Genomic DNA, 107,194 nt, shown 5'->3' with positions numbered 1-107,194 from the left:
ATTAAACACAATAACAATTGCGTCCTCGGACGGGACAGCAGCCTGGGAGCTGTCTGCACGTGTTTAGAGGTCCACAACTCTGGGTTTGGAATCGCGTTGCTCGCTCTGGTATGCAGGCTTGGATTTCAGATACTTGGCATGCACGCAGCTGCCTCTTGACTCCTCTATTCTTCTCCCTCCCCTGCCTCACAGCAGCCGGACTGGTGCATTTAAAGAGAGAGGAAGGAAAGCCTTAAAAAAAAAAAAACTCCTGTAATGTTTGGGGAATTTCAATTGGCATCCCAGGCCTTTTTCCAGCCAACAGAATAACGGTGCAGCTGGGTTTGAATTGCAGGGAACGCCTCCCTGCCTGTTTCCCAGCTCCTGCCGCAGCTGCTCCTCCAGGCAGACAGACAGAGGGGCTGGCTGGCATTCCTGGATCTGATGGGGACAGCTCTCCCCTGGGGCCAGAGAGAGGCCCCTGGCTCCTAGCTGCTGACCACCCCCCCCCCGCCCGATCCCGGAGCGCCCCCATCATGCCGTGGCTGGATTTCTTCTGGGCTTGCTTCAAGAGGCCGAAGGTAAGGGAGCTCCCCCTTCAAAACCTCTCTGAGGCTTTCGCCACGGGTGACAGCTGCCGGGACACTTTCGATTGCCAAGGTCTCCGCTTTGGTTCAATTTCCTCTGCAGCACATTGCCCTGCTCTGCCCGGCTCCTGTTGTTGCATGTTAGGCAGGGAACCAGCCGGCAGCTAAGTTACCTTTTAAAAAAGGCATTTGACACAGCAGAAGCAGCAGCAACAACAACAACAACACCCGTCAGGTTTTAAGATTCTCAAATGCTGCAACTAAAACATCTCAAACTACGGTTGCCGGAATTAAGCAACATATATATGATGCTTTTGGGTGGCCTTTGGCTAAGGCAGTGATGACAAACCTTTTATAATAGATGAAGTGCCAACTGCAACCCAAAACCCACTTATTTATCGCAAAGTGCCAACATGGCAATTTAACCTGAATACTGAGGTTTTAGTTTAGAAAAAACAACTCATATATTAACATATTTTGCCTTAAAAGAAAAACACAATGACAGAGCTTTCAGTGATACAAACAACTTGTAAAAGTTTGCATTAATTTGATCCAAACCAAGTAAGGAAAGCAATCTCATGTGCTTTCATTGACTTAAAATTATTTGGCAGACAATTCCACACTTTAAGGATTCCCCGCTTTTAAGCTCCAACCTGAGCAAGCAAGTGTTCTCAGCATGGCTCTCTGAGCATGTGCAGAGCGGTGCTCCCCCATCACGCTGCCGTTTCCTGAAAGGGCCCCGGGGGCTGCCCCATGTGCTAGCCCCACTCCCTCGCCCAGCCCCGACTGGCCCGTACGCAGGGTGTCCGACATAGCCGTAGGCTGTGTAAACCCTCAACCTCACAGCAGCAGGAGGAGGAAGGTGGCTGGTCAGAACTCTTGGCAGCAGCATGCCTCTGAGCGCGTGCAGAGCAGAGGGTCCCCAAGGGAAAACTGTAGTTCAGATGCACTGGGCAATGTCTGCTGTCTGAGGGCTGAGCCTGCTGGCAACAGCAACATATGAGACTGAATGCTTAGTATCCAGCAGAGAAACCTTAGATCACCAATGCACAGGTTGCAAATGATCTGTGTTATTGTTTGGGGGAAGGAAGAAACCTGCACCCCGAATCTCTCCAACGGAGAAAACGGACAAAATAAAGACAATAGATTTTATTTTTTGGAGGTGGTGGAGAAAATAGGTGTAGCTCGACTGCATGAGACTGTGGGTTACAGTTGCAGGGGGCAGGAGAGGCTATCTGCAGTGGGTGCCCCCAGGGTTTTGGCTTGAACAGAGTCCCACATGCTGTGCTCATACACTGAGCTTTAGTTCTGTATGTCCAGCCTAGTCTGCATGGACTGAGTTCCTATGAACATGTGATGAAAACACACACACACACCCTGCTTCCTTGCAAAGGGGGGGGGGGATTCAGAGGTCAGCCAGAGCTGCAGCATGCAACTGGTTAGGGATCAAGAGGCCGTTTGGGGGCTTTGCCACAAAGAGCCTCCCAAGCCAACAGTTATTTGCTTGCACAAGGCCATTCCAGCGGCTTCTTTAAAAAGAAAACCCACAAATTGTACAGTTGTTACTCAGTTGCTGCGGCGGATCCCCACAATGAGACTGAGCTGCTAGTTCCAAGGTAGACAAGTTCTCCTATTTCCTGGGAAAGCTCAGTTGGTAGCTCAGCATGAGAATCTCAGGATCATGGCTTTGAGCCCCACATTGGCCAAAATATTCCTGCAATGCAGGGAGTTGGACTAGATGACCCTCGTGGCTCTTCTCCGGTTCTACAAATTCTGCTATCCTGTGCAGTGCTGGCACCGAGCTATTTTCCACCTTTGGCAAGGCTATTTTGTGTGGTAGGCAAGGCTAACTACTTGCGTGCACCCCTAAAAAAAAGATTGCTTACTTCCATTTTCAAAAACAGGTGTCTTGTAGAAATGATAAAATTGTTCAAAATATAAATAAAAGCAAATCAGAAATTCATAAGATATAACAAAAAAAAACACAAATCTGTATAAAACAGTGTTCCTCAAAGTGGTCTGCACCCTAGGCAGCTGCTCAGCTGGCTTAAGGATAGCAGGGGCCCTGCTTCTGTGTGTGAAATGCAAGTGCCCTGTCCCCAATGCAAAGTTTCACCTGCTGGATGTGATCAGCTCAGGCTGCAATCCCACGCTTGCTGCAAATCCCACTAATATTTTTATTGTCGTTAATAATGTTTGGGTCCTTCTGTTGTGTCCTTTCGCCCTAAGGTCCCGCGATGGGTTGCAACATTGAAACACAAAATTTAAATCTATAAATCAGCTTGTGCACATGTTCGTCCAGGGACCCACGCTCCACTATATTTTAAGCACCTGGACAATGTCATCTCTCTGTCGAGTTTAATAGTGTGCCAGGGTGGTCCCTGTCCTCCTCACATACTAAGGGAGAAGAGAGAGAAATAGAAGGAACAGAAGAGGGAGAGCCCAGGGACCGTCATGTCGGAGGAAGGCAGCTGTGGAGTCTTGCACGAGATGTCAGAGGGCAGGAATGTCTGCAGGAAATTTATCCCATTTGCTGGAGGGTGAAATCCACCCAAGCCAAATCACAGTCCCTAGGAGCAAGGCTCATTAGGCTGGGGAGAGGCTGCCCCGAAGGTCGCTTGCATTTAATATTCCTCGTACACCCTCTGTAGGAGGCCTCCCCAGAGTCTCAAGGGACCTCGGAGAAGAAGTTTAGGAATGTCCCATTCTCATGAATTTCACTTTCCCACAGGCCTTTGGGGATCCTCTTTCCTGTCTCAAGCTCAGGGGCTTAAGGAAGAGGGACTGGGACACTGGCCTCTAGTTGTTGTGAATCTGTAGGGGTTTGTTTGTTTGTTTGTTTTTAAAGGGGGATAGAAGACTCAAAGGCAGGTCTGGAAAAACTCAGAAATCAGCCCAGCTTTGAGAGTTCCAACCAGGTGGAACACACAGCATGTTGTGGGGAGAGGGACTCACTCCAGTCTCCAGCAAGCTCTTTCAGCTCCTACAGAAGTCTTTGCCACCCTGATATACACCTCCAGGTGTTTTGAACTCCCATCGGCCCTATCCAGCACTGCCATGCCAGCTGGGGCTCCTGGGACATCTGCTCCGAAAGGTCTGGAGCCTGTGATCCTGTGTCTGTTGAGCTGAGAACCTACAAGAGCAAACTTGTTGAGCCACCCAGACCCGGACTTCAATTGTACTCAGAGCTGCCTGTGATGAAAGTGTTCTGTAGCCCAGTTTCAAAACGGTTCCTTCCAATTGCTTATTCCCCTGTTCTTCGATGGCCCTTTTGCAGTCCTGAGTTTTCAGTAGGACAAGCGAAGGTCTCTACAAACCTGCTCCTGATTAGGAAGATGGCGGAGGCTCTTCCTCATCATATATATTTAACTGACCTTTCTACACAAATAGCCCAACCATTGTTTTGGATCTATTATTACCCAAAGGCACTACCATTAGCCACTAGTGTGACCCCTGCACGCCCATGCCCCGCCCCCTGAATACTGCATCACGGTCAGGATCATTAAAAAAAACCCCAAACATATCTGAAGAAGTGTGCATGCTTGCACACGAAAGCTCATACCATTGACAAACTTAGTTGGTCTCTAAGGTGCTACTGGAAGGATTTTTTTGTAAAAACAGTTCTGGAAATTTGGTTGGGATCTTTGTCTATGGCCAAGGTTCCCATGAATAAGGCTTCCAGGGGTTTCAGGGTTTGCATGGGATGTATATAGAGAGGTGTGTGGGTTGAATAACTTACCTTTATTGTTACGTGTTATTTTTTTCAGTGTTTCACATCACTGGACCGGAGGAGGGATGTGGGTGAGTTGCAGTGACCTCTGTCTTCATTCAGTCTTTCATTTGTTGCTGGGACATTTGTTGCATACCACAGGCAGAATACGCAAAATTCTATGCATCCCAGAGAACCCAGATCAGGGCTGTGTGAGCCCCGGAGCCCTAATCAATCAATCAATCAATCAATCAATCAATCAATCATTTATTGTGGTTGACTAAAAGCCATGACAAATTCAATGACAGATCCAGCAAGTCAGTTAAAACCCGCACTCGCTATTCCTCCCCTCCTCCTCCTCCTCCTCCTCCTCCTCCTCCTCCTCCTCCTCCTCCTTCACAATTGTTTATCAATTCATGAACCAAGAACTTATACATTGACCACTAACAATGAAATGTAAGTTGTAGATATTTTTTCCACATTTATTATGCTACTTTTGTGATATACGACATGAGAAAACTTGGTATACTTATTTGTATAACATTATTCTTGTTTATAAAACCCAATAAAAAACCCTAAAAACTAAAACTAAAAGAAATCCAGAGATATACATCCATTTCCAGTCAGTCAAATTAATGAATCGCCTGCACCATGGTAGCCAAGTCTGCCCCTGCCCAGATTCAGGGTCAGGAAAAGCTGAATTGCAGCGTCAAATAGCAAATTGTAACACCCGTTTGCTTATTCTGCACAATTTACTTAACTTCCAGTATACTTGGAGGAGGCCCAAAAGTCACGTGTGTGTGGGGGGGGGTGAATAAAAAAAGTGGTGGGATGAGGAATCCTGAGGGAATCCAAAGGGGTAAGGGGGCTAAAATGCCAAAGGCATGGGGCACTTGCCACTTTTGACTTTGATGAAAGCTGTCCATGCTATACTCCTAGCGGTTGTCAAGTCCCCACTGACTTCTGAGGTGTTTTTCTTCAGTGTCATAAGGACTAGAAACCTGTTGAATTAAAAATAGATTGGCAGTCCCATGACAGTAGTACTGAATTTCTGTGCTTGATTTCCTGATGGCATGTGGCATGGCACCGTCAGGGAGGGGAGCCCAACTTTTCTTCATCTTCAGGGTGTGTGGTCACTTGTTGCTCTGTCTTTTTGATGTTGTGTGTGTCTTGTTGACGTAGGTAGAGAAAGAAAGGAATCCAGTTACACCAAAGTATATACAGGGTTTTTTTTGACAAAAGCTTCATTTCCACCTCACGCTTGTGCTCCTGAACAGCTTCTCTTACGTGGGAACCCGACCTTGCAATGTGGCATATATATTGAAATGTCATGTTCTGAAAATACCTCCTGTTTTGTGAGTGAGAGAAGAGTGCAGTAATTAAAAATATATACACATACTTAAAAGAAGTATTTTATTTTGAAACCAGTATTTCAAAGCATTCCTTCGCCCCCTTCTGCTACAAAGAGTTTACTGATTTCTTCACACCAAGCTCCCTGCATGTAATAATAATAATAATAATAATAATAATAATAATAATAATAAATTATTTATACCCCGCCCATCTGGCTGGGTGTCCCCAGCCACTCTGGGCGGCTTCCAACAGAAATATAAAACACAGTAATCTATTAAACATTAAAAGCCTCCCTGAACAGGGCTGCCTTCAGATGTCTTCTAAAAGTCTGGTAGTTGTTTTCCTCTTTGATATCTGTTGGGAGGGCGTTCCACAGGGCAGGCGCCACCACCGAGAAAGCCCTCTGCCTAGTTCCCTGCAACTTGGCTTCTTGCAACGAGGGAACCGCCAGAAGGCCCTCGGTGCTGGACCTCAGTGTCTGTGCAGAATGATGGAGGTGGAGACGCTCCTTCAGGTATACAGGACCGAGGCCATTTAGGGCTTTAAAGGTCAGCACCAACACTTTGAATTGTGCTCGGAAACGTACTGGGAGCCAATGTAGATCTTTCAAGACCGGTGTTATGTGGTCTTGGTGGCCGCTCCCAGTCACCAGTCTAGCTGCCGCATTCTGTAAGCTTTGCAAGGTTGTTGCAATGGGCCGGCAGGATGATCCCCTGCCCAAAGCCTTCCTCCTCTGCTCTGCAATCAGCCATTTCATGATGAAATATACAATTGCTATCTGTTAATCATACATGAGTATATTCACTTACACGAGGCTCCCAAAAATTGGGGTGTCAGAGAGAAGGGCTGACTGGAGGCTCTTGTTGCCTTCCCATATTTGGGTATGAGTTCATTTCAGCCAGCTTGCAAATAGCCACTGGCCTGGTTGTCTGTGGCAAGTAGGAATTGCAGCTGAAGTCTCAATAGCAGTGACACAGAGGCGTAGCAAGCCCAGGTGGTAACCGGTGCAGATTTTTTTTTGTCAACCCCCCCCCCCCCCCAATGGATCTGGCTCTGGCGAAAAGTGAAAAACATGAATTGCAAAAACACGAGAGCTTACAGAACAAAACCGACTTCAGATATGAAATCAGCATTGAAAGAACATATAAGAACAGTTGAATAATCTCATGCAACAGAAAAATTTTAAAAAATGTTCCCCAGTGGGGGGTGCCGAGTGTAACCCCCCTCCAGGGTGGCACCCGGGGCAACCCGCCCCCATCGCCCCCCCTTGCTACGCCACTGCAGTGACACACAACAGGGTTCATGAAACTGCCTCCATGCTGCTTCTCATTTCCCTCTTTGGACATTTGCAAGGACCTGGTGGGTGCTGGCAGGGGTGCCTGCTTTGCAGAGCAGAGGACGCTGTGAAAATTTGGCTTCTTTACCCAGAAGAGGGTGCTATTTCTCCACTCTCCTCGGCCCCTTTCTCACCCGTGGCAGGCCATGACCTCCTGATCTGCCTAACGCAGTTCCCATTCAGGTCCAAAGGCTGCTCTCTTCTACAGCCTCCTTCCTTTCACTTCTCTCTGGTGACGCTAACCAAACTTCCCATCTATTGTTTCTGGGGTAAACAAGAAGCAAAGGATCTCGAAGCGAACACAGCTGGCTGGTGCTATACCCCAGACGGAGTTAGCTCTAGCGAACAATGGCTTTGGCGCCTTCAGTGAGCAAATTTACTCCCATCGCTCCCAATGTGCCATTTGCCCTGTTAGCTACCTGTGTTTCTCCTAAAATAAGACACGTCTTATATTTATTTTTCCTTTAAAAAAAACACATCACGGCTTATTTTCAGGGGATGTCTTATTTTTTTATTAAGTATGGTACAGCATTATTAAGTATGGTACGGTGCTTTCTTGCGCCACCCACTGAGCCTGCTGCCGGGTCCCAGGGCTTCACGCGGCGCGGCTGAGGCTGCTGCCAGCTCCTGCCGGGTCCTGCAGCTTTGCGTGCCGCCTGCTGAGCCCACTGCCGGGTCCTGGGGCTTCACGCGGCACAGCGCAGCTGAGGCTGCTGCCGGGTCCTGCCGGCTCCTGCGGCTTTGCGCGCCGCCCGCTGAGCCCGCTGCCGGGTCCTGGGGCTTCACGCGGCGCGGCTGCTGCCGTCTGCTGCGGCTTCGCGCGCCGCCCACTGCCGTGTCCTGCGGCTTCGTGCCCACTGCCATGTCCTGCGCCGCCCACTGCCGTGTCCTGCGGCTTCGTGCCCACTGCTGTGTCCTGCGGCTTCGTGCGACACAACGCAGCGTGGTTGAGGCTGCTGCCGGCTGCTGCAGCTTCGCGCGCCGCCCACTGAGCCTGCTGCCGGGTCCTTCCGGGTCCTGCGGCTTCGTACAGCGCGCGCCAAAGCTCCTGCTGGGGCTTCGCGTGGCACACGTTGAGGCTCCTGCCGGGTCCCAGGGCTTCACCTCTCTCTGGGTCCTGCTGGGTCGGGGCTTCACCGACAGGCATCTTCCTTTTCCTCTTACTAATGGAAGCGCCATCCAGACCTGCTCCCACCACTACCCGGTACGGCTTATTTTGGGGGTATGTCTTATATTTTTTAAACTCAAAAAAATCCTGCCATGGCTTATTTTGTAGGCATGTCTTATTTTAGGAGAAACACGGTATTGAAAAGGGGATGAAAACTGGCACGATCGTGGCAGTTGTGGCAATTCCTGGGCAAGACAACTTTGCAAAATGAGAGGAGCCAGATTGCTCTCAGGGCTCCTTGAAGTAATATTTGTGACTAGCAAGGGTGTGCCCAGTGCTGCTGCTTGTCAATTAAAACGACTCATTACATTATCATCGAACTTCACTCTCGATTTGTAATTGGATTTGGTGCTTTAACGAACGATGTGCACCACCTTGAATTCTTGGGAGAGAGTTCTCAAGTTGTAGAGTTGGAAGGAACACCAATGCTCATCCAGTCCAACCCTCCCACAATGCCTTATAAAGGGGATGGTGGTGATGAATGAATGAATGAATGAATGAATGAATGGGTTTATAATTATAATTTATGTATCATCATCTGTGAATCAAGTCAGGCCTCTTTAGGGAAGGAGTTTCAAAGCAGGGAGTGCCACAGCCGAGAAGGCTAAAGCATTCATATCCCAGAGAATTGTACTCCTCCCTTTCCGAAGAGAGAGAATGAAGAGAGAGGCAGGGGCATAACTCAGGCACCTGGAGTGAAGGGGGTGGGGAGATCCACGCATGGGGGGGGGGCGGCAATCTGCCCAGCGGGGCGGCACGGCATGCTCCCCACAGAGTCCGCCTGGTGGATGCAAGCCCCACGCTGCCGTTTTGGGCAGCACGGGGCCCTGAGCAACTGCGTCATTCCCAGGAGAGACGTGTAGCTCGGGTGCGCTGCAGGCCAGGCCCCACGGTAAGTGCCGCGCCCTGCGGTGTGCCATTTTGTCACCCCCTTCAAGGATGACGCCCGGGGTGAACCGCACCCCTGCACTCCCTTTCCTATGCCCCTGAGGGAGGGAGGTAATGTATCTGCTTGGACCTTTGAAACAGCCTTTGGCTGGGGGTGACGACGAGGTGCTTTCCATGTGTTTTTTGGAATCCCAACAGGCCCCAGCCGGGAATGGTCAATGGCCAGGGATGAGGGGGAATTGTTGTTCAATGATACCTCCAGGTCACCAGGTTGGTCACACAGAAGCACACACACATCCACACATCTAAAAAAATGTTTAGGGGTACTTTCATTTTGACTCCAGGAAATCACCATTTTATAGTTCAAATCGGGGAAAATAAATACAGTAAATGGACACAAGTACAAAGATTCACAAAATGTTTAGGGGTATGTGTACCCCTGTGTCCCCCCAGGGAAAAAAAAGCACTACACACATCTTTGACATTTTACCAAAGCAACTCTGTGGACACAGATGACAGCAGAATGCTGTTAATAGTTTTGTTGGGGGTTCCAAAGTCTGGTTTGCAGATACACACAAAAATATAAATCTATTATGTGTGAGCATTCTGTATGTGGGAGCATTCATTGTGGCCTGTTGAATTACTCCATGAAAGTGAGGCCTAGAGGTCTTATTTATTTGTTATTATTACAATCACAGACAACATTGTGCAATCTGACAAAGGGTTTGGAAGAGAGACTGGCCCCCTTAGATGGCACTCTGATTGATAGGTGAGGCTCAGGAGGTGGGGGTTGGACTAGATGACACTTGGGATCCCTTCCAACTTACTGGTCTGTGATTTGATGATAAGGAAGGGGTTCTTTCTTGCTGTGTACTGAAAAGCTCAGCAATTTACTGGAATTGAAAATAAACTGATTTGGTTTGCAAATACTTGGAGCTCAGGGGCTGCCACTTCTCTCTCACACACACAAACAGGAGTGATCAGAGGGAATCTCCCGTCTTGGTTCATTTCTGCAGTCAAACTTGTGATCTCTGCCTCTGAGTCATTCTGGGGTGCTTCACGCCCGGCATCGTTGCTGAAAATAAACCTTCCAGCACCAGTCTCGTCTGCCCTCAAGAAAAGCAAAAAGCAAAACCAAAACCCCAACACCCCAATCTTGGCCAGACAGCTTTTTCCCACTGTGTCTGGACAAGGTTGACAGGATATATCCCAGGCTTGACTATTTGGACCTGGACTTTCTCCTCCTACTGACTCTGGGCTATAGCTGGGGGTGCAGTGGGGCTCCATCCTGCTTATATTTAACACCTTGGAGGGTTTTGCATTTGGGAACCAAGAGACTTTACAGAGTTTCTTTGAGTTCTGATGGCGAAGGGGAAATCAGTGGCTGGTTTTTCCTCATCTTCCAGGGTATCGATTTCAAATCTTGGCTGCTTCTCTGATCTCCCCAAAGCTCTTTGCAGTTTTCCTCTTATCAGTCCTCACCATACTCTGCCTTCCTTGATATCATTGCACCTCTGGGAGCCGAAGTGAGCCACATCAGTGCCATTTGCTTTTTGATCCTTCTCCGCAAGAGCTTACATTAGATAATGCTGGAGGTGGTGAAGGGCAGTGGCAAAAGTTCCTTTCATTGTATATAAAGCAACCAATGTTCCTTTCTAACAAAAATAAGCCAGAAGCTCTTTGGTTTGTGAATGGTATTACATTTGTAGCTCAGCTTTCTTCCGTCATGGAACCCAGACGCAGTGCATGTGGTTCTTATCCATAAGAACACCAGAAGAGGCTGCTGGATCAGGCCGATGGCCCATCTAGTCCAGCATCCTGTTCTCACAGTGGCTGAACAGTTGCCTGCGGGAAAGCAGCAAGCAGGACCCAAGCACAAGAGGCCTCTCCCCTCCTGTGGTTCATAGCTGCCAAGTCTCCCACTGAAAAAGGCGGGATCAGCAGCGGCGCGGCACCAGAAGTCACTTCTAAGCATGTCTGGACCGGCGCTGCCCGATTTCTGGTGCCCAGGCATGGGCAGAGCGGTATCCGAAATGGAGCCTTCCTGGCAGGCAGGAAATCTGGGGGATTTCCAGGATTTTTTTCTATTCAGGATAACAGCGGGAAACGGATTTAAATCCCGGGGCTTCACGTAAAAAACGGGAGACTTGGCAGGTATGCTGTGGTTTCCAGCAACTGGTATTGAGAAACATTGCTGGCTCCAGCTGTATAGGCAGAGCATAGCCATCACGGCTAGTAGCCATCAAGATAGCCCTCTCTTCCATTAATTTGTCTAATCTTCTTTTAAAGCCACCGAGCTTGGTGGCCATTACTTCCTCCCCACAAAGAGGGCTGGGAAAGTTCCCCATCAGAAATCCTGGAGGACTGTTGCCAATCAGTGTGGACAATCCTGAGACAAGTGGACTAATGGTTGAACTCAGGAAAAGGAGGAAATTTCCAGAGGACCCAGTGTGGAATTCTTTCAGGAAGTTTTAAGTCAACTACCGGTAGCACTTTTCAGATTTATTGTAGTTGTCAGAAGTGGCCTTAGGGACTTGGGTGGCACTGTGGTCTAAACCACTGAGCCTCTTGTGCTTGCCGATCAGAAGGCAGTTCGAATCCCTGCGACGGAGTGAGCTCCTGTTGCTCTGTCCCAGCTCCTGCCAACCTAGCAGTTCGAAAGCATGCCAGTGCAAGTAGATAAATAGGTAACACTGCAGTAGGAAGGTAAACAGCGTTTCCATGCACTCTGGCTTTCGTCATAGTGTTCTGTTGTGCCAGAAGCGGTTTAGTCATGCTGGCCACATGACCCGGAAAGCTGTCTGTGGACAAACTCCGGCTCCCTTGGCCTGAAAGCAAGATGAGTGCTGCAACCCCATAGTCGCCTTTGACTGGTCTTAGTCAGGGGTCCTTTACCTTTACCTTACTATGAGGCATGTTGAAATGGTGAATCTGTGAGTGGGCATACGTGGGCATTCGGGCTGCGGCCCACAGGAAACTGTCTGGAATAAGTCCAACTTAAAGGGTCAAAGTTCATTCTGCTCCATGGTGGATTGTGTCCTGCCTCGATCAGTGTCTGGCAGAGATGAAGGAGTGCTTGGATTTCCCACCTAATGTTCAGAAAGGTTTTTGGCCATCTTGATACAAACAAATTCACAAGGCAGGGATACGTCACGGCACTCCGCATGAGCGTAAAAATAAAATGCAAGCTTTTAAAATGTGTGACTTAAACTTCAAACTTTCCAGCGCGTGGTTACAGGAAAACTCTTGTGTCGAAATAAGAAGTGCAGTCAGACAGTTACACAACATCTCCTTTCTTCTCCTCTCGGGAGAGTCTGAATTTTCATGCCTTCCCCAGCTGTGAAAGTTTCCACTCGCCTCTGAAGCCCCGTCCACCCCCCACCCGGCCAGCCATGATTTCCGGCCCCATCCCGCTCCTAAACACAGAATAGTCATCCAGCTCTAGGAAGGCCTCCTGCTTGCTTGAGCATCCCGGCAGAAGCTTTGAGCACAGCGACCCTTGATGGTTTGCGGAGAGGCATGCATTCAAAATCTGGACCGCAGGCAGATGTCAAAAGCGCCTCGCATTCTCTATCCATACCAACTCTGCCCACATTTTGCAGCGGGTATGAATTATACGCATTGAACATTTGTGCCTGGATTGATTTATAGAGCTTCTGCAAGCAGGGAGGGGAACTGTGAGAAGAGGATGCTGGACTAGTTGGGCCCCCTTTGGCCTGATCCAGCAAGCTCTTCTTAGGTTTTTAACGGAATCGCCTTCTCCACCATGGGAGGAAATCTGATTTAATCTTCCTGCTACTGGACAGATTTTCTCCCCTGCCACAAAATCATGAAAACAGAGAACACAACACTGTGCTTCCTCTGAACTGTGCCCAGGACTGTGAAATACACACAACCGGATCACAAAGTGCGCATCTGTGTACCTTGTGGGCACAGGGACCTCCTTTGCAGCACATTCACAATCCCTGGAGGAGGAGGAGCTATAAGAAGGTGGCAGTTTGTGGGGGGGGGGGCTGAGGCCTCCTGGGCATAGCTGCCAAGTTCTCCCTTTTTTTAAGGGAAATTCCATCATGCTGAATGGGCTTCCTCGCGAGAAAAGTGAAAACTTGGCAGCTATGCTCCTGGGGTTTCCTGGCTCAGGTGCTGCACTTGTCACATGAGTTAACCCTCTCCCCCTGAAGGAAGAAAAGCGCCCCCCCCCAAAGGCAGCGCGAACCAGCTCCGATCTTCTTGTTGTTTAGCAATTTGGAAAATAGCTTCCAGAGTCCTAAGTAAGGCAGGAAATCCACTGCAGGCTCCAAACATCCTCCTGAGGATTAAGAGGAAGTTTTGGTGTGCAAGGCAGGCAGGACTTAACCCTTTCCCAACCCATCCCTTCTCCCCTATAAATACTCTCCCTCTACCACCGTTTTTTAAACCATGCTCAGAAAATAAATGTGGATCTTGTTGAGGTGGGAATGGCATCAGAGGGGGGAATTGAAGTGGGTGAGGGATGGGTGGGTGAAGCATCCCTCTTTCATGCCAACCCTTCCCCATTAGTGCCTTCCTCCCCCATCGCCATTATCCTTGCAGATGTGTATTGGTGAAGGTGTACCACTCCCCCAAAGAACATAGACTGAACATAGACCAGTGTGCCTGAAGCTTTGCCTCTTCTCCCATTTGACCCCCACAAAAGCCCTGTAAGGTAGGTAGGCTGAGGAAGAGTAACTGGCCCAAAGTAACCCAAATAGGGATTTGAAGCTGGGGACCCAGGTGGCGCTGTGGTTAAACCACTGAGCCTAGGGCTTGCTGATCAGAAGGTCGGCGGTTCAAATCCCTGTGACGGGGTGAGCTCCCGTTGCTCGGTCCCAGCTCCTGCCAACCTAGCAGTTCGAAAGCACATCAAAATGCAATGCTATAGCGGGAAGGTAAACGGCGTTTCCATGTGCTGCTCTGGTTTGCCAGAAGCGGCTTTGTCATGCTGGCCACATGACCTGGAAGCTATATGCCGGCTCCCTGGGCCAATAATGCGAGATGAGCGCGCAACCCTAGAGTCGGTCACGACTGGACCTAATGGTCAGGGGTCCCTTTACCCTTTACCTTATCCCTCTGTCCTAGCCTGGTGCTCTAACCACTGTACCTCACCTTCATCCTGCTGGTCTAGTAACAGCCATTCAGAGCAGCTTCCAACCAAGAACAGATGAGAATGCGTGAAATGACAGCCTGCATACTAAGAGCCAACAGATTAAAGCCAACAATTGTAAAAGCAACAATGGAATTTTTTTTTTTACAAAATAGCAGCACAACTAAATATTAAAAGTTTGTGGAAATAAAAGTCAAGAGAAAGGAAACTGGGCCAAAGTGGCAGGTCCAGGGCCTTGGTGGTGGTGGCCCCACCATCATGAAAGCCCTGCCCCTTATTTTCATTGCCTTAACTGGTTGTGCCATTGGTCCTCCAGAGCCAGAGGATGGATGGATGAAGTTTACTTTCCCACAAAGCAGCTTACAGCATAATTCAAAACACTGGAGCGACAGAGCATTAGTAAGTTCTAAAATTGCCTAATTTTTAGACAAATTAATTTAATATTACAAAAAAACTATATAGGTTTAAGTACATATATACAATGCAAAACAAGTGTTAATCACTAATAAAGTTTCTGGCACTGCATTTAAGCCAGAAATCAGCATCAGTCTGGAAGCGGGCTAAGCGCCCCCCTCCCTGTCTGGCCTCACCTGTTGGACGGCAGCCCTGCCATCCTCGGAGCAGCTCGGCAGATGCTCGGAAAGGGGCCGCGGCTGCCCCCTAGTGGCGTTTCCGAGAAGGCTCTTCGAAGCAGGCTTCCCCGACGTGGCGATTTGCTGGTGTCTTTGGCGCCCGGTTGTGGGGGGGAAGAGCTTTGAAAGCTGAGTTGCACCGTCCCTGCCGGTGCCTTTCCTCTCCCTTCCGAGCCCGGGGGAGCCCCAGCGGGTTCTGCTTTCCCGGCGAGGGCGTGGCCGTCGGGGAGGAGCCTGCCCTGCCCTGGATCTCCCTCGCCGAGGCGGCGCAGAGGCGCAGACGGAGGATGGAGCGGCCGGGCGCAGCAAGAGGCTCCCGACGGCGCGCCCTGTCCGGAGGCGGAGGCAGGACCGGCGGGCGCTCCTTCTCGCGGCTGCTGCGGGCGCGCAGAGCGGGCGTCGGGGCCGGCGGAGGGTCCCGAGGAAAGCCAGGTAAGCGCCCGCCCGCTCGCGGTCCAGGATTGGGCACTTTTCAGCCTCTACTTTTCCCGCTACTCTTGTCTGGTTCCGCTTTACGCGGTTGGACTGATTTACTTGCTCCATTGCATTTACTGTACAGGTTCCCCAAGTTGATGGGCATTGCCATTCAAATGGCGAGCCTGTGCCGAGTCATGTGATTGATTAGGGGGTGTCTCACTTGCCACCTCTTAATATTTTATTCAAGTTGGCACCCCTACCTCCAAGGATCTCCAGGCGGCCTACGTGGTTCTCCCCCACCTCGTTTAATCCTCACAACAACCCTGTGAGGTAGGTTAGACTATGTAACTGACTTGTCCAAGCCACATCCCGCCTCTCGCCTTCCCTTCTTAGTCATTGTTTCTGTGCCCACCATAGCTGTCAAGTTCTCCCTTTTTTTTTAAGGGAAATTCCCTTATGCTGAATAGGCTTCCTCGCGAGAAAAGGGAAAACTTGACAGCTATGGTGCCCACTGAGGCACCCTCTTGCAAATGCTTAGTGTTGGCAAACCAATCACATTCCCCTCAATCCGCCTCTGGCCTAAGGTCACCCAGTGAGCTTCATGGATGAGCGTGGGGATTTGAATCTTGGTCTCCTGGTCCAAGGTTCTAACCTAGGGGTCAGCAAGGTTTACCTCACCTGAGCTGGTTCACTCCAGCGGATATCCCTCCATGGCCCGCATTTTCCGGCGTCTGTGCAGATGCCATTTCCAGTGCCGTGGAAGTGAGTCCCCATGCCACGCTGCATCGGTTTAGCGCATTGTGCGGGGACTCGCCAAGCGGGCGGCTCGGTTTGGGGGCGTCTCATGGGCTGGTTAAACAACCCCCGTGGGCTGCTTGTGGCCCATGGGCCTTAGGTTGCTGACCCCTGCTCTAACCTATGGGTAGGCAAACTAAGGCCCAGGGGTCGGATCTGGCCCAATCGCCTTCTAAATCTGGCCCATGGACGGTCCGGGAATCAGCGTGTTTTTACATGAGTAGAATGTGTGCTTTTATTTAAAATGCATCTTTGGGTTATTTGTGGGGCATAGGAATTCGTTCATCACCCCCCCCCCCAAAAAAAAAATTGTCCGGCTCCCCACAAGGTCTGAGGGACAGTGGGCTGTCCCCCTGCTGAAAAAGTTTGCTGACCCCTGCACTAACCAGTACACCGCACTGACTTTTTATGGTCGAGGGGACCAGGGTGCCTCTTTATAGAGAGCTGGCCGGTAGGTGGGACACAGTCCTCCAGGCAGCAGAGGCTGTTGAATAATGACTTCAGACGGAAGCCACCTTGGGGAATGCTTGGCTGCTGAAAGAGCTCTCCGCAAGGTGAAAGCCAGCAGCTCAGGGAGAGAGGCTGGAAGCCAACTCCCACAGGGCCGTCTCAAGCATGTCGGGCGCCCTGGAGCCGTGGTGCAGAGATCGCTCCGGCGCCCCTGCCCTGGTGTGCAGGCGCACCCTGTGGAATGCCCTCCCACCAGAGGTCAAAGATAACAACAATTACCAGACCTTTAGAAGGCATCTCAAGGCAGCCCTGTTTAGGGAAGCTTTTAATGTTTGATGGATTTCTGTATTTTAATATTTTGTTGGAAGACAAAGTGGTTGGGGGAACCCGGCCAGATGGGCGGGGTATAAATAATAAATTATTATTATTATTCCGCACGGCTTTGTCATGCGGCGCCCCCCTGCCGGCCCGGCACCCTGCCGCCCTGCACCACCCAGCCTACCCCTAGAGCCGGCCCTGAACTCCCAGTTACTTGCAGGGAGCTGGAGGTTTTTAATCTCTGAACACAGAGAGGATTAAAAAACACAACCATCTGAATTCCAAAGCAGTACCTTCCATTATTCCCGCCTCCCATTCTATTGCCGGCATCTCCCAGGAAGAGGTTCCTGGAAAGCCAATGCTTGTTGGTGTAGGCAGGCTTCTGTATCTGCATGCAGAGGAGAGGGTTGAGGTGTATCAGGTTCCCTAGTGGTGTCTTAGCACTGGGAACTGACATAGAATCATAGGACTGTAGAACTTGAAGGGATCTCAAGGGACATCTAGACTAACCCCCGGCAATGAGGTTCAATGTTGAGTGTGGGGAGAGTGGCAGTTCTAGAAGGGAGGACCTCAGGGTCACAGGCAGCGTGGCAGTTTAGGATAAACCTAAGTTGGCTGCCACCCCATGTGTGAAGAAGCTGCACCCCTGGAATGAATTATATTTCCTTCAGCTCCTATGAAACCTCTGTGTGAATGGTAAAGTGGGATGAATCTTCCGTAGGGCAGGAGCTCCCACTGCAGATGTCCCTGTAGGAAAAGCCCCACTCGTAAGATCGACATCACATGCCAGCTTCTAACCGGGATTTGTGCCAGTTCTTACGCCTATGATGCCTGAGTCATCTCTTCAAGGGGGAAGCCCTGATAAACTCCCTAGCAGAACTTCCCCAAAGGAAGGAGTTTACCAGCAGGCTTCCCCAACCAGGTGCCCTCCAGCGCAGCGCAGCTGACTGGGCTGATGGGAGTATGTGATCCACAAGTAGGCTATCTGCTGAGTGCAGTTTGCCTTCTGAAACAGCAAAGCCTGCTGCCCCAAACTGCTTGTGGCCATGGAAACCACCCCCCTCAATCAATGCTCAGTAAAGAGCGGATATAATCTGTCTCCCACTTTCTGCCAACTTTCTGCGAGCAAACTAGGGTGAGTGCTCAATAAATGCATCATATGGAGGAAGCCCGGGTCCCTGGTAGCTCAGTTGGTAGATCAGGAGACTCAGGGTTGCAGGTTCGAGACCCACATTGGGCAAAAGATTCCTCCATTGCAGGGGGTTGGACTAGATGACCCTCGTGGTCCCTTCCAACTCTATAATTCTGTGCCTCTGTCTTAGAGCCACCTACACAGTCTTTTCCCTCAAAGAAATCAGGGCACTGTAATTTACAAATCTCTCACTAATTCCCAGCAACCTTTAAGAAATTTAAGCTTGTTTAAATGTTAACCTTCTGGCCACTCATAGAAGACCCCAGGAAGAAGACTCGGCTGTGCCCCCCACCCCACAATTGCTTGAATTGTAGCCCTTCTTAGAGACCATTGTTTCAGGAAAAATGCCTGCTTCCTGTGCTACAATGTGACATAGTTTTTGTTTGCTTGTTTTTCAATGCATCTTACCAAAAGGCACAGGGTTAAAACTGCAGGTGCTGGCATTTTTCTGCACAGAAGAAAAGCTTGAAGGTCTGGGAGGGCCCTGCTTTTATTCTCTGTCTCACCCTGCTTTGCTTCCCCAGTGACTCCTGCCTATAAAGTGAGGGGGTTCCTTTCAACTCCTGAAGGTATGGATTAGCCCGGAATACAGGGATTCTTCAGCTGCGCTGCTTGAATTGCTGGGGGGCTGGACTAGATGACCCTTGGGTCCCCTCCATGAGAAGATGAGTTGATGACAGTCAGGGGGGTGGTTCAGACTGGGGCGGTGGCTGCACACAGGAAGCTGTGATGCAAGCTAGCTAGTGTGGAGGCAAGTTCATTGTACAAGGAGCAGTTGATTCTTGTCTCCTAGTTTTGAACCCCCACCTCTGTCTCTGTGAAAAAGGGCCCCATTCCTACATCGGCTGACCAGGGTCCCTCTCCCTGTGTTCTGTCACACACTCGCCTGGGCGGTGGTGTCGGCTGCCGTTCCCCAGCGCTGTGTTACAAGCTATTAATACCCCCCCTGCGCGTGGGCCCGGCTCAATGCTGCCCATTCATCACGCTGGCTGAGGCAAGCTGTTGGCATGTGGGCGATTCTGCCTCCTCCCGGCCCCTCCTGCCAGCAGCACCCCAGTGGTTGGTCTCCTTTGGGGTAGAGATAGAAGCGTGAGTGTTTCGCCCTCGGTCATGCTGGCCGGCTGCCTCTCCAGCGCCTCATTTCAAGAAGGATACTGACAAGCTGGAACGTGTCCAGAGGAGGGCAACCAAAATGGCCAAAGGCCTGGAAACAATGCCTTATGAGGAACGGCTTAGGGAGCTGGGCATGTTTAGCCTGGAGAAGAGAAGGTTAAGGGGTGATATGATAGCCATGTTCAAATATATTAAAGGATGCCATATAGAGGAGGGAGAAAGGCTGTTTTCTACTGCTCCAGAGAAGCGGACACGGAGCAATGGATTCAAACTACAAGAAAGAAGCTTCCACCTAAACATTAGGAAGAACTTCCTGACAGTAAGAGCTGTTCGACAGTGGAATTTGCTGCCAAGGAGTGTGGTGGAGTCTCCTTCTTTGGAGGTCTTTAAGCAGAGGCTTGACAGCCATATGTCAAGAATGCTTTGATGGTGTTTCCTACTTGGCAGGGGGTTGGACTGGATGGCCCTTGTGGTCTCTTCCAACTCTATGATTCTATGATTCATTCAGTTTTGTACGTTTAGGGCCTGGGAAATATTTCCTGCTTCCAACTCACCCACCCAACCCCCAAGTTCTTTGGTTCCTTGTTTTGGATGAGGAAAGGAAAGGAAAAGTCTTGAAAGCCTCATTGACGCCCAATGTTTCCCCTCTGGAATTCAGGAAAATGGAGTCGAGGGTCAGCGTCAGCCCTCCCTGACCTGCCACACTCCAGATGTTTTGTCTGGGGGCTGATGGGAGTTGTAGTCCAAAGAGAAGCACCAGGTGGGCAAAGCATGCCTGGAAGAGACGAAGGATCTAATCCCCACCTGGCCACAAAGCTGTCTGGGTGTGACTTTGGGGGCCAGTTGCTGTCTCTCGGCCTAACTGACCTTGAAGGTTTGTTGTGGGAATTAAATGAGGAGACAGAGAAATACGTATCACCACCTTGAACTCCTTGGTGAATAGGGCGGTGTATAAATGCAATAATAATAATAATAATAATAATAATAATAATAATAATAATAAAATAAATAGTAATAAGTCCAGTGGCTACAAGGGGCTTGTCCACAGATAGCTCAGTCAGTAAAGCATGAGTTGTGGGTTCAAGTCCCATAGTGGGTGAAAGATTCCTGCATTGCAGGGGGTTGGACTAGATCAGGCATCCCCAAACTTCGGCCCCCCTCCAGATGTTTTGGACTACATTTCCCATCATCCCTGACCACTGGTCCTGTTAGCTAGGGATCATGGGAGTTGTAGGCCAAAACATCTGGAGGAGCGCCGAAGTTTGGGGATGCCTGGACAAGATGATGCTCGTGGTCCCTTCAGATTCTATGTGTTTAATGTTAAAATTACCTGTGTCAATGACATTAATGCAATGTGCTCTGCATGGGGCTGCCCCTGAGCCTGGTCCAGAAGCTCTAGCTGGGGCAGAATGAGGCAGCCAGGCTGCTGATGGGGGCATCTGGCCAAGAACATAGGACAAGTGACAGCAATGAGAAGCCGAGCCTTTAGTGTCCCCAGCCCAGGCCTGCGGAACTCTCTGCCAATAGAGAGATGCATTCTATGCCAACTTTTAAACGCCTGCTGAAAAGTATTCTATTTTGTCAGGTGTATGCTGGCAATTAAGAGTACATCCTTCTGCAATGGTTCCTTGGTGTCTGTTTTAAACAAAAGGTCTTACACACACACACACACACACACACACACACACACACACACACACAGGTTACCTCCTAACTATGCCTCTGAAGAAAGGTACTCCGTTTTATGGAAGAAAAAGAACATGCCCAGAGACCCTTTATTGAACCTACAACATTCCCCATCTCCAATAGAAAAGTAGCCACCCCTATTCCAGATGGGAAGCATTGTGTTTAGGTTCAAAGGGGCTTAATCATTGCCAGTTTCCTGAGGTAAATAGGCTGCCCCTCCCCCCCGCAATAGTTCATAGGGAAAACCCATATGTGCACTTCCATGTATACTTTGGGGAGGGGGCGAGATTCAAGTTGTTGTGGAAACATGGGTGTAGCCAGAATTTTTGTTGGGGTGGGCAGGACATCTGTGTGTGTGTTTGGGGGGGGTCAGAACTGACATGAATGGCCAGTTAGTAAGTATTCCTATTGTTTTACTTGATCTAGAGGGCCCTGGTTGGAAACAGTGAAATAGTGCCTAGTCCTGATCCAGTTTGGGCTCCCCCATAGGCACATTTTGTGGGGGTGGGGTGGTAGTTAGGGGTAGGCATGGGCGTACCCAGCACGGGGCAGGGGGGCAGCTGCCCGCCCTAGAAGCAGGGCCATGGGCAAGCTAGGCAGCTGCCTAGGACGCCGTCATGGAGGGGCGCTGCCAGCCTGCCCGCCGCTTGCACTATGGCCAGGACCCCGGCGGAGTGCGCAGCCATGGATGAGAGCTGTGCTGCCGGCTGGGCTGGTGGGCAGAGGTGGAGGCGGAGCGCAAGTTCGGCGTTCCCGCCCACCATGCCGCGCCCTCCCTCCAGCTCCCCGTTGTGCCCTCTGGCAAGGCCAAGCGCAGCGGGGAACCAGAGAGCGCGACGGGAAGCTGGAGGGTGCGGCGGGGCAGGCAGGAATGCCGAACTCGCGCTCCGCTGGGCTGTGCTCCGCCTCCCGCCTCTGCAGATACTCTTTGCTGGCTTTCGTGGACCTGGCCTGGACATGCAGTTGTAGCGCAGTTTCTCTCACACTGCAAAGATATGCGGAATTCTCCCCAGTGCAACTCTGGCTCCGGCTAAGCTGCCCTGCAACAAGGGGCAAGGAAAGTGTACATGAGCACGTGCTTGGGGCAAAGGGCTGAAGAGAGACCTGGTTGCTAATCCACCCTAGCCAGGATTGCAGAATGCAGTGAAGGGTAGAAAGGAAAGAGCCAATCGCCTGCATGAAAATGACAAGGAACTGCCAACATTCCCCACCCACCACTATTGGAGTGACTCATAGATGGAGGGGCCAATGGGGTGTTCCTGTGCTGTTGTCTTGCCACACGATGGACCCACTCCCTGTCCTGGAGTTTTGCTTTTGCCTGAACTGACCCCCACAAGGACTATTTCAGGGCACAAGTGGTAGGATTTGACTCAGTTCACTCTAGTCTGGCTGGGGCAGCCAGCTCAGGGAAATGGGGTCCTCTGGGCCCTTGCCCATACCAGTGCCTGGCATACTGTTTGAATGGCCAACTCAAGGAGGGAAGGGAGGAGGGAGGGGTGGGCATCTGGGCCACCTGGGCTTGGGCTGTCTAATTGTTGAAGTGTGCAAATGTGAGCGGAGTCAGTTTCACCTGGGCTCCGTAGCCCTGCCCACGTTCCCACTTTGTGGCCCCTCCCCTCCCGTGCCTTGGCCCTGCCTCTTGCCCCCCCCCCTCCAGTTTTGATCCTGGGTACACCCCTGGGGGTAAGTCAAATCGCAGTTGTCCCGAAGTCACTCCACGTTTTGCTCTTTCTCTCCCCCTGCGAAAGCAGGCCTTGCAGATGGTCAGGCTGTGAGGCTTTATGCCCAATTTAGGTTGTGCTGCAACAAAGCCAGCTATTTTCAAGTGTATTTGCACAGACAATTCCAGCACCTTCACCACAACCCTTTTACCCACAAGGAGGATGCCGGGGGGGGGGGGAGGCTGGATGTGGCTTTGGTTTTGCCCAGTGGCAGAGGAGGAGGAGGAGGAGGAGGAGGAGGAGATGGTGGCAAGGCAGGAAGAGGATGCGGCTGCATTGTTGTTAAGCAGTTGAGCTCAGTGCAGGGTTATGGTTAGGAAGCCACTGACGCAGAGAGGTTGTTCCTGAGCATGCCATCCATGTCGCTTCTCATGGAGACTTCAATAGCGGGGAGCCTCCTTTCAGTTCACTTCCCGGCTTTCAGTTCATTGACTTGGTTGGGTTTCACTACATCCAGCTGCATTACATGTGGCATAGAATCCTTGAAATGCAGAGCTGGGGGGGGGACCCCAAGAATCATCTAGTCTGACCCCCCTACAACACAGGAATGCAGCAATATGTATATATTTACATGGCAAAATTTGTGGACTCTGTCAGTGCCATCCTGTGCACATTTAATGCAGTGAGCTCAAAGGGACTTGCTGCCTTGTAAATAGTACCCAGCTCTACCTCTCTTTCAACTCAGAACCAGTGAAGGCAGTGAAGGTCCTGTGTGAGTGCCTGGAGGCGGTTGGAGGTTGGATGGCAGCTAACAGATGGAGGTTGAATCCTGACAAGACAGAAGTACTGTTGGTGGGGGACAGGAGACGGACAGGTGTGGAGGACTCCCTGGTCCTGAATGGGGTAACTGAGCCCCTGAAGGACCAGGTGCGCAGCCTGGGAGTAATTTTGGACTCACAGCTGTCCATGGAGGCGCAGGTCAATTCTGTATCCAGGGCAGCTGTTTATCAGCTCCATCTGGTACGCAGGCTGAGACCCTACCTGCCTGCGGACTGTCTCGCCAGAGTGGTGCATGCTCTAGTTATCTCTTGCTTGGACTACTGCAATGCGCTCTACGTGGGGCTACCTTTGAAGGTACCAAGAAACTACAATTAATGCAGAATGTGGCAGCTAGACTGGTGACTGGGAGCAGCCACCGAGACCACAGAACACCGGTCTTGAAATACCTACATTGGCTCCCAGTTAGTTTCCGAGCACAATTCAAAGTGTTGGTGCTGACCTTTAAAGCCCTAAACGGCCTCAGTCCAGTATACCTGAAGGAGCGTCTCCACCTCCATCGTTCTGCCCGGACACTGAGGTCCAGCACCGAGGGCCTTCTGGCAGTTCCCTCGCTGTGAGAAGCCAAGTTACAGGGAACCAGGCAGAGGGCCTTCTCGGTGGTGGCACCTGCCCTGTGGAACGCCCTCCCATCAGATGTCAAAGAGAAAAACAACGACCAGTCTTTTACAGGACATTTGAAGGCAGCCCTGTTTAGGGAAGCTTTTAATGTTTAATAAATTATTGTATTTTAATATTTCTGTTGGAAGCCGCCCAGAGTGGCTGGGGAAATAATAAACAAACAACAACAACAACAATGTTGCATGCTTCCCCAGGGTTCTGTTTCCTTGGAGGGGAAGGACAAAGGAGACTGTAGCATAGGATGGAAAAGCTCACAGAGTTAACACCCCAATAGGTTTTGCCTCCTCATTCAGTTCCCAGGGAAGTCCCAAGCCCAGCACAGAACAAGAAAAGCCTCTGTGTCTCCAGCTTATAGCACAATCCATCTCTCCTCCCCTTCTCTGTCATACCAACTCTTACACAGTCCCCCTTTCCCTATTGACTGCTGGCATCCTGCCAGGTGAGGTGGGAAAAGGCCCAGCCATGTGTCTCTTTGGCAACAGAGGTAACTCTCTGGACATGTAAATGGCAAGGACCTAACTAGTCACCTTTAGCAAAGACACTAGACTAGCTGGTTCAGCAGCTTCTCCCCCTAGATTCTAAACCTCACCGAGTTTATTAATATTTTGAGAAAATTGAGAAATCTTATGTCGGCTTGCATTTTGCCATGAAAATTGTGCATCATGTTTTGTGAGGGGCTTGAAGGTTTTTGTTGAATAAGCAGTTTATAACTCTTGTTGATGGGATAAATAAGAGCGCTGCTGGATGAAACCTACTCTGTCCAGCTTTCTGTGGTCTTCTATTTAATCTGTACCATATTTTTCGACTTGCCTTTTTTGTGGGTACCCTGCTTTAGGGTGGAAAACTTGGCTTAGAGTTGCTTCAACGACGGTGCGGCTTTGAAGAGGGAAGCATCGAAACTGGGCTTGCGTGAAGACCCTGCGCTTCCTTCTAACCATGTCCTGGGTGTGGTGTATTAGAGAAACCAAGGAGCTTTGAAATACTTTGCAACTTTTGCTGATGGCTTCCTCTTGGTCAGTGCTGGTGTGACAGGTCGTCTGGGAGAGGGAACCGCCCTGTGTGATGGTTGGAAAGGAGGTTGGGAGGTTTCTTGGATTGCTCTTTGCCATTTGGCAGGTGAGAAAACACAGCTGCGGAGCTGGCAAGTGGGGCATCAGGGATCAAAGTCTTTCTGGGGTGTGTTCGCGATTAAACCGAGAGGGTCCCACACGAAGCAGTTGCGATTTCTGGACCTTCGAATCCAGGCTTGTGCGCATGTTTCAGATTAAGGGTGGGTTGGGTTGAAGGGATGGTTGTGTTCTCAGTCTTAAAGGGTTTCATGTTGTTTCATATTGTTGGAGAGTGAGTAATGGGGGAACAGGGGCAAAACTAACTGTTGAAACACTTTTCAGTAGGTAGCATTTGAGCTGGCAAATCTGGGTGATAAAGCAGACTCTCTCTCTCTCTCTCTCTCTCTCTCTCTCACACACACACACACACACACACACACACAGAGAGAGAGAGAGAGAGAGAGAGATGTTTGCAGGACAGAATAAAGTTGTTTATTGTAGGATATGCATAACTTGGATGGATAAGGTTTCTAGGTATAGCCTAACTTTCTGATGTTGGAAGGAGCTTGTATAGCCCAAACGTTCCTGCCCTTTGACAAAATGGAGAGCGCTGCCAGACTTGAGGAAGTCCGGAGGTTTGCGGAGGTGTGGAAAATCTGTCAGCCCCAAGCAGAGGGGTGCCAGAGGGAATGCAGCCCACTTTTGAAGGCAGGAGGGGTGTGCAAAACCCAGCCACCTTTTTATTAATAGAGGCGGAAATGCTTGGATGTGGTGGATCTTCGAGCAGCTTCTAGTCACAGGTGATGCTTGATGGGAAGCAACCGCCCTCAGCTTCCACAACTCTCTTCCCTAGCCGCTGCAGCCCCCACAGTACCTGTTTGCAGGTACTGAAGTATTTTGGGAACGGGGCAGGGTGGGGATCTGGAGCTGAATGAAGGGGTGTCTTGTTTCAGGCCAGATGTGCTGAGTTGCCCCCAGTCTTGGGGGGGGCTGCCCCGCATGCATGACATCACACATGGGCACCCCCAACCTGGCCAGGCACACTTGGCTCGCCATTCCTCCCACGACCAACCACCTTCCTGAAAGGTGCCCTGGTGTGTCCTTTTGAGGATTGTCACAAAGTTGAAAATATTGGAGGGACTGCCCCCCTTGCCCCCCTAGATGACACCCCTGTTTGGGGCCAAAATGGCAGCGCTCTGGTGGCTGACAAGCAAAGCTGCCTTTCAGTATGAGAGATAGAATCAGAGAATTGTAGGGTTGGAAGGGACCCCCAAGGGTCATCCAGTCCAACCCCCTGCAATGCAGGAATTGCAGCTTAAGATTCCCTGAGAGATGCACGCATTCAGCCTTTCCAAGGAAGGGGAATCCATCACCTTCTCAGGTAGTAGAACATGTGCAGACAGATGCACCACCTTAGGCCACAAAGCCCCACAATCTTCGAGTTCTCAAGAAATTCTCAATTACCCTGAGAATTGAGGAAGAAACTTGTTCTCAGAGGAAGAAAACATTTCAAGGAAACTGAAGGTAGATTTTGGCATGGTAATAATGTAACTCTCCAAAGTGGATCATATTCCTTTGAGTCACATGAATCCTTGTTTTTAAACCCACAGTTAACTCTTTTCGCTCTGGTGGGCGGAGGCGACATGAGCTCCCCCCAAAAAACCTCTCAGCCAGATGTAAGGGATATACTTAAACCCACATATAGAGTATGTACAGGACTTTTCTTGCCCATGGCAGCCATTTTTTTGCTGGGACCTTTGGAACTTTTATCAAAACAGGAGTGGGCACCTCATTTTTTTTTTAAACTGAAAAAGTACTGCACACAGTATACATACATAGACACATAGATCATTCACAATGGATATATACAACCCACACAAAGACAGCGTCCACACAGAACCATAGAATCGTCGAGTTGGAAGGGATCCCAAGGGTCATCTAGTCCAACCCCCTGCAAGGCAGCACATGGCAGCATTGTCAACCATTTTCCCGGCTCGTATTCCCCCCCCCCTCATTCAATCTGGATGACCCTTTCAGTGGATAATCCGATGAAAGAAAGAACCCCTGTTCCCCACAAAGCTCATTTGCAATCCCTCCCACGGGGCTTCTGCGTTGACTGTTTTGTGATGTTTTGTCAAGGGTTAAGGGGAAAGCCCAGCTGTTTGGCAGGCTTTCCTCTTGCTTCAGCGATTGGCCAGGAGCCTCAGGGGGCGGGCCCAAGGAGGCAGCTCCAGCAGTTTGGCCACCTGTGCCTGGAGGAGCCCTCTTTTGCAATTGACAACGGCCAAGGAGCAGCAGCTGCTTTTTGCTGCTGCTCTGGAGCTGGCAACAAAGTATGTGCGTGCATGTTTGTGTGTGTGTGTAAGTATAACTCTGGGGGCATGTTGCCTCCGGCCTTTGCCCTGCCCCAGCAGAGGAAGCGACTGAATCTCCCAAGGATTTTTGACAGCCAAGGAGTTTCCTCCTGGTACCCCAGGCGCAGTTTTTCAACACGGGACATGGAGCAAGGCAACTTGAGGTAAATAGTCACTGCGGCAAAATGCTCTCCCATGCTGTCAGTTCAGTGGTGAAGCTGTCTGTCTGTCTGTCTCCCTCTCTCCCTTGGTCTTTCGCTTTTTGGCTCTGAAGAGTCATAACTTTCCCCGAGGAGCGCCTGACACTCACATGATGATGACCTGGCAATCCTGTTTTCACTTCATCGACTTGACCTGCCTGAACAGAAAAACGGTGTCTGTGTGGGTCTGGTTATGTGCCCCATTCCGAGGCCGTTCTCTCCTAGGAGACGTTACTGGCTTGGGTGCATGGCAAGGGAAGACTTCTCTGCTTGTACAAAGGTTTCATAGCCATTCTAAACTGTTGCAGGAGCTCCTGCTGCCGTTGCTGCTCTTCCTTGTCTTTTGCTACAGGAGCACTGTGTGTGTGTGTGTATTATGTGATTATGGAAGTCCTTGGGTTGCGTCTTGCTTGTTTTGTGATGCAGGAAAGATTGAGTAACATGCACACAGCTCCCTTCCAGCCTCTTGGGGTGGTGGGCGCTGAGCAGGTGGGCCCTTTTGTAAGGGACCGGCAAACTGTGTGGGCGAGATCCCCAGCGGGATCCGCACTGGAGGTGTGGTCCTGATCCGTGCACATGGCACAAAAGAAGTCAGTGGCGGCATCAAACATACAGACACAGTTCAATCCACGCTGGTTGGCCCCTGCTCTTTGAGGCCATAGAATCATAGAACTGTAGTGTGGAAGGGATACCCAAGGGTCATGTAGTCCAGCCCCTTTGCAATGCAGGAGTCACAGCTAAAGAATCCCTAACAGATGACCCTCCAGCCTCTGTAAAAAAAAACCCAGAGAGATTCGACCACCTTCCAAGGTTGTCCATTCCACTGTCAAACCACTCTTGTTGAAATGGCCAGGGTCCACTGTGTTGGCAGGTGCTGTGTTTCAGTCTAAAAATTCAGATACTTATTTCTCATATTTTACCGTAATTCGCAGCCCGTCCTGTCTCCAGGCCTCTGGGTCTATTGTACCCCAAAATAACACATGGCATAACTATGAGCTCTCTTGAGTTTCGGGCCATCCATATGGAAAACGTTGAGTCATGGGCGGGGAAAATATGGAAACCCAGAGTGCTATTCATCGCTAGCCCTGCTCAGAGTAGACCTGTTGAAGTTAATGGATGTGACTGAGTTAGGATCCCTAATTTGATTAGGTCTACTTAGAGTAGGTCTTGGCTGACTACAACCCCAGATTTAGTGTCTGAATTGAAGAATGGATGATTAGAAGTATTGCCCCCCCCCCCAATAGATGCAAATATCTGGCTATAGTTATGTCTGTACTTTCTGTATCTTCTCACTTATTGAGAGAGATGGCTGAGCTTGCCCCCACTTGCTGAGGGCCAAAATAATTTGGTTCATTTCCTGAGGCTTGGAAGACAAGCCTCTCTCCCCGAAACACCCTCCTCCCCTTCCCTTAAGGCCTTACCTGGTCAGGTGGGCAAGGTGACCTGCTCAGTCTGCTCTCCAGGTGCTAACTATTGATGGGCAGGATCAAGGCCCCTGCTCCTTTATCTTGGGTTGGAGAGAAGTTCTAATAAAGGACTCCTTCAAATACAGGACAGTCATCTTGAAAGTCCTTGAAATATGGGGGGATGGAGAGAGTCCCCTACGAAGAAAATGTGTTTGGGACTTTTTATTTCCGATAAAAAGGTGAGAAAGAGGTGATTAAGGTACAAGTTTATAAAAGGGACATGGGTGGTGCTGTGGGTTAAACCACAGAGCCTAGGGCTTGCTGATCAGAAGGTTGGCGGTTCGAATCCCTGCGACGGGGTGAGCTACCATTGCTCGGTCCCAGCTCCTGCCAACCTAGCAGTTCGAAAGCACGTCAAAGTGCAAGTAGATAAATAGGTACCGCTCTGGCGGGAAGGTAAATGGAGGAGAGAGCTATCCATAGCTATGCTCTGCCTCCAAGGTCAGAGGCAGCAATGCTTCTGGATACCAGTTGCTGGAAACTGCAGGAGGGGAGAGTGCCACTCTTGTGCTTGGCTCGGGCTTGTTGCTCTCCATGCATGTTGCTGCTACTCCTGCCATTGCTCTGTGCCCTTTAGAGGACAGGGGGGAGAGTGTTAGGAACAGGACGGGTCTTGAATATTGGAGATTGTTGGTGATGAGAGAATCCGTGAATTCTCCTCTGGCTCGGATTTCAACCTGAGCCGGGGAAGAACCTTCAGACTTTGAAAGCTCTCCCCTGCTTTAAAATTGGGATTTTTAAGAAGCCCCAGAATTATTTCCCCAGGCTGGCTTGGAAGAGCTTCACCTACATCTATACTTCCTGGCTTTGGGAGATATGCCTTTCCCTGGCTTCTGGTTAGCTGAGGAACCACTGTGCATTGTGGGGTATTCCTGGAAAGATTCCCCAGTGTGCAGTCGGCTCCTGTGGAGCGCTGGCCTAGTCTGTTGGGCCTCTTTACTGCCCTGCCTAGTTGAGATGGGGCTGCCCACTTCCTCGGGGCTTGGCTTTGGAGGGGCAGAGCAAGTGAGTGGTGGCGGTGGGGCACCTGCCTCCTATGGAAACTTGGCTGCTGTTGCTGGTCTTTCCTTAAAGATCCCCCCCAATACATTTCAAAGGAAGCTCTTATTGGGAAAAGCATTGTAGTGGCTGCAGTAGGTGACATTGCCTCTGGAGGAGATAATGGACTGTGGTGGTTTAGTGCCGGACTGGGACCTAGGAGACCAAATCCCTGCCTGGCCATGAAGCTCCGACCGGTTACTGCCTCTCAGTCTAATCTACATCACAGGGTTGTTGTGAAATGAGGAGAGGAAGCTGCATATGTCACCTTGAGCTTCTTGGAGGAAAAGAATTAGCTAGGAATGCAATAAATAAACAAAGGAGTAAGAATTGATTCCAATATAAATAGGATTAAATGTCTTCCCTCTCCCCATTATATTTCTCCTAATCTCTTTAGTGCTACATAATCCGTATTAACCATTTTCCGTTGCAATTCCTTGTCGCTGAAGTTTGGACATATCATTCTGGAGGGTTGGATGAGGGCACCCATTGCCTGTTCTTTGTGGCAGTCAGAGGCATTGGTGGCCAGGGCCCAAATCCACCTCTCCTTTCTGTGGAAAGGGTGCTAGGGGTCACCAGAGTGAGTTCTGGATTGGAGCTCCTTTATTTCTTGAACGGACTAAGTCCTGGCACGTGTGAATCGGTAAAGATGATAACAATGCCCGCTCTTCCTCACCAGCGAGGGACCACTGCGAGGCCCTGCACATTTCAGTATTTGTAGGAAAGCCAACTGGGTAACATGAGGCAACTTCTGCATCGCCCTGTGCCTTCCCTTGAGAAGCCGAGCAAACCTGGGTTCTCCCTGTGCCATTTAAAGCAAAGGAGTCCCTTCTTTCCCCCTTGAGGCAACAACTGGGGAACTGGGTTAGCAGCAAGGCAGAGATAGTACTGCAGTGCATGGAAAAAGCCCTCTCGGAGATGCGAGTTTGGAGGGCTATGTTTTGCATGGAGTAAGAATCCATTAACCTTTGCACACAGTTCCGGCGCATTCCCTGGCATTCGGAACATGGCCGTTCAGGGAGGCCACATTCCAGGAAAGTCAGGGGTCCCCCCCTCCAGCCCAGTTAATAATTGAGCTACAATGACCCTCCTTGCACCGTGTCTCCCTGAAAGTCACCTCTGTATACGCCTCACGCTTGCTGGCACTTGGGGCTCCCGAAGTTTCAAAGTAAAGGAGACCTTTGTTTCTTTGCTCGCTCTGCCCTGAGAGGGATCTCGCCAGTCTCAAGACCCCATTTGAATGTGCCTTGTTTGGCAGCGCTCCTAAAGGAGTTGATCTGATGAAATAGCTGGACGACCTGGAACTGGACAGAGTCTGGACAGAAGCAGAACTGGTAGACTTAAACTACAGGAACCCCAGTCTTTGAGTGGTGAGAGATTCTGGGATGCCTGTGATTTCCCCAGGGGTTACTTTCCTGGGAATGAAGGTCTGCGAAGACTTTGGTGTCTTTAGGAACTACGGTTTTATTTATGCACATGAACAACCTGAGCAGAGGATGGAGAGGGGTTCTTGGCATTAACCCCCCAGCATTTCTCCCCACAGCCTTCCCTTAGGTTGCCAAGGGAGCCCCAGACTCAGCTTTGGGTTCAGCGCAGAACAATATAAACCTCTGTGTCTCTGGCTTCCAGCATCAGCCAAAAAACTCTCTCTCTCTCACACACACACACACGCACACACACACACACTTGGCCTGTTGCTCCCCATCCTAGGGTGACTGGTGGGACTCAGCCAGCTGGGCAACCTCTTTCTATATGTAAATGGAGGTACTTAAACTGGCCAGCTAAAGGACTGGTTTTGCTGGTTTCCTCTTGCATTTTCTACCCTCACCCACACAGAAGCATAGGTTTTTGGAAGGGATCCCTGGGTGTTATCCAGACTGACCCCCCCACACCTATAACAGAACATAGATCTAGGTTAAATGTGGGGTGGGGGACTTGATAATGACATAATCTCTGCAGCTCCCTGCAGAGATTATTTCATTGCCAAGTTCTCCACACACACACGCACACCAGTTTTAGGATCCAGATTTGGGATGATTCAAGATAAGGCTCTCCCATAACCCCCTGTCCAGTGGCTGTGCTGTTGGAGGCTGATGGGAGTTGGTAGCCTCAAACATCGGTGGGGGGGGGGCAGATTGGGGAAACGTCGATGGCGGACATGGAGGCATGGATGAGAGAAAGATGGAATGAGACTGAATGTCTTGACACGCATTGGGGAAAGGCCAGGTCTTGCCAATCTTTCTTCCCAGAATCCTCTCTGCCTAAAGGATGGAGGTCATAGAATCATAGAATTCTACAGTTGGAAAGGGACCCAAAGGCCCCCGTGAGGCAGCAATCACAAATGTGTCCTGAGAAAAATGCCACCATTTGGATGAGTTGAGAACGGCCTTTGGGGCTGCCGCGTGGGCTCCTTTTCCTTTTGGAGTGATGGCGACCGGAGTGTAGCATTGGAGTTGTGAAAGCAGAATGGCTTTCCAATTCCTTGAACTGCCTCTCTGGCGTCCTCTCCAGCTACTGCCACCGACTGTTGTGTCAGCTGCTGGTTGGTTGGCACATGGGCAGGTCTGTCCCATCTGTTTGCTTCCGTGGGGGGGGGGGAACGGGGAGGGGGCGACGGTTCTTTCCTGCTCATTTGCTGATCATAGAAGCTCAGCTATGAGCCCGGAGATAATCCCTCCATTCCGAACGAACCAGCTTTGCATGGGAAACTGGAGAAGATTCTGTTCTGCTCAGTGTCCCTCATTTTGGAGTGAGCCCAGGCCTGGTTTATCTTGGCCGAGCACTTAATAAGTGACATATTACCCTGCCAGCGTGTGCCCGGGAACATTTACGGAGCGTACAGCAACGGCACTGTTTGACTATCCATTTTAACGGTTGCTTATCAGGAAACGGCACTTGTCATCTGGTGCCAGAAGCGGTCTTGTACACACTTCCACAGATCTGTAACATCGAAGAGAGTGACTCAGTTGCTTCCCCTCCGCCCCCCAAAAAGAGACAGAAAATGAGGAATAAATAAATCCTTCTTCTGGTTTTCTGAAGATAACATTCCCATTGCCATGCCAGGAACAAAACGTAGTATTGGGTTGGATCATTTCCCCACAACATTGGGGAATAATTTAATAACAATTTAAGGTGTTTCTGTTAGAAATGGGCGTCCTCTTTTGAGACATACGTTACGTTTGGGGAAAGGGGCTTCCAGTCTCTGCTCGTCTCCTTCCCTCAACCTGCTCCATTAATCTGCTTTCCGCTTGCTGAGATAAACGGCAGGAAATCCCTAGAGGCCACCTTAACCGAACCTCTGAGCTGTACAGGAAAAACATCCTGGATGAAGCTGTGGAGTCTCTGCTCGCAATTAAGCCAGTTGGGTTCTGCATTTTATCCAGATCCAGATGTTCTCTCCGTTGACGAAACCTCTGGTGCACGTAGGAGGCACCAGCCGAAACATAATACTCATGTGAACTTTGGAAAGAAGCTCTCCCTGCATCAGGAGGGCATGTAGAAGGAAGGCTTGGTAATTTTGCCCCGGGGCAAGCAGCCCACTTCCTACCTTGGACTGGGGGCAGCTGTGGTTGGCCTCCTCTCCTGCCCAAAGTGAATTGGCAGGCCTGAGCTGGGGTACCCGATCCCTATTCAAATGCAGCCTTTAACATTATCTGTTCTGCGTGCATGTTAATGGAGACATCCGTCACTAGACATTAAAGGTGGTGGAACCTCCTTCATTGGAGGTTTTTAAAGAGGTTGGAAAACCATCTGTCAGGAAGTTGTTGTTTGTTTATTCATTTATCCACCCCACCTTCTCCCCAGACTGGGGTTGAAAGTGGCTTACACAAGTTGAAAACTCGTGCAGATAAAATACAGAAAGCTGGAAAAAAAGATAATTAAAAAAATAATTAAACTATAACACCCTGGAGTACTGTGTCCAGTTCTGGGCACCACAGTTCAAGAAGGATACTGACAAGCTGGAACGTGTCCAGAGGAGGGCAACCAAAATGGTCAAAGGCCTGGAAACGATGCCTTATGAGGAACGGCTTAGGGAGCTGGGCATGTTTAGCCTGGAGAAGAGAAGGTTAAGGGGTGATATGATAGCCATGTTCAAATATATTAAAGGATGCCATATAGAGGAGGGAGAAAGGTTGTTTTCTGCTGCTGCAGAGAAGCAGACACGGAGCAATGGATTCAAACTACAAGAAAGAAGATTCCACCTAAACCAGGGGTCCCCAGACTTACCGGGCTTCGGGCCGGAGGGCAGGGGAGTGCGCGCGCAGCGGGCCGGAGGGCGGGGGAGTGCGCGCCCGTGCGCATGCGCACACGCACACGGTCGGGAAAAAAATCACCGAAAATCGCTTGTGCGCATGCGTATGGGCCTCCCCCGACCCGGAAGTGCATTGGAAATGACCTCTTCTGGGGTCATACGCATGCGCACAAAGGATTTTCGGCGATTTTTTGCCGATTTTGAAGATCGTCGCCGCGCCGCACGCCGTAAAAGCGGGCGGCGGCAGCGGGCGGCGGGGGTCGTCGCGGGCCGGATTGGGAGGCCAATTGGGCCGCATCCGGCCCGGGGGCCGTAGTCTGGGGACCCCTGACCTAAACATTAGGAAGAACTTCCTGACAGTAAGAGCTGTTTGGCAGTGGAATTTGCTGCCAAGGAGTGTGGTGGAGTCTCCTTCTTTGGAGGTCTTTAAGCAGAGGCTTGACAGCCATCTGTCAGGAATGCTTTGATGGTGTTTCCTACTTGGCAGGGGGTTGGACTGGATGGCCCTTGTGGTCTCTTCCAACTCTATGATTCTATGAAGTATAAAAAACTATTATTTAGCTGTGATTCCAGCATCAAACGGGGTTGGGCTAGAGAACTCCTGGGGTCCCGGAGAATTTTTTGTTTTTTTGCATTTATATACCACCTGTTTCTCCAAGGAGTTTGAGGTGGCATACATACACATGGTCTCCCCTCCTTGTTTTGTTGTTGTTGTTTAGTCGTGTCCGACTCTTCATTACCCCATGGACCAGAGCACGCCAGGCCTTCCTTGTTTAATCCCCACAATAACCCTGTGAGGTAGGTTAGGCTGAGAGAAGATAGTGACTAGCCCCCAAAGCTGCATGCAGTGAGCTTCATGGCCGAGTGGGGATTTGAACCCTAGTCTTCCCCCCCACGTTTCAGGGCTCCCCCACACTTCTGCTCGTCCTGCCAAAAAAACCGCTCAGCCCTATGCCTAGAAAATGCAAGAGAAGTAGTGGGAGTGTGGAGCCACTGGCTCATAAGTTGACCCTTCCCTCCCTCCATACTCAGGTCTGGTACATCTTTTTTTAAAAAAAGAAAGGTTGCTGTCTGTTGAAAGGTTGGTTTTGAGAGCTCTGCAGCTGCCCCCCTCACCCCAGCCGCCTGCTTTTCCTCTTCGCCTGCGGAAGCGAACTTTGTCACAGAGAGACTGCTGTCTTGCTTCGTTCAACTCTGCGTCCTATTTGAAAGGGGGGCAGTGACAGGAACAGCGCTTTAAGGCTCTGTGGCTTCCTCTCCTTGGAGTTTCCCTGACCTTTTGTGCTACAGGTCCCCCTCTTGCTCTTTGGACATCTGAACCTTGGGAGGTGTCTGGAATTCATTCTCTCTCTCTCTCTCTCTCCACGCCCCTTCTAACCCAGACTGCGTGGCGAGAATCCTAGGAGTAGAACAATCAACAAACGCAGCAAGTTATTCAGGTTGAACTTAATTAACCCATATGTGGGATAATTTATTTTATTTATTGCATCCCTCCTTTTCCACCCCCCTCCAAGGAGCTCGAGGTGTCTTGCATTGCCCTCCACCTCCTTAATTACCCCCCCCCCCCACAACAACAACAACCCTGCGAGGTAAGCTAGGCTGAGAGGCATTGGCTAGCCCAAGGTGAGCCAAGGGGGAATTTGAACCCTGGTCTCCCAGGTCCTAGCCAATACTACAGCATCCTGGCTCTCTTAAATCATGTGTCCTGGTACCCACTTTTTTTGAGGACCAGGTAAAGAAGATTTCAGTCTGCCTGCTGGCGTTCTGATTTCAGGGTTTTATCTGCTGCTGCTTTTAATACTTTAGCTTAAGTTTATATTCTCTTTGTCTATCACCATTGCATTACTATTGTCTTTGATGCTTTAATGTTTTCCTGTTTTTGCAGAGGAAATGTTCTGACTGGATCTTGAAAGATATCTTTCTTCCTGTCTCCCATAATCTGACATGATGTTACTTTTACCCCCACAATGAAATTCAGAGAGGGGGCAGGAAAAATCCCGGGTGTACTCATGTTTCGTCACTCTTAAAAAAATTTTTTTTTAAAGGAATCTACTGTGAAACTGCTTTGAACAATTTTTATTTTTTTTAAGGAGAGATGGTAAACTCTGGAATGTTTAACAACAGAATTCACTTCCACAGGAGGCAATGATGACCAACAAGCTAGATGGCTTGAAAGTAGGATTAGACAACTCCAGGGAGGCGAGTAAAGCTATTGAAGTCTACTAGCCGCAATGGCTATGCTCCCGTTCCATGCTCAGAAGCAGCAAGGCTTCTGAAGGCCAGTTGCCACAGGAGGGGGAGAGTGTTTTTGTGCTCAAATCCTGCTTGCGGGTTTTCCATTGGGGGTATCTGGTTGGCCACTGTGAGAACAGGATGCTGGACTAGATGGGCCACTGGCCTGATCCAGCAAGGCTCCTCTTATTTATTTTTATTTTTTGTAAGTTGTTTTGAGTTTCCTTCTGAGGGGAAGAGGTAAAAGTAAAGGGACCCCTGACCATTAGGTCCAGTCGTGACCGACTCTGCGGTTGTGGCACTCATCTCGCTTTAATGGCCAAGGGAGCCGACGTACAGCTTCCGGGTCTTGTGGCCAGCATGACAAAGCCGCTTCTGGCGAACCAGAGCAGCACATGGAAACGCCGTTTACCTTCCCGTCATAGCGGTACCTATTTATCTACTTGCACTTTGACGTGGTTGGCAGGAGCTGGGACCGAGCAATGGGAGCTCACCCCAGGGGAAAGCAACCAATAAATATAATAAGAATCATACCCGTGTACACAGAACATTTATGATGAATGAAAACATCATGGGAGTGTTTACATAACAATCATGAGTAAATAAATGTTCAGACCACTTCTTTATTGAAATTATCACTTGCCCGGGAGATGGGATGTGTCCGCAGCCAGGCTTTTTGGAAACCCCACCCAACAAATCGTACCCTAAAGCACATTGTTAATTTCAGACATCTTTGTTCTGAAGATTGTAATAGCACAGAACTGGAGGGGAAACTCAGAATTAGCCGTTCTGGCGAAGGAAATAGCCCAGTTGTCCAATTTCGGTGGAATGGTCGTGTTAAGAGGTGGAAGGTACATTGCAGAGCGTCGTTCTTCTATTCATTTTCGTAAGCAAAAACGTAGTAACGTTGAGGTTAATCCTGTTTTCCGTTTCCCTTCTCCCAACTGGTTCCACGAGCATTTGCAGGACACAAGGGGTTAAGGCAGGATGGAGCAGAGTAGCTTCTTTCATGAGCTGAGATGGTTCATTTCCTTGCCTTCTTCAGGATTCAGGGAGGTGCTGGTTTCTTTAAAGGCATTTCCTGTAGGCAAGTTTATATTTGGCATAGCGCTGGAAGCGGAAGAGGGCTGGGACCAAAGTGGCGGGCTTGGAACAGAGCGAACCAGATTTTCCTTAATGTCACCACAGATTCCCTCAAAGAAATCTGCACTCCTTGACTTGTGTCAATTCCCTCGTGGAAGGAAGAAAGTCGTGCAAACTGTCCCTATGTGGATACATTATAAACTGCTTCTGTTTTTTTTTTTCTTCTTTTTAATTGGGCTAACAACAACAGAAATACGCATCAGGCTGGTACAATAAAAATAGGCTGAGTATACTTTTAAACATAGTATGGAATAAAACCCATTACCTTTCATGGGTGGGATGCGTATTAAAGGGGAATAATATCATATATTATTGAATCCACCAAATCTATTGATAAGCAGAGGGAGGTGACAAACCGTGTCACCTACTGCCTTAAAACTACAGCATCCACTGTGCCTCAGGCAGGTTACAAAATGACCAGGTAGACAAAGAAAACATAAACATGTCTAAAAACTTGCGATGAGAAAATGGGAAGCGGTAGGCTCCCTCAGAAGGTGGTGGACTCTCCTTCATGGGAGATTTTTAAGCAGAGGCTGGGTGGTCATCTTTAGCTGTGATTCCTTCATTGAAGGAGATTGGGCTCAATGACTCCTGTGGCCCCTTCCAACAGCAGGATTCCACGATTTCCTTGTGTGAGACGTCGAAATGCCCGAACTTACAACTGTGTTGCTTTCTGTTATTGTGACTTTTTCACATCGGAAGAAGCAAGTTACGAAACCGGGCTTATCCAAACACATCTTGTTAGAAGATAGTATTTCATCTCACACAGGCAGTTTTCCTGACCCCTTGTCAATGGCTTCCATTGTTTCATTTTTGGCTTTGTTTCTTGTAGGTGAGGAGAGGTGAAATCTGGTATAAACACACACACACACACACACACACACACACACACACACACACGGCCTTGGAGATGCGAGAATTCTGGACAAATTTATTTGGGTTTGAGATCTGGCTAGCAGAGGAGAAGTGAGAAGTGAAGTGCCTTAATTTTGTGCCCCTCTGTTTTGGATAATAACCCTTGGCAAAACATGTTTTCTAATATTCTCCCAGTGCTGTGCTTTCTGCCTTTGAGAAAATGGAAAAGGGGTGGGGATCGAGGATCAAGAGGAAACAATTCTGGGGGCACCTCTCTCCCATTCTGGCCCCTTGGGCCAAGGGACCTGCAAGGTCAGCACATCCTGGGATAGTTTTTAGGTAAGCCAAAGATGGAGCAGCAAAGAGCCCAAAGGAAGAGAGATGGACTACGTTATAGTTGGCTAGCGAGATTGATGGGTGATAGAAAATAGATGGGTGATAGAAAAGAAACCCAAACACTCCATGATACCCAAATTTTGCAATTTGCCCTCGGGAAACAATCTTGTGTATCTGAAGTTGATACATAGGAAATAAAGTCCTACCAAACATTGCAGAAATGTTCCGGATCTTCTCTGCCTTAAGAAACCACTAATTTGTGGGTTATTTTCTCAGTGATAGCCAGAGCTCACACATTTTTTGTCCTGCAGAGAAAGAGATGCATGCTGTGTAATGTCTTCCATTTTTGAGCTGTACAGGTTTGTGTTGCTGCTGGCATCCAGGTGAGGTATATTGCAGGGGGTTGGTCTAGATGACACTTGGGTCCCTTTCAACCTTAGAAGTATAGGATTCATTAAATAAATAAATAAAATTTAAAAAATTGTCTAGTAGTACCTTAGAGGCTAAATAAGTTTGTTCTGGGTATAAGCTTCTGTGTGCATGCACACTTCTTCAGAACTTCTTCTACCCAGAACAAACTTAATTTTGTCCCTTCAAACTCTACATTTTTATTTTTCTACGATCCGCAGGAGGCTTTTAAACAGAAGCCATCTAGTCCAAGCCCCTGCAATGCAGCAACCACAGCCAAAGAATCCTTGACGGATGGAAACCCAACCTCCTTTTAAAAACCCCCAGCAAAAGAGAGTCTACCACCATAATAATATTGACTAGTCAGATAATGAGGGTCTAAATATTGCCAGGTTTCTTGTGGTGCATTCTGGGTAAGAGAAAAGTTATAGAATAAGCTGAGTGTGATGGGAGTTTCAGTCCAGATATGTCTTCACCCGATTTCATATTTTTTTCTTCAAAAATTCCTGTGTTCACTTGTTCAACTTCAGTTTTGATAAGAAGCCATTTCCTCCCTTATTCGTATTCCTGCATTGCAGAGGGTTGGACTAGATGAGCCTTGGGGGATCTATGAAAGAAAGAAGGGAACCTTCAGAGCAGAATCTTGCTTCTGGCAAGGTGGCCTGCAGCTGTTGATCTTCAGGTCCCCTGGAAAGCTCCTCAGATTTGCCACAGCCTTTCCACGTGGTTACCTGACCAGAAGCAACCTCTCATTCATGTGAACCTGAAAATCCCACTTAAGTTGGGGTTATGGGGTGGGTGAGCATTTCACTAAACAACCATAGGAATTTGGTGCTTAACCTCTGGAGGTCACACCTGAAAGCAGTGACCCTGTAGCCAACTCCTACGGAAAAGGGATTAAAAACTTTCTCTAGAGTCAACTGAACTTCGTGTCATGATGGGGGAGGGCAAAGGAAGCTGGTATTGCAGTCTCTTCACCCCTGGCTGCTTTTTTCCCACCCCCTCTGGGGAATTTTTTTTAAAGCTTTCCAGCTTATTTAAGATGCCTATTCCACCTGTTCCACTGGTACTGTGAGTTTGGGCAAATTAACGGTGACTTCCTTCTTGTTGTTGATGTTGTTGCCATCATCATAAAGTTGTTTGTTAGCAGTGGGCAATCTTTTTTCCCCGGCTTAGCAAAGTGGGCCCCTTGGGCCAAATATGTCACAGGTGAGCGAATCTGGCAACTTGTCCGTCACCGACATCACAAGGTTTCTCAGGGTCTGGAAGTCGTGAAGCACCAAATCCGAAGGGATGGAGGGAAGTTGGTTAAATCCTGCTGTGTTGGCTGCATTGACCGGGCAGGGTCAACTAGGTATGGTTTGGGGAAAGCAACCTCGCAGGCTAAACTGGAGGGCCAAGATTGGACCACAGGTTAGATGTGACTCACCCCTCTTCTAGTGTAATTGCTAGAAATTGAAGACATGTTCAGGTATTCACCTAAGCACCAGTCTTTCTGTGTTGTTCAGGGAAGGTCTTTTTTTTACTTTCGCCGGGTGCTAGTAAACAAACATATGAGACACAGGAATCTAAGTACCGTGTTTCTCCTAAAATAAGACACGTCTTATATTTATTTTTCCTATAAAAAAAACACATCGCGGCTTATTTTCGGGGGATGTCTTATTTTTTATTAAGCATGGTACAGCATTGTTACTGTAAGTATGTTACGGGGCTTTCTTGCGCCGCCCGCTGAGCCCACTGCTGGGTCCCTGGGCTTGACGCGGCGCGGTGCGGCGTGGTGCGGCGCGGCTGGGGCTGCTGCCGGCTCCTGCCGGGTCCTGCGGCTTTGTGCGCCACCTGCTGAGCCCACTGCTGGGTCCCTGGGCTTGACGCGGTGCGGCTGGGGCTGCTGCCGGCTCCTGCGGCTTCACGCGCCGCCCGCTGAGCCCACTGCTGGGTCCTTGGGCTTGACGCGGTGCGGCGCGGCGCGGCTGGGGCTGCTGCCGGCTCCTGCCGGCTGCTGCGGCTTCGCGCACCGCCCGCTGCCGGGTCCTGGGGCCCGTTCAGTCGGAGCTCGGCACGTCGCTGTGCTGGGGCTCCCGCTGGGCTGGGGCGCGGCGCGGCGCGCGCTGCTGCATTTGCCGGCTCCTGCTGGGTTGGGTAGGTACCGGTACCCCCAACATGTCTTATTTTGGGGGGATGTCTTATATTTTTTTGCCTTTAAAAGATCGTGCCATGGCTTATTTTAGAGGCACGTCTTATTTTAGGAGAAACACGGTATTGGGTACAACAGTGTTTCCCAAGCTTGGGTCTCCAGCTGTTTTTGGACTACAACTCCCATCATCCCTAGCTAGCAGGACCAGTGGTCAGGGATGATGGGAATTGTTGTTCAAGTTACAGCAGGGCTGTAAGCTAAAACTGCCACATTTTGCGTGGGGGAGGGGGCGTGCAGTATGAGTGAATGGTAAAGTGCCTTAACTTTCCCCTTAAATGGAAGCGTATAAATTTCAGAACAGGAAATGTGCTTTTGACAATCGAAAAAGGAATAAAATAACAGCATTCTCTCTTTTCCTCTTCCAGCATCACTCCAAGGATTTTTATGCCTCTCACTGCAGAGGGTTGGGCTAAGTGTCCCTTAGGGTGTCCGTTCCAACCCTACAATTCTATGATCCTTTTTGGCATGTCCAGTGTTTATAAGCTTGGGTTTTTATAAATGACACACAACCCAGTCCTCCAATTGACTGGGTCTGGGTTGGAGAGGACTAGATGCTTTCTCTGGGTGCCCCTCGTAGCAAAACGCTGCAAAGCACAGACAAGCCCAGATCCATGCATACCAGTAAAATTCCTGTAGCTTGATCATGTTTGCACAACACCATTTTGTGGCGTCTTCAGGATTGCACAACTCTTCTCCTCACCGAATGAATGAAGATGGGGAGGAAAGATTGCCTGTTGCCTTTGAGGGCAATTTCTGAATGGGAGAGCTAAGCACAATAGTCACCCCTTGGAAAACTCTGGATTTCAATTTCCCTTTTGCAAAAGGATGCGTTCCCCTCGCAGGATTGCCACCTTTTGTCCCTCAGGAGGGTTCTTCTGCCTTTTTGCAGCTATGCCCCATGTGCTGTGGGTTCCTAGGCAAAACCCAAGCAGTCCAGGAAATGAGCTGAAACTTTGCTGCATTTCTTTCCTTCTTTCTTCTTGTTGTTGTTGTTGTTTAGTCGTTTAGTCGTGTCCGACTCTTCGTGACCCCATGGACCACAGCACGCCAGGCACTCCTGTCTTGCACTGCCTCCCGCAGTTTGGTCAAACTCCTTCTTTCTTATCCTATCTTTAATGCTTCCTGCTGTCTGACCTGTTCATCGGTTATCTTAGCTCGTTAAAAACATTGCACATTGGAAAAATATGTGTCTTATTGTGAATATCAGTGCTTATAAAACCCAAACAGAGGGAAACTGCACTGTTTTGTTTTTTTTAAAGGCACAATCTCTCTCTCTTCACCCCTCTTCAAAAACAATGGAAGCAAAACAAGCTTCCTGCTCTGGGAATTTTGCTTTTTTACCCTTCTGTAAATTTTAATCAATGGATTAAGTTAGCTAAATCTCATCAGGTGAAGCGAGGTCAGGTTGCAGCTCAACGTGATTTCCTTTCTAGCCAGTGGAAATATTTGTAGGACCACCAACAGAGCTCCCACTTTCGGGAAGAGGCCAGGAAGGTGGAGGTAGCCCAGTCAAAGGAGGGGATGGGTTCCTTTCAGGAGGTCAGGCGTTCTGCAGGCACTTCGTGGCATTTGGCTGCTTCTTGCTGTGTTCAAAGAACTTTGGACCTGCTCAGAGAGACACACTGCCTGTAGGGATAACATTTCTGAAAAATCTGGCAACCTTAGCCTCCTATACAGCGTAGCAGAAAGAGGTCCACCTCAATGAAAGATAAATAAGGATTAAAACCTCTGAGGGGAGATATTGCAGTTGAGGAATAAGCTATCAGTTAAGGGGAGTTTGGCCTTTCTGCAGAAGCTACAAGCCTTTGTTTCTTCCCCGGACCCCTCTTTAGGGAAAAGCTGGCCTGAATCATGCTTTGCAGGGGAAAGTGAGGAATTCTCGGCTGGCAAATTGCCATGCCAGGTTGCGTATTGCTCCTCAGTTTCAGGGCTTATCCACACTTGCCTTTCCTCAGATCTTTCCACGAACAGTCTGCGCTCCATTTCCAAGCATCCCTTTCCTTCCCCCTCTGGAGCATCCCTCCCCTGCAAAAACCAACCACCATCCTGCTCTTTAAAGCTCAATCGGAACAAACAGCAATCAGAGACCTGCTAAAGCTACTTGGTGACTTGGAGGGCCACAGAGAAACCCTAGGCAGCTCGTTGGCCAGTCTCCTTCCATCCAGACAGCCCCCGACTGTCAGTTCAGCAATGCTGCCTGAGGCCAATTGCTCTCTGCATCCTGTTTTGAAATCTTCCCTACATTCCTGGCAAAGATACGTCTGTGTACAAAGGACGTCTCTTTTTGGGACCCCATGACATGCTTTGGAAACCATTTCTGACATGCCTGCTTGTCACTGTGTGGGGGGAGAGGAGGTCACGGGTGCTTATCTCCCGGCATTGCAGCTGCTTAACAGTCTTAAGGACAGAGAGGGTTTGGCACTAGCTGCCTCTCTGTTGTTGTTGTTGTTGTTGTTGTTGTTGTTGTTGTTATCCGTCCTCCTACAGACATCATTTCCTCACCTTCTTAATCTGGTAAGGGCATTTTATGTCATGGAATCACAGAATTGTAGAGTTGGAGGGGGTCCCCCAAGAGTCATCTAGTCCATCCCCCTGCAATGTGGGAATCACAGCTAAAGAATCCCTGACAGATGGCCATCCAACCTCTGAGGAATTCTGTTCCACTGTCGAGCAGCTCTTACCTTCAGAAAGTTCTTCCTAATGTTTCATGGGTTATCTCCTTTCTTGAAATTTGAATCCATTGGTTTGGGTCCTCTTCTCAGGATCATTGGAAAACAAGCTTCCTCCCATCTTCCATGCAAAAGCCCTTCAGATATTTGAAGGTGGCTCTTATCACCTCTCAGTCTCCGCTGGAGATGCCGGGCAAATTTCCACCCATGGGGACTGTTAGCTCACAGAGGGGAACTCCCAGGTTGTCCTAGAATCATAGAATGGCAGCATTGGAAGGTAACCCAGAGGTCATCCAGTCCAACCCCCTGCAAGACAGTCTGCTCCATTATCAACCAAGTGCCTAAGACCACCGAGAGTCTCTTGCAGCTCTCCCTCTTTGCTGTGCTCGCTGTTACCAGCTCTCCCTACCCTTCCTTGGATGAAGCAGGGCTTGCACCTGAGTAAACACACACGAGGCTGGGCTCTAAATCTGCTCTTTTGGGTCCTTGCAACGCCTTCCATACACATCCCACCCCTCTCTTCTGAATCCCCCTGCTCTTACATATTTGCAGAGGAGAGTTGTTTCAGGATCCTGAGCTTTCCTCAAATTCTGGGTGACCGGAATTCCTCCAGGGAGACAAGCACCCTCCTGTTTCACGGGAAACATTGCAGCCTCATCTTCTGGCGCCACAGGAGCCCTGAGCAACAGGAAGGTCCACCCAGGAGCGAGTGGGAGGGAGGCTTTTCCTGTGGAGAGCTAGGTTGAATGCAAAAAGTGGGGAGGAGGATGGGACCCCAAGGAGCTGAAACACCCACTCCGTCCCTCTGCAAAGAAAGAGGTGCCTTTCAGGTGCCAAAGCGAGGAAGAATCTTGGCCTTGAAAACATTGAGGACCAGGACAAATTCTGCGTTGACAGGTGAAACCCAGGCTATTCTGAGGGAGCATCTTGGAAGGAAGGAGACGCACCTGTCAGGGATTCTTTCGCCTTGATTCCTGCATTGCAGGGGCTTGCACTAGATCACCTTTGGGGATCCCTCCCAACACTACACTTCTATGAGAGGAATCCGGTTTGGTCTGAGATTTTTTTTCTTTTTGAAAGAAAATCGACTCCGTTTGCACACACACACCCGACGAATACATGGATCAGAAGAGAATTACCCTACAGATATTGCACTTCTCCAAAGTGGGTGGTAACAGGTCTCAGCTCAAAAAAACATACCAAAATGTCTAATGTTCTAAAATGAAGCACATTTTGAAATGCCTGCATGGAGATGAAATACACAAGTTATTTTTTTCATACTTTTTTAAAGATGCAAATTAATGTGGAAACAGGATAGCAGGGACTTGTCAGTAAACACAGGCAGGATTGAGACAGTCTGGGTAAACCACCAGTCCAAACCACAGGACCCACGTGCTGCTTGCATGATGTTTTCCATACCAGGAGTGGATCTGGATGTTTGGCTGCAGTGGATGCTTGTAGGTTGCAGAGAGTCTGCTTGCTTCTCCATCTCGGCCAGTTTAGAATAATTGAATTGTAGAGTTGGAAGGGTCCCCAAGGGCTCATCTAGTCCAACCACCTGCAATGCAGGAATCGAAGAGTTGTTTAGTCGTTTAATCATGTCCGACTCTTCGTGACCCCATGGAGCAGAGCACGCCAGGCACTCCTGTCTTCCACTGCCTTCCGCAGTTTGGTCAGACTCATGTTGGTAGCTTCGAGAACACTGTCCAACCATCTCATCCTCTGTCGTCCTCTTCTCCTTGTGCCCTCAATCTTTCCCAGCATCAGGGTCTTTTCCAGGGAGTCTTCTCTTCTCATGAGGTGGCCAAAGTATTGGAGCCTCAGCTTCAGGATCTGTCCTTCCAGTGAGCACTCAGGGCTGATTTCCTTAAGAATGGATAGGTTTGATCTTCTTGCAGTCCATGGGACTCTCAAGAGTCTCCTCCAGCACCATAATTCAAAAGCATCAATTCTTCGGCGATCAGCCTTCTTTATGGTCCAGCTCTCACTTCCATACATCACTACTGGGAAAACCATAGCTTTAACTATATGGACCTTTGTCGGCAAGGTGATGTCTCTGCTATTTAAGATGCTGTCTAGGTTTGTCATTGCTTTTCTCCCAAGAAGCAGGCGTCTTTTAATTTCGTGACTGCTGTCACCATCTGCAGTGATCATGGAACCCAAGAAAGTAAAATCTCTCACTACCTCCATTTCTTCCCCAGTAGTTAACCAGAAAGGAACTTATTGGTTTGACCAGTTAAAGTCTTATTCTGTTGGGTCAACAGCCCCGCGGCACCAGGTTGTGAATTCCTCACCTGGCAAACGCTCCAAATGACAGGAAAGGAGATTCTGACTAAACATCAGGAGGAACTTTCTAACAGTAAGGGTTGTTTGACAGTGGAGTGGAACTCCCTCGGGAGCTGGTGGACTCTCTTTCCTTGGCGGTTCTCAAGCAGGAGTTGGATGGATTCTTCACCAGTGCTTCCTGCAATGCTGTGGGTTGGACCTTTCTATGGTCCTGCGATTCTGTGATGCTATGGGGTGATGGCTGTTCTGCTTCTGGGCACAATGCAAAGTGCTGGTTCTTTTACAGATCGTGGAAGGAAGGCCTGAAAGCTAAACTTCTATAAACATCGTTGTGGCTTCTTCATTTCAAGGCGCTTGACTCGATGACCCTTGGGCGTACCTTCCCCCTCTCTGATCCTGCGATTCATTGGAGGCTTTCAAACAGAAGCTGGGTGGCCACTTCCCAGGGATTGGTTGTCATTCCTGCATTGCAGGGGGATTGGGCTGGATGGGCTTCCAACAGTTCAATTCTATGGTTTTGCGACTCCAACCTGGACCCAGTCATGGGAACTAATAATTCCAAAACCGACAGTCGGGGTTCATCCAGCTGCTCAAGCAGCCTAAGCCTGGTCCCGTGGGGTGGGGTTCTGTGATCCGAGAGGAATTGCTGGAGGGCTTGCTTAGAAGCCAGCATCTCTTGTTTGGGACCCAGGCAGCTGCCTTCCACCTGCAGACTGACCCCGGAGAGAGAGAGAGGGAGGGAGGGAGGGTGTCTTCTTTTTCTATGCTCTCCGCAACACCCACAACGCTGTTGCTGCCTTGCATTGCGATTCTGTGAGATCATATTTGGCGCATGCTGTTCACTCTTCCTGTGTGGGTGGAAGTTCCAGGCAGAGTCCTTGGTTTGCTGGTGCTGAGGCCCCAGGGCAGGACAGCACTGCCGATGGATAAATGCTGCAGTCATGTGTGCAGGATGGGATGGTCCGGACTGTTCCCAAGCCTTGCGGAGAGACATCCTTCTGAGTGTGGCCTCTTCCGTCCTCCTCAAGGCCTTTTATTTGTTGAACATGCCCATCTGCTGGGCACAGATGGCTGTGCTCTGCTATCCACAGTTGGAGGCAACGATGGTTCTGAATCCCGGTTGCTGGAAACTGCAAGAGGGCAGAGTGGCTCTTGAACTCGAATACCCGCCTGAGAACAGGATGCTGGACTAGATGGGCCTGATCCTGCAGGGCTCTTTTTATGTTTCATTAATAGGTCTCAGGTTGTTTGCTGTGACAAAGCCAGATGGGGAAACTTCAGTTGTAGGGTCCTAGAATTGTAGAGGGGGGTGGGGGACAGATGAGTGGGGAGGCAAGCACACAGGGGCTGTCCCCAAGCCATGGCATGTTGTGTGGTTGAGCAGTAACATCTGAGTTGTGTCTCCATGCCTCCTTGCCTCGGCTCAGCTGAGTGCTTTGTCAAGTTTTTCTAAATGCCCACCTTGACCATGGCATATGCCGGCATTGTTCTTGTGTCTTTATTTGCTTTAAATAGTAAAATAGGCAGTCCTGTTCAATTTGTAAAATAATAAAGAGGGGGAGAGAGGGAAAGTTAGAACTGTAGAGTTGCAAGAGACCCCTGAGGGTCATATAGTTTAACCGCCCCTGCAGTGCAGGAATCACAAATTTGAAAACATTCCTACATACCCAGGCATTGGTTAGGTGCCTATCAAGCTACTCTGTTTTACTTCAGTACAACCTCACTTCAGAGCATTTGACAATGGAAACTAATAAGTTTAAAAAATATATACGCAATAAATGACACCCTGCAATGCAGAAATCGCAACTGAAGCATCCATGACAGATGACCATCCAACCTCTGCTTAAACCCCCCCTAATTGATCCTTCCTAGCCTTTTGCCTGGGAAACATATGTGTGCCTAGTTTTTGGGGTGTCCCCTTTTTGCCGTCTTTCCCCCACTGCCTTGTTTTTGGGATCAGTGGTGTGCCAGGGGAGGCTTTTTGGATTACATTGAGGCTAGAAGTTAAGACCTAGTGAGCAAGTTTTACTAGAATTACCAACCTCCCTCTCTGGGAAAATAATTTGATGCATATCCTACTTTCTCACAATTGTGTTCATGGAATTCTTGAGCTATGATCCCTGCATTGCAAGGGGTTGGACCAGATGACCCTCGGGGTGGGGGGTTGCAAAACAGCTTTCAGGCAGATGCAGTATCAATTCGGGACAGTTTTGCAACAACATTGCAATCTTTGCTTAGCAATATAAGCAACCAAATATAAACAACAACCAGGAACGGAAGACTTACTGTACTAGCAACATATTGAAGTAGCTGTGACAATGTGATCAAATGCAAACAGCAATACAACAAGCATGGAGACCACAACCCAACATGCAGATGGGAACTAAATGCAGAGAATTGCTCCCTTGATGATGGCTTGTCTACTTGATTCATGAGCTGCGGTTAGTAGAGGATGCTGCAGCACAATTGGTGACAGGAGGGAAGCCTTGGCAGCACAAACCACCTGTGCTCAGGGATCTACACCGGTTGCTGATTTGCTTCTGGGCCAAGTTCAAGGTGTTCCTGCTAAAACCCCGAACAACTTAGGATCACTTTACCTGCAAGATTCCCCGTACAACCACTCAGCCGCTTTGATCAGCAGAATTGGTGCTGTTGCAGCTGCCACATGATCCCCGTTCCAAACTTGCAATTCCTCGATCTTTTAGTGTAGCGGCACTTAAACTTTGGAACTCCCTGCCCATTGATGCCAGGCAGGCGCCCTCTCTGTACTCTTTTCGGCACCTGCTAATTTTTTTTGTTTTTGTTTAGGCAAGCCTACCCAGATGTTTAGATAGCTTGTGCGAGTTTTAATCTGTTTTTAGTCTGCTGTTATTTCAAAAGTCTGAAATTATTGTTGGCAACTCTCCTAATTGATAATTTGATTGTTTCATCTATTTTTGTAAACTGCTTTGAGTGGTTTTTTTGGTTTTTGGTAGTTGCTGCAAGACTAGAGGTAACTCAGAAGGACAATTAAATGGCATTTTGGAACCTGTTTACATCGGAATTCCCATACATCCATTCAATTTGTTTTGTTCTAATATTGTACAGGATCAATAACATTTGCTGGAATCTCAGTACTGCCTTGCAGTGGGTTGGACTAGATGGTCCTTTGCCGGGGGGGGGGGGTGTCCCTTCCAATGCAACAAATTTTACAATTCCTTGAACAGTTTGCTTTGTGATGGGGGAAAGGGTCCGAATCCTGGACGGTTCCTTCGGAGATAACAGATCTCTTGCTGTTTCTTGGCTTGGACCACTTCTTGATGCTGATGTCCAGAGAAGCATTTTTCACTTGCCCCACCCTGCATTAGAATGCTTTGATTTTTTACTCATTATTTTATTTGCGTGTGCAGCTATGGTACGAAAACAAACCCTGTTCCGACCGGCCAGAGGGAAAGGCAGATTTCTTCCTCCTTTCCTGCCCCCTTCCCCGTCCCTCATCCATTGCTTTGTGGAACAGCAGGAAGGAAGTTCACATTTCCATTGCTGATGTGAAGCAGAGTTCATCAGGATCCCAGGGCACGTCTAAGCAACACACCCTGTTTTCCTTGCTGCTCTGGAATGGCTGCCTGGCTCGCCTTGCAGAGATCCCAGCCTTGCCTCTCTCCAGGAGCCAGCAAGAGAGCTCTCGCCTGGGTCAGTGTCTGCATGGATCCCAAGAGGCCATGCAGCGAGTTGATCAGGCCTACAAAGCTTCAGCTGTTGTATCCTGGGGGTCCGTTCACCTTCAGGGGTGATCATGAACCTCCAGGATGCTCTGAAAGGAATGACAGAAGCCCTTTCGTGGCTCCCTTGCTGACTTCTTCCCAATGCTCTTTGTGGATAACAGATCTCTTGCTGTTTCTTCCTTTGGTGAAAGTGTGTGCTATGTATGGAGGGGTGGCAGACTAGTCCTTTGCAAAGGGATGATATCTGTGTGGTGGAATTCACTGGGTCAAGTCCTTGTTTTGCAAGTGAAAAGAGGAACTGATGTCCGAACAGTGGGAAAAAATGGGGGTGGCCAGCTCTCTTCTCCAGCTAGTACTCAGTTTGTACATATATCTTCCTGGGGTGGGAGGAACAGACTCCTAGAATCATAGGATGCTAGAGTTGAAATGGATCCCAAGGATCATCTAAGGCAACCTCCTGCTATACAGGAATCTCAGCTAAAGCATCCATCACAGAGGGTCATCCAACTTCTGCTTAAAAACCTCCAAGGAAGGAGAGTCCATCCTTTCCACTGTCGAACAGCTCTTACTGTCAGGAAGTTCTTTCTGATGTTTGGTTGGATTCTCCTTCCTTGTAACTTGGAGCCATTGGTTCCATCTTCCAGGTGACAGCCCTTTAGATATTTGAAGATGGCTATCATATGTCCTCTCTTCATCCTTTTATCCAGGCCAAACATTCCCAACTTCCTCAATTGTTCCTTATCCAAATCCTTGGTATCCAAAGCCTTGATCATCTTAGTTGCCCTTCTTTGCACTGCTCCCAGCTTGTCAGTATCCTCCTTAAACTGCATACCTGCCAAGTTGCTGTCAGAGAAATAAGGGACCGGGCGGAAATAGCAGACCGGAAGTTGCGCTGCCGCCATTTTGGAACTGGGCAAAGCAGCATCAAAAGTCGCTTCTGAGCATTCTCCGCCCAGTTCCAAAATGGCCGTCACACCAGAATAAACCGGGGGAAAACAAAAACAAAATCTGTTTTTTCAGCTAGGAACAGCTGGAAAAACGGGGATTTCCCGGGGGAAACGGGAGACTTGGCAGCTATGTTAAACTGTGGTGCCCAGAACTGGACACAGGACTCCAGGTGGAGTCTGACCAAGACTGCTATGACTTCCCTCAATCGAAACACTAGACTTCCATTGATGCAACCTAGAATTGCAAGCTACCCTATTCCCCTCACAGAGCTGTGTTTCCCACAGAGGTTCAACGATTGATTTTTCTTCCGAGGGAACTCTGGGAATCGCAGCTCTGTGAAGGGAATGGGGGTCTCCTGATAACTCTCAGCACCTTGAACAAACTACAGTTCTCAGGGTATTTTAGGGGGAAGCCGCGATGGTTTAAAGTGGTATCATAGCGTTTCAAAATGTTTGGTTCCTTGTTTTTACTGGAGACATCTGTCCGCAGCTCCTCCTCAGATCTGTCCGTTTGCTCTCTTACAGAGGCTGAGGCTGCCAAGGCCTGTGACTGGCTGCGAGCGGCTGGCTTTCCTCAGTATGCCCAGCTCTACGAAGGTAAGAGAATCAGGACTGCATGCAATTCCTTTGGGATGAAGTGGGGAAGGGGAGGCCCAGCCAGACACCCAGACTGGTCCACCCATGAATATTCAACCACCACCACTGTGACTGTGTGGTTGGCTGGTCCACCTCTCTTGCTGTGTTTATTTAAGATCCACCCTCCCTAGAATTCCAGGTGAGGTCCCTCCTCAGATGGCTGCCAGTAAGATATTATGGAATCACAGAATGGTATAATTGGGGAGGACCAGCCTAACCTGCTTCAGTGTAGGAATCGCAGCTAAAGAATCCCAGAAAGATGGCCACTCATCCTCTGTATGAAAACTTCAAGCGAAGGACAGTCCTCCACTATCCAAGGGGAGTGTGTTCCACTGTCGGGGCAGCTCTTCCCGTCGGAAACCTCTTCCAAAGCTGCTGCAGCCACCACATTGGTCTCCATCTGAGACTGACTGAGCCAAAGGAAGCGTCAGGCAATGTCTGCCATGAGAAACTCTTTTACATGAAGTTTGGGGGAAGAAATGTAGGAAACCTCCCATTCCGGCTGTGTTTGTTTTGCTGCCCGCCACCCTGTGGAGCATGCAGCCACTTCTTCTCAGAGGGGTTCTTTCCCTCTTCTTCTCTGGGAACCACCCTAGTGTCCCCACTTTAAACCCAGATGGAAGTTTTTAGGGGTTTGTCCATGTCTTCCACCTCCACCCAAAGGGCCAGCTGGGCTTCTGTTTTTCTCCTGCAGTGGATGTTTGGTGCCCACAGAGACAGAACCCAGCAGTCCTCCTCTCAGAGGTTCCTGATGGCCATCTGAGTTGGACTCCTGCCCCCTCCCTGACAAGACATCCTCTTGCTCACTTCCTGGCTGGCATTGAGGAAGGTGATTCTGTCAAAGATAGGGGATCTTGGCCATCTTTTCACTGCAAGTTTTCAAGCACTTGGGGATTCTGGGCTCATGCATGCTTCCTTTTGTGCTGTGTTTCTAGTGTCCAAGTGGTTTTTGTTGTTGTCCTGGCGCTTTCCCTGGGAAAACCCACATTTTTACAGCTGAAACGGAGCAAACGGCAGTCTGTGGAAAACCCGGTTGCCATTTACTCCAATTCAGCAGCAAAACGCAGGTTTTCTCGGGGAAAGTGCTGGGACAAAAAATAAAAATAAAAAATGCCCAGACACAGACCTGGAACCTCCAGACCTGTGCCTAGACAGCGTGGAGGAAAAGTAAATATGCACGAGCCTTCTGATTGACAGCAAGAATCATAGAAGGGAAAACAGAGAGGTAATATGAGAGCCATCTTGAAATATCTGAAGGGCTGTCCCACGGGAGATGGTGCAAGCTTGTTTTCTGCTGCTCCAGGGAGCAGGAGCAGAACCAATGGTTTACAGTGACAAGGAAGGAGATTCCAACTAAACCTCAGGAAGAACTTTCTGACAGGAAGAGCTCTTCCACAGCCACTTGGATTCTTCCTGCATGCCATATACTTTACAATGCAAACCATACACAGTGCAGGGTCTCCGGGCTTCCTTTTGTTTCCTGTCCGCACATGGCAAGGGAGAGCCAAACAAAAGCCTGAGCTCTGCCTTAGCTGGAGGACAGGAGAGTTACGGGGCCAGGACAATCGGAGGAAGCCCCCAGCAGCAAAGCGCAGCCAGCCATTGTGCGGGTCGGATACCTCCCCTCCCAGCACGTCCGCGCAAGACAAGACTGGCTGATAGTTTTTCAGGCTGCCTGTTTGTGAGGGTGGGGTGCATATGGGCCTGTTTTTGTTTGGTTTTTTAGAATTGGGGAGGTCCTAAGGTGCTTGAAGGCTTCTTTTGGGATGTGTGCATTCTCCTGATGAGAACAAGCTTTGTTTTGAAAACAAGGAACGACCCACAATACTAGCCCTTCGTGTAGGAATAACAGAAAAATAGAATTTTAGAGTTGGAAGGTACATCAAGGGTCATCTAGTCCAAGCTGCTGCAGTGGGGGAACTTGAAAGCCAGGGGGGGAAATCTGAGGGAAGACCGCTTGGCTGGAGAAAAACAGGACCAAGTAGAGCTTCATGGGGTCTGAGAGGCACCATGTCACTCCTCAGCCCTCCCAGTGGCTACTATTTTCTTCGCTCTTGCTCTGCATGCATTTATTTCTCAATTAAACAAAAGCTGCACACCTCTTAATGGCAAATATGTGGTTTGCAAACAAAGGATTCGTTTAAATCACACATACACACGTACAAAACACCAGTTTAAATTTTGGAGTTCACGAAGCCCCTAGTCTTCATTACAAGTTGCTCTCTTATGTCCTTTGGCAGCATTAAGGACTAGAAACTTGCTTTGTATTAAATGAAAGCTGAGATTTGCAGGGTGCTGAACGCCAGTTTCTAAGCCAGTGTGGTATGATTCCTAAATTGCTGCTTGCAGAAAGTGAGAGCGGGCTGGTGAATTCAAGTTAGGATGGAGCCTAGAAGTGACAACAGAGAGGGCATTTGGCAGGGCAGCAGAAATACTGGTGTCTCTTCTTCCACCACTGACACCACTGTGGACAACTGGCTTCTCCTCCAGCACCTTCAAGCAGCCGTCCATCTTCTCGACCAAACCCTTCTCTCCTCCTTCTCATCCTCAGAATCCCTCTTCCCTCTCGACATTGCCTCTGTGAAGAAGGACCACAGCTTCTTGGACCAGGATTCCCTCAAATCCCTCTGCAGGTTAAAAAAATAAAATAAAAATGGTCACTGTTACCAAAACATTGAAATGGAAGGAAATGAGGAAGCATGTTGTTGTGGTCAGAGGGAGGGTGGCGTGTGAGAGGACAGCTCAGCCAGGCTCAGGGGATGTGAAGGTCTGACCTTTCCTGGTCCTGTCAAGCAGCTGACTCTCAACTGGCTCAGTGAGGTGGGGAGGGTGATCCTGGGACCTGGCCTGTCCTCTCTGCCAAGCCCATTTGGGTCTGGGGAAATATTTTGCTTGACGGGCAGACCACTGCTTCTGGGGCTGATGAATCAAAACTTGCTCCTCGGTCCAGAGCACCTTGCTGCTCAGTATAAGGCTGGTTGGGGTGGGTTTATTTGGGGGGGGGGTGCCAGCTCTGACACGCTGCCATGACTGGGATAAGCCCAGAGGGTGGAGATGCTGCAGGATGTGAGCTTGACTGAGCTCTGGAAGTTGACGTCACAGATGAGGACACGTACAGGAAACCCAAAGCCGTGGCTAAATTGAAGAGCCGTTCTGGTTATATTATTATTTATACCCCGCCCATCTGGCTGGGTTTCCCCAGCCACTCTGGGCGGCTTCCAACCAAATATTAAAAACAGTACAGCATCAAACATTAAAAACTTCCCTAAACAGGGCCGTCTTCAGTTGTCTTCTAAAAGTAAAATAGTTACTTATTGCCTTGACATCTGCTGGGAGGGCGTTCCACAGGGCGGGTGCCACTACCGAGAAGGCCCTCTGTCTGGTTCCCTGCAACTTGGCTTCTTGCAACGAGGGAACCACCATAAGGCCCTCGGTGCTGGATCTCAGTGTCCGGGCTGAATGGTGGGGGTGGAGACGCTCCTGCAGGTATACAGGACCGAGGCCATTTGCTCCCTCAGAGGCTTTTTGACTCCTAAAGCCCCCTTGTTTTGGGTGCCCCCGCCCGCCATGCCTGCTGCTCCTTCCCTCTTGTGCTTCGCTGGGACCATTTGGGCAACATTAGGATTCCCAGGTGGCGCTGTGGGTTAAACCACAGAGTCTAGGGCTTGCTGGTCAGAAGGTTGGCGGTTCAAATCCCTGCAACAGATTGAGCTCCCGTTGCTCGGTCCCAGCTCCTGCCCACCTAGCAGTTCGAAAGCACATCAAAGTGCAAGTAGATAAATAGGGACCGCTCCGGTGGGAAGGTAAATGGCGTTTCCGTGCACTGCTCTGGTTTGCCAGAAAGAGCTTTGTCATGCTGGCCACATGACCTGGAAACTGTCTGCGTACAAACGCCGGCTCCCTCGGCCTATAGAGCGAGATGAGCGCCGCAACCCCAGAGTCGGACCTGATGATCAGGGGCCCCTTTACCTTTACCTAGGATTCCTGTGTTAACTTTAATCCACATAAACCAGGTTCCTTGACGAGATTATTGCCCTGCACTTAATGTCACAAGTGGGTTTGCACTTTCACATTCCAAACCTACCACAATGCTCCCCCTTTCAGTAAATTTATTATCAACTTGTCTAGCTTTTTTAAAATTGTAATGGCTACTGCTGCTATTGCTACTATTTTAATCTCCCCTCCCTGATTTGCTGCTGTCTTGCGTGCTTATTCTATTGTCAACGTTGTTCCGATGCTCTGGGCCTGTTTTAATTTTGACCAGGCAGCTCTTGGGCTTTGCCAGAATAAACAGCCCACCATCTCAAAATACAAATAAGTAGCATGTGTGTTAACCAGCTTGGGAAGTTGGGGGGGGGGGCTTTTCAGAGGCCTAAGGCCTGGCCCAATGCACTTGACTGATACCTTTTAGTCTGGTAACCCCTTAGAAGGAATACATGGTTCCTGCATTGCAGGGGGTTGGACTGGATGACCCATGGAGGTCCCTTCCAACTTGCATGATTCTGTGGTCACCGTGTGTCTGTGTTGGGGGCCAGGCTTTAATCTCATTGCCAGCTGGCTCCACACTCCAGGAACTTTCTGTTAGGGGGCAGGAGGCCGGGGGGGGGCACTTCTGTGGACTCAGGTCGCAGTTGCTGGCGTGAGATGAAAGTCGCCGGCATGTTTGAGCAGCTGGAAGTGCCTCGCTGGGGCTGCTGAGCCACACATGTTGGTTGCTTAGTGCCCATAGCTCCCCCTCTATTGGCACCCCCACCCACAGCATCCCTGGAGAGAGCCGTGTATGGTCACTTTATCCCCAGCTGTTTGCGGGACAAGTGACGGTGCCCCGAAACAAGAGCCGCTTGTTTTTAAATAGCCTGACTGGCGGCAGCTGGGACGGGACGGCCCAGCCAGACAAAAGCCCCTCTCCTTTGCTCCTTGCAGGAGACTCGTGACACTGAACTCGTGTGCCTCGATGAAGCTGGAGGTCCACTTTCAGCGGAAACAGGTAAGCCTGGGCCCTCGGATGGGGAGGCCGGAAGGGGCCCAGAGGAATCGAACCTGGACCCTGGGGAAGGAAGCTCAAGCAGACCTAGCACAGCAGAAAGGTTTTCTCTCTCCCTGCCACCCAAATGGATTCATTAAAGGTTTTTAAACAACACAGAACAGACCCTGTGGTTCCTGCATTGCAGGGGGTTGGACTAGATGACCCCTTGGCCCCTTCCAGCTTTTCTGAACATGCTACAGTCTACTTAGTACAGTCAGTGTGGTGTAGGTATTAGAGTTGAGGACCTGGGAGAGACTAGGGCTCCAATTCCTCACTTGGCCACAAAGCGCACAGGTTTACTTGGCCTGGCCTTTCTCCAAAGGAGCGTTGTGGGGCTCAAATGGGGAGGGAGAAGAGCAACCAGTTTGTAGCGGTCAGAGTGTCAGACCAGCGACCTGGGAGACCACGCACGGCCGTTGTTGGGTTTAAATGAAGAGGAGAACCACATGCTCTCCACCTTCAGCTCCTTGGAGAAAGCAACGGGTTAGAAAATTGAAATAAAATAAATCCCAATAACTGAGGGATTATTTCCTGTGCTTGCTTTAGAATGACGACTCGGGAGACGAGGACTTCTGCGCCATCAGCGACCGGTGGGCTTTCCAGAGAGACAGCCGTAGGTGGTCCCGAATCGGCTCCGACGATTTCCTCTCCCGCAGCCCGGAGGCAGCCTCCGCCATGAGGAAGCTGCCCAGCCAGGAGAGCATCCTCACTGACCTGAGTGCGGAGCTGGAGGCCTCCTCTCTCCACAGCGACCCCAGCACAGGCGAGTGCCCTGCTCTCCCTGACCCATCCTCCGCTCGGGATTCTCCGACCTTGACCCTGTCCACCCCCAGCTTGGAGGACCCCTCTCCCACTGACCAGTCCCAGGACATGAGCGGGACCAGCAAGGGGGACGCCAGGAAACGCCGGACTCGGAGCTTCCTCAGGAGGATCGAGTCCCTCAGGAGAAAGGACAAGGAGAAGCTGGACTCTGCCAAAGCCCCCAAAGAGGAGGGGGCAGATGCCGAGTCCTGGTGGAGCTCCTCGAAAGACCCAAGAAGCAGGGTGCCGCCTTCTTCCTGCGGCAGCAAAACGCTTCCCTCACGAGGCCGCCGGGCCAACGGGGCCTTGGGCTCAGCTGGGGAGCGACCCAAACATGGCAGCATTTACCTGGAGGACTACGAGGCAGGCCGGGGCAAGGGCACCCCCTGGGATGCTGGCGGATTGGGCCACCACGACCTGTTCGAAAGGGACTATTTGGTCCACATCCCCAGAGACTACAAGCCGGGCACTTTTCCCAAGTCTCTCTCCATCGAAAGCCTGTGCCCGCTCGAGAGCGGGTGTTTGCCTGACTGGAAATCTAGCGGCCCGGCTTCGGGCCTCTCGCCAGGCGGGGTTGGAACGGGCAGCAGGACAGGCGAGGCCATGGAGTGCAGGCTGAGGCGGCCCTCGTGTGGCTCCACAGGCAGCTGCACCAGCCTCTATGACAATGTGCCCGAGCCCAGCAGTGTCACGGACGACCTGTTTGGCCTGGACAGGGACGTCATCTACGAGAACCTAGATGAGATCCTGGAGCATGTTTGGGGGCTGCAGAGGAAGGTGGAGCTGTGGTCTGAGGCCATCCAGCTGGACCCGGAGGGTGGAAGCATTGGAGGCGGGGAGGAGACGGACTCTGGAGGGGAGCCCGCCACCCCAAACTTTGAGGAGCGCTCCGTGTCGGACATTGGCACGTCGGCCAGCGACTTTGACAGCACGGCCAACTCCCTGAACGAGGCAGAGGACCTGGGAATGAGGGAGCGGAGAGACTCCGGGGTGGGCGCCTCCCTCACCAGGCCTTGCAGGTAGGGGGTCAAGGATTTGTCGAGGTGGGTGGGGCCCCCAGGGTCATCCAGACCAACCCGCTGCAACTTGGTTAGACAAGAACCAGAAGATCACACTATGCTTCTATAGGAAAACAGTGCAGCAAACTGGATGTTTTGAGGAGAGCCAGAGTAGTAGGATCCTGGAATTGTTGGGTTGGAAGGGATCCCAAGGGTCATCTAGTCCAACCCCCTGCAAGGTGGGAATTGCAGCTCAAGAATCCCTTGCAGTCAGGATGTTGGGAGGCACTTCCTTGTATTTCCTGGAATTTGTCCCTCTATTCCTCCCTCTTTGCACCCAACAATTGTTTTGCAGGATCTCCTTGCAGGTTGCAATCCTGCTCTGTGCACCTGGAGTTTTGCTTTACACAATTTTTGAGTTTTCTGGAGTCAGGATGCCCATCACACGTAACAAGTGCAGGAAACACATGTGGAATTGTCAGCCCTTTTTTCTTTTGATTTGTCATGGGACTGAACTCAGACTCTAGGATTTTCCATTTTTATTTTTAAATTGGCATTTGGCAAATGTGGTCAGTGCTGCCCGTAAGGCGAGAAGCAGCTGTTGGAAATGCAGTGGATGATAACCATAGTAATAACAACCTTTATATAATATGGGTTGCAGGGGGTTGGGCTAGATGATCCACGGGATCCCTTACAACTCCACAATCCTAGGTTTCTACGGTGCACCAGCCTTTTCCTTAACATGGCAGGGCCCTTATGGGTGGCTTGTGCATCAGTTTTGAAGGTGGTTCCAGGCACCCTGTGGGAAAGCCCAGGAGCAATTACAGAAGCCAGCGAGTTCTTTTTAGTCAACTAAACCCATGGCGGGAAAATGTCCCCACCTCAGGTTGGACGTTTGGTGCCCTCTAGCGAACCGAAATGGAAATAGCACCCCTGTGAATACCATTGGTACCATTTAGATGTCTGCATCTTTGTGATGGCACCCCCAAAAATATAACAGCTAAAGTTTGCTATTTCTCCTTTGCTGCATCTTCCCTTCAAAATAGCTAGACGCCCCTTTTCTTTTTATGAATTCCTTTCTAATTAGGCTTCTGCTCTTTGTGGATGGAGGATTCGACATTTTGCCTTCTGCACACTCCTAAGTTGGACTGAGAGTGACCCATGGGGTCCCTTCCAACTCTATGATTCTAATCGTGCCACTCTATTCTGCAGTGGTCAGACCCCACCTCTAGTCCTGTGTCCTGTTCTGGGCACCACGGTTGGAGCTGAGCTGAGGGTCCGCTTTTGAGTGGCAGGTGGCAAAGCTGGTTGAGGCTGAGATTTATCTCAGTGAGATAAATCAGTGACGTCTGTTCTTCCTCCCCACCCAGGAAGCTTCGCTGGCACAGCTTCCAGAACTCCCACCGACCCAGCCTGAACTCGGCTTCCTTGGAGATCAACCGCCAATCCGCCGCCCAGCTCAACCTCCTCCAAAAATGCTCCCTGCTTCGCCTCACAGCCATCATGGAGAAATACTCTGTCCCTCACAAGCAGAGCTGGTCATGGTGAGTCGGCAGAGAGATTCTGCCAAGGGACGTTGTGGTCTGAAATATCCATTAGAAGGTGGCGAAAGGGAAAGGGAAAGGAGGGAGTGTTTGGCCCCGGGGGCATGTGGGTTAGAATAGATGATCCTTGGGGTACCTTCCTGCACTAGAATTCTAGGATCCTGTATAGTATGTGTTACGGAGGGGTCTGGCAGAAGCCGACCACCTCCCTTACAGCAAGGTGCCTGGAAGGAGGGGGGGCTCCAGTGAGATAGAGGAAGACAGAGAGAAGCTGGGAAGCAGAGGGCGCCGGGGCTCTGACAGCATCAGAAGGTCAGTCCTGCTGCCAAGGCCAGCAGGCAGGGAGGAAAAAGAGAGTTCGGGCGACTCCAGCAGAGGGCAAGCCAAGGGGCGTCCCTTCAAGTTCCTACCAGAACTCAGAAGGTTTGCATCGCGCAAGCGTAGGGAAAGGAGAGGTGGAGCTCCAAGACTATTATACTGGCAAAGATCCCGGAAACAGGCATTGGGTGAATCTGGAGACAGTAGCTAGACGTGATGATATGAGGCTCTGCTGCACTGTAAATAATATGCACAATAAAAATCCCAAAGACACGGAGGTCTGAGGTGTCGTTACTCTGGAGTAGCCAGTAACCCTCCCGTGACAGTATGTATATATCTTTAGTTGACTACCGGTATCTTCAAGGGTGCTTCTTCAAGGGCACTGCCCTCATTGGGCTAAATAAATTGACACACCCCTGAGGCCTCTGTAATCCATTCTCTCTCTGCCATGTGTGTGGCAGAGCAGATTATTAATGCAGAAACGTAGAATCAGGGAATTGTTGTGTTGCAAGAGACCCCCCACCCCCGGCCATTTAGTCCAGCCCCCTGCACTGCAAGAATGGCAGCTAAAGAATCCCCAACAGATGGCCATTGAACCTCTGCTCAAAAAGTGTCCCGCAACTTCCTATACATATTTTGGGAGAGGGTAAGTGTTTGTAAATGCTGGTGGGGCTTGGGGTGTGCATTTCTGCTGGGGGACAGATTGCAGTGGCAGAAAAATGAAGGGAAATAGACAATTGGGGGTCAGGGGGAGGCAGTGTGGAACTTCCCAGTAAATTTATGCTCTTACTAGGAAGAGAAGAGGACAGGCCTTTATTACCTGGAGCAGAAGGTGGGAGGAGCAGCATTTTACTCTGGGAAATAAGGCAGGAATGTGCTAATAAAAACTGCCACCTGCCCGGGATGCTTTAGCTGTGATTCCTGCATTGCAGGGGGTTGTACCAGACAGGGCCGGCTCTAGGGGTAGGCTGGGTGGTGCGGGGCGCCAGGGCGTCGGATCGGCAGGGGGGCGCTGCACGGCGAAGCTGCACGGAAACCACACTGCACCCACCCACCAGCCGCGGGAAGAAGCGGGGCGGGGCAGGGGCGCCGGAGCGATCGAGCGATCCGCGCACCACGGCGCCAGGGTGCCCAACCCGCTTAAGACGGCCCTGGGACCAGATGAGCCTTGAGTTGGTGCCTTCCAACTGTATGAACAACAAAGCAGAGAGCCCTGGGGACTCCCCTTCCTACTCCATCCTTCTGATGCCAAGCTGCTGTATTCTTCCCTGCATTTGTTCAGTTTGTTTTAACCATAGGGTGGGATTGTGTGTGTGCGCGTGCGCCAGGGGAGAAGAAGAGCTGGGCCGAATCCTGTTCATGCTGGGCAGGCAGCCCCTGGAGACACACATCCCCCCCCATCTCCTCTGCTTTCCTTTGACAGAATGGGACAGGCATTCCCAGCAATGGCCCACAATCCCTTTATTTATTTTTCTATAGTATTTTCAATTAATTGAGCCATACAGCCCAAATAACAAAACTAAAGCTTCACAAAACAAAACACGTAAAAATGAAACCGAACTGAACCAAGGTCAGCAAATGGGATGCAAGAGAAAATGATAAAAGCTGGTTATCTGGATATTTGCAATTCCCTATTGAGCACCACCACCCCTTCTTTCCTCCGGCAGGGCGGTCCCGAAGTTCATGAAGAGGAGCAAGACCCCCAACTACAGGGACAAGAGCGTCTTTGGGGTCCCACCACTCGTCCACGTCCAGAGGACTGGACAACCGCTGCCCCAGAGCATTCAGCAGGCAATGCGCTACATTCGCAGCCAGTGTCTGGACCAGGTGAGGGGACCTCGGCAGGCTCAGCCGGGCTTTGCCTCAGCCACAGCCCCTCTGAAGTCTTGGGGTGACAGCAACCTGCCCCTGCGAGGGTCTGGTCTCCTGCAGCAGCCTTTGCCAACATATTCTCCTCTGGCTGCCTCAGATGGCAACACCCGCCAGCTCCATCCGGCAGGGCTGTTAGAACCATAGAATTGTAGGGCTGGGAGGGACCCAAAGGGTCATCCATTCCTGCCTCCCAGAGCTACAATTCCCAGAGTTCCCTGGGAAGAGGGATTGGCTGTCAAACCCCTCTGGGAAATGCAGCTCTGCCAGAATTATTACTTCTAAAAAGTGAGAACGCCATCCAACGATACACAGTTAAGGCCACATCTCTGGCAGGATAATGTAGTTATGGGGAGACAGGGTCTCTTTATAATGCCCTGGACTTGGAGCAAGGAGGTGCAGGGGGTTGTAGACCCATTTGGATTACTTGGAGCCTTGTAATACTGACATTTAGATACGGAAATTTGCTACGTTAGGTCTAGACATCCCTTTTATTCCACGGTGTTGGCGATGATGCCTGGCATGTCATAAAATTCTACTCAGTATTGATCCAGAGTAGATTCCAATGTACAGTTAGCAAAGTAAAAACTTGAAGACATTGCAGGATTCCCCCCAAAAATAGACCAGAGGCAATTGTATTTCATCCAGCAGAGCTTGACTGCTACTGAAGGCAAATGAGCATAATGGTCACAAATCCAATACATTCAGGATTGCCACTGTCCATAAGAAATCCAGGTGCGGCAGACTTAATTTAAACTTACAATAACTTATAAGAAGACTAAACCTTAGCACTAAGCATAGTGTGTACAGAACACCACACCAGAAGGAAAAGAGATAGAAAGTGAAAGTGAAACCCAGGCTCCTTCTGGCCTTACTTTTATAGTCAGCATGACCTTAACGGAAGAGATGAGAGAACCATTTTAAGAAGCTGTACTCAGCTTCTCTGAAGGAATAACCCAAACATCATGAACCTTCTGTTTGTTTGTTTCACACAGAGAAGCTTCCAGAACCCTCTTGAATTAATTAGAATAGTAAAGATCTCTACACAACAGATCAATACTTTCTGTACTAAGAATTGCAAACTGACGTGACGTTCCATTTCAAAAAGCACAATTTTTAAACTGGAGGCCCCACAAATCAAACCTCCGCTGCAGAGTCCTGGTCTGGACACTCTGTGAGAATGTCTGGGAATCACAGAACTGCAGGACTAGAAGAGTCCTACTCTGCAAAGTCAGCGTGGCCAACATTTGGACTCCACACAAGAGAAGCCCTCAGAGCTCTTTGGCCTCAAGGGTTCTTGCATTTCCCTTTGTATGATCTTTCCCTCTCTCCTTCTCTGGGGTCTCCGAGCAGGTCGGCATTTTCCGCAAGTCTGGGGTCAAGTCCCGGATCCAGGCCCTGAGGCACATGAACGAAGCTTCCCCGGACCATGTGAGCTACGAGGGCCAGTCAGCCTACGACGTGGCCGACCTGCTCAAGCAGTACTTCCGCGACCTTCCAGAGCCCGTCTTCACCAGGAAGCTGATGGAGACATTTCTGCAGATTTACCAGTGTGAGTGGAGGAAGGGTTCTGGTTTTGTTTTGTTTTGTTTTTATGAACTTACTGGCAGGGGGACGGGGGACGGGACGGATGAGGAATTAGTTTATTTGTTTTATCTATACACCACCTTTGCCTCCAAAAAGCACAAGGTGACATACATGGTTATCTTTTCTATGTTTTTAGCTTTCTGTATTTACAGTATCTTTGTTGTTTTAATTTGCGTAAGCTATCTTGAGTCCTGGTCTGGGGAAAAGGAGGGATACAAAAATAAAATAAAATACAATAGTAGTAGTAGTAAATAAACAATCCTTTTGGAGCATCCCAGCATGACAGAAGAAGGCAGGAATTGCTTTGCATATTTTCCAGGAGGTAAATCATAAGGTTGACATCCAGCTGAGAAGATGTGGGATATATATATATATGTGTGTGTGTGTGTGTGTGTGTGTGTGTGTGTGTGTGTGTGTGTATATATATATATATATATATATATATATATATATATATATATATGACATGAGTGGCGCTGTGGTCTAAACCACAGAGCCTGTGGCTTGCTGATCAGAAGGTTGGCAGTTCGAATCCCCACAACGGAGTGAGCTCCCGTTGTTCGGTCCCAACTCCTGCCCACCTAGCAGTTCGAAAGCACGTCAAAGTGCAAGTAGATAAATAGGTACCGCTCTGGCGGGAAGGTAAACGGCGTTTTCGTGTGCTGCTCTGGTTCGCCAGAAGCGGCTTTGTCATGCTGGCCACATGACCTGGAAGCTGTCTGCGGACAAACACCGGCTCCCTCGGCCTATAGAGCAAGATGAGCGCACAACCCCAGTCATCCGCAACTGTACCTAACGGTCAGGGGTACCTTTACCATATTTTTTAAAAATACAAATCCAATCTTTCCCAATAAATATGCATATTTTGACTTCCCCCACCGCTTTTGCCGTTTCTTATATTTTAACATTTGTAACACTGCATTTCCTTCATTATTCCAATTATTAATTACTCCCTAGTTTTCCTTTAGCATTAATTTTGACTGTTTGTTTTAAGTTAATCCTGCTAATGAATTTATATGTGTACAGTAACATTTCAAATAAGCCACAAATTTCATTGATAATGCCCCCCTCCCCCGGTTCCTTATTGCTCCCGTAGGTTTTGCCATTTCGGCATTAGTTTAGTCTGCCACTCCTCCTTGGTTGGTACAGAATCTTCTTTCCATCTCTGAGCAGAAATCATCATGGCTATGGTCCTGGCTATGGTCCAGTCTGGCAGGTTATTTGGCCCTCGATGACGAGGAACAGGACCAAGTAGGCCAAGGGCGTAGGTGATCTGGGTTATGGATTTTGGAATGGGGTTTGGGGATCCAGCCTTGACATCGTCCTCTTCCTCCCCATCCTTCCAGTTGTGCCAAAGGACCAGCGTCTGCCAACGGTGCAGGCAGCCATTGCGCTGATGCCCGACGAGAACCGGGAGGTGCTGCAGACACTGCTCTACTTCCTGAGCGACGTGGCCTCCGCCCAGGAGAACCAGATGACGGCCGGGAACCTGGCGGTCTGCCTGGCCCCCTCTGTTTTCCACCTCAACGTCTCCAGGAAGGAGAGCACTTCTCCAAGGTGAGGTGGTGGGTACCTCAAACCCAGGTACTGCAGATCTCTCCTCTCTCTTTGGTCCCACCTGCGGGCACCTGGCTGCGGGCACCACCTAAGACAGACTCGGGATCACCAACAGCAGGTTGCGAGGTTCTGCGACACCCGAGGCCATGAGGGACCCCATAAAGGCTCTCTCTAAGAAACAAGGCCATCCTGTGCAGTGGTGAGCCATGGTTCTTGCATCGGAGGGGGTTGGGATGGATGACCCTTGAGGGTCCCTTCCAACTCTACAGTTCTGTGATTCTGCAAACTTTGCCCACAGCTCCTTCCCCCTGAGCATGTCCCCAGCACCTAGGCTCCCTGTTGATTGTCACGCATCTGAGATGGAACAGCCTCCCTCCATGGAAGGGCCGCTGCTGCTGGGAATCCTGGGTGCCCCCCTCGTGGCGCACAGAAAGGTTTTGGCCGATTTGTGGCAGTCGTGCAAGAGTTTCATGGGCCGAGCCTTTTTAAAAGAAGGAGGGGCAGGTTGTTCTTCGTCTTGGTCACCAGGTGGTTAGAAAACAGTACCTAAGGGGTTTTTATTAAATAGGGTTACCCTATTTCAAAAAGCGAAAATCCTGACTCAAAGGTTTTTGAGCCTTTTTTGCTCAACAAAAGGAAGTTTTGGAGCTTTTTTTAGGAAATTCGCCAAAAATACAACACTTCCAACATGGGTTAGCTTACGCCCAGGTTTCCTCAGACATTTTTTCTTTTTTTAAATAATTTTTAGTGGATTTTACATAAAGAAAAAAGAGAAAAAAGACAAAAAATTTAAAAAAGGAAAAATACAAAAGTATAAAACAATATCATCACATCTTATTTCTTCAATATTCTTCACTTGCCCTTCTTACCCTCCCTTTATGGTTAGCTCATAACATTTCCAAAATCTTAACTAAACATCATAAGGTTACATCTTAACTATCTTATTTATAGATAGTTCTCAATCATTTTATATAAAGAGTGAAGAAAAAATAGAAATAAAAATAATAAAAGGACATAAACATATTTTTTTCAATTTCTAATCTAAACATTTCGGACTTCCTCATTCCCCCTTCTTGAGTTCCTTATTAGTTCGCTAATTATTGCAGTTCCCTAATCTAAGATTTCGTTCTTTCTTCCAAATTATAACTTCTTTTTAACCATTAACCCTTCATACTTCTCTTTACCTTTATTACCCAATGTTCTCTATCCTTTTGCCCAAAAACATTCAAACTTAATTTTCAATATCTTTTACCCCCTTTTTATTCCCGCCCTCAAAACTAAATCTACCCCCTTTTCCTTGGAATCGGTGTCTCCGGTGAATCCTAGATATGTTAAGAAAATTCTGGACGTGACGGTGTGACAGCCCTATATTAAAAATAATTTAAAAATTCATGCTGACTCCCCACCTTCCATTTTCATGGCTGGAGGAGGCTGGCTTGCTTGTTTTGGCGTGGTGGCAGCCTGGGAGAGGGTGATCTGGCCTTTGCTCAGGGTAGGCAATGCATGCTGGGTGAATTGCCAAACGTTTACCTCAAAGCTCTTTCCCCTTGTCTCCTCTCCCCTCCTCACCCTGCTCAGGATGATTCACAAGCGAGCCACGGTGGGCAAACCCGACCACAAGGATCTGAATGAAAACATGGCCGCCACCCAAGGCCTCTCCCACATGATCACGGAGTGCAAGAAACTATTTCAGGTACTGGTGCTTGGCTCAGTTTTGTTATTCTAACTTCTCAATTAGCACTTTATCTTTGAAGAGGGTAACCGAAATTTGCACGATAAAGACTGACTGTGCACCTGCTTATAGCGGCTGGAATGACCATCCCTCCATTTTTGAGAAACTTAGACAGGGTCAATCGTGCTACAGTGGTACCTCGCAGGACGAATTTAATTCGTTCTGCGAGTCAATTCGTTTTGTGAAAAATTCGCCTTGTGAATCGCGGTTTCCCATAGGAATGCATTGCAATTTCCTACTTTGCCCATAGGAACGCATTAATTAAATTTCAATGCATTCCTATGGGAAACCGCGATTCGCAAGATGAATTTTTCGCAAAACTAATTCGTCTTGCGAGTCACCTTCAGATCGCAAGACCCATTTGTCTTGCAAAAAATTTGTCTCGCAGGGCATTCGTCTTGCGAGGTACCACTGTATTTGACACACTAAAGTGTGGGGTATTGCCCTGTCGGGGGCGGGGAGGGAGTACAGCTAGCCAATAAGCTGAGAGCCCTTTGGGGCCAGAGGGGGGGGGAAGGACGGTTTTGTACTTGTTTGGTCTGACTTTATTTCATTCGTAAGCAAGGAGGAACATGGCCCAGGATCCCCTTTGGACTACAAACGAGTTTGGCTGCTATTGTGACCCAGGGCATTTGAATACTTAAATTGCTTTCCCTTGATATAATAGGCAGCTCCATGCTTTGTAACCCTGCCTTGTTTAAGCATTATGCCTATTGCTATAAATAGTTACGGTCGCTACATTCCACGCACTCACATGCCTGTGGTTTGTTTATTTTGGCTTCATTTTGTACCTGTTTTTCATTCGGCGGTAATTGTGTATGGACTATGTTTATTGTCATCAGGTCCTGTTTGATAACACTGCATTTTGCAGAATTTTGTAGGACCTGTTTTTGGAAAATTAATAATAACAGTAATAATAATAATAATAGTAATAGTAGTAGTGATCATAATACTATTTAAGAACATCAGAAGAACCATGCTGGCCCATCTGTTCCACCATCCTGTTTTCACAGTGGCCAGCCAGATGCCTGTGGGAAAGAGCACCCTGGAGGTGCAAGAGCACCCTGGTGCAAAATTTACCCGGCTCCTAAAATGTCCCAGATCTGCTGCATTTACTCTAATTAGATCAGCCCTCCATTCCCCTCCCTAGCTTCCTTTGACCTATATGGGACAGATTCAGACAACCATTGCGCACCCAGCATGATTCCCCAGGGGATTCCTGTTTTTGCAGGGAATCCAGTCTCTGCCCGCATCTGCTAACAGCCACGGATTTGCCTCTCCAGATCCCCCAGGACGTGATGCTCCAGCTTTGCAACTCCTACTTGGCAGCGGACACCCAGCCTCTCTCCTTCTCTGAGCTGATGGGCCGGAGCCTGGAAGGGGAAGGGCGGGATTTCCGGATTGACTTGGAAGTCAGTATCCAAAGCCTACTCAAGGAGTCCTTCGATCGCTTCAAGGGGTGGCTTGGCATGCCTGGACCCCTCAACACGGAGATCTCCTGCAAGAAGGTAAGGGGAGATGGGAGGCTGGACCCTCCTCCGTTGCAGGTTTGCAAACAGAGGTGCAACCTGGAGTCCTTGAGCTGAGATGCCCGCCTTGCAGGGGGTTGGGCTGGATGACCCTCAGGGTCCCTTCCAACGCCGCGATGCCATGATTCTACAAAAGGACACCTTGCCTCCCTGTCTGCTCAGGTGGGGGATGGGCACCCCCTGCGCCTGTGGAAGGTGTCCACGGAAGTGGAGGCGCCCCCTCAGGCGGTGCTTCAGCGGGTGCTCCGGGAACGGTGCCTGTGGGACGAAGACCTCCTGCAGGAGAAAGTGATGGAGGCCCTGGACCACAACACGGAGGTCTACCACTACGTGACGGACAGCATGGCGCCCCACCCACGGCGAGACTTCCTCGTCCTCCGGTGAGAGCCAGGAAATATTAGTGCATCTCACTTGCCCCATTCCCAGCAGCTGTTCGCTATCCACCCCCCACCCCACCCCGAAGAACTGCTGCTTCTGGACACTGAGGTAAACCTCTCTTAAAGCCATCTAGGATAGCAGACATCCCTGCCTCCTGTAGCAGCGAGTTCCGTAGTTTAACAATTGCGCTGCGCAAAGAAATTGTTCTTTCTCTTTTCTCTAGCCTGAACCTTCCAACATTCAGCTTAATTGAATGTCCATGAGTTCTAGGGTTATGCGGTCCCACACCTACTTCTATAAACTTCTATCATGTCGCCTTTTGCTCGTGTTTCTTCTAAACTGAAAAGTCCCAACCTTTCCTCTCAGGGGATTTCCTCCACCACCACCACCACCACCCTTGATCATTTTGGTTGCTCTTTTCTGAACCTTTTCCCACTCTGGCAATATCCTTTTTGTTTTTAAATTCATTTTTATTAAAGATTTTCTTCTCAATCTTTAATAAAAATGAATTTAAAAACAAAAAGGATATTGCAAAGTTGGAAAAGGTTCAGAAAAGAGCAACCAGAATGATCAAAGGGATGATACAGCCTGAACTACACCTGGGATTCCAAATGTGATTGCACCATACATTAGATTTGTATCATGATATTGGCAGTTTTCTTTTCCATTCCTGCCCTATTGATCCACAGCATGACTGTTTCTGCTCACCCGTTTTGTTTTGTTTTTCCTTTGCAGTAAATGGCGCTCGGACCTGCCCCGAGGAGGCTGCCTCCTTGTGTCCTTATCCCTGGACCATAAGACGTTGCCCCTGGAAGGTGGGGTCCGGGCAGTGGTCCTGACCTCCCAGTACTTGATGGAGCCCTGTGGGATGGGGCGCTCCAGAGTGACCCATATCTGCCGCGCAGATCTCAGGTGAGCTGTCTGCCCAAGCCTATAAAATCATAGAATTATAGAGTTGAAGGGTACTGTCAGAGGCGTGCGGCTACTCGCGAGTAAAGACGCTCCACTCCGTCTTCCTTTTTAAGGTTTTATTATGCATACTATTTACAGTGCAAAGAACTCAGCAAACATGACTGCCTAGTCCAGGCATCCCCAAACTGCGGCCCTCCAGATGTTTTGGCCTACAACTCCCATGATCCCTAGCTAACAGGACCAGTGGTCAGGGACAATGGGAATTGTAGTCCAAAACTTCTGGAGGGCCGAAGTTTGGGGATGCCTGGCCTAGTCCGTGTCAGAACCCCGCAATGGCTTCTTCCGGGTTTTCTTCCAACATAAAAGCCTCGGCACCCCAAAGCGCCGCCCTCTAGCCCTACAGGTGGCCGCTCGCCTCAATTCTGGCATTGGAGGGAACGGCCTTCCCTCCAGCTGTTCTGCGCTCTCTGGCTTTCCCAGCTCCTCCTCCCCTGCTCCTCTCCCATGGCAATGCTGGGGCTCTTTCATCTGCGACAGCCCTGAAGCCCCCTGTATGTGTGTCCCCTGACAGATACCCTCAAAGGTCCTCTAGTCCAACCCTCTGCAATGCAGGAATCTCAGTTAAAACATCCCTGGCAGATGGCCATCTGACCTCTGCTTAAAAACCCCCAACTAACAAAGCAATTGAAATGTCCCCTGCACTTTCACTACTTGGGCTTGGAATCCTGTCTGCTCATGATTATACTAAAGATGGCCTCTTAGCCTTTCTGTTGACTGCTGCTCATATGGACATAGCCAGATGTTGGAAAATTAGCGATGGGCTGAACATTGATTCGTGGTATAAGAGAGTATGGTCAATAGCATTGGCTGAGAAACTAACATGCCAAGTGAGAGCGGCAAAGGGCAAACACAGTCCATATTCCTTTTATAACTTATGGCAAATGTTTATTGAATACATCAATAGTTCAGACTGTGGCAGGAATCCGTCCATGTGGCGTGATCTCTAAGAGTAGCCCAATGAAACTTTAACGCATGGCATGATATAAAAGTCTGCAATTTTATCAAGACAAGTTACTTGTTGTTTACTATTGTGACAATTGTTTTGTCAAAGCTTATCTTCTGTACCATGAAAATAAACAAAAGCAGTTTTTTTTGTTTTTTGTTTTGTAACCCTCCAACGAAGGAGAGCCCTCCACCAAGTCCGTTCCACTGTCCAACAGCTAAAGCCCTTGCAGATTGCCTGGGTATCTCCCTACTCCTCCTGAGACTTTGATGGAGTCTCAGTATCAATGAACAGGGAATTCCGCTTGTGCAGCGTGGAAGATGCCCCCCCCCCCCGCTAACCTGCTGCTCTTTTGTCTTTCCAGGGGACGGTCTCCAGACTGGTACAACAAAGTTTTTGGCCGCCTCTGCGCCATGGAGCTGGCCAGGATCCGAGACTCTTTCCCGGCACTTGACCCAAGTGGTCCAGAGACAAAGATCTGAAGGGGGCTTCTGGCACTCTTGGAGGCTCTTGGAACGTGGGGTGGCTTCAGCCTTCGCTAGAGGGGAGGAGCTTTTCCAGGTGCCTGAACACCTGCGAACTGAGCAGCTTCTACCCCTCTTGTCCAGAAACGTCAGCTCTTCAAGGCTCAGCTGCCCCGGGGAGCAGAAAGGTCTCCGCTCGTGACGGCGCCCTTTCCTGGTTGAGCAGCGTGCTTCATGTCTGGGAAGCCATCTTGGATGTTCCTTCCTAAAGCCTCTGAGGGGCTGTCCAGCCGTCCACCCACTCCCCACACCACCAATGGATCCAGCATTCAGATACCCATTTAGCTGTGATTCCTGCATTGCAGGGGGTTGGATTGGATGACCCTCGGGGTCCCTTCCAACTCTACAATTCCAGGGGAAAGGAGAAGAGCTGGGCCACGGGGGGGGGGGGGGAGTTGGGCAAGGAGCATCTCCATCGGCAAATCTTCTAAGGTTGTGGGCTGGCAAGGAGGTCTACCACCGGCCGAAGGAAGATAGTCCTAGGCTAGGTGGACCCAACCGTCTGATCCAGCTAAATAAAGTAGTTCTGGGTTGGATTTGATGACCCTCGAGGTCCCTTCTTCCAACTCTACAGTTCTGTGATTCTATGACGGCAGGATTGACGGAGATGGCGTGCAGAGGGATGCCAGAGGAGGGCAAAGTTGTCTACACAAGTCAGGGGGATGACGCTGCAGGGAACGGGGGAGGTTAGTTGGTGGTCAAGTGTGTGTAGGAGGCATTATTGCAGGATGAACAGCCGTGTTGTAGCACATGGGGGGCAAGAGTGTATGTACATGTGTAGGAGAGGGAGAGAGGGAGCCAGAAAAACATTATTTTATTCCCATTTGCTGCCATCATTCCTGCATTGCAGGGGGTTGTGCTTAAGGTGACCCTCCGGGTCCTTTCCAACCCTATGATTCTTTTATCACATGAGTGGCACAGAACTGGCAACTGAGTCCAGGTGTTTCTACCTTTGCATGGGAATCCTTTCACTTAACATGACAAAGAGCCCATTGGCTCAGATATATTTGATGCTATTCTTGGCAAAACCAAAGGGCAGTGGATGCAGATGAGTGTGACCAAAGCCTGGGGTCTTGCGTCCTCTTGAGGACTCGTGTCTTGCTCTTGAATGCCAACTACATGATTCCATGCGGGGGGGGGGAGAGACTTCACTGCATCCTCCATCAGATGGCTGTGGTCCTCTGATCTTTCTAAATTAATAGTTTGACATTGGCTAACCTTGGCCTGTAATTAACTCAGTTTTTATTTTCCTTCCCGTAACCGGGGGTCCAACTGACTAGGCAGCATTCCAGCTGGAAGGCATGAGAACTTTTCCAATTTTTTTTAGAGATCTAACGGTGTCTGTTTGCAGGTGATCAAATCAACGGCTCTTGTCAACTCTTGCACTGCAGAGGATAAGACGAGGGGACTTTGGGGGGATCCTTCCAACTCTTACAATCCTATGGTTCTATAAATCATTGGAGGTTTTTAAAACTGAGGTTGAATGGCCCACTGTCAGGGATTCTTTAGCTGTGATTCCTGCGGAAGGGGGGTCAGACTAGATGACACTTTGGGATACCTTCCAACTCTACAATCTTTGGATTCTGTGAACTCAAATAGAAATAACTGATGTAGCATTTGTGGGGGTATTTTTTTTTGTCTTACTAATACCTTGGGGGGGGCTGTTATTTCTCTAATCAATTTTTCCTTTCGCACCTATAAATATTGTACAGTTGTAATATTTAATATATAACTTGAGTGGGAGAGCATTTGGACAGAGGTGTGTGTGTGTGTGCGTGCATGCGTGCGTGCGTGCGTGCGAGAGGAAAAAGCGTATTTTGTATTTAACTTTTTTTGTACTAAAGCCGTTGCGGGGTGTCAAGAGGAGAGAGGAAACTTCCTGTCTCTGTGTAATAAAGTACTAACCTGGTCACTGGCTGCTGATGAATATGATTATTACAACACCTAAAAGACAGTGTTACAAACAAAATTACAGAAATAAGGCTGGTCCTAAAAAATATAAACCCCAAATGTCGGAAACCAGGGTAAAGCCATGCATTTGCTAGAAGCTGTTCAATGTAGGCACACCTCTGCAGGGAAGGATTTCAAGAGCTTATGGGCCACCACAGAGAAGGCCCTTTCCCACCCTACACCCTGCCAAGATGTAATATCAGAGCCTTCGTCTATAATAGCCATCCCCAAACTTCGTCCCTCCAGATGTTTTGGACTGCAATTCCCATCATCCCTGACCACTGGTCCTGTTAGCTAGGGATCATGGGAGTTGTAGGCCAAAACATCTGGAGGGCCGCAGTTTGGGGGTGCCTGGTCTATAATCTTTGAGAATTCTTCGAGGAAAGGTCCCTGAGGACTGGAAGTGGGCCAGTGTTGTCCCCATCTGCAAAAGGGGGGCGGGAAGAGAAGACCCAGGCAACTGCCAGATGGTCAGCTTGGTGGTGATAGAAAGGTAATAGAACATAATTAAACAGTCATTCTGTGAATGCTTAGAAAAGAATGCTGTGACTACTAAGAATCAAGCATAGGTTTTGAGTTACAAGCTTGGTAGATCAGGGGAATGCTGTGGACGTAATGTATCTTGATTTCAGTACGGCTTTTGACAAAGTCCCCCATGGTATTCTTGCAGAATAGGTGGTAAAATGTGGGCTGGACAATGCTACTGCTATGGGAATTTGCAGCTGGTTAACTGACCAAACCCAAAGAGCGCTCACTAACAGTTCCTCGCCATCCTGGGACAGGTGGGGTGCCACAGGGTTCTGTCCCAGGCCTTGTGTTCTTCAATATCTTTGTAAATGACTTGAAGGACTTTGCAGATGACGCCATGGGAGAGGTAGCTTAATGGGCCAAGGTTCTGACTCGGAACACAGCCATTTTATAGGTAGACCCCCTACTGTTCATGTTAATAAACAGATTAATTAATAAATAATGGTTTATTGCTGCCCGCCCCACATTTCCAGCAATAGATATCTTGGATTTAGTCCTTGGGGCGAGGAGAAGCACTGAGACGCCAACACATCAATTTTGCAAATTATGATGTGGCTTCGTGTGGAGCGTCCCTTTGACATCAAAACGTGAACTTTGAAATGCAGAGATTTCAAAAATTCCGAACAATAAATGCTGCTGACTGTGGAATCCACGCAGAAAAACCACACACAACCCCCCACATTTCCGCTCTGGTCTCTTTCCCACGGGAGAGATTGCCCCCTCAAAGCAATCCCCTGCGTCAAGCCTGCATCCGGTTTGCCTGCTTCTCGGGCTTTCCTACTTCGGCTTCTTGCCGCCTATACATTGAGGGGTGACTTCTTTGCACAAGACGTAGGGGTAACGGTGGTATTTCTTGTTGTACGTGTTGGCATGCCTTCGGAAGCAGACAGACGCACGCCGGTCGCATTCGCACGCCAGGATGGCACAGTGGGAATTGTTTCTGTACTCTGCAGAGGCAAAAGCAGCGAGGAGACGTCAGACTCGCAGCATGCAAAGCTTCCTTTTGACTGGAACCTCATATGAGAATTCCCTTTGTACCGTAGGCCGGTGTCTAAACACATTCACACACACACACACCCTCTCCATCCTCCACCCAGGCAAGCAACAAGTATTGCCAGAGTTTGAGGACATTTTTTTGGCCAAGCTAAACTTCTCCAGGAGGACAAGAAGCAAAGCCAGGTAAAGTTCAGCTCAGGGAAAGTTCGGCAGGCCTGATCGAGACCACCAGAAATAAATGGGCATATCTAGAGACAATTCTGTGGAATGGTTCTGTGAATGGCCTCCTAAAGGGAAGGTGGGCAAAGGAAAATAAACCCAAATTCTTCTGTCCTCCACTCACCACAGATAATATCGTCATTGATGATCAGGTATCTGTAGTGATCAATATATGGGTGGCACTGCAGGCTGTGTAGACCCTGATAGCAGCAGTCATGTTTATAGCAGCACCTGGGGGGGGGAGAAAAGGGGGGGAGAATGCAGGGGGAGGAAGGCCTGCTGGCAGGAAGCCCCGTTGAGATTTTGAGAATGTTGGTGTCCTCCCTCCCTCCCTCCACTGAGCTGCTAACCTTTCATTTAAAAATAAAATAAAATATTGTTATTACTATATTTATTTACATCCCACAGTTTACCAGACAGGCACTCAAGGTGGCTTAGACCTAAAATAGAAAATGGCTAAAAGCTAGAGGGAAAAGCAATAATTAAAAAAAACAATTAAGCATTAATAGAAATGTGTGTTACAGGTAGGTAGCCGTGTTGGTCTGACGTGGTCGAAACAAATAAAAATTACTTCCAGTAGCACCTTAGAGACCAACTAAGTTTGTCATAGGTATGAGCTTTCGTGTGCATGCACACTTCTTCAGATACATTCAGAAATGTGTGTGAGAGAGAACTATTAAAACATGCAGGTAACTACACTGAAAACAGCAGAGCACCAGCCCTTTCCTTAAAAACAGTCTAAACATGGAAAAGAAAGCTGCCAATATCATGATACAAATCTTTGTACACACTGATATGGAACTCAGCTACACTAGTACCGGTACAAAAAAAAAAGTGTTTTAAATGCGTTATAACACTGTGACACCAGGTGGCGATGTAGCGTTCAGTCTTGAGTGGCCCTCAGCCTTGAGGTTTCCCCAGCCCTGTCCTAACAGAGGGAACTATGTTTGAGCAGGTTAATCAGCCCTCTTCTTCACTCTCTTACGCTGACAGCATCACAGGGAGAGATGGCGCACCAGACCCCACCTACCAGGAATATCTGGCATCGCCTGGGTGGGCTCCTGTGAGCAAAGCCGCCGCCCCCCACCCCGTCTGGCTGAGTGAGGCTCGTGGTGGCTTTGTGGAGGCCCAGGGAGTCACGCCGGCCAACTCACATGTCCGTCTGGTCCCTCGGCTTCCCTCTCCCGCCCTTTCCGCAGTAGCACCCGTACCCGTTGAAGGTGATGAGGGCGTTTTTGTGAGTAATCCTCTCGATCATCACCTTGAAGTTGAGCAGGCTGCCGTGGATGACGGACAGAGCTGGGAAGGGGACAAGCAGCAGCAGCAGGAGGAAAACAGGCGGGGGTCCCCTGTCATGGTCCACATTTTGGAGTGAGAAAGTGCAAAAAGCCCACCTCGGCCAGGATCTGGTCCAGGGACAGGAGAGCAGTTCAATGCCATCCACATGTCATGGCAGGTGCCCCTATTTCCAAAGCAATGCTCAAATCGAAACACGGATAGCCTTCGAAATTTGCACTTAGCTGGATTTTGCAACGTATCTCACCCGCTCGTGATCCAGCGGATCCCAGGCTGGCTCAGCCCCTCCATTTCCCCACCTATGGAGCAGCGCCTTCTGCCAGTAGGGACCCCCCTGGGGGCACCTCTGCCCGCCCACCCACATTTGGCAGGTAGGAAGGGGTTGCTGGCTGCACCAGTGGATGGATGTCTCAGCCGCTGACAGGATCAAACCCTTTCCAGCACAAGATGGGCTGGGATGGCTCTCTTTCTTTCTTTCTTTCTTTCTTTCTTTCTTTCTTTCTTTCTTTCTTTCTTTCTTTCTTTCTTTCTTTCTTTCTTTCTTTTTACTTAAATGATTTATAGCCCACTGTTCAACCGAAGATGGTATCTGGGTGGGGTCCAATCAGATCAATGGATACTGCCCAGTTTACTGGAGGGTTGCTGTCTGTCAGTGCTGACAATACCGATCCGGAGGGGGACCAAGGGCCTGACTCAGCACAAGGCAGCTTGCTGAGAAAAAGGGGCATCTGGTAGCAAAAGTAAGTGAGGAGCTTTTTAGCACTTACCACCCGCCCCCAGAATAGCAATCAGGAGAAGTCGCCTCATTGTCTGAGGAAAACCAGAAGCGGAAAAAGGAAGAAGTAATTCCCACATCAGCTGATAACCTGAGGAACAAAACCACGGATTCATCACATTAAGAATCGTAACATCACTTTACATTTTGCGAACTGTCACAAAAATAGTTTCCGTTTTTGACTTCCTCTCTAGCCCCCACCCTGCTTTGCCACTGGCCTTGTCCATTTTGACCAGGGAAAGGTGGCCGAAAAAGGTAGTTCTCAGGCTGGAAAAGGGCTCCTTGCTTTGAAACAGCCACCCTTGCCCTGGTGCCCTCCAGATGTTTATTATTATTTGCTACATATCTGCTAGCCCCAAAGTAACTTACCTTAAAGCCAGGTAGTCCGTGTTGTTGGACTACAACTCCCATAGTCTTTGGGCTGGGGCTGATGGGAGTTGTAGTCCAACAGTGCCTGGTGATCACGAGTTTGGGGAAGGGCTGGTCTAAGAGGGCTGGGCCTTTTTCATAAAACTAGAACTCATATAGGTCACATGTCTCAACATTTGGGCAGCAATCTTGGGGTCTCTGCACCAAAATTTCACTCTCTGGAGGTTTCTCTGTGAACTAGAGATTCTCACTTGATATACTTCAGATGCTGGGGGGTTGGGGGGATTTCAGGAGTGTCTCTGCAGATGATCTGAATAACCAGGCAGGTTTAAGAGAAGAGGCTACCCTTCAGATATCCAAGGGTGCAGAAATTAAATGGATTTAAATGCCTTTAGAAGTGCTTTGAATTCAGCCTGGAAACCAGTCAGAAGCCGGTGCGATTGTTTCAACAGCAGAGTGATACGCTCCTTTCACAGACCCTTCAAAATTCCCTATTTTCCTGGGATGTCCCTGAGTTAGAGAAGCTGTCCCAGTTTCTGATTTGATCCCAGAATGTCCCACTTTTCCTTAGGATGTCCCTATTTTCATGGGAGAAATGTTGAAGGATATGGAGTTATCCGACCCCTCAGCATAGCTGCCAAGTACCCCGTATTTCCCAGGAAACTCCGTTTTTCCTTACCGTTGCCCGGCGGTCTCCTGTTTCAGCTCCTCTCCCATTAATCTCCCTTATTTTGGCTCCTGTCGGCGGCTATTTTTCTGGTGTCGCTTTGCCCATCGAGGGGCACCGAAAATGGCCGGTGCCGGCACCGGAAGTTGCGTCTATGCACTTCCGGACATGCGTAGGTGCGACTTCCGGCGCCGGCCATTTTTGGTGCCCATCGATGGGCAAAGCAACACCGGAAGTTGCGTCTACGCACTTCCGGACATGCGTAGAAGTTACTTTCGGCGCTAGCGCCGCCCATTTTTGGTGCCCATAGATGGGCAAAGTGACACCAGAAGTTGCATCTACGCAACTTCCGGTGTCACGTGGCTGCTGATCCCGGATTTCTCCGCGAGAGACTTGGCAGGTATGCCCCTGAGCCATCTGAAGGCAATCCTGCATATGGCAGGTTTTGGTTTTTTTTTAAAAAAAAAAAAGATTAATGTTTTATTATATGTTGGAAGCTGCCCGGAGTGCAAGATGTGTGGGGTATAAATAGTAAAATTATCGTTATGGAATGTTCCTCTTCAACCAGGCCTTGGGCTGATTAATATTCTACAGCCTTTTGAATGTGTCTGTGGCAAGGGTGGGGTTGTTGTTTTGCCGTTTTGTTTTACTTATTTACCCGTTTTTATCCTGTATTTTCATCCGAGAAATGTTGGAGGATATGCTGTCACATTCTGGGCCAGTGGAAGATTCCAGGCACTTTTCCAGAGCAGCCCCAAAGAGAACACTTTGCAACAGAGGTCCAGGGCCTCCCCAAAGCAGCAGGGTTGGCTGATAACATTTAGAAGTAATGCACATTTCCAGCTAAAGAACGGAGAAGTAATTTTAAACCCAGAGTCTAATATTACCTAACTTCACCATGGCACCGTGATAGGCCAGATATAACATAAACAATGGACCGGCCATATTTGCAGATGCAAAGAACAGACACCAAGGCACACTCATGCCATACATTTAAAACACTGTGATACCACTTTATGTCATGGCTTCTCCCAAAGAATTCTGGGAGCTGCAGTTTGGGAAGGATGCTGAGAATTGTTAGGAGATTCCTGTTCCCTTCACAGAACTACAGTTTCCAGAAAGGTTTAACAGTCAATCCCTCTTCCCAGAGAACAGTGCCCACATTGTGCTCTTGATTTCTTTCAGACCCAATTTGTAGCAACCTCCAATAAATGTGCCAGGGACATTCCTATATAAAAATACCGTTATAAATACAGTATATAATTGCAAAGCAGCACTATTTCCCACTGGAGCAGAACATTAACAAACACCATATGAGAAACTGAAAGTGCTGGATTTGCATACAATTAAGCGCCTGGTCATCACAAATCCCCCTAAAACAACAACAACTACTAGGAGGAAGCTTCTACACTTGATCTTAGCCAAAAGGCTGAGAAGCTTCAAGGAGGAACCTTCAAGGAGGAAGATACTAAGATGTACGATATACGGGACTTTCCTCAAACAGGACTTATTTCTGGACTGGGCATAACTGTCAGAGTAAGCATTAAATGTCTTCTGAGAAATGTCAACTTAATTCTGGTTAGTACTCCATGAACGCACAACAGCACAAACTGATCCCCCTGTCCCAGGTATGATGGACACCTATTACTGGTCAGCTCCCAGCTTCTTTCTGTCCTGTAGAAAAGTTCATCTGAGTGGAACTTCTGAGACCAAGAACCATGGCGCATGGAGTCAAGAGAGTGATACATTGCCCACCACTGGCCATTAGATCTCATGCTTTCCCTTTAGAATCTAACACAATTGTGATGCTTAGAGCCATGGAATCCACAGAGCAGAGCGGGGAAGGAAGGGAAAAGAAGAGAATAAGGAGAAGGTCTTGCCACTCAACATTTCTCAAATGGAGGATGGGACATCCCCCACACCTGAGTCCCAGTCTCACTCCAAGAACTCAGGACCAGAAGACTCACAAGTTATCCCATTCAGAGAAAACCGCTCTGAATCACTTTCTGAGGACTGATTATGTGGATCTTTAATCATCATCAGGTTCTAGAGATAACTCCCCTATAGCATCACCTGTTCCACAGCCATGCAGTAAACATGAACTGTGGAGTAAATTCCAGGCCTTTTAAGGATTGCAGACCTTCAAGAGCTGAGCCATTGGAAGTGAAGGCCCTGCCAGCTGCCTTTGCTGTGACAACATCTTCTCATAGCTCATGAGGTCTTTGCTAGACCTCTGCCAAGACAACATCTTCCATAGCTCAGCCAGCAGGGCCCACCGGTGGCTGTCCAGGGTCCTGATTTGTCTTGCATTGGCAATCGCTACGACTTTCTGAGCGAACTGCAGCAGAAGAGGAGAGAAATGGGGATGTGCATGCAACATTTCAATTCTCATGCTGTAGCGTAACACCCTTTCCGCATTCTTAATCCTTCTGATGACTTTTCCCACCCACACACCCCAAAAAAACCTGAGTAATTGATACTCAAACCAGGGTTACAAGATGACACCCAAAAATCCAACTTTGTCTGATCCCCTGAGAAGACATATTGACAGTACACATTTGGCCTTGCTGAGATTTATCTGTTGCTATTCTGCTTGTGCTTTTAGGTAAGAAATATACCCCAGAGGGTCTTCCGCAGGGATGTTCTGTGCACTTGTTCTGTCATACACAAACTGCATGACTTTCTCACTTCTGGCACAGTGTTGATACCCCGGCATCCATTGATACTCTTGTCGCCATTCTCTGGAAATGGAGCTTGTGCAATGCCTGCATTCCTTAGCTGGGTATTGGTTCCTAATTTCCTTGTCTCTTTAGAATTGCCTTGAGTCCGATGTGATTCTTACACACTGTAAGCATTCTTACATACTGTATCTGTACTTGGTTTTCCAGCTGCACAGTCACGGATAGGAAAGTGCTCCAGAAGGTCACAACCACAGCTCGAAAGATTATCAGCCATCCTCTCCCATCTCTGGAAGAACTATACAATTCCCGTTGCCTTAAAAAAGCAAATTTTACAGGATTAATACGGTATCATCCTGGATATAGTCTTTTTGCACCGTTGCCTTTGGGCAAGAGATACAGAACAATTAAATCAAGAATGAATAGATTAAAAAACAGTCTCTATCCAAGAGCTATAGCCATCTTAAATGCTGTAACTAAATAATATGATCCTGGGGAATTGTGGTGTGTGTGTGGGTGTGTGGCTGTAATTGTGTTTTTGTTTTGTTTTTTATGGGGTGGCATTCAATTTCGTTGTACTATGTTCAAAGACAATAAAGTATCTATTCTATTCTATTCTATTCTATTCTATTCTATTCTTTGAATCTGCTGAAATCCTGCAATTCCTCTTTTGCTTTTGTAGTCTTTTCCTGAGGCATTTGCTTCCTTTCACCCTCATCGATCACACCTGTAGTACGGTACAAGTTGCGGCAGCAAGCTTCCTGGTGCCCTCCATGGTCGGAATCTGCTTGAAAATGAAGTCATCTAGATGCATGGTTAGAGTCATAGGCTTGAACGCTGTACTCTTCATTCCTTGAAATAAGCCTTACTGGAAGCATTTGCTGGTTACCTCTAGTTCCAGGAACAATGTTTATTTCTTCTACCATGAGAGTGAAAGCATTACCCCTGTACCAGCAAGAAAACATACTTCATTGCTTTCTTCTTCTGTCTTTGCATTTTCTTTAGGATGAAGCCCTCCAATTACTTATCTCCAGTCAGGGCCAGATTTAGGTTTGATGAGGCCCTAAGCTACTGAAGGTAACGGGGCCTTTATATGTCCAGCTGTCCTTTGTCAACAACAAATTGTTGCTGTTTTTTGTGTGTTGAATATATCCTATGTGGTAATTTATGGAGCTAACTGGTACATAGCTGCCAAGTTTTCCCTTTTCTCGCGAGGAAGCCTATTCAGCATAATGGAATTTCCCTTAAAAAGGGGATAACTTGGCAGCTATGAACTGGTATCTAACCAGTGATATTTTAAGGAGCAGGCTAGCAGGCGGGGTCCATTACTTATATCATAGGAGCCTACCAACACAAAACACTTGCTGTATGTAGGTTTTATTTTTATTTTTTTTATCTTCTATTTTGGAAATGTACATCCAGGTGTTTTTTTTCTTTAATTTTTTTGGGGAAGAGAGTGGGGCCCTAAGCTATAGCTTGTTTAGCTTATACATAAATCCGGCACTGTCTCTAGTGCTGTTTTTCTAGAAAAAGAAGTGCCAGAACTCACCAAGAATGCTTCCCTTGTTCACCTGAGAGGTGCCGGAACTGAGTTCTGGTGAATTCCATCTGAAAAGATGCCCTGCTTATCTCACAATTTGTTGGCATTGCCCTTTCCCTCAGTTTACTCACATCAACAGTGATGGCTTTTCAGCAGTGACTTTACATTTCTTATATCATGTGCTTTCACAACCAGCGCTGTGCTGCTTCAGAAGAAGTGACAAGTTAGGTGACGCTGGCCTCGAAGATGAGGTCATTTTGCCATCAGGTTCACCAGGTGTGTGCAATGTCATTCCTGATGTCGCAATCAGGCAAATTTGGCAAACACTGATTTTCATTCAAAACCTTATCACACTCGTTCAGGTATTCGGACAGGAATGGAAACTTTGTGAATGTTTGGATGCATGCTGACATGAGGGACTCGGGAGATGTCTACAACAACCTCCTTAAGTTGTTGTGAGCCGTCATGTTCCCAGCCAACATTATTTTCTATTTATGTTATTATTTATTAAATTTATAAACCACCCTATACCCATAGGTCTCAGGGCGGTTCACGGGATAAAATCACAACACCGTATTTGATTGTCTCTGTGTCATGTTATTCAGACAGCACACTGCACACTGGATAGATTTTTTTTGGAGTCTGGACTTCAAGCAACAGCATTATACAAATGTATCTGTCCAAATTATTCTCCCTTGCCACCCCTATCAACCCTGCTAACCGATCTTCCTGTGGCATCAATGCTCAGACTTGGAATCTTGGTAGTGCCCAAGTACTGCTGGTAAACCTTGAACTGTGCAGAGCTGCGTCACATGATTGCACACAGGTAATCATATGACACTTGCTGTATAATACCCTGATCTGGCTATGTGTCCAGTAGCAAGCACTGCATCTTCATGCAGATAAGTTCCCTTCATAGCTTTGCACTTTGTCACTTGCAGGACATTTGTAGAAGACAGTTGACTTTGGTGCTGGGGTGCAAAGATCCGCCCGGCGCCCTCCCCCCCGGTTGCCCAATCCCAGGCGCGCAGGAGGGCGGAGGCGACTGGCTGCCTCAGCGTCTCACTGGCTCGGTCGCCCCCGAACACGTGGCACAGAGCCGCCTGCAGCAGAAGAGCCCATCGTGGTGCTCCAGCCGATGGGCGGGCTCTTCCCCGAACTCCACTCTCGGGCCCCGGACTCTCAGCCTGGCGCCCCTGAGAGCCCGGCAATCGGGTGCCCCACACCCCTTCCACCTATGGGTAAGACAGCCCTGGTTTGGGGGTTTACTTATGGCCCCCGGTTTGAGTGTCAATTGCTCAGTATGGGAGGGCGGCACAAAATGTGGGGTTTGTGGTGCAAAACTAGCACAAAACTTTGGCATCAGTTTGGAGGGAATCCAAAATTTCAGCGTCACACAATAATGAAGCTCAGCAACCTGATCTCACAGTGGCTAACTTGTAGGGAACCTGTAGGCAAGACCCAAGCACACAATAGCCCTTTCCCTTCCTGTGGCTCCCCACAACTGGTATTCAGAAACTGTGGAGTCAGCGCTAGCCATTCTGGCTAGTGGCTATCTATAGCCTCATCCTCCCGTCATGAAATTGCTCAATCTGTTGTTGGCCGTCGCTTTTAAAGCTGCGCTCAGCTGTGATGATATCAAAATGTCTGACCAGCAGATGACCTTTTTTCTTCTTCTTCTTAAGAAAACTGCATGTGAGGAATTGTGAGTTATGATAGTTTAAAAAGAAGCATGTGGGCAATTACATGGAGATTATGAAAGAGAATCTGAAAATTACCGTATTTACAGGGAAGCCCTAACAATAATAACTTCTGTATAACAATCCCTAATGGGGCGGAGTTTCCTCCGGTGACATGTAAGTGTGTGTGCATGTATATATTCACCCTTGATCACCAAGCAGAAGTTATCTGCAGCCTCTGAAATTTTCCCTGCCACACACAGAAAAGGTAAGTAGAGAGAGTGAGGGGAAAGAGGGGGGGGAGAGAGAGAGAGAACAGGCACAGCTCCAGATTGTGAAGTTGCCCTAGTGAGAAGGAGAGGCTGCCACATTGTGGCTTCTTCTATCAAGAAGCCAATTGTTGCTGGTGTTACTTACTCATACAAGTAACACCTGCTATTTGGGAATGACTTTGCTGCCTTTTTTTTGTTTGTTCATCACTGCTCCTGTAAAAGGAACGTCAGATCAAGAGGTTTGAATTTCTTTTTCAGGGCCACACATGGCAAAGACAACTCTGTCTGCAGTGGTGGCGTTGCTATTGGCATGTGGTGAGTGGGTGGGGGTGGGTGGGTGGGGAATCCATGTACTTACATTTTAGTCTCTCCCTTATGTCACTCCACTCAGATCAATGGCAAGCACACAGATAGAGAAACTTAAGAAGCTGTCCTTACGCTGTTGAGTTGGACTTGGAAAGCGCCCCCTGGTTTCAGATAATGGTATGCCCCAAACCTACCTGGAGGATGAACCTGGGACGTTTTACAGGCAAACCAGGTGTTCTGCCCCTGAGCTAGGGATGCACTTGAAGCTGTCCATGTTCCATCTAACACCCTGTTGTCCACGGCAATGTTCTTCCGCCTTGTGTCCTCGATGTTGCTGGACTACAACTCTGATCATCCCCAGACACCTTAAGCCAATGATCAGGGATGATGGGCATTGTAGTGTTGGTGGCAAGGATAATAAAGGTATAAAAAATTGAGAATTCTCTGGGTGCCAAGATCCAGGTCTGATGAGGGAACCCCAGCAGAAATTTAAAATCACAAAACATGCAGCATATAAAGCATGGAAATATAAGTTGTTGGACCTTTAAAAGTTCCAAAATGTCCTTCTTCCCACATCAGAGGAATAGATTGCACACTTCATAAGTTAAAAATGGTTTTACTTACAAACTCTTCCAAGCTTAGGTTCGTGTGCTTTTCAATGTATCAGTCAGAAAGGTTGCACAGGCAGTAAGACTTGGCTTATTTCCAAAGTGGTGAAAGTTCCTAAATTGTTTGGTGTAGAAACTCAGGAATGGCTGATGAGAGCCATGTAGTTTGAGCTGGAGCAACCAGCTTAGATTGAACCTCTTAACATGTTGAGCTTCTCAGGTAGTCTGAGGTACAACTATGAAAGACAACACTTTATGTTGAGATAGATAGATAGATATAGATAGATAGATGATAGATAGAAAGACAGATATACATAGGTCCTCCCAGCTGATTCCTTTATATTTTTAAAAGTTCCTCTCCTTCAGCCTCCTTTACCAAAAGTGTTTGCTTTGTAAATACCCTAGTGATTTGAGGTTTCCCCCCTCTGACTGTTTTCAAGGTGCAATCGGAGTAGGTGGCAATCTCATCCAACTTGCTAAGATGATCAAACAAATGACTGGAAAAGATGCCATACCAGAATACATGGCCTATGGGTGTTATTGTGGATGGGGAGGCAAAGGCATGCCAAAGGATCAAACTGACTGGTAAGCTAATAAATAGTCCACGAGAACCTTCAGGGAACATGAGGATATGCTTCCTACAGAGCCAGACCCTCGGTCCATTGACCCAACCTCCGTGGCTCTCCAGGGTTTCAGGCAGAAGTCTAGGCCAGGCCTACCTGGAGATGTCAGGATTTGAACCTGGGACCTTTTACATACAGAGCATGTGCTCTTCCACCGAGCTGTGGCCCAGAGCGGCTTAACCACCAATCCCACTTCCAAGGGAACTGTATTCGGTAGGTTTTTTCTGAAGGGGATAGGGACCTCCTAACAACTCTCATCCTCCTTAGCAAACTATACCTCCCAGGATGCTTTTGGGGGGGAAGCCATGAGTATTTAAAGTGGTATGATACTGTTTTTAATGTATAGTACATGTTTTTAATGTATAGTACATGTATAGTACATGGGGGTATCCCTGCTGCCCTGCCTACCTGCAACTCACTTTTCCTTTCAGGGGTGTGGCCCTCCAAGCCCCTCTTTCTGGCCCTGAGGACTCTCCCCAGGTCCATGCCCTCCTTGAGTTCTTTTGCCTGGCTGGAATGTGTCCTTGAACTGATAAACGTCTCCTGCTTTGCCTGGTTGGAGGCTGGAGGGATGTGAATGGGGGTGTGGGAACCGTTATCTTTTGCATAGCTGAAAGGTAGCCCCAGCTGCTTTTCCTTCTGGCCCCACCCACCACTTGCATGTGGCCCTTGGAAAGTTTCCCATGAGGGAATCTGGCTCTCAGGAAACGAAAAGGGTTACCTGTCCTTGTTTTACACTGTATCACTTTGCTCTTCTTCCTTATTCTCAGGTGCTGTCGTAACCATGACTGTTGCTACAAGAGAGTGGATGAGCAAGGATGTGACTCCAAACTTGCCACCTATTCTTACACCTACAAGTCTGGGAACATCATCTGTGGTGAGCTGACCTTTGCAGAGCGAAACCGATGCCTTTGGGTTCTGCCCCACCTGCTCCACCCCGCTGTCCATATCTCTTGCCCAATGAGTCCCAAGAGCCCAACACCCAGCTGGCTATTGGGCGCTTGGGAACTGTAGGGCAAGGGGCGTTGCTTTGGGAAGCACCAAGCACAGGACTGGCAAGGTGCTTCTTTCTCTCCTCCCCCAACAAGCCTGCCTCCTCCTCATTGGCTGATGACTGTGGGTGTGAAACCCTATTGCTTTGGCTGCATGCACCTGTCCCCTATTCTGCCCAGCCAACCCAGAATTCACCCTCCCCCTTATGCCTATCAGCTGACATCAGATGGTTGTGGTTTGGGGGAAATGGCCTCGATATAATCAAACTGGAGACACACACTATATGGTGGGACGAGATTGATATAGAAGAACAAGTCTTGCCGAAGCAGAGCCAGCGTGGCTTCTGAAAGTCCTGCCCAGAAGCATGTAGGCAGAGGTGACCCAGCTTCGCCTGAGCAACGCTATGCCAGGGGCACAGTAGGAAATTAAGAGTGCCTAGGCTCAGCTGTCTGGTGATGCTGCCACCTTCACCATCAGATAAGTCCACCAGAGGACCACCAATTGATAATGGGGGGGGCCCACCAGGTGCCACATTGAGGACCAGCTCCATATCGGCAGTGGCATCGCAAGGGGGGCAGGGGGGGCAGTCCGCTCCAGGTGCCATGTCTGGGGGGGGGGTTGACAAGAAGGCACCCCGCGGGGTGCTCACCCTGCCGGCCCCGGGTGCAGTGGCGCGAGAAGCCATTGCCCCGCCGCAGCCGCATGTGGAGGACCCTCCATTCGCTGCTGCAGCCGCAAACAGAGGATCCCGCCACCATCCATACGGTGCTCGAATGGCGCCGGCGGCAAACCGCTATGTACAATGCATGTGCAGTGTTGCACGCGTGTGCTGTATGTAGCGACGCTGCACATGCACCCTACATAGCAATGCCACACATGCGTCATACGTAGCGACACCACACATGCGTCGTACATAGCGGTGCAATGCATGCGCAGCCGGCGTTTTCCCCCGCCCCAGGTGTCAGTTAGCCTTCGTTTGCCCCTGCACATCGGGGCAGAGGGGAGAAAGACAACTCACGTTTGTGGAATGCTCTCCCTAGGAAGGTTCACCCGGCACCTTCATTATACACCTTTAGGCGCCGGGTGAAAACATTCCTCTTTAACCAGGCCTTTGGCTGATTGACATCTGATGCCCTTTTAAAATGTGTTGTGGAAGTGGGGATTATTGGGTTGTCTTTGTTTCTGTTTTTATTATGTATTTTCTGTTTTTCATATTGTGGTTTTATGCTGTGAAGCATTCTGAGACCTTTGGGAATAGGGCAGGAAACAAATTATAATAATAGGTAGTACTACTTCTGGCTGGTTTAGGAGACTGTAAGTTACAGGCTCCCTCTTAGTTCCAGAATTTCCAGAACCTTAGTTCCAGAATTTCTTCCTTAGCCCAAAAAACTATTTTGTTGTGTTGTCAGGAAACGAACCCTGGTATGGGAAATGGATTTCGGATGTTTCAATCCAGTGTGACCGCCTGACCTGTGAATGCGACCAAAAGTTTGTGCAGTGCCTGAAAAAGAACTTAAAGACGTACCAGAAGAAGTACAGCTATTTCCCCAACTTTTTGTGCGTTGGCCATCCTCCTCTGTGTCCTGTTGAGCCAAGAATGAGGTAGAGTAGGAAGACAGTAGGGAGGACAGAGTTTGTATGGAATACAAAATTCAGTTCTGGCTTTGCATTTCCCTAAGGAAGACCTGGACAGAAATGCAGCTGCAACATCGAAAAGCTCCCTTCTTTCAACTTTGCAACACTTTTCTCCAATAAAAAAAAAGCAAGTTCCGCTCGCCACTTTTCTGCATGAAGCAAAAATGTTCCTCTTCAGCCAGGCCTTGGGTTCATTAATATTCTACAGCCTTTTGAATGTGTCTGTGGCAAGGGTGGGGCTGTTGTTTTGCCGTTTTGTTTTACTTATTTACCCGTTTTTATCCTGTATTTTATTCTGTGAACTGCACTGAGATCTTATGATGAAGGGTGGTATATAAATCCAATAAATGAATGAATACAAATAAGCTTGTGGTCTCTCTCTCCCCCCCCCCCCCGAAAATGAAAGTAAAGTCATGAAAATTCGTCTGCACTTTTAGAGCATCTTTCCCTCAACATACATATTTTTGTGGCCAATTTTCCCTAATAGAAGGCATGTTCTTTTCACTAATATCAGCTTATTCCATCGGCTCTGTCACCTGGGGGCAGCCATTTCATCTGGCTGCCTCAGTGGGAGATAGGGGAATCAGAAGGCTCATTCCATCAGTTTTGCCAAAAGCCCAGTTCTATAAGAAGAAGAAGAGTTTGGATTTGATAGCCCGCTTTATCACTACCCAAAGGAGTCTCAAAGCGGCTAACATTCTCCTTTCCCTTCCTCCCCCACAACAAACTTTGTGAGGTGAGTGGGGCTGAGGGACTTCAGAGAAGTGTGACTAGCCCAAGGTCACCCAGCAGCTGCATGTGGAGGAGCGGAGACGCGAACCCAGTTCCCCAGATTAGGAGTCTACCGCTCTTAGCCACTACACCAGTGTTTCTCAACCTTTTTTGGGCCACGGCACACTTGTTCCGTGAAAAAAATCACGAGGCACACCACCATTAAAAAAGTTTTAAAATTTAACTCTGTGCCGCCCTATATTATAATTATGACTGTAAGAAACACTTGCCAAATATTGCTTTCCGGCGGGTTAGCGCTGTGTATTGGCGGCCGCCAGGCTCGTTTGCACTGAGCTTTGGGAAAGAGGAGGAGAAATATTGCTTTCCGGCGGGTCAGTGTTGCTTATTGGCGGCCGGGCCGCCAGGCACGTGACAATGCAAATCGCCCTTCTCGTCGCCGCACGTCACGGCACACCAGCTAGCGTCTCGCAGCACACTAGTGTGCCGCAGAACAGCGGTTGAGAAACGCTGCACTACACCACACTGGCTCTCTATAAGGCCTCTCCTGACCCCTGTTAAACCTCAAAAATATCCTGCTGTACTTGCGCTCCGCGTCTGCATTGATGCTTTCTTTCCTGGTATCTTCTCACTTTCTTTTCTTCCTTATTTTCCTTCTGTATTCCTCCCCTCTCCGGTTTTCTTATCATTTTAAAATATCAATAACAATTATATGGGCGGTGGGAACCCAAATGCTATACATAAAATAAATATAAGTAATATTAGCATTGTTCGGCACACTTTCCTCTTATATACGAAAGATGTTCTTCTCCTCCGCTGGCCTGTTAAGGACATTCAGAGCAACACATGAAACGTGGTTAACTTCTGCCACAGTCAGTGAGCTCAGCTTGGCGCCTCCCTCCTACCTCAGGTTGGTGCCCCAGCCGGCTGCTGGGTGCTGGTAATGCAGAGGTAGACTTTTTCACCAGTGCCGCCAGCCAGGGCAGGCCTTAGAGGCGGGTCAGCTGGGGCACCAAGCTCAGAGAGGAAGGAAGCACCAAGATGAGTTCAGTGGCTGGGGGATGTTGTTTTTTATGTACTGTCAACAGTGAGCTAGGGAGACGAGAAGAAAGTGCTTGTACTGAGCTGAATGGAGGGGCACTAAACATGGATTGAGAGTTGGCACTGAGCTGAGGAGTTCAAGATAAATGTTGGGGCATGAAAGGGTCTGAAGGAGACGACCAGGTGGTGGCTTCATGATCGCAGGTGGAGAGGTGGAAATGGGTGCTTAGTCGTGGCAGGGGGAGGAAGGTGCAGGAGGCTATCATGGGAGGGGGGTGGTTCTGTGGAAGCAGGGGTTGCACCAAAGGAGGGGAGAGGAGGGGGCATGGATGTGGGGTGCAGGTGGAAACAGGGGTGCAAAGGGGTAGAAGTGGAGGTGGCAATGGGGCTGGGAAGGTGAAAAGCAATCTGAGTGTTTCTAAGGGGGTGGAAAGGATTAGGGAGTTAATGTTAACTTCCAAGTGGGTGGGGGTGGGGAAGGGTTTGGTGAGTGGGGCAAACAAGGGGGCAGCCCCCAGTCTATTTGCTTCAAAAACCCAACCTTGTCTGAACCAGATTGGCAAAACCATCCGAGGAGGCTAATTCTGGGAGTCCCACCGCAGGGGCGAGCAAGCTCATTTTGTTTCTGCTTTCCATATTCCTCCTATTAAGCTCCAGGTTAGGGACGTGGGTGGCGCTGTGATCTAAACCACAGAGCCTAGGGCTTGCTAATCGGAAGGTTGGTGGTTTGAATCCCCACAACGGGGTGAACTCCCGTTGCTTGGTCCCTACTCCTGACAACCTAGCAGTTTGAAAGCACATCAAAGTGCAAGTAGATAAATAAGGTAAGGTAAACGTCATTTCCGTGTGCTGCTCTGGTTCGCCAGAAGCAGCTTAGTCATGCTGGCCACATGACCTGGAAGCTGTGGAAAAACGCCGGCTCCCTCGGCCTATAAAGCGAGATGAGCGCCACAACCCCAGAGTCGTCCGTGACTGGACCAACGGTCAGGGGTACCTTTACCTTTATCTTTTTAAGCTCCAGCACCAACATTTCCTGCACAACTTGGTGACAAGATCCTTCTAATAACAGTACAAATGTCCACACCGTGCTGGAGAAAGTGACCACTCAGGTTGCGAAAGGATGGCAGATACTGGTGGTGACCTTTTCTGTTTTTCATCGTTCTTCTAGAATTACACCAGGGAGCCCCAGAGGCAAGATCTGGTGTCTTACTAGCTGGGGAAGGAACTGGCTAGAGAGGTTTAGGCATGTTAGTCAAGTCAAGGAGCAACTTCCTTTCTCACCTCGTTACTGGATATGGGGAAGTGGGATTTTCCCCTCACTAACCGTTTAAACTCTCCAACGGACTATAAATCCCAGTTGTCACATTTCCGAGGGGAGAAGGACAACCAAATCACAAGGAAGAAAGGGAGCCAGGTGTGATATCAACCCCCAAGAAGTTTTACGAGGAGGCTAAGCAAAGTAAGTACCACTGCCATTGTTTTTTCTTAACGAATCGTTTCGTGCTGCACAACACCAAGCCATCAGTTTTAGAAGGAGGTTGGACAAATTCAAGGGAGAAAAGGCTCTCAATGGCTGCCGGCCATGATGGCGCTATTCTGGCTCCACTGTCAAAGGCAGCAATGCTTCTGAATTTCAGTTTCTGGGAAACGCAAGTGTGGATCCAGCCATGTCCTTGCTGGGATATTTCACCCCTGAAAAGCAGCACAGCATTTTGGCTAATCTACTCTTATTTACATAAAATACACTCGGAGCATTGCAACATGGCTCCCCCTCTCTCTAGCATCAGGCAGCAAAGAAAAAGAACAAAGGACAATAGTCCCACTTCAGGGGGAACACAGTAACACAAACATCCTGTCTTCGTCACTTCCCACTCTGTGGAATGAAAACATATACCGTCATGTGCTAGACAACAATCCCATGACACCAGACACAGGGAATGAATCTCCAACACCCTGTGCCTCTTCTTATTCCTCAACACTGCTTGACCTTTGTCCATACCTCTGCCCCCCCCCACTTCTCAATTCTGCCACCCCCCAGCCTCTCTGGGCCTCGGCCAGACTTGCCACCCCATCTCTGACCTTCTGCTTCCATGCCTAATCAGGCCCCTCTTTTTTGGGCTGATCTGCTCTTTTAGACATCTAATGTTGCTATGCTGTCCTTGTATCATTGTCCGATACAGAAATCCATGCCACAGGTGATTGTGAGGCAAAAGGAGGGTGGGGAGGAGAGGACATGCTGGCATTGTTGCTAACAAGCCAGACTCACATTTTATCCAGCCAGCTTCTTAGTTGCAGACGTGTCCATTAAGAAGGAATGGGCCAAATCTCAGGGGTTGACTGCCAGCCTTCCAACCCCACTTCCCCTTCAAGCCAATACAACCCTTGGCATTTTATTGTGTTTAGGAAGAACTGTTTGTGTTGTTGAGCCATCTTTGGGGTGGTGGCTGATATAGAAAGGTGGAATACGGATCCTCTAAACCAGGCATCCCCAAACTTCGGTCCTCCAGGTGTTTTGGACTACAATTCCCATCATCCCTGACCACTGGTCCTGTTAGCTAGGGATCATGGGAGTTGTAGGACAAAACATCTGGAGGGCCGCAGTTTGAGGATGCCTGCTCTAAACAAATTGAATAACTGTACCACCTCTCCTTTAGGTCTTTATCAAAGGAAGATGAAGATCTTATGGGGATCAATGCTGTTGCTGGTTTGCGGTAAGTGGAATCATAGAACAGGGTGGGAAAGGTACCCAAGGGTCATCTAGTCCAACCCCCTGAAATGCAGGAATCTAAAAGTAACAGGGAGAGGAGAGATTAAATTATGTTTAATTTAAGGGGGCATACTTTTTTTAAAAAAAGTGCCCCCCTTCAAACTTAATGAAGCCTACTTCTGAGGAAACCTTCATAATTTTTGGGAATTCTAATCTGAGCAAACGAAGTCAAAATTGAAGCAGGTTGGTCTTCTTAATAAATTAACCCAGTACACATTTGCTTTTCTGGCTATGATCAGCTGTGGCTTCACCTACGCCGCCCCCCCCCCCCGCATGTGGCTCCCAGCAGATTATCTCTGAGAGGATACAGCCCCCAATGTCTCCCACTTCTGATATGTATCAAATCCCAAAATGTATTAAAAATGTTACTTCTTCACACAAAGTATAATTTATTTATGGATACCACCACCACAAGATGTAGCGATAGCCGCTAGCACAGACCAATTTATTAACGAGGAGAGGTGGATCAATATTTGCTAAAGTATTTGCTCCATTTTCAGGAGCACTGTACCACCCTATACTGTTTGCCAGAGGGGAGATGTGGAGAAGCACAACAGCAGCTAGGACAGATCCCATTCCCTAATAAGCTAAGCACCTGACGCCCTGTCCGTTTCTTTGCAGGAGTTTTGGTAGTAAATGGGAACCTCGTTCAGTTTGGAAGAATGATCCGAAAGCTCACTGGGAAAACATCTTTCCCCCACTACACCACGTACGGGTGTTACTGCGGGGTGGGTGGCAAAGGCAGACCACGAGACGACACCGACCGGTAAATCAATGGCTTGTGGGTTGTTTTTTTACATAACTGATCACCTCATATCAAAGAGGTGCTGTGCTGGAAAGGATTTGTTGGTGTGGGGTCACTTGTTTTAGCCAGTGGGGGGGGGGGTTGAATCGGTTCACCACACTGGGGGCTTTCATTTCATTGATTTGCCTTTTAGAATAGAATGGAATAGTAATTTATTCGCCAAGTACTTACATACTTGGAATTTGCTTTGGCTAATTTTACAATGTAAACGTACTTTATACAAAATGTCTGTTAAATATCTGTGTGAAGATCGGAGTGTGCAGAACACTATTTCAAGCATAGAGGAGCCACTCCGACTGCGCCTGGAGCTTTTGCCTTCTGTCCCTGTAGTGACTTCAGAACAGGCTGAGGTGGTTGTTGGTGCCTCTGGCGCCGAGTGAATTGCTCTAGTTGATAATGCTTGACTTTGCTATAAAACTGATTCAGGTCATTTGCCAATTTTTTACTCCGGAGCAGAAGAATATGTTCTATTATATTCGGAAAAAGAAGACGTTCTCTTATATTCAGAAATGTTCTGTAAATTCTTCCAAAGAGTAGCCGAGACATGTTTGAGAATTGAATCCGAATCATAGGTTTGTTTTGCCACTATAATCTCCTTTGTCAGTGCGCTCCTAGCTTGGTTGTACAAATTTCTGTCTCCTTTCCTCGAACCCTCCTCTTTAGCATATCGGAGTTTCCTTGAGTTTTCTTGGTTAATAAGGTGCAGATATAATGGATGATTTTATTGTCAAGTGTGTGAAGATTTGAGAGGTATATAGATGGTAAAGCCAATCTCATTCCTCGCCTTTGTAGCTTAATCAAAGCGCTAGCACTTTTTTGACGCCGTATCCAGATCCTGCAAGGAGCTACAACTCCTTCATCCTAAACGTCTTCGCAATTTTCCTTAAAATTGGAGCGTAAGTACACGAACAGGCTGCTCTGATGTTTAAAATCTCAACCCTGGAAAATGTAATCCGGGGTGGTTAGCCAGAAGCCATAGGGAGTGATAATAATATTTAAAAAAAACAAAACCCTTTCACTCTAACAATTCCGTTAGGCAGTTAGGCAGTGGCCTCTTTACTGGCTTTAACGGCTCACTCCTTAGCAGTCCTTATCTCCAATCCTTGTCTACAACACTGTCATAAGAGGCAGCAAGAGCCATAAAACTGTAAACTCCTAAACTCTTAAAACAATAAAACAGCACTTTTAATAAGGATATCCCACTGGGTTATCCTCAGAAACATGCCCTTCCAGATAGGCAGAAGGTTCTGAAACGGGAAGTTTTGAAACAAGAAGTCAAAAGGTAGCCCATGACCACATTCACACCATACATGTAAAGCTCTGTGAGACCACTTCAAACAGTCATGGTTACCGCAAAGAATTCTGGGAACTGTAGTTTGTCGCTGAGAGTCGTTAGGAGACACCCCTATTCCCCTCGCAAAGCTACAGTTCCCAGCTTTCTCTGGGAAGAAGAAATTATTGTTAAACTACTCTGGGAATGTTAGTTCTGGGAGAGGAGTAACTCTCGGCACCTTTAGCTCCCACCTACAGCTCCCAGAATTCTTTATTGCCCCTGGTAATGGGGCAATAAGAGAACAACATGGGGACCCCCTTTAATCCCTGATTGTTGCCATTTGATAAACTCATGGGTGTAAAATAGTACCATTGTTTTAATTGTCAGTGCAACTGATGCGCGTACCTTATACCTATTTTGTTATTAAGCTGTGTATAAATCATCAAATAATAATAAAAAGAGCACCTTTAGCTCCCTCAGGAGGGGTAAACAGCGTAGATTTGTCTAAAGGAGATTTCTCTTCCTTCTCCACAGCTGCTGCCTGGCCCATGATTGCTGCTACGAAAAGTTGAGTGACTGTAACACCAACACTGACATATACAACTATTCCATCGACGACGGAGTTATTACTTGTGGTAAGTAGCGACAGGAGGGAAATTTGGTTGCATCCCTTCGCGTTTGGAGGACAGGCAATTCATACATACCGTGAACTAAAGGCTATTGTGGGCCAGCCCACTTCACTAATGAAGAGGCAGGAGATCCATTGAAATTTGCAGTCCTCCGACAGATGGCCATCCTACCTCTGTTTAAAATGAATCATAGTAACAGTAGAGTTGGAAGGGACCCCAAAGGTCCTCTAGTTCAGCCCCCTGCAAAGCATGACTCACAGCTAAAGAATCATAGAATCCATAGCTGCCAAGTTTTCCCTTTTCTCACGAGGAAGCCTATTCAGCATAAGGGAATTTCCCTTAAAAAAAGGGATAACTTGGCAGCTATAGTAGAATCGTAAGCTTGGAAGGGATCCCCAGTGGTCATCCAGCCCAACCCCCTGCCATGTAGGAAACACAGCTAAAGAAACTCTGAGAGATGGCCATCCAACCTCTGCTTAAAAACCTCCAATGAAGGAGAATCCACCACCTTCCAAGGGAGTCCGTTCTCCACTGTCAAACAGTAAGATTTTGCATCCCAAATTCAACCCTGGCATCTCTTAGTACAGCTGAGAGACTCCTGCTGGACATGCCACTGGGGACCTTCTGCATGCAAAGCAACTGCCCTACCACTGAGCTATGGCCTTCTCCGTGTTCCTTGTTGGTAGCTGCCTAAACCACATTGCCACAGAATCACTGACTTAGTTGATCACATTTTTTTCCTCCAAGCAGCTCCCTGCATCTTCCTACCAACCCTATAAGGTCAATTACTCCGAGAGAGCAGTTCCTCTGCAGGGAGGGGACATAGCTCAGCTACAGAGCACCTGCCTTGCATTCAGAAGGTCCCAGCTGGCTTCTCAAGGTAGGGTTCAGAGAGACTCTTGCCTGCGCTTCCAGAGAGCTGCTGCCAGCCAGTGTAGACAATACCCTGCTAAATGGACCAGTGGTCTGACTCAGCATAAGGTAGCTTGCTATGTTCCTACACATTAAGGAGGAGGCGTGGCTCAGTGGCAAGGCACAAGGTCCCAGGTTCAATCCCTGACATCTCCAGGTAGGGCTGGAAAAGGCTCCCTGTTCAAAGCCATGTAGAGCTGCTGCCAGTCAGTGTAGACAATATTAAGCTAGGTGGGCAAATTGTTTGGCTCTGTATAAGGCAACTTGCTAGGAGCCACAGATGCAGCCCTCAGCTGTTTGCAGGAAGGGCAGGATGACGACATGACAGACACGGCTCCATCTGTTCTCTCAACAGGTGAAGGAAGCAGCTGCGAAAAGCAGATCTGTGAATGTGACAAAACAGCAGCCGTCTGTCTGCGGGACCACCTGGACACTTACGATAAGAAGTATCGCTTTTACTCCGACAAGAACTGCCAGGAAGGGCCGATGAAATGCTGAGCTCAGCCCCTGCAGGCCCAAAGCCTCCTCTTCAAAAATAAAAAAAGAACCTTGCAGTCATTGTGCGACGTTGTCCTTTCGTTGGGAGTTTGGGGGGCAACTCAGCTTGATTTACAGAGCCCAGTTTGCGGAGGGAGGATGCTCTCTCCTTTTGAGAGTCGCACAGCAACCACTCTCATCCCCATCGCTCAGCACATGGCGACCCCGACCCCAAAGACAGCTTCCCTCTTTGTGTTCGGTCCCAAGTGACCCTATCAATAGACTCCATTGTGCAGAAACGAGTGTCGAACAGGTCCTCCAGGAAATGTGAGCTCCTATCATACCGCTTTGTGCCTCTTGACTGATCAGGACATCCGGAAAGCAAGACAATACATCAATCCTGGGCTAAAAGGGCTTGTGAGCCTTTAGTGAAAAGCAGTAACTGAGCGGTGGAGCATCTGCTTTGCATGCAGAAGGTCTCTGGTCCAATCCCCAGAGGCATCTCCAAGCAGGGATGGGAGAGAAAAGCTGCAGAGTCACTGCCAGTCTGTGTAGACAATAATGAGCTAGAGGTAACAATGGTCTGAGTTGGCACCAAGCAGTTTCCTGTGGCCCTATGTACCATATATTCCGCGTATAAGGAGACTGGGCGTATAAGACGGCCCCCCACTTTTCAAGTTAAAATATAGAGTTTGGTACATACTCTATATTTTATGTACTTGCAGCCGCGGACAAGCCCCGGCTGACCCTCTGGCAAGCCAGCGGCTCGTGAGCAACAGCACCGGCAAAGCTCCTCCTCTCCCTTCCTCCCTAGCTTGCTGTAAAGTGGCTCCTCCATCTCCCTTCCTCCCGGCAAAGCGGTCCCCACCCCCCAGCAGCAGTACCGGCAAAGCTGCTCCTCTCCCTCCTCCCCGGCTCGCTGTCAAACCTCAATGTGTCTCAATCTCCCTTTCCTCTGCATTTTTGGGGACTCGCTGAGCGGCGCCAGAATCACGTCTGTGGCTCCGCAGAAGCGATTTCTGGCGCTGCGGACATGTTGGATATGGGCAGCGCGGCACCAGAAATTGCTTCTGTGGAGCCGCGGACGCGATTCCGGCGATGCTCGGCGAGTCCCCGCACTGGTTTAGCGCAGCGCGTGGGGGACTTGCCGAGCAGGCAGCTCGGTTCACGGACTGGTGGGGCAGTACTCGGCGTATAAGACGACCCCCGACTTTGGAGAAGATTTTCGGGGGTTAGAAAGTCGTCTTATACGCCGGAATATACGGTAACTGGGATCCTGATGCCCAACAGCTCCTTCCTTATTCCTGTGGGATGTGTTGGGTTGAGGACTAAGCTGGGTGGACCAATGGTCTGACTTCGGAAAAGGTCACAAAATGGACACTGTGGGATGTGTGGCATACCCTCCAACATTACTCCAATAAAAAATAGGAATGTCCTATATAAATAATAATAATAATAATAATAATAATAATAATAATAATAATAATAATAATACCCTGCACATCTGACTGGGTTGCCCTAGCCACTCTGGTGGCTTCCAACATATATAAAAACATCATTAAACATTAAAAACATTTTTAAAAAACCTTCCCTATACAGGGCTGCTTTCAGATGTTTTCTAAAGGTTGTATAGTTACAGTACTTATCTCCTTGGGCATAACTCCAGAGCCTCCAACATTTCTCCGATGAAAATAGGGACGTCCGAAGGAAAAGAGGGACATTCCGGGATCAAATAAAAAACCAGGACCCCTTCTGTAAATCCGGGACTGCCCCTGGAAAATAGGGACACTTGGAGGGTCTGGCAAAAGGGCTGCCACATCTAAAAAAGGGACAAGACCAAAAAATAGGGGATTGCAAAATGGGGAACAGGGCCTACACATCAGCTCCTAATGGATAGAGAGAAACTCTTTGCCCCTCTTCCCTGTTCACAATGGAGTGTCCCTATCCTAGCATCTGCTGAAACATGGGCATGTTTAATAGGCCACGTTCAAAGCTGGAGATGCTAAGCTAAGTCAATGCAAAGAGGAACTGAGCAGGAAGGGCAAACAGCACATCATGGAGGTTTGAGGGAATATTTATGGAGACCTTTTGTGGGAGCCGCAAGAGGTCCTGGCTGGCACACACACACCTGCAGGTGCCAGGTTGGCAACCCCCGGATCTTCCCAGTAGGCTTTGTGGATCATAGCATGAGTGGCAGAACGAGGCAGCAACAAGAGTCTCAAGAGAAGCGTCCTCAAGTGCGGGAAGACCGCAGGGAGGAAAGCAATAGCACACCTTGCCTTGCATTCTGCAGATTCTTTTGGCGCAGTGTTTTAGCAGCCCCTTTACACAGGACAGCATGTGGGGATGGTTGAAACACCACCCCAAAAGAATCTTGATGCAACATTCGTAACACTGTGCAATTGCACCAAGGTTCCTTTTGGGCAGTGTGTTATGCATCAGTTACACACACTGAATACAGGTCTGGCCCTACCATTGGGCAGAAGGCAGTGGTGAACTCCATTGACAGGGAGCGGCAGTGAAGCATGTGTGAGCCCTGTGGCCTGCCTTGCAGGAGCAGAAGAAAACACTATCCCATCACCAGTGTTTAAGTAAGATACTTGTCCAGCCAGGTTCTTTACACATAATTCTTTTTTTAAAAATTCAGTTTTACACTATACATTTGAATTCAAACAATAATAATAAAAAAACATCAACATATAAGATTCCCTGAATCCTTAGACTTCCCTCCACCCCTCCATGGTTTCCACAATCAAACTTTATCTACTGCATCATATAATTTCTCCATTTTTCTTTCTTTAAAAATCCATTTTTACCTTAGTTTTTAATACATTACAAGTGTTACTAAAATCCTGCCAAAGTTTTTAATCGTTTGCAGTGTTCTCTTAGGTAACTTGCAAATTTTTCCCATTCCTTATTAAAGTTGACTGGGAAAATCAGAAACCAGGAAGATAGAATCTTTACACATAATTCTTTACACATAATTCACGTCAGGCACCAAATGGCAGATTCAGAGAGGAGGAGGAGGAGGGAGGCCAGCGTCTTAAAAATGCACCAGAGGAGCCAGTTCTTGCACTCCTTGCTAGTGTGTTGCAGTGCGCTGTCCTCCTCGCCGCCTCAGTCCTCCTCCTCCTGTTAAGCAGCAGTGACACACCTGGTGGGAATCTGGCATAGAGCCTCTGCTGCACTCAGGGAACTGAACCTCGTCTTAGGTAGGCTGCAACGGAATGATCAGGAACACTTCTCAACCCATGTTGAAGTGTGTGAGTACACCCCAGCAGGCCCCAGAAGACTCTTAGCTGGGTCCTCCAAGCCACCTCAAAAAGGGGCTTCACCACATCTCTCACCAACGTAGCTGTGACAAGTGTCCCTGGAATTTGGGGGACTAGTTTGCCTCTATGGATGGGCCAGTCCTGGGAACGCCTTCATGTACTCAAGGGCCCTTAGTGAGAACTGTCAATATTGATATATCCTTTCTTAAGGCTAAGGAGTGAACTGGCACAGAACAATAGCCTGAGTGTATGTGTGTAAGAGTACATGTGTATATACGGTATATATATGGTATACTGTAGCTTGCAACTTCCTGACTTCTTCTGTCCTATTCCAAGGAACATTCATTTCATTCTACTGATTTGGACAAACCGTGCAAAGATGGGGTGTTCGTTTGGGGTCCTTCTGCTTCTCCTGTGCGGTAAGTGCATGTTCAAGACAGTTGCGTGTCTAAAGAATGCCATATCTAAATTTTCTAATACCTCAGTGCAGAATAAGAGTTTCGTTGGTCTGTTTTAACATTTTAGCAACCAAGATTCATGCCTGTTATTTTCTTTTCAAAATTATTTTTATTAATATTTTACAAGAAGTTATAGCATAATCAAAAATTCAAATTACATTTTACATTTTCCCAATCTTTTTTGAAGTCATTGTTGTCCTTATCTTTGAGTCCCTCAGTTAGCTTTGTCATTTCAGCATATTCCATCAGCTTTTATAGCCATTGCTCTTTCACGCATGTTATTTTCAAGGATAGGCACTGTATTTGCAATGACCTGAACTGTCCCTCATGTGTGCTATTATTCTGTAGATTTTAGCAAGTAGCTAGACTGTAGACCAGAATTCCTGAAATTGTAGGGCTTCTCTGCATTATAGGATGAAGACATGAACCTAAAAGGAACCTGGGAGGGTTGATGAAAGAAAAGTTACAGGAAGAAAATGCAAATTAAATGTATGGGGGTCAGGGAGAAGAATTGACAGAAGATCAGTAAAAAGAATTTTCAGGGTGGAAAACCTGAAATGAAAAATCCTTCTACAACCAGATCATCCAATGGTGAAGGCAAATGAGAATAGTTCCAGAGCTAATGTCTGTGCTTAGTTTGATGAAAGCTGAACTATGGAACTCCCTGACTCAAGAAAATCACTGTGGCGTAGGTGATGCGTGACTTTTGAGCTTGTGTGTATGCTATTTCCAAAACAGGGTTTAGATAGGGATGTTGCTCATTGCCAGCTGATGAGACAAAAACATCACCCCAAAACCCTTTCGATGCCATTTTGTGACTGGCAAGCCTTTGTCGTTTTAAGCTCCCTTAGGTGGGCCAGAAGTTCTGCAAAGCTCTGCTTTCAATCCATGCAAAGTTCAGGCTGAGCAAGGCAACGAAACAGGAGCACTGGGATTTTCCTTCCCTATGAGGAAAGGTTGCAGCGTTTGGGACTTCTGAGTTCAGAGACAAAGCAAGTGGTACATGACATGATAGAAGCGTATACAATTTTGCATGGCAAGGGGAAAGTGGATAGAGAAAAGTTTTCCTCCTTCTCTCCTAACACCAGAAAGGTGGAGCTGAAAGTTGGAGGATTTGGGACAGATAGAAGAAAGTTCTTAATGCAGGGCAGTGTTAAACCACGGAACTCCCTCCAACAGGAAGCAGTCTTGGCCACCAGCTTGGATGTCAGTTTCCCGCTGAGGCATCTGCCTGGCCACTGTAAGGGCTGGATGCTGGTTAGATTTGGCTAAATGTTCTTCTTAGGTTCTCAGGCAGGCTTCTTGCTTTCAGCTCCCTCCTTAGGAAGCAGCAACCTGATCCAGTTTGCAAATATGGTCCGCCGGCTGACTGGGAGGCTGCCCTCTCTCTTTTACAATGGGTACGGATGTTACTGTGGACTTGGAGGATCCAGAAACCCCATGGATGAAACTGACTGGTGAGCAGGACTCTCGCTGAAAACAAAGGGTGAGGGAGAAATAGGATCCCGTTCTTCGCATTTAAAGGCAACCCCCCCTAATTTGCACTCCCTGAAGCGAAACACAAACTGAAATGCAGCTGTTTTGAAATTTGCACTTTGACCAAATTTGCAGTGCCGCCCTTCATACTAGTAATGCATTCAAATATGCATATGGGCGGGGGGGGGAGTATACATCTATATATATATAAATGTAAACTGGCCATGTCTGTTAGTATCCACTTTTCACCAAAACCGCTTGACCGATTGCGTTCAAATTTTGACGCAATGTTGCATGTGAATATGAGAGCAAGCCCACACTGTTTTCAAAGACAGATGTCACACCTGTGCCAGGTAAAATGCAAAAAAAAACCCATGGTTAAAAACACACCACTCAGACGAAAATGCATTCTGGGAATAGAACCAGGTTGGAAACCAGCGCCCTCTAGCAGCGGCTACATTGGTACTGCACCTATAAAACATTCCAACTCAACAGCACCTCGGCTCCCGTTTACATACTAGGCCGAATGGAGGTACAGTGGTGCCTCGCTTAACGAATGCCCTGCTTAACGAAATTTCCGCTTAACAAAAGGTTTTTTCTAGCGGAGATTGCCTCGCTAGACAAATGCGTTTTACGAAAAATTCGTCTAGCGAATCGTGGTTTCCCATAGGAAAGCAATGAAATTCAATTAATGCGTTCCTATGGGCAAAATAAAAAAATAAAAATAAATTCAATGCATTCCTGTGGGATTTGCTAGACGAATTTTTCGTTATAAGAAAAGACCTGTGGAATGAATTAAATTCGTCTAGCGAGGCACCACTGTACTGACTTGCCTGGATGGGGGTTGGGGGGAGGATGGGACGGACGGGATAGCTCAGGACACGGTGGGACCAGTCACAGGGCTGAGCCAGGGGGTTGGGGGAAGAGGGGTCGTGATACATCATGGGTCAGGACAGGGTGGGGGGAATCACAGAGATAAGCCGGGGGTGGGGGGGCAGGATACATCATGGATCGGCACAGGGTGGGGGGAATCACATGGATGAGCCACAGCAATGCATGGCCAGGCCAGCTAGTGTGTGTGTGTGTGTGTGTGTGTGTGTTTGGAAATAGCATACCAAAATGCATCATATGTGGGGAAACTGCTTTGCAAGAATGGAAAGCCCCATCACTTAGTTGCAGTCCTGAGTTCGAGCATCTTCAAAGTCCATGACACCTTTGGTAAAGGCTGTTCTCCAACTGGAGCGCTCACAGACCAGTGTTTCCCAATTGCTGGAGCATGTGGCGCTGTGGTCTAAACCACTGAGCCTCTTGGGCTTGTTGATCTGTGCGATGGGGTGAGCTCCCGTTGCTCTGCCCTAGCTTCTGCCAACCTAGCCAGTTCAAAAACACACCCATGCAGGTAGATAAATAGGTTTTGCTGCGTTTTGGTGTGCTCTGGCTTCTGTCACCAGTAGTGGTTTAGTCATGCTGGCCACATGACCCAGAAAGCTGTCTGTGGACAAATGCCAGCTCTCTTGGCCTGAAAAGCAAGATGAGTGGCACACCTGCAACATCCTCTGTGAAAATCAGTCTGGATTATGGGAGCATCAACCAGACTGATCCCAGCCCCCAAAACCCCCTACAACGTGAATAACAGAGAATGTATCTAATCTCTCTCTTAATTGTCTTCCTTTCTGCCTGAAGTAATCGACTTGATCTGTGCTGCTTCCAGGTGCTGCCATACCCATGATTGTTGCTATGGAAAGATGGAAAAACTGGGTTGCCATCCTAAACTAGAGCTTTATACCTACTTAGTCGGGAACAGCGGAATCGTGTGTGGTATGTGTGAACATGGGAGTATGTTTGGGGTGGCCGCAGATACTTGGATGAGAGCTAGAGATGGGTGAGAAAACCAATTCACTCCCCAGTGGGCTTCTCTGCCGGCTGTTGGAAGCTGACTCCCGAGCTGAAAAGGGTTCCCCACCTCCCTACTTCAAGGAAAGGTGTGGCAAAGAATTAGGAAGTTAACTAAATAAGGTAACTAAAGCAAGCAAACAAAAAGCAAACATGCATGCACTAAGTCAATAAGGATGTGGGGGCTTTTCAGTGTTTTACAAGTATGGGCAGAAATCATGGGTATGTCTAAAGTGCAATTGTCACAGACTAGCTGGACGCAGAGGAATGGTGGGAGGTACCAGCTGGGGAACCCCCAGGGGAAGAAAGCTCAGAGCCAGGGGATTGGTGGTGGGATGATGATGAGTTGTCAGAGGAAGTCGGAAGAAGACTGGGAAGAGGAAGTGTCAAAAACTGAAGAGGTAACAGGCCTTAGTGAGCAGGGGGAGTCTGTGGCAGAGAGCAGTCCAGAATCAGAGCTAAAAGCTGCAGCAGGAGAAGGGGATGAGGGAGGCCAAGAGGCAGAGAGGAGACAGGTTGGTGAAGAAGCACAGGTGTTTCCTCCTGCTGCTGCGACAAGTTCCTCTCCCCACTGATCTCCCAGGACTAGGAGAGGCACAAAATGGGAGGAGCAAAGGCAGGCATGCCAGCATAGACTGAGATTGCTTGGGGGGGAAACCCTGGAGAGGAGGAGACTTAGGCAGTTGTGGATGGCAGGGACTTTCAATCTCCACAACCGCCTCATGGGGGCGAGACCTGCTGCTGTGCTCGTTAGGCCTGGCATCCCTGTGCAGATCCTGATTTTCTAACTTTTTTTGCTGCGTGTTATTTACTGCTGGCTCACTCCTAACAGCAATGAGCTCTTGGCTCTCTGGGGAAAGGTTTGTTAAGGCCAAGGGGGCGCAGCTGGAAACGGTAAGAGATGCAAAGAGACAAGTGGATAAGCCCTGCTCCTGGGATGTGTGGATCTATCTCAACTTTTGGCTTTTTTTGTCTTCCAGGTGGAAAGACAATGTGCCAGAGGATGACCTGCGAGTGTGATAAAGTAGCCAGCTTCTGTTTCCGAAAAGCCGCCTATCACATCAAATATGTCTTTTACCTAAACATTCTATGTAGAGGCGCCACGCCTCCTTGCTAGGATCCTGGAAAGGCTGCTTTCTCAACTGCCTTCCTGAAAGTGTTGCAGTTAAACATAACCTCTTGCTCCTCTTGCCCAATGTTTATTTCACCCATCATTTCTTGGAGTCAACCCTGCAGTGCCAGTGTCATCACCTGACACACTTGAGATGCCGTGGGGGCCTCAACAACTGGGCAGGCCGCACCACTCCTACCTCTCCTGGGCCTCCAGCACCTGGCAACTTGGTCTGGGAGGCACTCGCCATTTTTATTTCCCACAATGCCCTTAAGTGTCGTGTCACTCCAGGGCATTGTTGGAAATTTCTAGGACAGCTTCTCCACCTCAAGTGAGGCCCCCTCAGACTTGGAATTGACCCTACCACATGATGTGACCTCAACCCCAAACTCGTTTTTTTCAAGTGACTTAATGGTGAATTGTTTCTTCTTAGAAATGCTTTGTAAGCCATCCTGAGATCTATTCTGGATGATGGGCAGTTGAGAAGCTGCAGACATGAGTAAATAAAAACAAGGAACATGGAATTCATGGTCTCCTCCATTATTTCCCAAACTGCAACAGAGTATTTGGGGGGTGAACAAAGCTGCAATGGAATCTCAGCTCGTCTGACACATACAGAAGAATGAGGTTTGGAGGACTGAGCTACACTACTTTGAATTGCAGTTGGGAGGTACCATTTTTGAATGCTCCCCACATTAATCAAAAAGAAAAGAGCAAGTAGAGAAGAGGTTCAGCACAATGAAGAGCAAGGTAGGGCTTTAGGGCTACTAGCCACAATGACTATACCAGGCATCCCCAAACTTCGGCCCTCCAGATGTTTTGGACTACAATTCCCATCATCCCTGACCACTGGTCTTGTTAGCTAGGGATCATGGGAGTTGTAGGCCAAAACATCTGGAGGGCCGCAGTTTGGGGATGCCTGGACTATACTGTACTCTGCCTCCACAGGTGAAGGCAGTTTTACCACTGTTTGTCACATGTAACCCGTGAAGGAATGGACAGTAGCCAAGCAGTTCCCATGAGAACCAAAAAGTATCCAGCTAGAGACTCCAGTGCAAGCAGATGAAGAGCAGGCACTACTGACAAGTGGAGATCTGTGATCCCAAAGTGGGCATTAAGCAGCATGAATACTCGTGGGATTTACTGCCCTGCCTCAAAAGCTCAGCAAATGTTAAGACCAAATATTTATCAAGCCCAAACAGGTTAAATAAAGGATCTGCCCCCAGGAGGAAAGATATGCGCCAAACTGTAGGCAGTGAATATTATTTCTAGAGCCCTGAAATGTTTGCTCCATTTGACTGAGTTCATCAGATGTTTGCAGGCAAGGTTAGTTCAGTGCAATGTTGATCTTGTCTTATGATTTTGTAAACAGATCCCAAATTTACTCTCAAGAAGCTATGATATTTTGCTCGTCCTTCAAAAGGACATATCGTTTGTAAATTCTTGCATTTGGGTTGGCATTGGAATTTGATAAATCTCAAATTATACTGCAAGCTTTGCTAAACTGCCTGATGTGTCCAACACATTTTGCTTGGGGAACACAAAGGCCTTGCTGTCCCTGTTCTTCCAAGATATGGATCACACACTCTGCTATCTTCAGGATTACCCAGAGGCAAATCACTCCACTACATGTGGCAAGTGTGTGTGTGTGTGGTTTAGTGGCTAGAGTGCCAGACCAGGACACCAGGGTTCAATCCTCACTCAGCCGTGAAACTCCCTGAATGACCTCAGGTCAGGTCACTCTCTCTCCACAGGAGTGTCATGAGAATAAAGTGAGGGAGGGGGAATCATGTGGGTCATAATCAT

General features: G+C 48.7%; 5 protein-coding genes across 6 annotated transcripts; 4 read left to right on the top strand and 1 right to left on the bottom strand.

The window, feature by feature from the left end:
* The first annotated feature begins 428 nt into the window (after positions 1 to 428).
* STARD8 (StAR related lipid transfer domain containing 8) lies at positions 429 to 73,320 on the top strand. 2 transcript variants are annotated; one of them, XM_088671807.1, is made up of 15 exons: positions 429 to 560; positions 4,334 to 4,367; positions 51,523 to 51,594; positions 54,185 to 54,266; positions 56,557 to 56,620; positions 57,206 to 58,479; positions 59,829 to 60,002; positions 61,988 to 62,147; positions 63,543 to 63,741; positions 65,123 to 65,333; positions 66,912 to 67,026; positions 68,349 to 68,573; positions 68,757 to 68,974; positions 69,708 to 69,884; positions 71,252 to 73,320. In XM_088671807.1, the coding sequence occupies exons 1-15, from the start codon at positions 516 to 518 to the stop codon at positions 71,367 to 71,369; spliced, it is 3,168 nt and encodes a 1,055-aa protein (XP_088527933.1). In that variant the 5' UTR covers positions 429 to 515; the 3' UTR covers positions 71,370 to 73,320. The 2 variants fall into 2 exon arrangements, with proteins under 2 accessions (XP_088527933.1, XP_088527932.1); XM_088671806.1 differs by lacking the exons at positions 429 to 560; positions 4,334 to 4,367 and adding an exon at positions 27,177 to 27,431.
* Positions 73,321 to 74,316: 996 nt separating this feature from the next.
* LOC118086305 (basic phospholipase A2 PLA-B-like) lies at positions 74,317 to 77,188 on the bottom strand. Its single transcript, XM_035117755.3, has 3 exons — positions 76,259 to 77,188; positions 75,229 to 75,335; positions 74,317 to 74,836 (listed from the first exon to the last, which is right to left on the bottom strand). Exons 1-3 carry the CDS (start codon positions 76,360 to 76,362, stop codon positions 74,667 to 74,669), a joined length of 381 nt encoding a protein of 126 aa, XP_034973646.3. The 5' UTR covers positions 76,363 to 77,188; the 3' UTR covers positions 74,317 to 74,666.
* A 7,111-nt stretch (positions 77,189 to 84,299) lies between these two features.
* On the top strand, positions 84,300 to 88,910 carry LOC148685283 (basic phospholipase A2 Ceg-N6-like). The gene is made up of 5 exons (XM_088671804.1): positions 84,300 to 84,376; positions 84,639 to 84,695; positions 85,735 to 85,879; positions 86,688 to 86,794; positions 88,320 to 88,910. The coding sequence occupies exons 2-5, from the start codon at positions 84,647 to 84,649 to the stop codon at positions 88,514 to 88,516; spliced, it is 498 nt and encodes a 165-aa protein (XP_088527930.1). The 5' UTR covers positions 84,300 to 84,376; positions 84,639 to 84,646; the 3' UTR covers positions 88,517 to 88,910.
* Positions 88,911 to 91,674: 2,764 nt separating this feature from the next.
* LOC118086807 (basic phospholipase A2 Sms-N6-like) lies at positions 91,675 to 97,258 on the top strand. The gene is made up of 5 exons (XM_088671805.1): positions 91,675 to 91,774; positions 92,970 to 93,026; positions 93,704 to 93,848; positions 95,695 to 95,795; positions 97,057 to 97,258. The coding sequence occupies exons 2-5, from the start codon at positions 92,987 to 92,989 to the stop codon at positions 97,197 to 97,199; spliced, it is 429 nt and encodes a 142-aa protein (XP_088527931.1). The 5' UTR covers positions 91,675 to 91,774; positions 92,970 to 92,986; the 3' UTR covers positions 97,200 to 97,258.
* A 3,571-nt stretch (positions 97,259 to 100,829) lies between these two features.
* On the top strand, positions 100,830 to 105,394 carry LOC118087393 (group IIE secretory phospholipase A2-like). The gene is made up of 4 exons (XM_088671081.1): positions 100,830 to 100,869; positions 102,233 to 102,365; positions 104,096 to 104,202; positions 105,258 to 105,394. Exons 1-4 carry the CDS (start codon positions 100,830 to 100,832, stop codon positions 105,392 to 105,394), a joined length of 417 nt encoding a protein of 138 aa, XP_088527207.1.
* The last annotated feature ends 1,800 nt before the right edge of the window (positions 105,395 to 107,194 follow it).

Source organism: Zootoca vivipara, chromosome 6, assembly GCF_965207765.1.
Source record: "Zootoca vivipara chromosome 6, rZooViv2.hap1.1, whole genome shotgun sequence".
NCBI classification, from domain to species: domain Eukaryota; kingdom Metazoa; phylum Chordata; class Lepidosauria; order Squamata; family Lacertidae; genus Zootoca; species Zootoca vivipara.
The sequence above is the reverse complement of the archived record's forward strand: the minus strand, read 5'-3'. Positions and strand labels throughout refer to the sequence as shown.

Excerpts from the sequence above, each read along its gene's own strand:
- STARD8 (XM_088671807.1), top strand. The coding sequence starts at position 516 with ATGCCGTGGCTGGATTTCTTCTGGGCTTGCTTCAAGAGGCCGAAG. Across the intron at positions 561-4,333 it reads CTTGCTTCAAGAGGCCGAAG|TGTTTCACATCACTGGACCG; the intron begins GTAAGGGAGCTC and ends TATTTTTTTCAG. Across the intron at positions 54,267-56,556 it reads TCCCTCAAATCCCTCTGCAG|GAGACTCGTGACACTGAACT; the intron begins GTTAAAAAAATA and ends TGCTCCTTGCAG.
- LOC118086305 (XM_035117755.3), bottom strand. The coding sequence starts at position 76,362 with ATGATCGAGAGGATTACTCACAAAAACGCCCTCATCACCTTCAACGGG. Across the intron at positions 75,336-76,258 it reads CCGAGGGACCAGACGGACAT|GTGCTGCTATAAACATGACT; the intron begins GTGAGTTGGCCG and ends TCCCCCCCCCAG. Across the intron at positions 74,837-75,228 it reads CAATGACGATATTATCTGTG|AGTACAGAAACAATTCCCAC; the intron begins GTGAGTGGAGGA and ends TTGCCTCTGCAG.
- LOC148685283 (XM_088671804.1), top strand. The coding sequence starts at position 84,647 with ATGGCAAAGACAACTCTGTCTGCAGTGGTGGCGTTGCTATTGGCATGT. Across the intron at positions 84,696-85,734 it reads GGCGTTGCTATTGGCATGTG|GTGCAATCGGAGTAGGTGGC; the intron begins GTGAGTGGGTGG and ends ACTGTTTTCAAG. Across the intron at positions 86,795-88,319 it reads GTCTGGGAACATCATCTGTG|GAAACGAACCCTGGTATGGG; the intron begins GTGAGCTGACCT and ends TTGTGTTGTCAG.
- LOC118086807 (XM_088671805.1), top strand. The coding sequence starts at position 92,987 with ATGAAGATCTTATGGGGATCAATGCTGTTGCTGGTTTGCG. Across the intron at positions 93,027-93,703 it reads AATGCTGTTGCTGGTTTGCG|GAGTTTTGGTAGTAAATGGG; the intron begins GTAAGTGGAATC and ends GTTTCTTTGCAG. Across the intron at positions 93,849-95,694 it reads CCACGAGACGACACCGACCG|CTGCTGCCTGGCCCATGATT; the intron begins GTAAATCAATGG and ends CCTTCTCCACAG.
- LOC118087393 (XM_088671081.1), top strand. The coding sequence starts at position 100,830 with ATGGGGTGTTCGTTTGGGGTCCTTCTGCTTCTCCTGTGCG. Across the intron at positions 100,870-102,232 it reads CCTTCTGCTTCTCCTGTGCG|GAAGCAGCAACCTGATCCAG; the intron begins GTAAGTGCATGT and ends CTCCCTCCTTAG. Across the intron at positions 102,366-104,095 it reads CCCATGGATGAAACTGACTG|GTGCTGCCATACCCATGATT; the intron begins GTGAGCAGGACT and ends TGCTGCTTCCAG.